We start from the raw sequence: 117705 nt of genomic DNA on the forward strand, positions 1-117705 counted from the left end.
TCAGAAAAGGGATACTGTTGACTCTTCTTTGGATGCTGCTTTTACGATACATTAAATGCATTCAGCTGTAATAGGCTGTGAATATACAGCCCCAGGTCATGATCAATTGTGCTATGGAATGTTTAATCATCGACCTGATGAGGTCATACATGCTCTGCTGGTATTATTTAATAAGATTTGGAGTGATGGGGTTATACCTTCTGGTAGAAAATGTGCAGTAATATTGCTGGTGACACTGTCTGTGATTTATTTAGAAGGCAAAGGGTGGCTACTTTGAAGAATATCAAATATAAAATACATTTTTGATTTGTTTAACACTTGTTTGGTTACTACATGATTCCATGTGTTATTTCATCGTTTTGATGTCTTCACTATTATTCTACAATGTAGAAATATTAAAAATAATTGAATGAGTAGGTGTGTCCAAAATTTTGACAGGTACTGTATATATATATACATATACTGTATACACTACCATTCAAAGTTTGGGGTCACATAGAAATATGTCCTTGTTTTCCATGAAAACATACATGAAATGAGTTGCAAAATGTATAGGAAACATAGTCAAGACATTGACAAGTTGGAAATAATAATTGTCCTTCAAACTTGGCTTTTGCCAAAGAATCCTCCATTTGCCACAATTACAGCCTTGCAGACCTTTGGCATTCTAGTTGTCAACTTGTTGAGGTAATCTGAAGAGATTTCAGCCAATGCTTCCTGAAGCACCTCCCTCCCATAAATTGGATTGACTTGATGGGCACTTCTTACAGTCAAGCTGCTCCCACAACAGCTCAATAGGGTTGAGATCCGGTGACTGTGCTGGCCACTCCATTATAGACAGAATACCAGCTGACTGCTTCTTCCCTAAATAGTTCTTGCATAGTTTGGAGCTGTGCTTTGGGTCATTGTCCTGATGTAAGAGGAAATTGGCTCCAATTAAGTGCTGTCCATAGGATATGGCATGGCGTTGCAAAATGGAGTGATAGCCTTCCTTCTTCAAAATCCCTTTTACCCTGTACAAATCTCCCACTTTACGACCACCAAAGCACCCCCAGACCATCACATTGCCTCCACCATGCTTGACAGATGGCGTCAAGCAATCCTTCTGCGTTTTTTCATTTTTTCTGCATCTCACAAATGTTCTTCTTTGTGATCCGAACATCTCAAACTTAGATTTGTCTGTCCATAACACATTTTTCCAATCTTACTCTGTCCAGTGTGGGTGTTCTTTTGTCAATCTTTCCTTTTATTGGACACTTTTTCACTTTTTCTTTGCAACTCTGCCTAGAAGGCCAGTATCCCGGAATCGCCTCTTCACTGTTGATGTTGAGACTGGTGTTTTGTGGGTACTATTTAATGAAGCTGCCAGTTGAGCACTTGTGAGGCGTCTTTTTCTCTAACTCTAATGTACTTGTCCTCTTGCTCAGTTGTGCACTGGGGCCTCCCACTCTTTCTATTCTGGTTAGAGACAGTCTTCGCTGTTCTGTGAAGGAAGTAGTACACAACGTTGTACGAGATCTTCAGTTTCTTGGCAATTTCTCGCATGGAATAGCCTTCATTTCTCAGAACCGGAATAGACTGACGAGTTTCAGAAAAAGGTTATTTGTTTCTGCCCATTTTGAGCCTGTAATCGAACCCACAAATGCTGATGCTCCAGATACTCAACTAGTCTAAAGAAGGCCAGTTTAATTGCTTCTTTATTCAAAATAATGATTTTCAGCTGTGCTAACATAATTGCAAAAAAGTTTTCTAATGATAAATTAGCCTTTTAAAATTATAAACTTGGATTAGCTAACACAACGTGCTATTGGAACACTGGAGTGATGGTTGCTGATAATGGGCCTCTGTACACCTATGTGATATTCCATTAAAAACCAGCCGTTTCCAGCAACAATAGTCATTTACAACATTAACATTGTATTTCTGATCAATTTGATGTTATTTTAATGGACAAACAATTTGCTTTTCTTTTAAACACAAGGACATTTTTAGGTGACCCCAAACTTTTGAACGATAGTGTATATATATGCAGAAGCATGTGGATTTGGCTGTTTCAGCCAGGTGTATAAAGGTGATAGGTGAATAAAATCGGGCACAGCCATGCAATCTCCATAGACAAACATTGGCAGTAGAATGGCCTTACTGAAGAGCTCAGCGACTTTCAACATGGCACCGTCATAGGATGCCACCTTTCCAACAAGTTAGTTTGTCAAATTTTGCCCTGCTAGAGCTGCCCCGGTCAACTGTAAGTGCTGTTATCGTGAAGTGGAAACGTCTAGGAACAACAATGGATCAGCCGCAAAAGTGGTAGGCCACACAAGCTCACAGAACTGGACCGCCGAGTGCTGAAGCATGTAAAAAATAGTCTGTCCTCGGTTGCAACACTCAATGCCAAGTTTCAAACTGCCTCTGGAAGCAACATCAGCACAATAACTGTTCATCAGGAGCTTCAAGAAATGGGTTTCCATGGCCGAGCAGACGCACACAAGCTTAAGATCCCCATACACAATGCCAAGCGTCGGCTGGAGTGGTGTAATGCTCGCCGCCATTGGAGCAGTGGAAAACACAGGAGGCCGCTGAGGGGATGACAGCTTGTATAATGACTGGAATGGAGTGAATGGAATGGTATCAAACACATGAAAACCATGCTTTTGATGAGTTGGATACCATTCCATTTTTCCATTGCAGCCATTACTAAGATCCCGTCCTCCCTAATTAAGGTGTCACCAACCTCCTGTGGTGGAAATGTGTCCTTTGGCAGTCCATCGGATGAATCTGGGTTTGGTAGATGCCAGGAGAATGCTACCTGCCCCAATGCATAGTGCCAACTGTAAAGTTTGGTGGAGAAATATTGGTCTGGGGCTGTTGTCATGAAACACAAGCATTTTGCTACATCTGCAAATCTGTGTAAGCAAACAATAAACTTTGATTTGATTTACAGTATACTACAGTCAAAAATGCAAAAAGACTACATTAAAGTCTGCAAAAGCAATAAATGAAATACCATAGAATACTACAGACGTACGCAAAAACATTACAGTGAATATATTATATACATGTATTAATACTGTAGTATTTAACCATAGTAGTATATTTTCATGTGGGAAGATCTGGGATTGGTTTTGGGAATGTCCCCAGAATAGAATCTTCTGGCTCTTGGATAGCAACACTATCCTGTGACTGTCCTGTTCCAGTCAGCCCAGCTAGACACACAGTAATCCAAGAGATTTTCACTGAGATCCGACGTTTGGCCAAACCGTCTTGCAGTTGAGATTGCTTAAGAATCAGAACTGTCTGTTGAAAAAAGTATTTTATTAATGTCCATCCGGTTTATTCTGATTTTTTGCAACTCAAAACAGTGTTTATCCAGATTTGGGGAGAATTAACATACAGTGCCTTGCAAAATTATTCAGCCCCCTTGGATTTCTTTCACGTTATTGTGTTAGAAAGTTGGATTAAACGGAATTTAATTGAAACATTTCTGTCAACAATCTACTCAAACTGCACTAATGTCAAAGTGGAAGACAATAAATGTTTATCCTGAAAATCTCCCCAGTATTTGTCAAGCCTACTCATACGATGATGCTGCCACCTCCATGTCTTGGATTTACCACAAACATAGAGCTTTTACATTTAGGTCAAAAAAATGTATTTCTTTGTTATGTTTTTTTGCAGTACTACTTTAGTGCCTTGTTGCATACAAGATGCATGTTTTGGAATATTTTGTATATTTGTGTTCTTCTTTTCACTGTCATTTAGGTCATTATAGTGGAGTCAATACATTGTTGCTGAGCTATCCACAGTTCTATCTCATCACAGCCAATAAACTTGGTAACATCACTGACCAGTTTCCTTCCTCTCCTGCAGCTCAGTTCAGAAGCATGACTGTATCTTTGAGGCTTCTGGGTGGTTTAATACATAACGCACGGCATAATTATTAACTAGACCACGTTTAAATAGATATTTAATGTCTGATTTGTTATTGTTACCCATCTACCAATTACTAACCTTTTTTTATGAGGCTGTTTGAATCTGTGCTTGAAATTCAATACTTGATGACTGAGGGATCTTACAGATGTAGTATACACGGGGGACAGAGGAAGGGTTATTAATTTAAAAATAATGTCAACCCCTATTGTTTCACACAGAGTGAGTCCATGTAACTTCTTATGTCATTTGTTAAGCCAAAATGTACTCCTGAACTAATGTACTATTTCCAAAACAAAGGGGCTGAATACTTATACATTTACTATGTTTTTTTCTCTCCAGCTTTTATTTTTCATGGAAAACATATTCCACTTTCACATTAGAGTACGTTGTGTCTATTGTTAAGAAACAAATGACAATTAAATCCATTTAATCCCACTTTGTAACACAATAAAATGTGAAGACATCCAGAGTCTGAATACTTTTGCAAGGCACTGTATTTACTGGCACAGCTCTCTGTATACTAAGTGTTTCATATTGCGATTGCTCCCATGGAGGAGAAAGAGCTAAGTGGTATCAACACATTTGTGGAGCACAAAGCATCTGTGGTGGTCTATGAAAATGAACAACAGATTCCTGTCAGAGCCGAGCATTCCACTTCTCCACACGATGATGGATCACATGCGAGAAACTACAGTAACTTGGGAAAATAAGGTTTGAGTGGATTGATGGAGGAATCAACACACACAACAAGTATCCATGTCATTAAAGGGTCTATCCGCAGTTGAAACCATAACAATGCGACAGCACACCACTTTGTTTGGTAAAAACTGAGGTATAGGGCTGGAGAAATGTAACCACAATCAAAGTCATAGTACATTAGATACAAGGACCAACCATCCATGATATAAAAATGATAGATTTAACTACGTGTTGAGGCTATACAGTGTTTGTTTGGTGTTCTTGTTAATGTTTTGTATACTGTGAATAACGACTACAGTATTTCAGTGCGCGTTTGGGATTATCAAGGCATTTTCAACCAAGACCACAAGGGGGTTTATTGATCCATTCGCTTCGTTCTGCTTTCCTTCACACCCTGAAAGCGGGTACCGTCTCTCTCCTCTCCTCTCCTCTGTCGCACTCGTGCAGACTGCTGAACAGAGGAGCGTTTCAGGGACTGGGAAGATTGCTTTGTTACAACCTCTATTGCCTACCCACCTGTGTCGCCGACTGACCGATGCCAGTAGTATAACATATAACATGTATAAGGTAGCTCGCACTGAATGGAATAATATCTCTTGGTGATCCGGTTATCACAAATGTGGGATTTGTAAAAGGCTACTGAGCTGTTGTGACATCGTTGGATTGAACAGTACTGCCTCTTGGAAGTGGACAAAACATGGACTAATTTTGATTCACAATGGGATTAAAACTATTTCTTGTCCTCGGTTTATTCTGCGTCACCTCAGGTAGGACACACATTTGCCATTGATCATAATGTCTCGTAGCTAATTAATGTCAACGACTTGAGACACCCACTTTACAACATACATGATTGTAGGCTATCATCTAACTGGGTTGTCATTGTCGTGTAATTTACTATTTCTCCTATCCACTTTCAGCTATTATTAAAAATTGCAGTTGTAAATGTCAGATATATTTCTGAACACTTAGATGCGCATCTACCCAGCATCAATAACCTTTCAGGACAGGTCACGGAATATGCCATGAATTTTGTCCTTCATGCGTAGCCTATTGTGTTTGTTTTTCTATCAATAAGTTTTAGGTTTCGGGGTTGATCCTGCTCTACGTATCAACGTGTTCGATGAATTGACGCTTGGAGAGGGTTTTGATGGAGTTACTCAAGTCCAGGGCTTTCACAGCGAGTCTCGGGCGTTCCACTTTCAAGGTAAGATGCTGCCATAAAGACATCCTATATGCTGCGTTGGGCTGAAGGAGACAGGGCAACAATGATTGTTTGCAGTTTTTTCTTCATAAGAATGAAGTCCAAACTCATCAAACATGGTAAGGGGAAACACTTGTTTTGTACTATATAATATTAGATTGACTAATGGTAAATGGGCGTTGATGCTCTTAGAAGCTCTCACAAAAAAATGAAACCATTCAATTTATGCATCTTCTGCACAATACAACCTGTTTGCACAACCATCTCTTTTGACATACAGTAGCATTGTGTTGTCATTTTCTCTTTGAGTCGGGCCCAGGATGCCACCTGCCCATAACAAAGGCAATGGTTCCCATAATAGAGAGGGGTGGGGGGTGACACAGATCCGGGCAGACACAGACATGCAAATAATGATGGAAAGACGGCATAATGAGATTAGTCAGCAACAACACCCCGGGCTTGTGGAGATGTATGGAGCGTGGACGACGACTCTATGGACCCTAGTCAGACTGGTCCTTCAATGATCCCCCGGTGTCTGAAGTATATTTGATTATATTTGATTTGATTATGGGTTGTCTAGTCTGAACCTGTATTAGTTTGTCAGAGATAGGAGCCATTAGTAAGAATATCACTAGAAGCAATCTCCACGTTTGTCCTGTCTTAACATGCTAGTCTTGATCATCTGACTGGCAAAGTGGTGGTGTATTGGACAGAGAAATGCCGTTTGTCACAGGAGTTCTGCTGGTGTCGCGCTCTAGTTGTAGGTTTTACTGCTCTGCCCTCGCACCTTTTAAAATAGCACTAAATAATACATCATTTTAAATGAGGGTAAATCCATTTGAATTCAATCACTTTTTGACAGCACCTATTTTGTTTCGAACAAAACCTTCCATACCCATTTGGCCATTGTAGAAGTGCTAAGAAAGTGACTTTTTGGACCTGAATGCCAAAGCAGTTAAGATGTAAAGGTACACAAATTTGACCCATTTTTTGACCCACCCGGGGTGTTGTTGCTAATGATCTAAAAACGCACAAACTCCCATTGTTGTCATATTCACATATGTTGTAGCTTAGCCCCTGTTTTACATCATCTAAGGTGTTTGTGTTGTGTCCACCCCCGTTTGAGACAAAACATGTTCTTCAGTACAGGGTGGGTGTCATGTTTTGGCTGATAAATGTACTAAAATGGGAATACATTTGAAATGTCAACTTCCAAGTGGTACCACAAAGATGATTGTAGATCCACACGTCAGAAAATGTTGACTTGAATGGGAATATCTGTTGTTTTAAATTATACTGTCAATCCCCCAATAGATCATTTGCTGTCATATTTGTGGTCGTAATTAGAAGTTACAGTACAATTTCAGTCAAATTTACATTTCAATGGTTTACCAGCTAAATTGCAGTAGTCTGAAGGGATAGGTGAAATATGTTTCTATGATTGAAATGACACCCAACCTGTGTTCAAGAGCATGTTGTGTCTCAGCTGATGGTGGGCACAACACAGAAACCTCTGATGATGTGAAATAGGGTCGAAGCTACAACAGCAAAAAATGTACGCGGTTACGCGTTTTTAGATAATTGACATTAAATGTTTACTTTTATAAAAAAACTATTTTTTTTTCAAGAAACAATCAAATCGTTTGGCAACACTTTTTTAAAAAATGACATCGAACTCAGCCGTTTATATTTTCCAGTGGCAAAAACATGGATGGTGGGGAATGCATAATGGGTCAACATTGAACACCTTTATCTTCTGAATGATTTGGCATTCGGCTCCAAAAGGTCCCTTTCTGACCACTTCTACCATGTGCAAACATACATGGAAAGAATTCCTTAAATCAAAAGGAATGCTGTCAAAAAAATGATTGAATTCAAATGGATTCACCCATAGGTGTTTCCATGGTAAAGTTCTCTGGAGAAGAATATCGTACACATGAACAGATAAACAGCTCTATGCATCTATGTCTACCAAATGTGGAGTTATGCCTTCAAAAGGAACATTTGGCATCTTATAGCATATCATCCAATATTAAAAGGATGAACATTGATGTTATAGGAATACCTCATTTCCAAATCCTTCTACTACACATACCTCATGTCTATCCTCTCATTTAAATCTACTGCTCTGTAGCCCTGCCCAGCAGGTCATGGCTAAAATAGATCCAGCTTTTGTCAAATTCACATCAGATTTGACTTTTCGTAGCAGGTTAGGATAACGTATTCATCATGTTAGGAGAATTAACATAGCAGGTTAGGAGAATTAGGTTAAGGTTAGGAAAAGGGTTAATTTGACAAAAGCTGTATCCCTTCTAACCATGACCCTGCCAGCACATTTATGCATAGTGCATCAATGTCTGCAGCTAGAGCCCCTTCTCTTTGTAACGTCCCATCCTCTACTATGCCACCCTCTCTCCTTCAGTTCGCCATTGGTGTCACAAAATGGAAACATGACTCAGACTCCCCCGTACATTCTTCAGTGTGCCTCTGTCAATACAGCCCTTATTTCTCTGGATTACCTTTGAGCAGAGTTTAAGCACATTCAATTACCCACCCAGCAGAAAGGAAAGCGCTGCGTTATTTATGGCTGCTTCTGCCTGCTGACATCATTCATTTAGGATGTCTCTGTTAAGTAAGTGATGCTGGGTGGAGGCGCGGTGCGGAGCAGCAGCCAAACCTTCTGGCCTCTGTAGTGTATTCACTGGATATAGAGCTGTCTGTCTGATTGGGGCTGATAGACTGTAATCCAGATGTGTGGCTTTGGCTCGGCTAACATGGCTGCATGGGGTCATTCCTACGCTCATTAGAAACCAATCTGAATGTATACAGGGCTGTGGCTGCCTGTTTCTCTGCTTGCCTGCCCATGGGGATGGCTGGTATCTCTAGGAGGTGGGCGAAGGCGAGGAGAAGAGAGGATTCTGGAGGTGGTAAAGGAGGGGAAGAAGATAGGGAATGTGTGTGTGCTAGCTTGCATGCACGTGTGTTTGTGAGAGAGAGAGAGGGGGGATGGGATTGCATTTTAGAACGACCCCCCCCTGCAGCGGATCGTCTTTGAAGGTATATGTCAGCAGTACAGCAAAGCGCAGTTCAGATAGAGAGGCATGCCTCAGGGACTGGTATGGTAAAGCTGGAGGAAGGAATGCCCCTGGCTATATCAGTCGCACCTAATTGGGGCAGGTGGCACCCTGCAGAAGGAACTTTGTTCATTCTATGTTTTGGTTGCAAACAAGACATCTTCATGATTAAAATAGGGTTCCGAGTAGATCCCTCTGTGGTACATACGAAGCACACCCACAAACAGCACTGAACTCCTATTGGACACAGTCTTACTACAGTAACTGATGCTGGAAAAGCAGCCTGCCATGGTCACGACAGTAAGCGGTCAGCGAGCGATGTCCTATCCACAATGCTGCATGCGCGTGAACCCAGAGCCCTGCGTGCCGTGTGATGCTCTTGTGTCACCAGCCAGCCAGAGCTGTGTCAGAGAGTCATTAGTTCTTGTGGGATGGAAGAGACTCATTTATTATAGAGCAGCACTCCCTGTGTGTGTCTTTGTCTCTCTGTGTGTGTGTGTGTGTCTACCAACCAAACAGGAGGCATCTAATAGGCTAACCTCTGGGGCTACAGACAGCTACTAAAGCTATTCCGGCAGAAACACAGCATTCGCATCTGACTGTTTCTATGTGGAAGGACTTGTGACAGTAACTTGGCCCACAAATCAAGGTGTTTTTAGCCCTGTCAAGCCAACCTGATCCTTTGTTCCAGAAGTGCTGATGGTGGTTGGGGGTTATTTCTGTCACCTCTGGGCCACCATACACCATACATTTACATAGATAAAGGACTGGTGGCTGGCTGACACCAGCTCAAAGACTCTGAATGTCAGACAGTCAGTGGCTGGCGGACTGACGGCAGTGCAGAGTCGATCAGAGAGTTTTGGAGACAGTGCTGCCCCAGCAGTCCTGGAGGTGCCCTTGGCTCAGTTTAGTGTTTGTTCCAGTAGAGCGGACACACAGTAGAGGGATAGACCATCTTCCGAATGCAGATTGTCTGAGCCGGCGCTGGTATTGGATTATTCAGTTAGAAGCTTGCTAGCCAAAGGGGGGTAATGGAGGGTTTGGAGTTGCTGTTGAGTTTATCATTACTGTTATGTCCCAAAAGAGACATTCTCGGATCCAACCCTCCCACGCAGATACCTCAGCCTCACCTCCAATGTTTAAAACAAAGGGTGTTTGGGGAAAATTCTATGTCATTTTCTAACTGGCGGTGTTACGCAATGTTGAGTGAGGCAGGAATGTATTTATCTGCTATATCTTTATCTGTGGTATATTTCCTTATTTGTTCTCTTTGTTTGGGGATTTTTAGATGTTTGGACTGACTGGTCCCACTTGGTCATTCTGTGCTAACCATATTTTATGCATGGTTAAATTTTGAGAGCTGAAGAGATTGTATATTTGTGAAATGTTAGAGAGGAGTTGTTTTAAATATGTGGCCAGTGCTATTTTGTTCCAGTAGTCCACTTGATAAAGTTAACACTATCCTCATTATTTAGATCAAAACGTCGCTGTGATTAGGGATGCACCGATTTGACATTTTTGGCCGATACCGATATCCAATATTACCGATATTTAACATTTAGCATCTTTTTAAGCATTCTAGTACAATTAAATAGTTAATACACACATGGACACAGTGGTCTACGGCACTGCATCTCAGTGCAAGAAGCATCACTACAATCTCTGGTTCGAATCCTCGTTGTATCACATCCGGCCGTGATTGGGAGTCCCATAGGGCGGCGCACAATTGGCCCAGCATCGTCCGTGTTTGGCCCGGGGGAGGCCGTCATTGTAAATAAGAATTTGTTCTTAACTGACTTGCCTAGTTAAAGGTTACACACACACCACTGACCAAAATGTTATTTTGTTGGCGTTCACGTATGTCCCCATTACCAGTAAAGCATAATCAAAACCTACTTCTTTCACTTACTTGCTGTGCTGTTTGGTTGTTCATTTGTTCAGTCATTTAATTCTTAACCAGGATTTCATCATACATGTCAAGCAGTGAAGTTTCAACCGTGGCCTCTCTTCCTCGGTGAGCACAGTCACTGTGTCCATTTTCATCTTTTCCAGCTGTGTATGTAACATTTCTCGTAAACCTGTTTCTTGTCTGCATCGAAGTAGTGGTCCTCGTACCTAGTATTAAGCATGGTGGCGACACAGTAAAGAGGCTCAGAGAGAATGTCACCAAATTGCTTGTTCACAACCTCGAGTACTTTTGTAAGTTTTAAACCCACGGTCTCTGTCAGCAGTTTTGTTGAGCAGGCGTTTCAATACCATGACAGAGGGTATCACATCTGCTACAGTTGCAGTTGATTAACTTATTTCTTGAGTCAGTTGTTCGAATGGCGCTAGGAGTGTGTTCATGTTTCCACGCCAAGTTTCTAACATGTTCTCAATGGCCATTGAAATGGTAGCAGCGGTATGAGAACCAGCACATTCCTGAGCATGCAATACGTCTTTCCTCAGTACGAAATCCTCGTCCACCCACTGTGCTGCCAGACTCAGCATGCTCATGGGGCGGACATCGCTGTTCAAAATGTCAGTCGTGAAGCTAATAGCACTAACACCCATAGCAAGTGCCTCATAGATGTACATTTCAACAATACTGTGTAACTCTGGTAGGGCAACATCTGAAAAATAGTGTGTACCGGGGCTCAACCAGTCGGTGAAAGCCAACATCATCCACGACAGAGGACAGTTGATTGTCAAGGGCAATGAATGCCATTATCTTGCCGTTAATGGATTTTACCTTTGAGTTGTCTCGCTGAAATGTTCTTACTCTTTCAAATGACTGCTGAACTTGAACTTGTTTAGTTGTTGGAAGTGTGCGCTTAGTATTTTTCTGCTTTTGTTCTGTGTAGCACTGTATTTTTAGTGGCATCATTACGTCATCTACCTACATTATATAGGTATGCACGTCATCTACCTACGTTATATAGGTATGCACGTCATCTACCTACGTTATATAGGTATGCACGTCATCTACCTACGTTATATAGGTATGCACGTCATCTACCTACGTTATTTTTTTCATTTTTTTTTATTTCACCTTTATTTAACCAGGTAAGCTAGTTGAGAACAAGTTCTCATTTGCAGCTGTGACCTGGCCAAGATAAAGCATAGCAGTGTGAACAGACAACACAGAGTTACACATGGAGTAAACAATTAACAAGTCAATAACACAGTAGAAAAAAGAAAAAAAAGAGTCTATATACATTGTGTGCAAAAGGCATGAGGAGGTAGGCGAATAATTACAATTTTGCAGATTAACACTGGAGTGATAAAAGATCAGATGGTCATGTACAGGCAGAGATATAGGTGTGCAAAAGAGCAGAAAAGTAAATAAATAAAAACAGTATGGGGATGAGGTAAAAATGGGTGGGCTATTTAGCGATAGACTATGTACAGCTGCAGCGATCGGTTAGCTGCTCAGGTAGTTGATGTTTGAAGTTGGTGAGGGAGATAAAAGTCTCCAACTTCAGCAATTTTTGCAATTCGTTCCAGTCACAGGCAGCAGAGAACTGGAACGAAAGGCGGCCAAATGAGGTGTTGGCTTTAGGGATGATCAGTGACATACACCTGCTGGAGCGCGTGCAGTGAACTGAGATAAGGCGGAGCTTTACCTAGCATGGACTTGTAGATGACCTGGAGCCAGTGGGTCTGGCGACGAATATGTAGCGAGGGCCAGCCGACTAGAGCATACAGGTCGCAGTGGTGGGTGGTGTAAGGTGCTTTAGTGACAAAACAGATGGCACTGTGATAAACTGCATCCAGTTTGCTGAGTAGAGTGTTGGAAACTATTTTGTAGATAACATCGCCGAAGTCGAGGATCGGTAGGATAGTCAGTTTTACTAGGGTAAGTTTGGCGGCGTGAGTGAAGGAGGCTTTGTTGCGGAATACAAAGCCGACTCTAGATTTGATTTTCGATTGGAGATGTTTGATATGAGTCTGGAAGGAGAGTTTACAGTCTAGCCAGACACCTAGGTAGTTATAGATGTCCACATATTCAAGGTCGGAACCATCCAGGGTGGTGATGCTAGTCGGGCATGCAGGTGTAGGCAGCGAACGGTTGAAAAGCATGCATTTGGTTTTACTAGCGTTTAAGAGCAGTTGGAGGCCACGGAAGGAGTGTTGTATGGCATTGAAGCTTGTTTGGAGGTTAGATAGCACAGTGTCAAAGGACGGGCCGGAAGTATACAGAATGGTGTCGTCTGCGTAGAGGTGGATCAGGGAATCGCCCGCAGCAAGAGCAACATCATTGATATATACAGCGAAAAGAGTCGGCCCGAGAATTGAACCATGTGGTACCCCCATAGAGACTGCCAGAGGACCGGACAGCATGCCCTCCGATTTGACACACTGAACTCTGTCTGCAAAGTAGTTGGTGAACCAGGCAAGGCAGTCATCAGAAAAACCGAGGCTACTGAGTCTGCCGATAAGAATGTGGTGATTGACAGAGTCGAAAGCCTTGGCAAGGTCGATGAAGACGGCTGCACAGTACTGTCTTTTATCGATGGCGGTTATGATATCGTTTAGTACCTTGAGCGTGGCTGAGGTGCACCCGTGCCTGGCTCGGAAACCAGATTGCACAGCGGAGAAGGTACGGTGGGATTCGAGATGGTCAGTGACCTGTTTGTTGACATGGCTGTTATATAGGTATGCACGTCATCTACCTACGTTGTATAGGTATGCACGTCATCTACCTACGTTATATAGGTATGCACGTCAGCTTTGACAGTTTTGCACATCAGTGTTAAATTAGACATCGGGCCGATGCCGGCATTTTTAGCTAATATCGTCCGATTCCGATATGCTGACCGATATATCGTCCATCCCTAGCTGTGATCTTTAACTTGCTATTATTGTTGGACTCTGTTCTGGGTCAAGTCAGGCATCTTCATCATTGTAAATTAGGGCCCGCGCAACTCTTACGGAATGATGAAAAAGTAAATATCTATATTATCTATGTAATCTATAGATGTTACCCAGTGAATGAATCTTGTCCTTGAGAGGCTGTTTACATCCCTGTACAGTGTACACTTAAGGAGTTAATTCTGAAAATACTGGAAGATATGGAAGTAGTGTGAAAGGATTGTGTGATAGCTAGGCCAGGTTTGGAGCTCTAAAGGCACCTGTTCCAAATGGTAAACCTATGAACCATTGATTAAATTGGCATTACCCCCATGCGTTTCTAAATAGTTAACCAAATAGCTACCCAGACTATCTGCATTGACCCTTTTTGCACTAACTCTTTTGACTCATCACATATGCTGCTGCTACTGTTTACTATCTGTCCTGTTGCCTAGTCACTTTACCCCTACCTATATGTACGTATCAACCTCACGCACCACTGTAGATCGGAGATCGACTCAGTACAGGTTCCCTGTGTATATAGCTAAATTATCATTAGTCATTGTGTATTTATTCCTTGTGTTATTATCTTTCTATTATATTTACATTTTTCTCTCTGCATTTTTGGGAAGGGCACGTAAAGTAAGTAGACACTTGTTGTTTACGAAGTATGTGACGAATAAAATGGGATTTGATTAGCCTCATAATAATAATATTTCTTATACAATTGGAGGGGAGCATTCACCGTTGTGCACACACTTGGAGTTCAGACTTAGAAAAAAGTAGCATTACTCAGTTACAAATTAGAGTCAATCACCTGGTGTGAAACCATTAAAGCTTTATACATTCTGCAGATGAGATTAGTGTGCTGGCTAGGCTACCACAAAGCTCTGCTTTCCAGGAACCCTCTCTGAGCCTGATGCTTTGTACTTCTCACTTTGTCAATGCATTTCTTGATGCCTGAAAATGAGTGTTTTTCCCCCTTAATTAATCTGTGTCCATTAGTTCAATGATAGCATTGAAAGCGATGCCGATGTGAGATAAGGTATGACATGGATGTTCCTTTCCAGGCTACTTAATGTCTGTTTTGCCCATGTTAGAGTGGTCATTAAAAGCAGGTGGTCGCCCCATGCAGGCGCCTGCCAATACCTAATCGACTGATGGCTTCTGATGGCTCCTGCCATGCAGTGCAGTGCATGGGGATGGGGCCTAGGGTATTGATTTGGCAGAGAGCGGGGGAATCTGGCCCTTTCATCCACTCCTCTTTCATGTGGAGGGGTTTTGGGAGGGTTACTGGTATGGTACTGTCTGGGGCTAATCTTATGCCCTGAGTGAGCAGTACCGACGCAGAGGTCCTATCTCTATGCTTTTGATGCGGGCGTCTCCAAACACAGCCGTGCTCATCAGTAAGTCTGAGAGAGGGGTCCATCTAGCTCCCTAAAGCCACACCCTACCCCATCCTCCCAACCAGTCCCTCCCCCCATTTGACACTCCCTACCCCCCATGGGGAAGCAGGATGTGTTCTGAAGAGGAGAGGTTACCACCAGATCATAGGCTGTTGGCTTGCTGTGGAACCCCGGGCTCAGTCCCTCGGCCCCTCGGCCCAAACTGTCCCCAACCTCACCTTCATTCTGCCCCTCCATTGTGCCTGGGATTGAGATATCAGTGTGGTACCCTTTTCTTGGTCTGTCACACCCGCCATGCTGATGTCTGGCACGTGACTGACAAGCACAGCACTGTACCATCTGCGGGCCAGAGCCTTTTGCTTGGGTTCAGTTTTGTTTTTCAAGTCTGACAAATGGCTCATTGTATTTCTGTTGTAGGGAAAAGTCACTAAACCATTATGCGTCACCCTATTTGATCTGTAATTACGATTCAATGAGGTAGTCCACTAAGACACCTCAAAGCATTAATAATTTCCCCCAATGTCCTACATTATTATGAAGAGTGGCCACTTAGATTTAATTATTCATTCAGAAGCTTTCTTTTGCTACCATCAGGTTACTGCTGGGCAGACTAATCTGGTACATGTCACCGTTGCATCTGTCCCACCTCAGCCAATGACACTTTAATGACACCAGCTGTGGTGAGAGGACGCAGTCTAGCGTTGCATCTGTCTAGTGGACCTAAAAACCAGACAACCTTTTTTGTTGTTGACAGAAACGACTCAAAACATGGCCTCCCCATGGAGTAGCCTCGCCAGCATCCGACAGATGCTAATGCTAGCAGCACACGTTACACTCGTTCCCTGAAGACTGTATAACGTGCTTGTCTCCTATCACACGCATCGTCGACTACTCTACATGCTCTCCCTGCACAGTGCCAGGCTTCATCGTGGCCTTGGTAGTGTTTGCAGATTGCATTGTGTTAATTGTCTACTCCCACCAGCTGGAAGTTAAATGTTTATGCGCTGAGGAGAGGCAGTGATGCTAGCTTAGCTTCCCGTAGTGCTAAAGAATGCCATCCTGCATGCGTCCCCTGGCAGGAGTGAACCCTTTGATGTGATCGCTTCTGAGAAATGTCATCATTTATTGATGCTTCCATTAAAGTAGCATAGACGTTTGGGGAGAGTCAGGGGAGAGGGTGGCACACTGGTGGGACTGGAGAACTGAAGACTAGCTACCGAAGACTAGCTAGGCTACACAGAGATCTGAAAATAATATGTAATATACTGTATATATACAGTACCAGTCAAAAGTTTGGACACACTTACTCATTCAAGGGTTTATTTTTACTCATTTCTACATTGTCAGAAAATAGTGCAGACATCAAAACTATGAAATAACACATGGAATCATGTAGTAACCAAAAAATTGTTAAACAAATCAAAATTGATTTTAGATTTAGATTCTTCAGCGTAGCTACCCTTGTCTTCATGACAGCTTTGCACACTCTTGGCATTCTCTCAACCAACTTCACCTGGAATGCTTTTCCAACAGTCTTGAAGGAGTTCCCACATATGCTAAGCACTTGAAGGCTGCTTTTTCTTCACTCTGTGGTCCAACTCATCCCAAATCAACTCAATTGGGTTGAGGTCGGGTGATTGTGGAGGCCAGGTCATCTGATGCAGCACTCCATCACTCTCCTTCTTGGTCAAATAGCCCTTACACAGCCTGGAGGTGTGTTGGGTCATTGTCCTGTTGAAAAACAACTGATAGTCCATGGCATTTTGCTGCAGAATACTGCGGTAGCCATGCAGATCACCATGCACAATGCCAAGCGTCTGCTGGAGTGGTGTAAAGCTTGCCGCCATTGGATTCTGTTGCAGTAGAAACACGTTCTCTGGAGTGATGAATCACACTCCACCATCTGGTGAAGGAGAACGCTACCCGCCCCAATTCTTAGTGCCGACTGTAAAGTTTGGTGGAGGAGGAATAATGGTCTGGGGCTGTTTTCATGGTTTGGGCTAGGCCCCTTAATTCCAGTGAAGGGAAATCTTAACGCTACAGCATACAATGACATTCTAGACGATACAGGTAAGGGAAGGCCCTTACCTGTTTCAGCATGACAATGCCCCTGTGCAAAAAGCGAGGTCCGTACAGAAATGGTTTGTTGAGATCGGTGTAGAAGAACTTGACTGGCCTGTGCAGAGCTCTGACCTCAACCCCATAAAAACACATTTGGGATGAATTGGAACGCCGACTGCAAGCCAGGCCTAATCACCCAACATCAGTGCCCGCAGCAATGTTCCAACATCTAGTGGAAAGCCTTCCCAGAAGAGTGGAGGCTGTTATAGCAGCAAAGGAGGACCAACTCCATATTAATGCCCAGGATTTTGGAATGAGATATTTGACAACCAGGTGTCCACATACTCTTGGTCATGCAGTGTATATATATATATATATATATATAATTTTGCATTTCACAGGAAATTTCCTTCAACAACAGGGTGACCAGATTAAGATCCTACATCTGAGCAAAGAATGTTCATGTTTGCTCAACCGTAATGCTATCTCAGACATATCCATTATTTCTGGCATAATGTGTATTAATGACAGGGAGACCGGTGTTACTCTGTCACTGAAACTTTACATAAAGACAGTAGGATGCAGGAAAATTAAACAAGCCACAAACAATTCACAATGCCTCAGTTGTTGGTACAGACAGGCAAAAGAAACAATCCACTCTTGAAATTACAGCAGAACACAGCTGGCTATTTCAGCTCCTCAAAACCTCTGATCAATCTCCGACAGGCAGCTTCAGAGCTCCACCTTCGGGTTTCAGCTTTATCTGCCAGCCGAGACAAATCGATAGAAAGACATGGAAGTGAAGAAGAAGAAGAACGCAGCGGCTCTGTGTTATATATGTATATACATATACATATATATACACAGATACATACATACACACATACATATATACAGTATGTATATGTGCCCACCACACAGAGCCCCTGCGTTCTTCTTCTTCACTTCCATGTCTTACAATATAAGTGAATAATAATAAGAAGAAGAACGCAGCGGTTCTGTGTTATATATATATACATATTTGTATTGGCTGGCAGATAAAGCTGCAATCCAAAGGTGCAGCTCCGAAGCTGTAAAGTTTCAGTGACAGAGTAACACTGGTCTCCCTGTCATTAATACACATTATGCCAGAAATAATAGACATATCTGAGATAGCATTACAGTTGAGCTATCATGAACATTCTTTGCTCAGATGTAGGATCTTAATCTGGTCACCCTGTTGTTGCAGGAAATGTCCTGCACAGCAGGAAATGCAAAGTTTGTAATTTCCACTTTCAGAATTGATTTGCCCTAACGAAACATGTATCAACCCCTTCAAAAATGTCCATTAATTTTAATCCACACAATAATTCACATTTCCGGTTGCTGCAGAATAATTTTCCTGCTGTGGGAGAAACTGGTCAAATTAAGTTCCTGCATCTGTATGTAACATGCAATGAGGTAATAATATCAAGGATAACCAATCTGCAACAATGATAGATAACCTCTAATGAATGGAAACACATGGAAATGAAATGCGTAAATTAATAATGCTAATGTATTTGAATTCTCAAGTGCTGCTACAATATTGTCTTTTTAATGATCAAACTGCCACTTGTTCTTTCCCAGGTTCGTCCAGGGAGGTGAAGGCCCCTGAGGATGTGTCTGCGCGGATTCTCCAGAAGTTGAGGGGCCGGACTGAGTTCACCGTGCTGGTCACCCTGAAACAGGAGCATCTCAACTCTGGGGTCATCCTCTCCATCCACCACTCTGAACAGAGGTACGGCCAGATTCCTTACAATACTTACTGAATACAATGCTGGAGTCCTCACAATACACACCGAACCCAACGTCAGAGATCTCACAAAGCACACTAATCAGAGTATGAATGGCTCACCTTTGCAGTGAAGTCTTCTTAGAATATGGGAGTGTCATTTGTGTGTAGAATGTGTTGAGGGTACATACAGTATGCTTGTGTTTTTGTGTAACTGATGCACACACACACACACACACACACACACACACACACACACACACACACACACACACACACACATATTCATTTGTTTAAGTGTATGTACATTTTAAAGTGTTTTGTCTTTAATGTATTTTCCGTTATGTGTCAGACCCCAGTAAGACTAGCTGTCGCTACTGGCGTCGGCTAATGGGGGTCCTAATAAATAAATTAAAAATGAAATAATACTGATTTGATACCTGCAGCACTAACAGACCTGTAATGGGTGTGTGTTGGTGGCAGTGAAGTCAGGCGTAGGAGAACGAACTTGGTAAAAACAGAGTTGTTTAATAAATACTGAAAACCAAAATGTACAAAATAACAAAAGTGGGTACAAAACCCGTCAAAAACACCAACATAATACATGCACATCACATACAAGCAAACAATCTCCGACAAGGACATGAGGGGAAACAGACGGTTAAATACACAACATGTAATTGATGGGATTGGAACCAGGTGTGATGGAAGACAAGACAAAACCAATGGGAAATGAAAAATGGATCAGTGATGGCTAGAAGGCTGGTGACTTCGACCACCGAACACCGCCCGAACAAGGAGAGGGACCGACTTCGGCGGAAATCGTGACAAGACCAGACTTAGCAAATGACCGTGTACGGCACGATCACATTTTATTCCTAGTGCAGCACTAAAGCAAACACGGGCCCATTGTGGTTGTGAACAGAAAGGTGATGAGCCTCCCTCCCCTTCCCAGTTAGTTAGCATGCTGGTCTGTTTTCCATTAGCTAGCTGTGCAGCCAGCAGATCAGACTGGTAATCAGAATGCCACATAATGTGTTGATTGAACTGTGTACATTAAAGTCAGCGCAAAGTAAAGACCTCACTGCAATGTTAATGACTTTCCCCAGCTCTGATAAGCCCAGCCAGGCTGTGTGTTCACTGCACGCTACAGGCTCGCTTCACTGTTTCACTTGGTTTAGAAATGGTTTGCTGAGTGATCCCGGCAGGCAGAGTTACTGGATTTGTGCAGCTGGTATATTGTGCATGGCTGGGGCAGAATAACTCATTATATCGGTTTGTAGATAAATCAACTCCAGTTCCTCTTCAGTACAGTTCCTCTTCTAACTGGTTGTTTTTCTTTTGAATAATACTTTGAAGCGTGTAGCTCCAAAGAAATCTCTGTCTTTAAAGCCAGAGCTGATGACTCTTTATTGGCAACTCGGGCAGCTCTTTCCATTAGTGTCACTTCATATAGGGAATCTCTATGGACTGGATAGATGGAAGGCAGGGGTTTCCTGAAATACCAATGTACCCCTGTCCCCATGAGTTTACTCCTCTCACTCACATCACATGGTTGTACTAGTGTTTGGTGTTGTGGCTCACTGAAGCTCTCATTAACAGCCATCGAGTAGCATTAAGCTTGCACATATTCCTGGGATTGAATCTTGAAAGGGTTATCAGACCTAGAGAGACCATGATTCTTTGAAACAGGGTGAGGCAGTTATATTTCACCATGGGGTGTGAGGTGAGAGATCTACTTTACTGAAAGGATTCTGGGAATGAAGAGGAACTGTTCAGCTGTCTGTAGAACTATGGGTGTGGTCAGTCCTCTATTGTACTGCCTTTTACCTCTGTTAGAGATGTTGAATTGGGTAGAAAGGGATGCGTGTGTGTGTGTGTGTGTGTGTGTGTGTGTGTGTGTGTGTGTGTGTGTGTGTGTGTGTGTGTGTGTGTGTGTGTGTGTGTGTGTGTGTGTGTGTGTGTGTGTGTGTGTGTGTGTGTGTGTGTGTGTGTGTGTGTGTGTGTGTGTGTGTGTATATGTGTGTGCGAATAGCAATTCCCCTCTCCATATTCCATCTGCTCATTATTCCTGGTTCCGCACGAGACAAACTCAAAGTTCCAGTCAAAAGTTTGGACACACATACTCATTCAAGGGTTTTTCTTTATTTTTGCTATATTCAACAATCACAAATATGGAATCATGTAATAACCAAAAAAGTGTTAAACAAATATGTTTTAGATCATTATCCCGTTGAGAAACAAATTATAGTCCCACTAAGCGCAAAAATAGTTTGGATGGCGTATTGCTGCAGAATGCTGTGGTAGCCATGCTGGTTAAGTGTGCCTTGAATTCTAAATAACACAGAAAATGTCACCAGCAAATCACCCCCACACCATCACACCTTCTCCTCCGGTGGGAACCACACATGTGGAGATAATCCGTTCACCTACTCTGCATCTCACAAAGACACAGCGGTTGGAACCAAAAATCTCAAATTTGGACTCATCAGACCAAAGGACAGATTTCCACCTCTCTAATGTCTATTGGTCGTGTTTCTTGGCACAAGTAAGTCTATTTTTCTTATTGGTGTCCTTTAGTAGTGGTTTCTTTGCAGCAATTCGACCATGAAGGCCTGATTCATACAGTTTCTTCTGAACAGTTAATTTTGAGATGTGTCTATTACTTGTACTCTGTGAACCATTTATTTGGGTTGCAATCTGGGGTGTAGTTAACTCTAATGAACTTATCCTCTAGAGCAGAGGTCATTCTGGGTCTTCCTGTGGCGGTCCTCATGAGAGCCAGTTTCATCATAGCACTTGTTGAGTTTTGCGACTTGCACTTTTTACGAAATTTTCCGGATTGACTGACCTTCATGTCTTAATTAAAGTAATGATGGACTGTCATTTCTCTTTGCTTATTTGAGTTGTTCTTGCCATAATATGGACTTGGTCTTTTACCAAATAGGGCTGTCTTCTGTATACCACCTCTACCTTGTCAACACAGCTGATTGGCTCAAACGCATTAAGGAGGAAAGAAAATTAACTTTTAACAAGGAACACCTTTTAATTGAAATGCATTCCAGGTGACTACCTCATGAAGCTGGTTGAGAGAATGCTAAGAGTGTGAAAAGCTGTCATCAAGGCAAAGGGTGGCTACTTTGAAGATTCTCAAATATTCGTTTAACACTTTTTAACACTTTTTTGGTTACTACATGATTCCATATGTGTTATTTCATAGTTTTGACGTCTTCACTGTTATTCTACAGTATAAAAAATAGTAAAAGTAAAGAAAGAGCCTTGAATGAATAGGTGTGTCCAAACCTTTTGACTGGTACTGTATGTCTAAATAAATTCCTTTCTCCATATTCTGTCCCCTTGTCCATTCAGGTTCCTGGAGTTGGAGAGCAGTGGGCAACGCAGTGAGGTGCGTCTCCACTACCGCACCAAGGGTCAGCAGGCCCACACTGAGGTGTTTCCCTACAGCCTGGCAGACGGACAGTGGCACAAGGTCTCTGTGGCAGTCAGCGCCTCCCACATCATATTGCACGTTGACTGCAACAGGTACGCTTCATAAACAGTGCCATAATAATGAAACTAAGGTTTAATTTATTCCAGTATCAGTATCAGTGTTCATTCATTGTCCATTTAGGATTTTTACTTTACCTTCTATAACAATATTTTAATGTTTGATTTGTTTGCAATAAATAATTCCTTAATGACTCAAAACAATTTTGGAAAACATCCGTTTTTATTGTTGTAAAACAACTGCTAAGTTGAGAACTGCTAGCTAACTTTCCAGCACAAGTCAACAACTTCGGGAGGGCAAGCTTGCAAAATAGATCCAGAGAAATCTGACTACCCCTAGTGGCGAAAGTAAAAAGTGCAACCCGAGTCAGTCAAAGAGGAGAAGCATTCTTCTCATGAAGGAAACGTTTGTTTGATGAAATAGAGCCACACTAAGACAAAAGAAATGTGACACAATGTGTAAATGATAACAAATTAGTGCACGATATTAAGACATTTATGAAAATTCTGGAATCGAATTCTGAAATTGAACGAGAGGCTACAAAATAGGATTTTGATTCCTATGCAACGTTCTACTAATAGGAATACTTCACTGTTAGTTTTGTCCTTTTATTATTTTTGTTTGAACAGTAATGTCAGCATGGAGAAAGGCCAATAAAACCACTTAGAATGTATTTGTTGCCATGCACTACCCATAAAGCATATTTAGAACTTGTATTATTCAGAAACATAAAATATGGTCAAAAATGAGAAAAAATCTGTGATATGATATTTTGGCCATATCGCCCAGCCCCGAGGCTAAGTAAGATGACAGAACAGGGTGTTTTTAGTGTTAGGGGCATTATTACTATTCCGTTTATTCAAATATTATTGTTTTAGTGGTAGGAGTAAGAGAAGGTGTGGTGTAGTTGGCAATTATGTTTAATGATTAGCGGTAATCATTTTTTTGCTGACCCTCTGTGTTGTTTTGACCTGTTTCTGTCTTTCTGTCTTTGTAGGATCTATGAGAGGGTGGTGGAGATCCCGTTCATGGACATACCTGATGACGCAACTTTCTGGCTGGGACAGAGGAACAGCGCCCATGGCTTCTTCAAGGTAAATATGACATGTTTTGTAAAGCTGAAAACTCTTCACGGTGGCCTGTGTTTGACGGTGCGTCATAAACGGTGATGATGCTGCTTGATAAATTATTCAAATCATTGAGGAGAAAATGAAACGCGTTGGCTCATGGACCTTGTTTTCCCACAATCCACGTACTCCACACCCACTTCCCATCCTTGGCTGTTTAACCATTGACTTTATTTATCTGGGAATCTGGGAATTGAATTGGTCACATTTCTCAAGTTTGCCAATGTAAATGTTACATTCTTTCTCTCCCCTCCCTCATATTAAGAATGAATTGACATGTTTGTCCCATATATTGTGTGTCCCCCTTGTTTACTGCTGCTGTGCATAGCCGGCGTAATTATCCCAGAAACACTGAAACACTGATTTGCTAGAAATCTGTAAAGGCCTTTGGAATGGACTGTGCTCACTAAACATGCCCCATTGTTATATCAGACTAGAAGATGTATCGCCCCTCACACAGGTTTAATCCCCCCAGGAACACCTTCCCACAGGGATAAGTTAGAGTATATTGTCCTCTCATCTGCTTTTAACGACACTGGTGGTGCTTTGTGTCTGCCGTCGGGACAAACTGATCACCAGAATGTGTGTCTGTGCGTGTGTGTGTGTGTCTGTGCGTGTGTGTGTGTGTCTGTGCGTGTGTGTGTGTCTGTGCGTGTGTGTGTGTGTCTGTGCGTGTGTGTGTGTGTCTGTGTCTGTGTCTGTGCACATATTGCATTCGTGTGTGTAGGTACGACTGCCTCTTTGTGTATCGGTCTGTATGTGTGTGTGTGTGTGTCGCTTCTGGCTGTTGCATTTCCCTCAGCGTTAATTGGCAGATGAAAGAAGACTTGGAGGTCACCCACTAGTCTTGTCGTGTGCCCACCACACCTTTCCCTCCCTGATTAGTCCTGGGAAAGGAAAGCCACATCCCTTCTAACGAACCCCCCTTAATACCTAGGATAGGGTAAGTAAGGGTAGGTAATCCTTCTCCCCCCAACAAGATTTAGATGCAAGTGGCTGTTCCACTGGTTGTCATAAGGTGTATGCACCAATTTGTAAGTCGCTCTGGATAAGAGCGTCTGCTAAATGACTTAAATGTAAATGTAATGTAAAATTAACATATCAGACACTCTCTCTTTGTCTCTGTTTGTATAGGGGTTTAGAGGAACCCCAAAAAAAGTTGCTTCCATAACAGTCTAGTGGCAGACACTTTTATCACAGAAATGGATGATGCCCATTCAGCAGTTCAATATTATACATCCTTCATACACTGAGTATACCAAACATCAGGAACACCTCCTTAAGATGACTCACAATTGACGACTAATTAAGTTGCACTTAGATCCTAATCTTTCATTACCAGACACTTTGAATGGTTTACCCCTGTAGGCTACGTCTGGGAAGCAGCTCGTTTTGACAGTAATCATCCGCTCAATAACATTTAACACGTCATGCATACATTCATCAGTGATACGTACATGCGTTATCTTCCCTCGTCTGGCGGTTTTTCAGCCTTCCACTGAGTCAGAGTCTAAATTACCGGGAGATGGAAACATGTTTAACGAAACATGACTCAGGCCTGCTTCCATCTGACCTGACGTTGCCATGAGGAATCAGCGAATTGGGTTCTTTCGATTTGAATGTATGGCCAGTAAATTGAAGTAGCAAGACAATTTAAAAAAACAATTTCTCATAAGTTGCGCGGCTCCAAAAAATCCACTCAAGGAATGGAAGGGGCCAGGTTTCCATGGTTACTGAGTGTCTGGATGTGCTGCTCGGCCACAGGACGAAAGGCTATCAAATTAAGAGACCTATGAATCAAATTGAAACTGTATCTCATAGTTATGCTTATCAAAGGGAATCAGGAGAAAACAGAAATCGCTATTACATTCATGACTCCCGTATCATTGGTTCACTTTGCATCCAATTTCAGTCCAATTATCTCACCACACAGACTGTACCAGTCCAGAGAACACATAACTCAGAATAAACTTGTCAGACTGCCTCCCCGATATTGAAACACACATTTCAAGTAACATTCACTAAATATTTCATACATTTGTTTTCTGATAACGGTATTTATTGAGGTTGTGCAAGATTTGAAGATGATAAATTGCGTGTGTGTGTGTGTGTGTGTGTGTGTGTGTGTGTGTGTGTGTGTGCGTGTGTGCCACAGTAAATGAACAATAAACTAGACCATGTTTCATCTCTGTTATCTCTCCTCAACCTATTGCGCATTAGTTTCCTTAGCTTCTCTTTATATAACACCATCCACTGCATTGATGATGGCTATCCTCTCATTTCAGGTGCTATCTGTGATCAAGTAGGACACATTTAGTCTGAAGAGACAGTATGCTCTGTGCTGGCTGTAACTAAGTCTGGGTTTTTTTCTGTGTGCGTGTGTGTCTGCAGGGTGTAATGCAGGATGTTCAGATACTAGTCCTGCCTCAGGGATTCATCTCTCAGTGCCCAGATCTCAACCGGAGTGAGTCCACACCTATTGTATTGTAATGTTATTCACCTGTAACATTAAGGCATGTCTACACATGTTGGATCTGTGGTCGGTTCTTTTCTAGCATGCCCAACCTGCAATGACTTCCACGGACTGGTGCAGAAGATCATGGAACTGCAAGATATCTTAGCCAAGACATCCAGCAAGGTACTGGGATGTATCCTGGTTATACACCTTTGTTGTCAAGGGTAATAGCTTGAGCTATTCGTTTCTGCTTCAACATTCCTTCACCATCAAAGATGCAACCATACTGGCTATGGTCTACCTTCTTATATGAATCTACTTTGATAATGTTATACTGTGAAGATCTCCTTTAGTGCATGGTCGACTGTAGCAGGGCTTGAAGTAGGACTTGTTTCATGTGTATAGAGATGGATGATATGCACCGATCTGAGGCTCACTCCCCCCTCTCCCTCCCCCTTCCTCCCTTTGTATCTGGGCTTGGCGTGGCCAGCTGTCCAGGGCAGAGGAGAAGATGAATGGTCTGGATGGATGCTATTGTGAGAGGACCTGCAGTGTCAAGGGGGTCGTCTACAGAGAGGACGAGTCCTGGACAGATGGCTGCAGGAACTGCACTTGCACGGTGGGCTATGTGTGTGTGTGTGTGTGTGTGTGTGTGTGTGTGTGTGTGTGTGTGTGTGTGTGTGTGTGTGTGTGTGTGTGTGTGTGTGTGTGTGTGTGTGTGTGTGTGTGTGTGTGTGTGTGTTTCAATGGCCCCATTGTAGACCCTGCCTTTGTTTTGGGCTTCAGTTCATCAAGTGTTGGTGGGGAGGCGGGGCCATACCCCATTGTTGATGGCTTATGTTCTCATTACTGCATTGGATTGAAAAGAGTGTTGCCCTAGATTCCTAAATAAAACAGGACAGAAAACAAGAAGGATAGAAAATGTACGCAGTAACTTGGATTATACAGATAGAGCTGCAGGACTGACATGCTGGACATACCCTCTCTAGGGTCTACTTTCCTTTTCACCAAGCAAGAATGATTATAAAATGAATTTATGAGCATTACTATATACCACATCAACAGACATATATCACCCCCTGTCATTCTACCAGCTATAAGACACCAATTCCTCTCTATGCCACTGAACTAGGGATGGGGGTTTGGAATCATTTCACCATTCGAGTAATATCACTTTTTGTCAGATATCCAGATATTTTAGAAAGTATATATTTTTTAAGTTTTTTAACTTGAGCACTGCTGCGCAAGGGAGAGAGGTTGGCAAGGGAGAGAGGTTGGCGCTCTATTCCTGCAGCTGTGGAGGGGCTGTGTGTGTGGGAGCGAGGAGAGGAAGGGAGAGAGAGAGAGAGAGAGACGCAGTAGCCGACTCGGCTACAGCCAAGACGAACTAACTTGTAGCAGCCACAATGTTATTTATCATCCCATATTACAGTGCCTGTTTTAGCTGGAGTAGACGAGAGAAGCCAGCCAGCTAGCTAAGTTAGCCAGCTATAGCTAGCTAGGCTAATTGAGGCCAAATGCTGCCCTTTCACCCCAACCCCATTCAGATAAAACAACAGCCTTGCTATTGCTTGCTCATTGGAGCCTACCCCTCATTTCACAAACCTCTAATTCCGAAATGTTATTCCATCTTGCATTGCATTAGTGAACTCTCTCTCCACTTGCTACACATGGAGCCACTTTGACTGACCAACATAAACAACAATCAACACACGTGAAGGCTACCTGTGGGCTACCAGTCTTTTTATGGGGGACACATCATAAAAACTACATTGAAAAGTTTTTTGTTTTATTAAATTAATAATTTGATATGTAATGTTATATCCTTGTATGTAACAATGTCACATGGATATTTTTTATTTACGTTAAAGATCCAATGCAGCTGTTTTTATCTCAATATAAAATAATTTCTGGGTAGCAATTAAGTACCTTAATGTGATTATTTATTTCTCACACAATTTTTCTAGGACTGTCTGGGAGTGGTCTGAGTTATGAGGGAAAACTGAAAACTAGCTGTTATTGGCAGAGATTGTTTAGAACTCTTTATTATTGTTCTATCAACTCATTTACCGCCTGGTGATGTCATTAGGCAGGCCAAAACTTCATCCCACCAACAGCTTGTTCACAATTTCACAGTATTATTCCCTCATCAGTGTGTAAATATATCTAAAACTCAGGGAAATCATGTTTTTTGACTGCACTGGGCCTTTAAAATAGGCATAAATTAATACAATATTCAGTTTTCGAATACTGACATCCGTTCGGATATTCGAAAAATAACTGTGAATATCCCTACAATGAACTCCTCAAATGAGTGGATCTGCGCCAGCTGATGAGATCCCGTATTGCTTAGTACATTATATTGGTATAATGTGAGTATCATTTTTTATTCAACTAGGCAAGTCCATTAAGAACAAATTCTTATTTACAATGATGGCCTATTGTGCACCACCCTATGGAACTCCCAATCCCAGCCAGATGTGATGTAGCTTGGATTCAAACCAGCTACTGTAGTGACACCTCTTGCACTGAGATGCAGTGTCTTAGACCGCTGTGCCACTCAGGAACACTGTGAATGTACATATCTTTCATCTAATTACTCTCCACAGATTATCATTATCAACAGCGATTTGTTTCACCCACTCGTTCAATGAATCGTCGGTGCTCATAGACTTGTCGCGTCCTCGATGAAGACTGCAATTACGCCATTAGATAGACATGTTCGTTACGTTACGTGTGGCAATTAGCCGCAACCTTTCAAATTAAAAGGTCACAGCATTAAGATGGTATCAAATATAGTTGATGAGTCAGTCCGTGTTTCTTTAACTAGAGTTCAGTTCTCAGGGAGGAATGTGGGTGAGTTACAGAGGTAGAAGCACCTCGTACTTATTCAATTCTTAAGACTGAATATCTTATAGAGACTCTAGGGGAAGAAGGCCGGGGCATCATTTCATCTTAACCTAGGTTATGGCAAACATTTTTTTAACGCTCATTTACTGCATTTCTACACAATTTAAAAGCTCTAAAATGCCATTTGGAGAGCCGCAAAAACAAGCAAAATGGACTCCATCCATTATCACCGTGTACAGTAGCTGTAGCTCTATTCACCTCAGTCAATAGGGGACTGAACATTCTACAAACAGCTGCCTGCTTATGCACTAGCTCAGCACCGGGATTACAACTTTAGTTTAGTTTCATGTCTAGTCAAACAGCAGTTCCCTTAGCCAAAGCCTTCTACTACAGCCATCTTTACCTCTGCAATGAGTTGAGAAAAAGTCCTGCTGGTCCCTGCAGCTGTGTCGATGTGCTTTCCCACAGAGAGGAAGATGTGAAGCGAAAGGTTTCATTCTCGCCCAAATCTGTCCAAAATAAGCCCAATGCATTTCTATGGGCTTATTTTGGTCCTAAGCTTGTCGCCTTGCCTTCCCGCCTTTGGGACAACGACTTCCATTGTTAGGGCGGAGACATGAGCATCTCGTCATTATATGCAGATCTCTGCTCTCCATAAAGCGAGCCGGACATTACAAACAGCTTCCCTTCCTCTCCCAGGCATCCGCAACTCCCAATTGAGGTCAGTGGAAGAAGGTTCTGTTTAATACTGTTGCCTGTCAGTTTCAGTGACTTCCTGTCATTTCTCTCTCCCACAGAATGGCACAGTGCAGTGTGAGACCATCTCCTGCCCATCCCCTCAGTGCCCAGCGGGCACCACGCCTGCCTACGTGAAGGGCGCCTGCTGCATGGAGTGCCAACGTGAGTGAAATGTCTTAACACACACACATACACATGCACAGATGGACGTACACACAGATGGACGTGCAAACACAGATGGACAAACACACACACTCATGGACACGGACACGGACACATGCGCATGCACACACAAACACACTCCATAAAGGCTGCCTGACAACTGACCACGGCTCTGCATTGCTAAACTGCTCCCTGAGATGCTCCGTCCTTTTGCATATACATGGACCAATTATTTAACAGCCAGCTTATCAACACAGGTGGCTACATTGACACAAACGGGAAACAGGTTCCGCAGGATGTGAGATGAACTAGTTCCTGTTTACACTAGACAGGATGATGTGACTGTATGAGGCGGGGGAGCTCATCATGGACTTTCAAATCGAATTTAAAATTAAAATAAAAACCTATTTGAAGTTGAGGAAAAACAACATGAAAAACATGTTTATCTGGAGAAAGAAAAGGGATGAGATGGATGCAGGATGCCGTTGGAGTAGCCTTGTGTCTGGCTGAACAGACCATGAAACATTAAGATAAATGTCTGTCTGTTTTATTTGATCAATAACCGCTTAGCCCGTGGATGTGTTCTTTTCAGATAAATAATTCTGTTTCATCACGTATCTACACACAAAGGTTTTTTCTAGCAGACCACTTATATTTCCTCAATTTCTGTTTTCAACATAGAGATGGATTTGAGAGAATATTAGCTCCATAGTGAGTAATGTGTTTACCTTTCAAAAGCAATAGAAGCAGTATAGTTCCTGAGATGACATTCCTCTTAAACATGCATGCTGTACGTCACAACATTCCAAGGTTCTCTCAACATTGTGTTTGGTCTCAATAAGCTTCTTGTTATTACTAAGAAGAGCTAGTTCCACTGTATAACGTGTGGCAGACTATATATTTGTAGAGGCCTGGGTTACACAGTACATCTTTTCAAGTGTAAATTGAATTCAATTAAAACTCACTGCCATACTCTCACACACACACACACGCGCACACGCACACGCACACGCACGCGCACACGCACACACACACACACACACACACACACACACACACACACACACACACACACACACACACACACACACACACACACACACACACACACACACACACACACACACACACACACACACACACACATAAACACGCGCAAGCTGATCCATGGGAATCAGACTCAGTCAAACTATTCATACCACATTCGGTTTGACTCTTTATCAAAGGGAATCCATTAGCTTAGCTCGCTAATCATGCTGTGTTGGCATAAACACTCCCTCTCCCTACCCAACTCTGCACTGCGTTGTGACAGGCGCAGGGGGTTGAAAGGCCTTTAAGCATCCTAATCTGACATCAACACACTGGTATAAATCCTCCTTAACTCTGCCACCTCTGTGTCTCTGTGTACAGCACTGAGGTAGACAAAGACAGGGCTCATTAAGCTTGCTTTGGTGTTAGAGACTCAAAGGAAGACTCCCTCTCCAAATGCAAACCTTATCTGTTCACCTACTGTACATTACCTCCTCACGGAGCGGGAGGCAGGGACCTAGGTTCTGGTTCGGATGACTTGTCAAGCACAATGTTTATTAATAGCTTTTTCAAAACTTCATCAATGCTTTTCCTGGTAATCAATTTAGTTCGTTTTACTGGTTCTTGTGCCGATATAATAATTCACAGTTTGATTGACTGGTGAAATGGCTTGGGGGTTAGGGTTTGGCCTATATACGTTTTCTCTAGCAATTCTGATAATCAGGTAGCCTATCCACTCAAACCTCCACATCAAACTGACATATTTAATAGGATTTTCTGCCCAAGTAAGATCATCGCCTTTCCCCCAGTCATACTGTGTCACGTTGAAGTCCAATGCTCCCACTCTGTTTTCAGATAGGGACAGACATGAAAATCTTTCTTATGTGGCTTCACCGCAGTAGGTTGCCACAGACTGCCACAGTATAGTGAATATCACCTTTTTTTGTGCGCTGCCGGTTGTGTGTGTGTGTGTGTGTGTGTGTGTGTGTGTGTGTGTGTGTGTGTGTGTGTGTGTGTGTGTGTGTGTGTGTGTGTGTGTGTGTATGTGTGTGCGTCTATTTCCAGTGGTATGCCTGTTCAAAAAAGAAGAGTTGGTGGAGGGAGATCAGAAAGCGGTACGCGACAACTCCGGCAGATGCCAGCTGTCCGAGTGCAGGGTGAGTACACAGCCCTTATGAAAGCTATTGGTGTTTTCCTACCTACATCACTACTTGGTTTAAACAAACTCCCACAACTGCCACGAAAAGACAATCATTCAAGCAACCAGGCACTTACAGTGTATTAATTTTCATCACAAGGTGTAGGACAGCCTCGTTAAATAGTGATTCCAGACTAGAGTTGCTCTCATCAGGCCAGAGGCTAAATCAAGCCTGAATGAGAGACTGCAGTCGGCCGTCAACATCAGCTAAATTTATTGATCTGTTTTTTCCTATGCGCTCTATGGGGAAAGTAAATGGGCAGAACTGAGTAATTGAGTTTCCAGGAGGGGCCCAAACCGTCACAGCATGACAATCACTGTTTCGATCAATCGTCATCAAATATAGCTCCTATATTCCTGTATGACCATATAGATTGTGCAGTGTGAGACTGATGGCTGTATGGTGAGATCAGACACCTGGCCCATTGGCAGCCCTTGCTTTCTGACTGCAACTGCTGGTCTTATATAGACACAGGCACTGACATAGCTACAGACACGTATAGACACATAGGCACAGACGGACACGGAAGCAGTCCCAGACATAGGCTGCAGATCAAAGGGCTGTGTAATGGGGACAGTGTGAGACATCCTGGTCCTACAGTCTCAAGCAGGATGGCCGTCTGGGTAAGCAAGCCTAAGTATGTTAAATTGAGTGATAATTGTTTTTCTTTCATTTTTCTTACCAAGCTAAATTATCATTGGCACATCATTTTGCTTTTATATTAACCTGACAATGACCTAATACAAGTAATATATCTTATTTCAACATATTCTTCTAGATATTTTACCTAATAAGATGTTTAAGGTTAAATAACATGATTGAGGTAAAATATCTTTAAAAATATCTGGGGAAAAAATGAATTACCTGTCTTCATTTGGCTTATGTTGATCTAAAAAAAGCCTTATCTGCCAATGACGTTAGATCATTTAGCTAAAAAAAATACTTTAAGTGAATTATCACTCAATTTAAGATATTTAGTCTAGTCTTGATTAGATGTAACATTTTGCAGTGTGCTGCTGGTTTTGGGAGTTTTTGTTGTTGTTTGGGGGGTGACAAACATAGGGACACAACTATTTGATTTATCTTTATAGTGGCTGACCTCGCCCTGTGTGCAACGTAGCTAATCATAGATGTGTTCTGAGTTGGTTCGTTTGATTGGTATTTCTCTGGCTGAGTGTTTCTCGGTTGTGTGTTAATGATGTTATTAAGGATCATGAATCAGCATCAGTCAGGTAGACAGGGTGGAGAGGAGTCAGGGCATTAAAGATGGCTGTTAAAGAGATGGTGGGAGAGGGAGCCCCCTAATTACATTTACTCCGTCTAATCACACAATCGGGGACAATTGCACTGGTTTCATATCCTTCTCTGTTCAATTTGTTATCATAAACCTCACTAGATAAGAGAATCAACATGCAGAGTCTTACTACAGCGCAGCAGCGCTTAACACTAACCTGAAATATGTATACATTACTGCTATTGACCATCATTATGTCATTTTAGTCGGGAAGTTGTGCACAGTAGAGAGGGAAGCACACCATGGATGCCTAATTGCCTGATTAAATTTGTGCCTTATCAAATCTGTGGGAAACCAGCAGCTGAGCTAATCTAACCCTAATGAGGTTGTGTCTCATATTGTTTCTCATTGTTTCCCTGTTACTAGGAGACGGCTATGCATCGGGTCGTCATGACTACCCCCTGTCCTGAGCTCAACTGTCCAGAGTCCGAGCAAGTCAACCTCACCGACAGGTGCTGCAAAGTCTGCAGAGGTATGGGAAAATACACACTCCTGCCTATAAAGGCATTTCACTGTACATTAAAACGTAAAACTCTATATCAGTGGTTTCCAACCAGAGGTACTAGGACCCCTGGGGGTACTTGGCTTATCAACAGGGGGTACTTAATAAAACTCATAAGACTATAGGCAATATTCAGTTGGTGGTACAGTAACCGAATAATGTTGGGAACCACTGCTCTACAAAACAGATTACAAACCTAAAAAGAATCAGCAAATCATTACAGGAATCATTGCAACAACAAAAAAACACCTGGACTCAGTCTGAGAGGAGGGACCTGTGTGTAACCTCTGACCTCTGTGCCCTAGGTCATGATTTCTGTGCGGAGGGCCACGGCTGTGTGGAGCACTCTGACTGTATTAACTTGGAGGCTGGGGCCCGCTGCAGCTGTAAGGATGGCTTCCGCCCGCTCCGAGATGACAACGCATACTGCGAAGGTACACAAAGGATTCTAGTAGAATAACACTAGAATTGATAAAACACCTTCGATTGAACTGTTTCTCTCCAAGAGTGGCAGAATCTCTTTTCATTTTGTGAACTTAGGTCGAACTGCAAGGGCTTTGTGACAGCATCATTTTGAGGTTGCAAAAATTGAAAGAAGAAAGTCTTCCAACACATTGAGAGATGACATACTGTTGGACAGACTGTCTGCTGTAATTTGTGTAGAGGTATTAGTCATAGGTACGGATTGTGCGTTCACGTGCTATTCGGAACTAGGACACTCTGAAATTTCAGACTTGCTAAGTGATTGTAGTTTATATACAGTATGTGCCCCGTTCAACCAGTTAGCAAGTCGGAAAGTGTCCGATCCAGGGACTTACTTTCACCGACAGTCAAATCACTGTATGCTTTTGTCTGCTTTCGGTCAGTCTCTACTGTGTATTGACATGAACATACAGAACGCTCCCTAGCTGTGTTTGTCTCACTGTCAAGAACGCATGATGAGCAGAGACCCTCATAAGTAGTGCTATTCATCATGAATGCGGGAATATTCATTGCTGATTGCATGTCACACTGATGTTTCAGGCCATGGTGTTAACTCTAGTAAAACAAACGGGGCCAATTGCAGCCATCGACGGCTACTATATTATTCCCAGCTGATCTCTCGTTAAACCATCAATACGCTCTAAATTCACCCGCACAGCTGATCTTATTTGCAACCATTATTGGTTGCCACATTATCGCTCCCTGAAAGATGATGTCGGCGTTAACTTAGTCTTGCGTGCTACCAGTCTTTCGAGATATTTTCACCCTCTTGTGGGTGTTATCATCAAAAACAACTTGATATTTTCACCCTCTTGTGGGTGTTATCATCAATAACAACTTGATATTTTCACCCTCTTGTGGGTGTTATCATCAAAAACAACTCGGGACCTACTTTTTGAGAAGACTAAGGGCGGTTGATCTATTTGACAATCATCCTGTACAAATGAAAGTATTTCCTCATTAGCTGTGGCAACGTTGTATGAATGGAAAACTAATGCTGGTGTAGCTCATGTTATTTTATTTGTTTTCAATTCATGTAATCCATTAAATGCAACTGTCTTATCGAGATAAAATATCCCGGGACTATTTGAAATGTGTAACTAAATCAAGTCGACTGAGTTTTATAATCTATATTTTTTTAATCAAATGAAAAATGCAGGCTAATAGTTATTTCAAATGAATATATATTATATTATTTAGCCATTTAAGGTGAAACGTTTGAATGAATAAGACCTATTACGTCTATATTCTTATACTCAAATGCGATTTTGTTTACATTCATCAGCCTTACGGTTTCCGGTGCTCCTGATAGGTCGATATTTCACTGGGGGCGGGAGTAGAGAGCAGACGCAGCTGTCTGGTATCATAATCACTTGACACGGAAACAACAAGAGATCAAATGATCTGCGGGGTTTTTTCTCGTGGGTTTTTGGTTGCAAGCAAGTCTGCTTTAACACACTAGTGCATGTAATCTCCCTGTTATTAGCGTTTGAAGAAATCCAGCTGTAATGCGTAGCACATCGCTACGTTTCGCCTGTTGGTTGCCATACACCCAATGCGTTTGATCTTTTCATGATTGTTTTCTTATTTAACAGATGCTGATATGTTTTATACTCTATGGCGATTTGGCCCTCCACTTTTGAAGATTGGAAAATGTGTCAATACTTCAAGGACATTTAATCACATGAACTGCCTACTAAAATACATGCAAAAAAACATTATATAAACAAACTGTGAATATAGATGTCTTCGCCGGTCCTTCCCTTCTTCAGTGGAAATTCCCACATACGTTTTGCTTCTTACTCTACGGCATCTTCCTGGGATGATCAGAGAAGTGACTTCTCCATCTGCGGTGCTGTAAAATCTACAATGTTCACCCAACTCATAGTAATACATGTGGGGTTCCGGGAGCTAAATCTATGGATGACGTTGATGACAAGCGCAAATAAGCCATCAAATCTCGACTCCATATCCCTTTCATCCTCGTTACTTCACTCCGTGCCTGTATGCATACATGCCCTACTTTTACCAAGCTGATGAATTCCCCCCAACTTCTCTCTTCTGTCACCTTCACCAGCATCAGTGCGATGTCTTTGGTTACATGTTCATTGGCCCTAATAACCAGGAGGGGAAATGCATGTGTTAAGAAGATAACAGCCATTCCTGACCTCCTCTCAGTCTGTTTTAACATGCTAAATATGATCAGTTGGTCAGGTAATTATAATGTCTCAGGGAATTTGCATAATTGAAGATGCTATCAGCCCCCTGTCTCCAATTAATGGAGTATAAAGGTCTCTGGGCTGCAGGTTAAGCTCCTGCCGCATGGCACCACCTCCACCTCAACTCACCACCTCCACCTAAACTCACCACCTCCACCTCAACTCACCACCTAAATTGACCACCTCCACCTCAACTCACCACGTCCACCTCAACTCTCAACTCACCACCTCCACCTCAACTCACCACCTAAACTCACCATCTCCACCTCAACTCACCACCTAAACTCACCACCTCCACCTCAACTCACCACCTCCACCTCAACTCACCACATCCACCTCAACTCACCACCTAAACTCACCACCTCCACCTCAACTCACCACCTAAACTCACCACCTCCACCTCAACTCACCACCTAAACTCACCACCTCCACCTCAACTCACCACCTAAACTCATCTTCTAAACTCACCACCTCCACCTCAACTCACCATCTAAACTCACCACCTCCACCTCAACTCACCACCTCCACCTCAACTCACCACCTCCACCTAAACTCACCACCTCCACCTCAACTCACCACCTCCACCTCAACTCACCACCTCCACCTCAATTCACCACCACCTCAACTCACCACCTCAACTCACCACCTAAACTCACCACCTCCACTCACCACCTAAACTCACCACCTCCACCTCAACTCACCACCTCCACCTCAACTCACCACCTAAACTCACCACCTCCACGTCAACTCACCACCTAAACTCACCACCTCCACCTAAACTCACCACCTCCACCTCCCTCCGCTGCGTACTGGCTGCACCACTTCTCAAGCCAGCAGAGACTGGTGCTTTTGCCCACTCTAAGTTGGAGGGAAGAAGTTTGGTAAATACTTGTAAATCTAGGAGGAAGACGTGTCCAAGTTCCTGTACACCCAGGGTAAACGCGAAGGTTGAAGTTGTGTGCCTATTTCAATATAGGTTTTGGCTCTATTTCACTTACATGTAGTTGCATCCAGTATCCCCTGAGAGAAGATGCTGAAACACCCAACAGCAGTATTGTGACATGTTTGGAAATGAATAAGATCTATAGTTGTTTCAATGCCAGCCATTCCATTCAACACAGTGGTGGTTAGAACCAGACTCATCTCGAGAGCGACCCAGGTCCCTGCATGAAATTGGATGGGGGTGTGAAGAGGGTTACTTCTGAAACTGCGGAGGGACAAAATTGACTCAATTTTCTGATGTTCTCACAAAAGCAATTGATTTTTTTTGAGGGGCTTCTGGAAATCATTTACACTATGAGTATTGTGCCCTGCAAAAAGAATCGGAACCGCCAACATAGTTGTTTTGCGGATCACACAAGTGTCTGACAGAATGTTGGTGTTCCTATAATAGTCGGGACAAAGGTAGCTACACCATTTTGCTGTTGAGGGTTGGTATGCATCAGTATACAGATGGAATAGCTGTTTGTCAGCCTCAGTATCAGACCACAGAACACATGAGATGGATTCCAATAGACAGGCTCATGTGCTACACACAATATACATAATGTAAATAAAGTACGCCGTGTACACGTACAATTCCCTTCAGCCATCTGGTTGGCATCAGATCGGTGTGGTATCTCAGGAAAATACATACACTGGCTCTTTAAAACAGTCCTAGGTCACTGATGTGCTGAACATAGCCTATGAGATCACTCCTGTGTAAATGTTTCATAGAAGCAGTGGTAGCAGAGCCTCAGGGGGAGACTCTCCTCTCCCAGCCTCTCTCTGCTCATAGAGTGCTGTTCTCTCAGACAGAAAAGCACAGCGCCCCATCCCCTCAGAAGGCAGTCATGTAGAAGGCGTATTTTCCAACACGGATCCATGTGATGGGTAGTGTATTAAACATCTCTATTAGAGTGAAAGCCAAGCTGCTGTGGCCAAGTGACAGACTGTGATTGTCTCTAGATTGAGTCATCTGTAAAGCGCCCAAGGTTGAAGCTAATATTAGTACTCTAGTACCACAGGAGAAAAGGGACGGAGCAGCTCGCATTGTTTTCTTATACTCAAATAATTGTTTTCATATTATTTTCTGGCGTATCTGAAAATGAGTATAGTGTCTATTTTCTTCAAAGACCTCCTTTATTCAGATGATTCACTCACACAGGCTTATTTACACCATTTTGTCCCGAGATCAAAAGGACATCGTTCTAAATGCTTCTCCGTTTTGACTATTGCTATCTGCACATTGGTGGCATTCAAATGCAAACCAAATCACATTGGTTCAACTGGTGTATGTTTTGCATGCATATCATTGCATTCGTGGAGCGGTATAGAGTAGTAGAGTCGGGCGCTTGCAGGGGTTGCACACATGGGCACATTTTTAGGCTGGGGTCTGGGGGAAAAAGTGGCCTGTTTATAAACAAATTCCATGCAATTCTAAGTCATTTTACTTGACTGGAGACTTCGGCAGAATCTTTTTTAATATCGCACAAATGATCGAAATGACAGGCTACTTTGACACCGACAAACTGAGAATCTGAGATCAATGAAAACGACCTTGTCTTGAATCCATCAATAGTGTAGGCCAGGTGTGTGGAGACACATATATCATACAATATGAGGAGGAAATTATAGTCCTAAAAAAGCTTTGCCGTTTCACTGACTCACCCAATGATGTGCAGCTCCCTCACCGTTGATGGCCGATGCGCTCATGCCAAAAGCCTATCTCTTGTTTTACTGTCTAAAACCATGCTGTTCACTGAATAGGCCTATTTGGAAGTTGAAACACTATTTTGATAGCCTACAGACAGATTAGAGTCTTCTCTTTTCAGCAGGAGCCATTTGCTTTCCAACTGGTGTTTTCCAACCGGTGTTTTATCTGAAAGAATTGTGAAAGGTTTGTTCACTGATAGATTTGCTGTGTGCTCTCGACTATACGCTATGCTTTGTGATTGGGCCACACACAATCCACAGGTAGGCAATTTTTTGTTAAGCTATTGATCCTCTGTGGTTAAATTATAGGCCTAGTACTATTGAATTATTATGAATTATTTCATTTATTTCTGAACAGACAATAGTACTGTAATTCTATAACTTCGGCAGCACCTCCAGCATCCTTCCAGCAGCTCTGATTCTATAAGGAAATAAATGATGAAGCGCAACACTGGAGAGATGAGAGTTGCAGGCTCATGTCTATCAGAGCAGAGAGAGATCATAGACAGTGAATCTCATTCTAGTTCTGTGAGATACAGGCGCGCTTCTCTCTCACCACAGCAACGGCCACATGTTCTCTAGGCTACAATGTTGCGGAAACCATAAACCTGGGCTGACCCAACCCGAATCAATACTTAGCTTTTCAGCCCACGCCTGATATTCTATGTTTTCACATTAGACAGGAGAATTACAGTGGAGGCAACTCGAATGAACTCTGATTGCTTTAGTTATAATGTTAACATTGCAAACAGGGACAATTCATTTTCATGCCATGAGAGCGACCGGAGACAAAACAGGCCAAAACTGAGAAGTGGCGGATTAAATGAAGCACTGGTTGTATCCCATCCAGTGATAACTAGGTAGCCTGTGGCATGTTGCTGTTTGTTGTAATGTCACAAGATGGAGGGGGGCTAATTGGCATTTACCAAAGAGCATCCTACTAGGCACAGGCGCCAATTAAACGTCTTTTCAAAGTTGATTCAACGTCATTTCATTGAAACGTGGAAACAACATTGATTCAACCAGTGTATACCCAGTGGGATGGCTCATCCCACATCACAATCACTGCTGGGATGAGCCTGAGGTCTGACACACACACACACACACACACACACACACACACACACACACACACACACACACACACACACACACACACACACACACACACACACACACACACACACACACAAACTCCACCATCCCGAACCCGCTGTGTGCCAGCAACACCAAACACTCTCTGTGTGTGAGCGTGCAAACACCACAAGAGCTGACAAAAACCCTGCCGTGTTGAAAACCAGGCCAGTGTGGAAATAGCAACAGTACACGACAACAACAGCGCTCCTATCCCTCAAAAATCACCAGGCAGAGACACTTCCCTCTGTTTGTCAGCATTACCTAGCGCTACTAGCACCTTATTCATTGGTTAGACCTCTGCCCCTTCTCTGGGACACAGAGAGAAGGATGACAGATGATGGTGGGGATTCATTGATTCATGCAAAGAGGCAAATCTCCTCAAGATTAATGCGTGTCAGGAAGGAGAGTAAGCCCACTCACTCCGTCAGCCAAATGTCACCATCATTTCCTAACATCCCACTGGTCACAGATAGTTTTGATTTACATTTGGTTGAGTTGTCAACGAATGTGAATCCAACAAAAACAATTACTATGTATTTAGGTTCAAATGTGGGGGACAAAAATACTAAATTCTCTTACGTTGATGACGTTTTGCAAGTCCAATGCATTTCCCACATTGATTCACCGTCATCACATAGGATTTTTGTTGTTGAAATGACGTGGAAACAATGTTCATTCAACCAGTTTTTGCCCAGGGGGATGTTTGATAGCCTAAGCAAGGAGTTTATTCCATAAAACACATTAGCATTAATCTAGCTTGTTGTGGCACACACACACACACACACACACACACACACACACACACACACACACACACACACACACACACACACACACACACTGCATTCCTCATTGTCTGGTGAGTTTGTTCATACCAGTCCATTATTCTAAACTCAGGTACTGTACTGGGCTAATTCCTCTCACTTCATTTGCCCTGTGATTTATCACTTGTGGTTATTGCCCTGCTAAAAAGACAATGCCTCTGCTTTTTAAGAGGAGACGGATCTGTTGTTGCATCCTAATGTGCTTCTTTTCAATCCATTGTGTTAATTGTCTCGCTTCCCAAAACAGTTTGAGGCTTTTCCATCTTTGTTTTGGTCTTTTTAAAAGATCACTCATTGAGGAAATAATTACCTGGTGTTTGGAAGAGATGAAGAGATGTTGAGCACCACATTTTCTTGTATCTTGCCCATTAAAACACAAGCAGCAAAGCATATCATCTCCTTACCAATGTTTAGGTAATTGTTCTGAAGAGATAGTAATGGCCTCCTAGTTGTTTTACTGAGAGGCCCGTTTGGGTAGAGTGAATAAAACATGTAGTTTGGAAATAATCGGAGGCTCTGGGGATTTTAACAATAAAGAAACAAGCGGATTAAAAAATGGTTCACTCCTTTATCAATTACAGCAGCAGACTTTGCTAAATAAAGAAAATGGAGTTACATTGACTCTCCCTCCTACTGTTGAGGCAATAGTATCACAATAAGTGGGGTACTGCCTAGACATATTGAGCACCTCTTTTGTTATCATAATACATAGAATCGTTAGGAACATAATACATACAGTAAGCACGTAGTGAATTGTCTGAAAGACAGAAATGTCTACTTAAAATCTCTCCAAACAGAGAAGCCTGTCTTTATACTCCGTTCACAGTCAAGGGCTAGCTAACTGCGCTGTGGTGAATTTCATTGAGTTGCTTTACTACTCAGTCTGTTGAGACACACAGCCGTTGTCTTTCCTCTGACTACTAGCCCTGCCGTGGTGGGGGACTCTGTGAACTGTGTGAGAATATCAGCAAACAATCTGGCAGCCCATTTCAGTAGCAGTAGCAGAGATTTTACATCAACTGTTTGGGTAAATGAGCCCAGGCAGCAGAGAGAGGCTGTTGGCAGCATGGGGTGGTCTGGGAGTCTTTGTCGGCCCTCCAACAGGGACGCCACTGTTATCTCCTGACTCCCAGACTTCCACACAGCAGTATGGTTCACAGATAGGAGGCCGCTCCACATTAGGAATCCACAGGGGCGTTTTATGGCTCTGAAATGACCAGGATGTGCAACAACTGGAATATGATTTCTATCTGAATTGATATGACTGAGTCTACATATTATGTCTGCCACTGTTATGTTTTAATGTAATGACAAATAAACTACTCCGGCTATTGAGTTGAAATGATACTGCTTACAATTATGTTTCGTATTCTTATCTTTGCTTATTTTTTTATTGTTGTTGCATTGTGGCGAAGGAACCTGCCAGTAAGCATTTGCTTGAACAGTGTATGCCATATGTATCCTGTACATACGAGTATATAAGACTGTCCTCTTAAACAAATGAACCTCTGACTCATCTACGTATGACTGTGATGGATTCAGCCTTTGTAGAAAGGGGGTGGGGGGTGAGATAAACGAAAGTCATTCTCTGCCCATCCATCCAGCGTGCCAATGACTTGATCCAGATCGTTCCATTGAGAGATAAAAGCCGCCGGTGACTCTGCTATTCTTTTAGGGTGGCACATCGCATGTCGCTGCAGTGACAGGCCAATCAAGGAAATGGACTGGACTAATGGAGATGGAGATTGTTCATGCTCCCTCGCTAGCCGCTTGGCCAGCGAGCCCCGTCGTCCACTACGCAGGCACGTTCCAACAAATTGTTTCATCGAGCGTTATGCGTGTCACGAGGGGGAAGATGGATGACGTCCTACAGTTAATAGGCTCTAAATCAAAGCCACCGCATAGACAGCCAATCACAAGCCCGAACAAGTGTCACCTAGGGCCCCCGCTCAAGGTTACTGCCCGCTATAGCTGCCCGCTGTGGAGAAACAGTCCGTACCTCTCTCTCCCCCCATCTCACTCTCCATCCCCCTCTCATAGCCAGTAACATGGTTCATTTAGTGAAGGCCAACTCATTTAGTGGGCGACGTGTTCAATAATTGGTGGGATTCATTGTGTTTTATCTGGTATTCAGTGGATGGTTGAATAGAAGGAATGATCAAGAGCTGGGGGCAAAGCAGAGTGTCAAGTAGAGTGGATTTGAATACAGCACAGCCAGAGATGGTGTATGCTGTGGTGGTTGGAAGAGGCAACCAAGGACATGTAAGCGGGTGAACGAGATGCATATACAATGCATTTTCATATCAAATGATGATGTTTTCCAATATGGTTGGCAAGGAAGCAGAGAGTGAGTAGCTTAAGGTGCACATGTGTTTAAATACAGAGTGAATACATTTCTTCAGGTCAAGGACCTCTATCTCAACTCCAGTTGGGTTTTCACAGTTGGTCTATTTACATTTGGCGTATTGCAATCTACAGCAGCACTGCCATATTAATACAGTTGAGCTCTGTTTGCATTGCACTACGTTGCATCACAATGCGAACGTCTGTTTAGCCCCGTCAGTTTCATGGAGATACAGCGTCTCGTGTAAGATGCTTTCAACTTGGCTGTTTCTTTGTGGACCACGAAGAGTTGCTGTTACTAAAGGTTAGCAGCTAATGGGATTATGAATAAATGAATAAAATATTGAATCTACTGCCTTGTGGAGTGTCATGATGCATAAGTAAAAGATATATAGAGTTTTGGGAGGTTGGACCAAATGGGAATTGACGACCTGACTACCCCATTAAACACAGTACGTAGACCACAGTAAGAGTAAAGGATGTTCTTCTTTGAGTACATGGAACATCTACAGTAGAACCACAGCTGCCTCCAGTGTTTCCCTCTCCTCCCCCTTATTTCCCCCAGGGTCTCCACTGTTAAAGATAAACTATCCATGGGCTCTCCCTGTCTCCCTCTATGAGGCGTTAAGGCTGAACTGGGGTCTGAACTAGGTCTTTAGTGGAGCCCCAGTTAGAGGAGCCTAGTGTTGACCATGCGTGACCTGCTCACCCCGTTCTCCCTCTCTCCTCACTGTAGATATCGATGAGTGTGCGGAGGGGAAGCACTACTGCAGGGAGAACACCGTGTGTGTCAACACCCCCGGATCCTTCATGTGCATCTGTCACAGGGGATACATCAGGATCGATGACTACTCCTGCACAGGTGAGTTCTTTCTTCTGGCAGACTGTCTTATAGCTGCTACCAGAAACCCATACTGTACTTGTTTCATGCTTATGGCTTCACACTAAACTGTTGAAAGCGGCATTGGGAGGGAGTGTGTGTGTATGTTTGTGTGTGTGTTTGCGTGTGTGTGTGTGCGCGGGTGTGTTTGCGTGTGACTCATGATTGTGAGGCTTTTTACATTTACATTTACATTTAAGTCATTTAGCAGACGCTCTTATCCAGAGCGACTTACAAATTGGTGCATTCACCTTATGACATCCAGTGGAACAGCCACTTTACAATAGTGCATCTAAATCTTTTAAGGGGGTGAGAAGGATTACTTTATCCTATCCTAGGTATTCCTTAAAGAGGTGGGGTTTCAGGTGTCTCCGGAAGGTGGTGATTGACTCCGCTGTCCTGGCGTCGTGAGGGGGTTTGTTCCACCATTGGGGGCCAGAGCAGCGAACAGTTTTGACTGGGCTGAGCGGGAACTGTACTTCCTCAGTGGTAGGGAGGCGAGCAGGCCAGAGGTGGATGAACGCAGTGCCCTTGTTTGGGTGTAGGGCCTGATCAGAGCCTGGAGGTACTGAGGTGCCGTTCCCCTCACAGCTCCGTAGGCAAGCACCATGGTCTTGTAGCGGATGCGAGCTTCAACTGGAAGCCAGTGGAGAGAGCGGAGGAGCGGGGTGACATGAGAGAACTTGGGAAGGTTGAACACCAGACGGGCTGCGGCGTTCTGGATGAGTTGTAGGGTTTAATGGCACAGGCAGGGAGCCCAGCCAACAGCGAGTTGCAGTAATCCAGACGGGAGATGACAAGTGCCTGGATTAGGACCTGCGCCGCTTCCTGAGGCAGGGTCGTACTCTGCGGATGTTGTAGAGCATGAACCTACAGGAACGGGCCACCGCCTTGATGTTAGTTGAGAACGACAGGGTGTTGTCCAGGATCACGCCAAGGTTCTTAGCGCTCTGGGAGGAGGACACAATGGAGTTGTCAACCGTGATGGCGAGATCATGGAACGGGCAGTCCTTCCCCGGGAGGAAGAGCAGCCCCGTCTTGCCGAGGTTCAGCTTGAGGTGGTGATCCGTCATCCACACTGATATGTCTGCCAGACATGCAGAGATGCGATTCGCCACTTTTTCAAAAGCCTGCTTTTTATAAAAAAAGCTTTTTATAACACCTGCAGAACATATCATGTGAGAAACACGTTAAACACTGCATAGCCACGGACGCTATGTTAACATAGACGTTGTATATATATAGAGAGAGATAGAGAGAGAGTTTAAAGCGTTCCTAACACACATACGACGGAATCTGTTGCCTCAGTAGGCTACAGTAATTATGCATAGCTTATTAATTTAATGCTCATGTATAGAAATTAATGTCAGGGTTTCAGTCGCTCCTATTGGATTTGGTCCGATTACCGCAGGCCACATGAGAGTCATATGCACACAAATCAAAAAGGAATGTTTGTAATTCTGTCCACTTTGCTGCTTTATAGTGTGGTAGAATTAGTTGGCATTAGCCCGGGCTGGTGCATCTTAGATGAATACTGGTATGAATTAGTATTGATTTTGGGAAGCTATTGGCTGCGTTTGCTCTGTGCTGATTACAAAGCAGATTGCTGAATACATTGCGTAATGTAATAACTGAATGGTTGAGAAACGCCACAATTACACCATTCAATTCCAATGGTAGATTGAGCGAGAACTCAGCATTAATGTGCATCTGACCATGATTATACTGACAAAATCTACAATTATCTTTGTGTTCATTCCGCCTATTTTTTCAGCTTTTCTCTTCTGTTATGTCGTATATAGAGTTGATAACAATGTCAGGATTCGCTGTTAAAAACGCTCCAAGTGTGGTTCATTTGTGCGGTTTACTTTTGTCCTCTGAAAGTTCTAGGAGTTAAAAGTGCATGGCCTTTTGCTGTGTTAGGCCAGATTTACTAAGTTTGCACACGGTGTTTTTCTATTGTTGTGACTTAGATGAAGATCAGATAAAAATGTTGACCAATTTATGCAGAAATTCAGGTAATTCCAAAGGGTTCACTTACTTTTTCTTGCCACTGTAGGTACAGTATGGGGTGTGGTCGTCATGATTTGTGGGAGTTGCTTACAGTGTGAGTTACTAGCCTAAGTAGATCCCTGTGTGTGTCATCTCTGAAGAGGAGGCTGTACAACACATTCCTTCTGCATCTGTCATTTTAAAAAGCCATTTGCACTAATGCACACTAACTCAGCAAGGAGGAGAGGAGGCAGAGAGGGAAGAGAAAGAACGAGGCAGAATGCGAGGAGCTGCCTGCCTGGGTTGAGACATGCCAGAGAGAAGGGCTGGTCCTAAATGGCACCGTATTCCCTTTATAATGTGCTACTTTTTACTAGAGTACCGTAGTACCAATGGTGCCATTTGGGATGCAGAGAGAGAGGATTCAGGCCCGCTGCAGTGCTGCTTCCCTCCCCCCAGCCACCCCTCCCCGCTGAGCTTCTGGCTTTGACTGAAGCAGTAAGAGTCTAAGTCCCACCAAGATAATGCAACAACACGGCAGAGTTGTTACATTTCCTGCCTGCCATCTATCCATACCTCTGGTGGAGTTTTTCCCTCGTCAATGGGAATGGGAATGAGAAGAAGATATGTTAATAGGAGGTTTGAGGCTGTCTGTGTATTTCAGAAATGTTTCAGAAGGAATAATCAGGAGAATTCTCACTCATCTTTTGTTCTCTGATTTATTCTGTGAAGAAGAGACACACCTTGCCTACTCAGTCTTTTTCCATGTGTTTTCCTTAGACACACCCGGAATTTATATTCCACTCACAGTTATATTTCTATGTATCTATGAGCCGGATGCAAATGTTATTGTCTAAGTAATATGTCTCCTCTTCTGCAACCCATTTGTTTCACCGATTTACAAGGATGATTAATACCATAGCCCAGTGGATATATTTTTGTAACTATGTATTACACATAGATTCTTATTAAAATGCCTTCAAGTCTAAATTCAGTCGTGCATTTCCCTATAAAAGCCAATTTCATGATTAAACTGAGGCGTATTCAGGGGGGCTGATGTAATGACTTTCTGCCTACTACAGTAAAGTTATTGTCGTAATCTCTCTGAGTTATTGGACTATCAGTGTACATTCACAATCATTGCCTCAGCGCATGCTATAGAATCGTTCATATAGAGCTACTCTCCACCTCTTATTCCAATATTAAAAATATTAATTATGGTTCAATTGGACTTAATTCAAAACGTGTCCGAGGACCCATATGTGTCGAAATCTAATCAAACCGACATTTGATAACGTTAGAGAACATACCCAAAAGGCACTCCGTCCTACAATAGATTCATGTTTAGATCCAGAGTAGGCTATCTCCCCCATTCCTGTTGTTCAGTGATATATTTGAGATAGGGTTGTGCTCTAAGCTAGCCAGAGGGTTTTGTTCGTTATTAATGGCAATCAAACATCTGTTTCTGTTTGAACAAGGTCCATAGGTAATGGGCTATTCCCCAAGTGGCTTAGAAAATAAATATTGCACCAGCTCAACAAAACACTAAACTAACCATATATCTCCCACGTCCATTATAATAACTCATTTGGATGAAATATGAGGATCTTTCTTATTCTCCATGGATTTTTAGCAATTAATAGATTGTACACTCAGCATAAATAATGTACAAGTTGCCTAACGACACCCTTATTTCTCCATAAGTGCATGTATCTATACTAGTGTAGCTATACTAGTCTGCACATTGAGAAAGAAAATATTACAGTTACACATACAGGTATAGCGAGTAAGAAAGACGACACTTGTTTAATTTAGTTACTCTACAATTTTAACAGTAATTCTGGAATAACATTTGACTACAGTGGGATGAATCAGGGTCACACAGAGTGTTTCTTGGTAGTCTTAAACAAATCTACTTTGAAACAAAAGTATACACCTCACACACATTGTTATGGGCTTCAAAAAAAAGAAGGCATCCGTACTGTCACATATAGAGTTGAAATGTATTCAGTTTTGAGCTTGAATCTGAATATTGCACTAACATAGAAACACCATATTTTCGGGGTACAAAATAAATACATGTTTATTAATTATGAAATTATGAAAAATATGAATAACATTCCACCCATGAGGCCACTCGAGGGCGATTTGATCATTTGACTGCAGGAAAGGCTAAACTGCCTACAAGGCTAAACCCAGGAGATGTTCTACAGTAACAGCATAAGGTTCTGCGTTCACATGTCTCTGGGTCTTTGGAGCCAGTGGGTTGAAGTGGACATTAAATTTACATAATACACCCTGCAGTGAAGGAGGTCACTATTTCAATTCCCAGCCGGCGACAGACTCACTCCGCAGCCACACTGACTTCATGTTCTTCTCCAAATGAAATATGTATTACCAAAGCCTCAACACAACCCCTTTCCTCCAAGTCCAATAGATCCATGAAAGAAAGGAGCATCCAACGTTCCCCTGCTCTTTGACTAGCATTTTACCCTTGATGTTGAAGGTCAAGATAGCCCTTCTCTCTTCCTCCCTCCCCAAAGTGCCTGGAGCGCGCCCCTCGCTCCTAGAGATTAGTGGCTTATCCATGAAAGGTGGCAGATTGGCTGTGTGCTGCGGCCTTTGAATGTTATTAGAGTGCTGCTGTCCTGAGTTGTGTGTGGAGGGGTGTGAGGGGTGTGTATGTGCCCCCACTCTAATCCTATGATAACCAGACCAGCTCTGGCCTCAAAGCTAGAAGAAAGGGAGGGAGGGAATGAGAAAAGGAGGGCGGAGGGGGGATGGAAGAAGGGCGGAGGTGGGGATCGGTGGGCAGCGAAGATTAGAGAGGATGACATCCACTGTGTGAAGTCAAAGGGCCTGGCAGAGGATTATGGGAAAATAGTGTGCCTTGGCCCCTGTCTCTCTTCCCTGTCCTTTCACGCTTTGTTCACAATCTATTCCATCTCAGATAGTGAATCTAATGATGAATTTGATACTCTCTCAAATATGGAAAACAAATGAACACTGTTTCAACACAGCCTTCACATTTAGACATGTTATTATGATGTGCCTGTCAAGGCCCCAGAATATTTACATTTTGCATAAAGATCAATGAGTCTCTCGCAGAGTTGTCCATAGGTTTGTAAGTATCTCGATTAACTGTTACAGTGACTGTTTTCCCACGGCCTGATGCAGTTTTAGAGACAGTGTGTCAGTCAGTTTGTTGGTCAAAGGCTGAGTAGGCTCCGGGCTGGGCTGGGCTGAGGCTCTAGTCAGCCAGTCAGCCAGCCAGTGTGCTGTAGCAGCGGGAGATGGAGAAGAGGACAGCAGCACGCTACCAAGGGATCCCTGGTGACAGCCTGTAAATAATTGATTGTTTATCTGTCTGCAGCATGAGCAGCACAAGTCAGGAAGAAAAACCTTACACAGAGACACACACACACACACACCTTGTCTGCCAATCCCTCTGTCCTGACGATTCAGAGTGATGGCACGCTGCTCTACTGGGCCCGGCAGGCATAGACAGATGTGACCTTGGGCAAATCTCCTCTCTCTTTTTACTCCCCTCTTATATTACAGTTTTATATGCTGCCTGTCTCGGTGGGGACTCAGACCAGGGATGCATCCCAAATGGCACCCTACTCCCTTTATAGTACACTCCTTTTGGACAGGGTAAATGTGCAAATAGTGTGCTATATGGGGAATAGGGTGTCATTTGGGAGCCACCACAGGCAGGTTTTAATTCAGGACATCAGCAGGTGTGATATAGTGCAACAGCAGGACCAGTCTTCCTCCACGTCCTTCACTCTGTCATATATACATCATATGCTCAAAGGAGGAGCTCATCACCATGTCACTTTCAATTTGTTTGAGCCCGATACTGTTCAGGAGATGTAATGGATGGGATGATGACAATGAAATGGATGGAGCTCAGGTCTCTCCCGTGGCACGCATTCTGACTCACATCCCATCCATCCTTCTCACATACAAGACGTTCAAGTTTGAGGGTCCTGCATTTGTTGGGTTAGCTGTATAGTACAATTGTAGAAGTCTGTCGATATGGAAACATTTAGATGAAAGGTGAGGACACAACAGTTCACCTGGCACAAGACTGAATTCAAACATTACACTTGATTTTATGTGCATTTTACATTTGCTGTATTTTTCACTGCGTTTGTTGAAAGCAAAATATGAAAATATTCTGGCTACATTCAGTAATACGATAAGACTGTTCCTGGAGAATGTGGGGTAGGTGCAACATAGGGACTGGACTGTACGTTATTTATAATGAGGGTTACCTGGAGAAAATCGGAACTTTGAAATGAAAATGGATGGCCATCCCTTCAGTAAAATGTATTTTTACCAGAACCTCCCTGAACGCTTGAAGGAAAACAAGTGACCCTCCCCTATACCTGAAATAATAATTAAAACATAGTGGATAGAAGAGAACGTGCCCACCGTTTACCCTCCTAGCACAGACCAGAGCCTTAGATATACCGTTTTAAAAACAGCTCTTCATTTTGTCAGCATTACATGGCAAAGTAAACAGAAGGTTGTGGATTCGCAGACCACCCTGTCCATGGTAAGGGTGAAAAGATCTCAATTATCTATCATCTTATTTGCAGCCTGAGAAAAAAATAGCCTTTTATGAACGCATTTCATCAAATTCTACGTAATTAAGTAGAATGTTTTTTAATACCACAAAAGCACGTTTTAACTTCTATACGGGCTATTGTAGTCTTAAACAAATCTACCTTGAAACAAAAGTATACACCTCACACACATGGTTATGGGCAGAAAAAGACACCTGTACCATGTCAGATATAGAGTTGAAATGTATAATATTTTGAGTTTGCATCCCAATATTGTACTTTATAGGCTACCTGGCTACTTTGTTTACTTAGCAGCCAGATATCGGGTAGGCCTACACTGAGTGTACAAAACATTAGGAACCCCTTTCTAATATTGAGTTGCACACCCTTTGGCCCTCATAACAGCCTCAATTGGTCAGGGCATGGACCCTACAAGGTGTCAAGTGTTCCACAGGGATGCTGGCCCATGTTGACTCCATCGCTTCCCACAGTTGTGTCAAGTTTGCTGGATGTCTGTTGGGTGGTGGACCATTCTCGACACACACGGAAAACTGTTGAGCGTGAAAAACCCAGCAGCGTTGCAGTTCTTGACACACATTCCTCCTTAGGCGACCTGACTTGCTCCTGACTGATTGAGAGTTAAGTATGTTGTTTAAAAGCCTTTGAAAGTATTGAACGTCAGTTGATAGTGACCCGAATCACACATTACTTCTCAAGCAAAGTACATTTTTTTGTCTCCTCAGCTATAGAAGGTTGTAGCGCAGGGTCTGAATGGCAAAGAGACAAACAAAAGAAATCGGACTCAATGTGCGTCGGACTCACGTCTTTCCTCTGCGTTATACGGGTTGTTTCTAGCGTTGCAGACTAAAGCGTTGTCATAGATCGCTTCATATAAACCAGGTCCATTACATTTTTTCAAACTTGTAAGCTAACAAGGGGTAGCCTACGCTTTTAGACATTTTCTTTCACAAAAGCCACAATACCCTTGCATACCCCTTTAATTTGAGCCCTGGTTTTAACTTAACACACCAAGCCCTTCACTGACACGGGAAGTATTTAAGGAGTGCATGGTGACTGAAATAATTGACTGATAAAATCTATGGATAGCAGACTGATTTTGTCTGTCAAACAGGTCGGCCCACCTCTTATTTCTTGAGTAGGAAGAAATAGACTCCAGTACAAAGTGCTCTTGTTGTTAGTAGCCTAAAGTCAAATTATGAATTTTTAAAGGCCTTATCAAATTAGCCTACTTTCAGCACCTATGTGCTGTCCATCTCCATGGCTGCGACTTCATAGCTATGTCAATTACTTGAATATAGCTTATTGTGAGGTCAATAACTCTGATAAAGAGCTTCATTGTGGGTACCGAAACATTGTTTTTATTCAACTCTATTATAGCTCTAGCAAGCTTACCGCAGGTCCTCATCTTCGGGCGCTCCCTCTCAAACTTAATATATTTATTTTTTGGGGTGGAAGCCTTTTGTGCTGCCTAAAGAAGCAAGCCAAAGGGTTTATTTACATCAGCAAGAGCAGGGCTTATGATTGGGATAGCCTATCCATTGCAGTGTAATGTAGTGTAGTCTAGTTTTATATACACCATCCCAACAGCGCAAAATCTCAAAGGAATGACATTTTTGTAAAAATATAACTTTGCCCTGTGCTTCTCCCCGAGCATGCTCTTCGTATAGCCCAGGTCTATAGTATAGGCTATGGATCATTTGATTGAGATCATACTAGACACACTTGATTGTTGCGCGCCCATTGGATCATCAGGGGTGAGGGGCAGCATCAGGCACACATGAAGATATAATGAGCAACTAATTCTCAAACACTGAGCAATATGACATTTAATCAATTACAAATTACATGACCCTCCCCTAGACAAAATAAAATAATACTCTCTCCATGACTGAAATTGAAAAAGCATGACCCTCTCCATTTTTCTCCGGATAACAATTATGTACATTTCAACCACTCCCTAAAATAAAAAAAAATGACAAGAGTTTGAGTGAGAGGACTAACTGGTGTCTCCAAGTGGCCACACACCTCTCCAAAGTGTGCACAGTTCCTAAGTAATTTCAATGCACTGTTATGACTTAAAGAAGAGTCTTCAACTAAGTTACGTTCCCCAGTAAGAAAACCAAAATTGTCACTCAAACAGAAGGGTGAACTAACAAAGAGTCACTGACAACAGGCTAAACGAAACAGGTGGGGTTTTAGGAGGGGCTCTGAAAGACAGTAATTGGGGTGTCCACTGAAAGTTGCATAGCAACAACAACTGGGACCTAAAAGACACCCACCATGGGCACCCATCAAATTTGCCCCTAAGAGCCAAACAAAAGAAAAACCCATACCAAACTTAGAGACAGGAAGCAAACTAAAAAAGTTCAGGAAAACAAAAACAGGGACCGTTAGACAAAGGAATGCTTTTCTAGCAATCAACTAGGGAGCTAAAAGACTCTCCACATCTTTCAAGACATCTGGAACACTGGGCCAGCCACTCTTAAATATCACCTGGGCCAGAACAGGTGATGTAAACTTCTGACCCACTGGAATTGTGATACGGTGAATTATAAGTGAAATATTCTGTCTGTAAACAATTGTTGGAAACATTACTTGTGTAATGCACAAAGTAGATGTCCTAACCAACTTGCCAAAATAATAGTTTGTCAGCAAGAAATTTGTGGAGTGGTTGAAAAACCTAAGTGCATGTAAACTTCCGACTTCAGCCGTATATAGAGGTACGAGTGTAAAGGGCTGCAAAATATATGCATACTGTTCTTTATTCTCATTGTTTAGTAAGATTCATGAGAGCTAGTCCGTGCGTGAGCACAGGAGAGAGAGCTGAATGTGATATTTTAGTCCCCTGCAAGGCTTAGGATGGCCCAGAAATCCACTAACACAAGTGGAAAGAGGACAAAGTGTTACCCAGAGATAAGCAATGCAATGTTATGTCCCATAGGTTTTCCTCTAGTATTACTGATAGATTTGATCAACTATTTCTGGTTCTGTCATTTCACACTGCAGAGCAGACTCAATCAGGATTAGAACATTCTCTCTGCCAAAAGGAGATGGATAATTGGATAACTAATGCCAGGTTTGCGTCCTTTGGGACCTAACTTTTTTGTGTCATTCTAGAGACGGAGTCATCTAAGTTTAGTTTTGTTCATGGAATAATGGTTCACATGAAGTTTCCAGTAGTTTTTGGAAAGTCACAATGCCAAAAAGTTTAGTAACCAACTGCCTTAAGTAGTATACAGTAAGCAAGTACTTATCACGAAGAAGCAATTATAAAACCTCTGCAAAGCTCCACACAGAATAGATGTATTCCTGTGCCCGTGGTATAAAAATCTCACTGTGTGTTCATGGTCAGTTCGAGGGCATGCAGCAGAAATTGCTCGTTCAACTTTGCAATGTGAGTGAGGGAGGATAGATAGATTCCCGAGATAGGTTTGCGTGGGTGGGAGTCAGATACAGGTTTGTCTGCCTCTGTCTCCTGCTGTTAACATGCGATTGGTCTCTGGATAGAGGGGAAGATATCATACACTGCAATTGAGGAACAATGGGAAAGTAATTATTCTTTGAAAGTTGATCAACTTGTAACCCCACTTTTGAGAAAATGGCCCTTGAATGTTTTGGTACACCTACTGGAAAGCTCTTCTTTGTCAACACCCATTCAGCATTATTCACACCCTCTTAACCTGTTGCGTCGAGCAATCCCGTATCCGGGAGCGTAATTATATCCTCAAGCTCATTACCATAACGCAACGTTAACTATTCATGAAAATCGCAAATTAAATTAAATAAATATATTGGCTCACAAGCTTAGCCTTTTGTTAACAACACTGTCACCTCAGATTTTCAAAATATGCTTTTCAACCATAGCTACACAAGCATTTGTGTAAGAGTATTGATAGCAGCTAGCATAGCATTAAGCCTAGCATTCAGCAGGCAGCATTTTCACAAAAACAAGAAAAGCATTCAAATAAAATAATTTACCTTTGAAGAACTTTGGATGTTTTCAATGAGGAGACTCAGTTAGATAGCAAATGTTCAGTTTTTCCAAAAATATTATTTGTGTAGGAGAAATCGCTCCGTTTTGTTCATCACATTTGGCTAAGAAAAAACCCAGAAAATTCAGTCATTACAACGCCAAACTTTTTTCCAAATTAACTCCATAATATCGACAGAAACATGGCAAACGTTGTTTAGAATCAATCCTCAAGGTGTTTTTCATATATCTATTGGATGATAAGTCATTCGTGGCAGTTTGGTTTCTCCTCTGAACCACATAAAAAATAAAATACACGCAGCTGGAGATAATAATAATTGCAATGGAGGACACCAAGCGGGGCACCTGGTAAATGTAGTCTCTTATGGTCAATCTTCCAATGATATGCCTACAAATATGTCACAATGCTGCAGACACCTTGGGGAAACGACAGAAAGTGTAGGCTCATTCACAGCCATATAAGGAGACATTGGAACAAAGAGCATTCAAAATCTGGGGCATTTCCTGTTTGAAATTTCATCTTGGTTTCGCCTGTAGCATCAGTTCTGTGGCACTCACAGATAATATCTTTGCAGATTTGGAAACGTCAGAGTGTTTTCTTTCCAAAGCTGTCAATTACATGCATAGTCGAGCATCGTTTCGTGGCAAAATATCTTGTTTAAAATGGGAACGATATAGCGCCCCCTATATCGAAGAAGTTAAGCCTTAGCCCCACCCATCTCTTTGGATTCACAGGTGAGGCTATGTGGTAAACACACGCTATATCAAATAAAATCTAAGTTTATTTGTCACATGAACAGGATACAGAAGTTGTAAGCAGTACATTGAAGTGGTTACTTATATATTAGCAATATCAAAAACAGAAAGTGTCCAGATAAAATATTTTATCATTATTAGATGACACTTACCCGACACACTTGTCTCTATTGATGGGTCATGTTAAGGAAATGCTATAACCACCCCCCAGCCACATCAACTAAGTGGATGGTTCACTAATGTCCAGACATGTACACATGTTCATGAAATATAATAGATGGCTGTAATCACCCCCAGACACACCTGGCTATAATTTGCTGGATAATGTAATAATTCGGCCGAAGTGGAGTCTTTTGTTTAGACATGTCGCTAGCTAGCTAAACAATGAACCGTTATAATCCCAACTCATACTACTACCAATACAAACATTTTCATAGCTGTAGTATGAATCTGCAGGTAGCTAAAGCTAACAAACTAGGGTCAATGTTAGCTAGCTAACATTAGGCTATAACTAGCAAGGCAAATAGGTTTCTCATTTGAATAATATTACTACACAGATCATACACGTAATTTTAGCTAGCGAGCCAGCAAGCTAATGTTTGCTAACGAACTAACAGTATGCTTTAACTTGCAATAAAAATAACTTTCTTACCCATATACATGGATGAATGCTTCATGGCAGACTGGCACCATTTAACTCTGTTTTGTTTCTAGATACATCTTGTTTGGCCAGCATTGTGTCAAGTCACTCCAGTTCACACTGACCGTGGCGTGTTCAGAAAGTAACTGATCTGTCGATAGAGCCTGATAAATTCAGGGCATCAATGTTGTTGGGAAAATTAGCTAAACTTTTGTAGTTCTCCATGTCTAACGTTATGTCTTTGAAAAACGTCACGGTAGAAAGGACTGTCAACACATACTGAACAGCTCACATTACAGACAGAAACATGGAACATGGAAGACCAATCCAAACTCATCTCCAGATGGGCATGTCCAGCCCATCCATTATCTCAGCCAGTCATTGCTAGCGGGAAGGTTCCTGTCTTTTCCTGTGGCTAAACCAACTAGCCTCGTAATTTAACAATTTGAATCGTTTTTATGGATGGAATACATGTTTGTTATTAAGGCACATGAAAGTTCACATGTTCCAGAAGGCATTTATGCCAAAACGCATTTTTATAAAAGAATACATGTTTATGTTCAAATGCCGCTTCTGTGAAGTAGTGACGTGCAACATACACCTAGTTTTCTGAAACGAGTCATATAAAGAAGGCCAGGTGAAGTTTAGTTTTGGTCTTAAAGGTTCTGCTAAGGTGTGATTCACCTTTCTAAGGGGGTTTTGTTTTGGTCTCAAATGTGCTGTTAAGGTGTGATTGGCCTCTGTAAAATAGAGGGCCAGGTAAGGTTTTGTTTTGGTCTTAAAGGTGCTGTTATGGTGTTATTGACTTGTCTAAGGTGACGTTTAGTTTGGCTCAGGTGCTGTTACGGTGTGATTGACCTGTGTAAGGTGAAGTTTTGTTTTGGTCTTAAAGGTGCTGTTCTGTCTGTTTGTTTTTCTGTTGCAGAGCATGATGAGTGTGTGAGTGGACTACACAGCTGCGACCAGAATGCTCTCTGTTTCAACAAGGTGGGAGGGCACAGTTGCTCCTGTAAGCCAGGATACACTGGTAACGGCACCGTCTGCAAAGGTAAGCTCCACTGACCAGAACCACACACAGACAGATAAAGTACAGATAGTCTCTTGTAGACCATTACTAACGTCCAAAAAGTACATCATTATTTTATCTCTGTCAATTACATTAATCATTACTAAGAACATTTTTTAAGAACTGTAATGATATATTAAATCACATTAGTAAATGAGCTCATCAACTGTATCCAAATACATACTACAGTCCTAATTAAAATTGTAATCTATCTAAGTTAATATTGAATAATGGCTGTGTGATACCTGTGGTCCTCTAGCGATGTGCGATGGCCTGTGCCAGAATGGAGGAACCTGTATCTCCCCAAACAACTGCATCTGCCAGCAAGGCTTCACAGGGAAGAGGTGTGAGACAGGTAAGACTTCCTCTCTGTCTAGTCTGCAGTCCTCTAATTAAAACACTGCATCAAGACTACACAGAATATAAAGTAGGAGGGAAGAGGTGAGCTGTGGAGTTCTTCAGATAGATATGATTTGTATTTGAAGAAGGAATGACTCAAGATGAGACGTTGTTTGCTAAAAAAAATCTTAAGATGATACTTTCAGTGTTATCATCACTTTGGTGTCAGAATTGATTTAGTTCTCTCAATAGAACAGCCTGAGCTCGGATCCTCAGAGCCCGTGATGTCATCTGCATGCTTGTTTAAAATACTTATTGTAGCAACTTGCAATTGTCTTGTGTTCTATTGGAAGGCATTTGACTGAGACATCAAATGAGACTGATTTCCATTGTAAGTGTTGGCCCTTACTGACCGTCTTTACACGCTCACTGTAAAAATGACATGTGATACACTTTAAAAAGCAAAGGTTGCTGGAGTATCCTTTAGAGGTTCTTCAAATTGAAATAAGTTATTTGAATAACCCTTTAATTTAGTTCATACAAGGGACAACCCTTACCTTAAATTGAGGAGATCTTTACATTTTTCGGTCCTTTCAAATTAAAATACAAATGTTTCACTTGTGCAGTTAGGTTCCTGCAAGAACCACCACCAACTTAGGAGGTTCCTCGATGAACCCCACCTCCTATTGGGTTCTTGGAAAAACCTTTTGGGGGCAATTTTCAGTGCCAAGTACCCTAAGGTTCTTTGAAGAACTTTGATGATTTTAGAAGGAATCTTGTTGAACCCCTAATTATTAGAGTGTATAACTAAAGTGTTACTGAGCTATTTCCACTATTCACCAGCTGTTGTTTTCACAAAATGCACCAGTCTTCAGTTTCCCCAGAACCATTATCCATAAATACATGGCTCTTACTTTCCCCATTTCGCCTGTTCATTCTCCTTTATCCCCTATGTGGCTGGGTTCTGTTCTGTGGTGACTAATGAGCTAGTTCCTGTTCTAATGGGCCATTTGAGGATTTGAACTGCAGTTGTAGCACTATGGGAATGACTCTGTCTGCATCACACCTGATATTAATTACAATAGCACACTGACACTGATGCACTGTTCGTTATAGTGCATAATTTTTATCTTTGTCTTGGCCAAGTATTATATTTGATTTATTAGGATCCCCAATAGCCGACGCCAGTAGCGACAGCTAGTCTTACTGGGGTCTGACTCGTAACGAAAAATACATTACAGACAAAATACTTTACAATTCACATACATGTGACATTTAAAATCATTACCATGTAGTGTGTGTATCTATCAGTTACACATACACGTCAGTACATGCACACAATAAGTAGGTCACATGGAGGAGAGGCGTTGTGCCGTGAGGTGTTGCTTTATTTGTTTTTTGAAACCAGGTTCTGTTCACTTGCACAATATTAGATGGGAGCTCTGAATAATACTGTACGTTTCCTTGAATTTGTTCTGGATCTGGGGACTGTGAAAAGACCTCTGGTGTGTGTGTCAGCGGTGTGTGTAAGTTGAGTATGCAAACAAGAATTTCCAAAACATACATTTTCTTATAAAAATAAGAAGTGACGCAACTAGTCTTTCCTCAACTATTAGCCAAGAGAGACTGGCATGCATAGTATTAATATTAGCCCTCTGATTACAATGAAGAGCAAGACGTGCAATTCTGTTCTGGGCCAGCTGCAACTTAATTAGGTCTTTCTTTGCAGCACTTGACTATATGACTGGACAATAATCAAGATAAGAGCCTGTAGGACTTGCTTTGTGGAGTGTAGTGTCAAAAAAGCAGAGCATCTTTATTACAGACAGACCTCTCCCCATCTTTACAACCATTGAACCTATATGATTGTTTACAATCTAAGTTAACACTAAGTAATTTAGTCTCCTCAACTTGTTCAACAGCCACACAAGTTATTACCAGATTCAGCTGAGGTCTAGATCTTAGGGAATGATTTGTACCACATACAATGCTCTTAGTTTTAGAGATGTTCAGAATAATTTTATTACTGGCCACCCATTACAAAACAGACAAACTCTTTGTTAAGGATTTCAGTGACTTCATTAGCTGTGGTTGCTGATGTGTATATGGTTGATTCATCAGCATACATGGACACCCGTGCATTTTTTTATGCCAGTGGCAGGTCATTGGTAAAAATAGAAAAGAGTAGAGGGCCTAGAGAGCTGCCCTGTGGTACACCACACTTTACATGTGTGACATTAGGGAAGCTTCCATTAAAGACAACCATCTGAATTATATTAGATAGACAGCTCTGAATCCATGATATGGCAGAGGTTGAAAAGCCATAACACATACATTTTCTCAAATGTACATTTTCTCATTTTCTCTTTGTCCTTCTGCCCATAATTGCATTTAAAGTACTCTAAAGTTGTTGTCCATCATTCTTTATGTCATTGACCTTGACTATATAATACAGTTTATTTTTCTGTTGGTTTAGTTCAGTCACAACATTTCTCAATTCGCAGTAAGTCGGCCAGTCAGATGTGCAGCCAGACTTATTAGCAACTTCTTTTGCCCCATCTCTTTCAAATATACAGTTTTTAAATTCCTCATCAATCTATGGGGCATTAAAACAGTTCGAACAGTCAGTTTCTTAAGATGTGCATGTTTATCAATAATTGGAAGAAGCAATTTCATAAATATTTTTAACATCTTCCACGTAAGAGTCACAGCTTTTGGAACTTTGGCTTTCCTGGGGGAAAAAAAACACGTTTTTAGAAATTAAAAACAGAAACAGCACACACCTGTCTATATAAGGTCCCACAGTTGAAAGTGCATGTCAGACCAAAACCAAGCCATGAGGTCGAAGGAATTGTCCGTAGAGCTCTGCGATAGGATTGTGTCGAGGCACAGATCTGGGTAAGGGTACCAAAAAATGCAGCATTGAAGTTCCCAAAGAACACAGTGGCCTCCATCATTCTTAAATGGAAGAAGTTTGGAACCAAGACTTCCTAGAGCTGGCCGTCCAGCCAAACTGAGCAATCGGGGGAAAATGGCCTTGTTCAGGGAGGTGATCAAGAACCCGATGGTCACTCTGACAGAGCTCCTCTATGGAGATGGGAGAACCTTCCAGAAGGACAACCATCTCTGCAGCACTCCACCAATCAGGCCTTTACGGTAGAGTGGCCAGACGGAAGCCACTCCTCAGTGAAAGGCATATGACAGCCCGCTTGGAGTTTGCCAAAAGGCACCTAATTTTTTATTTTACCTTTATTTAACTAGGCAAGTCAGTTAAGAACAAATTCTTATTTTCAATGTCGACCTAGGAACAGTGGGTTAACTGCCTTGTTCAGGCGCAGAAAGACAGATTTTGTACCTTGTCAGCTCGGGGATTCTATCTTGCAACCTTTCGGTTACTAGTCCAACGCTCTAACCACTAGGCGCTCCCCATCCAACCTGACAGAGCTTGAGAGGATCTGCAGAGAAGAATGGGAGAAACTCTCCAAATACATGTGTGCCAAGCTTGTAGCTTCATACCCAAGAAGACTCAAGGCTGTAATCGCTGCCAATGGTGCTTCAACAAAGTACTGAGTAAAGGGTCTGAATACTTAAATAAATGTGATTTTTCAGTTTTTATTTGTAATAAATTAGCAAAAAAAAATGTTTTAACTATTTTTGCTTTGGCATAGTGGGGCATTGTGTATATATTGATGAGTGAAAAAAAAGATTATCAGTTTATAATGAGGGGTCTGAATACTTTCCAAAGGCACTGTACACAGTTACACCTCCCCATAAGCATTTCTGTCACTTCTATAGATGTTATATCCTTGTATTGCTACTGCTGTATCATCAAATGATTATCTCAGTGAGTATCATAAATCGCTAATATATGAATGTTATCTGATCTTAGCAAGTTATTGATTTCATTAACCTTATTTCTAAAGGTACATACAATATGAGCTATTTTCAGCCCTTTCCTGGGTACCTTATGATAATATGCAAAATAGCAAACAAAGTAAGAGAAAATATATATACAGTGCCTTGCGAAAGTATTCGGCCACCTTGAACTTTGCGACCTTTTGCCACATTTCAGGCTTCAAACATAAAGATATAAAACTGTATTTTTTGTGAAGAATCAACAACAAGTGGGACACAATCATGAAGTGGAACGACATTTATTGGATATTTAAAACTTTGTTAACATATCAAAAACTGAAAAATTGGGCGTGCAAAATTATTCAGCCCCCTTAAGTTAATACTTTGTAGCGTCACCTTTTGCGGCGATTACAGCTGTAAGACGCTTGGGGTATGTCTCTATCAGTTTTGCACATCGAGAGACTGAAAATTTTCCGATTCCTCCTTGCAAAACAGCTCGAGCTCAGTGAGGTTGGATGGAGAGCATTTGTGAACAGCATTTTTCAGTTCTTTCCACGGATTCTCGATTGGATTCAGGTCTGGACTTTGACTTGGCCATTCTAACACCTGGATATGTTTATTTTTGAACCATTCCATTGTAGATTTTGCTTTATGTTTTGGATCATTGTCTTGTTGGAAGACAAATCTCCGTCCCAGTCTCAGGTCTTTTGCAGACTTCATCAGGTTCTTCCCATCAATTTGAACCATCTTCCCTGTCCATGCTGAAGAAAAGCAGGCCCAAACCATGATGCTGCCACCACCATGTTTGACAGTGGGGATGGTGTGTTCAGGGTGATGAGCTGTGTTGCTTTTACGCCAAACATAACATTTTGCATTGTTGCCAAAAAGTTCACTTTTGGTTTCATCTGACCAGAGCACCTTCTTCCACATGTTTGGTGTGTCTCCCAGGTGGCTTATGGTAAACTTTAAACAACACTTTTTATGGATATCTTTAAGAAATGGCTTTCTTCTTGCCACTCTTCCATAAAGGCCAGATTTGTGCAATATACGACTGATTGTTGTCCTATGGACAGAGTCTCCCACCTCAGCTGTAGATCTCTGCAGTTCATCCAGAGTGATCATGGGCCTCTTGGCTGCATCTCTGATCAGTCTTCTCCTTGTATGAGCTGAAAGTTTAGAGGGACGGCCAGGTCTTGGTAGATTTGCAGTGGTCTGATACTCCTTCCATTTCAATATTATCGCTTGCACAGTGCTCCTTGGGAAGTTTAAAGCTTGGGAAATCTTTTTGTATCCAAATCCGGCTTTAAACTTCTTCACAACAGTATCTCGGACCTGCCTGGTGTGTTCCTTGTTCTTCATGATGCCCTCTGCGCTTTTAACGGACCTCTGAGACTATCACAGTGCAGGTGCATTTATACGGAGACTTGATTACACACAGGTGGATTGTATTTATCATCATTGGTCATTTAGGTCAACATTGGATCATTCAGAGATCCTCACTGAACTTCTAGAGAGTTTGCTGCACTGAAAGTAAAGGGGCTGAATAATTTTGCACGCCTAATTTTTCAGTTTTTGATTTGTTAAAAACGTTTGAAATATCCAATAAATGTCGTTCCACTTCATGATTGTGTCCCACTTGTTGTTGATTCTTCACAAAAAAATACAGTTTTATATCTTTATGTTTGAAGCCTGAAATGTGGCAAAAGGTCGCAAAGTTCAAGGGGGCCGAATACTTTCGCAAGGCACTGTACATTCAGCAGTCCATTAATCAATTGGTGTGTGTAAGTATGTGTGTGTGCTGTGGGGTTGAAGCTACGAACCCATAGGCTTGGCTCGCTCATCTCTTCAAGGCTTTTGGGAGGGATGGTGGACAATGAGCCTGTCATTGAGGATGTAGGCATGTCCCCACATGCTCAAGCAGCTTTCATTGCTGGGATAAGTTGTTTCCTCTTCTGGCTCACAGCTTCAAGATAGTCCTCATTGAGGAAGATGTACATTCCTCTCAAGTTCTTGGCTCTTTCCAGAACATCTACATTGTCCTTGAACTTCAGGACCTTGACCACTATCGTCCTGGGCCTGTCTCCTGGGCCGGTGGTGGGTTTTCCAATCCTGTGTGCGCACTCCACCTCAATCTTCCTGTGGTCCATCTTCAGTTTCTCCGAGATTATTTCCCTTACTTTGTCCTCAGACTCCATCCAGGTCTCATGTTGAGATTTCTCCGTCATTGTTATCATGGATTCACCATACAGAACTGATGTCCTCTCTCACGGATGTACAGATGTACCGCTATGCAAACAACTCATCCTATATCCATTGATTGTATTCTGTTTTCGTAGATATTTCCATCTGTAGTGGCTTATGTGGGAGCATCATGGGAAAGGGGCTTATACCTGATCTATACAACAGATACTTTGCTTTCAGCATGTCGTACATAGGAGAATAGCTGTCAGGACAAGACAACAGTGAAAGCTAATAGAAATCAGAGGCATGACAGTTTGAGACTCTGTTTCTCAAGCTCCCAGACAGGGCAGAAACAGAGAGCTGCTGAGCTGCAGGTATTGATTGCACATAAAGGACCTTTATGAGGCGTACCATTTTACTGCCTGTCTTAAAGCAAATTACTTTTCTCAAGGTGCTGTTCTGTCCTGTTCTGTGATGCTGAGGACGGCTGAATGGAATGCTGGAAAGCTGGCTGGTGTTAGGAGCATAATAACCATGATCTCTTATCCACCTCTGCAGTGGACCAGCTCTGATGACCATGTATCCTAGTAATGATACGGTCAGAGCTCTCAACCATTTCATTACCTTCACTAGGCTGGGCTTCGCCTTCACAATTTTTTCTCTATAGAATCTGGAACATTCTGTACTGTGGACAAGGAACAGCTGCTAAAAGGGGAAATTGTGAGATGTTCTTTTTTTGCTTAATAGAACCATTTAGAATGGAATTCTCAGAGTGTAATTAGTGACAAACAAACGGTTGTGGAGCAGAATGACTGTCAGTCTAATCACAGAATGAGGGGAAACTGTGACGATGTTGTTGAGCTCAGGCCTGTTTATTTTGGGCTCCTATCTTCCCAACAGTTAATCATCAACGTTGATTATAATTCAAACAGTAAAGGTTTGAGAACACAAACACACTCAAAACGATTCCCAGAGAGGGTGCCTCAGTTGACAAGGCGTTTGTCACCACTTCTGCAGCTGTCTTTCTCTTCTATCTCCAGAGCTGTGCATTTCCCCTCCGATAGTCTTTCCCGCCTTTCCACTCTGTCTCCAGCCCCGTCAGGCTTGTGACAGCTCTTGCCCTGTGTGCCCTCAACACAGAGCTGGAGCCACCTCTGGAGGCCTCTAGCCACTGCTACTGTACTGCAGAGACCTCACCGGGCAGTCAGTCCGTGGATAGACTGGAGGAGTCAGTCCGAGTCGCCATGTGTCTCTTAACGCAGTGACGTGCTCCCAGAGAGAACTCACTCTGCTGGATAGGAGCAGTTCATACTGGAGTTCACACTGTTCCCACTCCTAATGTAAAACTCCCCAGTACTCACTCTGGGAGAGAAATAGAGGGATGGAGAGAGAGCAGAGAGAGCGAAAGAACAAAGAGGGGTAGAAACAGAGAAAGAGAGAGTGATGTAAAGAGAGAGCGTGAGGGAGAAAGGGGGAGAAACTGAGAAAGAGAGAGAGAAAGTGAGAGAGAGAGACTAGGGAGAGGTGGGCGCTAGGGTTAGCTCCCTTCATCCTGCCTGGAGGGCGAGGCGAGGTCGAGTAAGGCGGTGGCTGAACATGGAAAAGCTTTCACAGCGGCCCGCTCCCCCCCACCGACCCACTGTGCTGCTTTTAGTTCCCCCCTGGGACACACACTGACTCAAGACCAGTGGTAGGCTGCCTGCCTATGACAGCTGAGAGAGAGGTCCTAAAACACAGAGTGAGTATAGACACACACACACACACACACACACACACACACACACACGCACACGCACACGCACACGCACACACACACACACACACACACACACACACACACACACACACACACACACACACACACACACACACACATCTTACAGCCAAGAGCTGGAGTCCTCAGAGCCCATGATGTCATCTTTGTGTGTGTTAGTGGTGCATGGGTCAGCTGTTTGTTCACCTGCACCTTCCCATAATTTCTAATAATGTGAAAATCTGAGGCCCGCACCCGACTCTCACCTGCAAATATAGAACAAATGCGCTGAAACTACAGTAAAAAATGGCAGAACGATTATTTTACAGCGGGTGTAGGATTCTTTGCCAAATAAGATGTTTCTGACATTTTGGTAGGCTGTTTGTTAGTCAACTTGCCTATTATTAGATACATGCAGCTTCTCATGTATGTTGCCCTAGAAAACAAAATAAACCCTTGCTCACCAGAATAATGTAATAAATCACTAGAATGAAATCAATGCTTCAATTTAGTTGACATCGGTAAAGTTTTCTCTGTCACCTCTGCTTCTTTCGCAGAGCAAAGACATTTAGGGACCGGTGAGAAAATGCACAAAAAAAAATAACCCCAAAAATGATCGTACAAAATGTCCAAGTGACCGGTTGAATGGAAATTGAAAGCTGAGAAAATGACCCAACATGTCTCTGATAAGATTTAAATTCAGCTTGGTTTCATATTTGATGTGGTTGAAATACTATCACCGTTTATGATGCTGATAAAGAGAGCACCTCTGCATAACTGTGCCTTTGCATTCTCTGAAAGAAATAAGACATATTTCTCCATTCCTGTTCCCGAGGGAAAGTGTACATTTGGTTTATCATTTTATTGCAAGAAATGCTTCATTCTGCAGGAGTTAATATTAAGGCTATGTGAGAGGTTATAGATCTAGAGTCAGTGGCCAGATTTCAGTTTCCATTTAACCCATCTGAACAGTTCCCTTGACGTGCCATAGGCCTATTTGAAGTCCCGTCTTGTGACTGTGGGATTTATACAGCGCCTCACAATCATCACACATAACATCCTCTTTTACCACTTCACCAAATCTTTCCCAAATATGACTTTTCTGGCCCTCCCTTCTCTTTATTGTCAAATCTCCATTTCACAGCTTTTCTCTTATTGAATTCAGCTCTGACATTGTCCTTACTTTTTCAGCCCATTCCCAAAAGCATTGGCTATTCACATGTAGGTTATTTGACAGGCATACAGTGAGGCCCTAAAGCTTAGGCTTATGCACTCAGGCCAGATATCTTAAAAAGAATTAAAGAAAAACCTCAATGTAGCCAATAGATTTTGCACAAGATTGATACATTCATGTTTTTTTAATGTATTGTTTTCCCTTTATTCAACCCGCCCGCCACCCACACAATATTTCATAACACTAAACTCGACCGCCCTCGCGAATATAACCCATGCATCACTAGTGTGTGTGTGTGTGTGTCTCTGTGGCATATCATCCCTGTACAACAAAGTGATTGCCAGTGGCACATTGCACTGACAGACAGCAACAGACTGACAACTCTGACACATCATGCATTATTCAGCATATGGCTGCTATGGGGAGGCTACTTACAGCTAGGGATGTACAGGAGTGACCATGGCATACTGGCTGGCATATTGCATAGTTGGTTGATATGCACTGTAAAACTTTTCTGTAATTTAACAATAACACACGGTAGAAATCACTGTAAAATACCTTAAATGTGTTTTACAGAATTAATGCTATAGATCACATTGCATTATGGGTAAAATAAGCATTGTAAAAATTACTCTAACATACTTTATTTCTTTACAGTAATAGTTTATGCCTACAGTAGATTAACATTTTCAGTTTAAGGCGTCAATCTCATGCTGTCAGGTAAACTCAGTCCATTTTAGTAATAAATAAAAAATATCCTAGATAATAAATTGTTGTAATGATTAAGCTTTGCTGTACTGCAGCTTCTGGGTGCCATAGTGAGAAAAAAAAGATCAGATCAGTGACAGTTATGTTTGCACCATTGCTATAGAGAAAATGGCTTGTTTATAGCCCAAACAGTTCAAAAGATATGACCCATAATACAGGAGCAACATTTTTTCATTCTATGGCAACACTGTTAAAAAATCTTGTTGTTTTTACAGTGGACTATTATACAATAAAACTAACAGCAATGTACCGTATAATTCATTTCAGTAAATTGACCTAAATCGCAATGCACTCTGGGTGATTTTAGATGTAACTGGTAAATTATACAGTAAATTTCAATGAAATGTTGGTTTAACAGAACATTACTTTAAAGAAGTACTGGATTTGAAATAGTACTGTAATTCCAACCCACAGAATACAGTACCCTACCGTATTTTTGGAGCACCAAAAACCTTTTGACCACTAGTGTTTGCATGCTATTGTTGTTTCGGGCTCATTAACATATTTTGAGGAGTGCCTTGTAAGATGCTACATTTGTTTTACCAGTGAGTGAGAGTGCTGTACCAATTTAACTGGTATGTGGCGCCAACAGGAAATGTGTATAGGGGACAGATTGGAGTGGAAGTGAGTCGAAAACATTTAATAGTGGAGTATGTGCCATGTCCTTGGTCTGTTATGCCCAGTACATTTTATGTTACAGCCTTATTCTAAAATAGATGTTTTATTTATTCCCTCATCAATCTACACACAATACCCCATAATGACAAAAATTCAAGATAAAAAACAGATATTACATTTAAATAAGTATTCAGACCCTTTATGTACTTTGTTGAAGCACCTTTGGCAGCGATTACAGCATTGAGTCTTCTTGAGTATTACTCTACAAGCTTGGCACACCTGTATTTGGGGAGTTTCTCCCATTCTTCTCTACAGATCCTCTCAAGCTCTGTCAGGTTGGATGGGGAGCGTCGCTGCACAGCTCTCCAGAGATGTTCGATCAGGTTCATGTCCAGGCTCTGGCTGGGCCACTCAAAGACATTCAGAGACTTTCCCCGAAGCCACTCCTGCGTTGTCTTGGCTGTGTGCTTATGGTCGTTGTCCTGTGGAAGGTGAACCTTCACCCCCATCTGAGATCCTGAGTGCTCTGGAGCAGGTTTTCATCAAGGATCTCTCTGTATTTTTCTCTGTTCATCTTTCCCTCGGTCCTGACTAGTGTACCAGTCCCTGAAAAACGTCCCCACAGCATGATTCTGCCACCACCATGCTTCACCATAGGGATGGTGCCAGGTTTCCTCCGGACTTGGCACTTGGCATTCAGGCCAAAGAGTTCAATCTTGGTTTCATGAGATCGAAGAATCTTGTTTCTCATGGTCTGAGAGTCTTTACGTGCCAAGCGGGCCTTCATGTGCCTTTTACTGAGGAGTCTACCATAAAGGCTTGATTGGTGGAGTGCTGCAGAGATGGTTGTCCTTTTGGAAGGTTTTCACATTTCCACAGAGGAACTCTAAAGCTCTGTCAGAGTGACCATCGGGTTCTTGGTCACCTCCCTGACCAAGAACCTTCTCCCCCAATTGCTCAGTGTGGCCGGGCAGCCAGCTCTAGTCTTGTTTTTTTTCAAACTTCTTCAATTTAAGAATTATGGAGGCCACTGTGTTCTTAGGGACCTTCAATGCTGCAGACATTTTTGGCACCATTCACCAGATCTGTGCCTCAACACAATTCCTTCGACCTGGCTTGGTTTTTGCTCTGACATGCACTGTCAACTGTGTTACCTTACATAGACAGGTGTATGCCTTTCCAAATCATGTCCAATCAATTGAATTTACCACAGGTGGATTCCAATCAAGTTGTAGAAACATCAAGGATGATCAATGGAAACAGGATGCACCTGAGCTCAATTTCAAGTCTCATAGCAAAGGGTGCGGATACCTATTTAAATAAGGTATTTCTGTTTTTTATTTTTGCAAAAAATATATTTGTCATTATAGGGTATTGTGTGTAGATTGATGAGGAAAAAATGTATTTAATCCATTTTAGAATAAGGCTGTAACGTAACAAAATGTGAAAAAAGTCAAGGGGTCTGAATGCACTGTTTATATACAGTACCAGTCAAAAGTTTGGACACACATACTCATTCAAGGGATTTTCTTTATTTCTACATTGTAGAATAATTGTGAAGACATCAAACCTATGAAATAACACATATGGAATCATGTAGTAACCAAAAGTGTTAAACAAATCTAAATATATTTTATATATTTGAGATTCTTCAAAGTAGCCACACCGTGGTTGGATTCACAAGAAGTTCATATTTAAACCTATGTCAAATATTTTGTTTTTGTTTTCTGAATTTTTATAATGAGTATTTCTGTATTTGAATTTGACGCTAGCATCCCACATACCTGAGAGAGGTAAAGAAAAAATCTTCATCCAGTACGAAGGGAGTAATCGCTGTCCTGATATCCAGAAGCTCTTTTCGGTAAAAATAAGTTACAAATAAAGTGAGAAAAATAACACACACAAGATCACAATTGGTTAAGAGCCCAGCCATCTCCTCCGGCGCCATTACATTTTCAAGGCACGCTTAACCAACATGGCTACCACAGCATTCTGCATCTGGTTTGCACTTAGTGGGATTATTATTTGTTTTTCAACAAGCCAATGACCCAAAACACACCTCCAGGCTGTGTAAGGGCTATTTGACCAAGAAGGAGAGTGATGGAGTGCTGCATCAGAAGACCTGGCCTCCACAAATATCAAATACCCGACCTCAACCAAATTGAGATTGTTTGGGATGAGTCGGACCGCAGAGTGAAGGGAAAGCACCCAACAAGTGCTCAGCATATGTGGGAACTCCTTCAAGACTGTTGGAAAAGCATTCCATGTGAAGCTGGTTGAGAGAATGCCAAGAGTGTGCAAAGCTGTCATTAAGGCAAAGGGTGGCTACTTTGAAGAATCTCAAATATATTTTGATTTGTCGAACACTTTTTTACTTTGTTACTACATGATTCCATATGTGTTACTTCATAGTTTTGATGTCTTCGCTATTATTCTACAATGTAGAAAACAGTAAAAATAAAGAAAACCCCTTGAATGAGTAGGTGTGTCCAAACTTTTGACTGGTGCTGTATGTAACTGCCAAAATAATTTAAAGAATTGAGTAAATGAGGTATACTGAAAGCAGGTGCTTCCACAAAGTTGAGGTTCCTGAGTTAATTAAATATTTAACATCCCATCATGCTTAGGGTCATGAATAAAAATGCTTAGGCAGGCTATTATTTTGGCCACTTTGGCTATGCCCCCATAGAAGGACAATGCACCCATCCACAGAGCACGAGTGGTCAATAAATGGATTTGATGAGCATCAACCCAATTGAACACCACCATCAACAAAACACCAAATTATGGAATTTCTTGTGGAAGAATGGTGTCGCATCCCTCCAATAGAGTCCCAGACACTTGTAGAATCTATGCCACGATGCATTGAAGCTGTTCTGGCTTTTGGTGGCCCAACACACTATTAAGATACTTTATGTTGGTGCCAACCTGCTTGCACCAATCCCATGCAATTGTGGTAATACAAACCCAGTCTCTCCTCAGTAAATGTAATTTATTCATTACAATTACCGTATAAAGATTACATTATTGGTACAGCAAAACTGATTACAGTAACATGCTATACCAGTGGTCACCACTTTCGCAGTCAAAAAGCAAGCTAAAATCTACTGCTCATATATATATTTTTTTTACATTAACCTCACACAAACAGTTTTGTAGGAATGAGGTTTGGGCAGTAAGCCTAATACATTATCACAGCATATTGGCTATATGATTTGCCTGCCAATATTGTTAATCAGACCATATTATATTTCAAAACTCGAGCTTTGATAACAAAATAGATCAGTTGGTTTAGCACTTGTGAGGCACTGTGGAGCATGAATTGAAATAATTATTTTATTTTATTTTACTGGACTGATGGTACCTGCATCGGATGGTCAACGAGGTCAAATCACAATGTCAGTGATGTTCAGGTCGAAAAGTCAGAGCTCTAGAAAGATGCCTGAGTTTCCGACTTGGAATTCAGAGTTGGATGACCGTTCAAAACTATTTTTCCCAACCGCCTCTCATGGTCCCTGCTCTCTCCTTCCTTTCCTCCGGTGAGACTGACCAGAGAGGGGACACCGTCTCCACCTGATGGCGCAACTCGAGTCGCACCGCATCTGCCTCATGCACAAATTCATGTTGTTCCTATGACCAGAGAAAGTTAAATATTCCTAATATTAAAATCTACACGACGAGCTGCTAATAACAATAAAACGCAGGGCTATCGATAATTTGCTACTCACTCATTGCAGCTGCAGCCCGAGCGGAAGTACGGAGAAGCGCGTTTTGTAATAGTGTTGAATAAAAACAGTGACAGTGCTGCATATAAACTTAAACATGAACTCATTCATAAAAACAGCAGATCTTTGCTGTATTCGTTGACAGTCTATCTGTAGTCATGGTTTTAAAAGTTATTAAATCTTACGTAAGCTAGTAGCCTGTTGTTGCCAGGGTCATGGAAGCTCTGTAGCCACGGGGATTTGAGCTATCCGATTGGGCAGCGCAGTAGATGCACTCGATTTAGTCACAGATTTGCCGGTCCGCCAGGTAGGTGGAGTATGTCTCATGGGAACACTTTGATTGCTCGGCGCCCGGGACTTTTGAATCAAGTGCACCTACTGGCAACAGCTCAACGCGATTTTTTTTTAAAGTAGCGCAAACCTTTATTGTTTGTTGGCTTTTCTACAGAAATATTTGGTGATCGACTAGGAATGCCTTGAAGATCGACCAGCATTATACTGGCAGCAGAGTTGCCAGTATAACATTATATACATTATATAATACAGCTGTGTTGCTGTAATGATTACAGTAGCCTCATTTACAGTATAATGCAGTATTGTATAATACAGCACTATTTTTCTTACTGTAAAACATTTTACAGCATCCCTGCTGTAATGCAAAATTACAGTATTTAGCGTAGCTTCTTGTACAATGCTGTACATTTACAAGGTAAAGTTTTACAGTGTGGCCGTCAAGTCATGGCGCTTGTAACGCCAGGGTAGTGGGTTCGATTCCCGGGACCACCCATACGTAGAATGTATGCACACATGACTGTAAGTCGCTTTGGATAAAAGCGTCTGCTAAATGGCATACACATATATATATAAAAGTCAGTGGTCATGGTTGATGCATAAATTACTTAATAATAAGATTATACATCAGTGCATTATCACTTGTCTACCTACAACATATTTGTCTGGCTATTCAAAATAACTTTAAAGTCACGTTTCTCAGTTTCACTGTTGGCGTTGTTAGTGTAGGGTAGTATGATAAACCGAATCCAATGGCTTCAATACTGTGGCAGCTGCATTTATATAGACAATATCGCCATTGTCTGTAACCTGTATCACTGTCAACTGAATGATTTGTATTCTGCTATTTAATTAAAGGCATGACCTATTCCTATAAAATATGCCCATTTTAATTGATGTGCTAACTTGCTGAGGTGTTCCATTGTGATGAATCTTTATTTTGTTTTCAGCTCATTTTATTCTCCTTTCATTTCTGTTAAAAGTAATTCCAAGCTTGTTAGGCTTTATTGTTGTTTTGTTCTCTTCTCAGATTGCCAACTGTGCCTTCAGTCGCTAATGGCAACCCGTTGTTGCCCTTGTCTGCAGTTTTCTGTGGATACAATAAGACAATGAAAGCAGCCAGAAGACGAGTGGTCTTGGTACTTGTCTCATTCCTACTGTTTGTGACTCATCTTCACACAAAAAAAAGTAGTCGGGCTACTCTTAAGAATGTGCTTCAAGGATGCAGAAATAAGGACTTATTTTAGATGTTAATTATGTGGAGAACAACTTGGTAGGTAGCTTTGAAAAGCTTTTAACTATTCAAGGCTAGTTTTTCAGACTATTACAGTACTTTCATACTCAGGCTAAAATATAATGTCATACAGTGCCTTGCGAAAGTATTCGGCCCCCTTGAACTTTGCGACCTTTTGCCACATTTCAGGCTTCAAACATAAAGATATAAAACTGTATTTTTTGTGAAGAATCAACAACAAGTGGGACACAATCATGAAGTGGAACGACATTTATTGGATATTTCAAACATTTTTAACATATCAAAAACTGAAGAATTGGGCGTGCAAAATTATTCAGCCCCCTTTAAGTTAATACTTTGTAGCGCCACCTTTGGCTGTGATTACAGCTGTAAGTCGCTTGGGGTATGTCTCTATCAGTTTTGCACATCGAGAGACTGACATTTTTTCCCATTCCTCCTTGCAAAACAGCTCGAGCTCAGTGAGGTTGGATGGAGAGCATTTGTGAACAGCATTTTTCAGTTCTTTCCACAGATTCTCGATTGGATTCAGGTCTGGACTTTGACTTGGCCATTCTAACACCTGGATATGTTTATTTTTGAACCATTCCATTGTAGATTTTGCTTTATGTTTTGGATCATTGTCTTGTTGGAAGACAAATCTCCGTCCCAGTCTCAGGTCTTTTGCAGACTCTGTGTTTTCCACAGTGATCCACAGTATCTAGATGTACTATTGACCATAAGAGGATATAATGTACTGTATCTGGTTATAAGAGCTTGGCATTATCCTGTCTACATTTCAATTAAGAAAGGTTGCAAGTTATTTGTCTCAATGTCATTTCTCATATTAGGGCTGTGTAGCCTTGCTCTTGTCCGTGTCCTGCAACCAACCCCTTTTAATAAAGGAAATCCTTTATTGACAGACACAATTTGTTACATGGCTAAAGAAAGAGAAGAGAGGATAAAGTACAGCTCTGTACCAGACCAGAACCCTCTTTGAACACGGTGAGAAAATAGCCGGAGCCCAGGGCCCACATCGACCAGGAGGAAGAGGAGTGGGTGGGTGGATGTATGCAGACAATTCGACCAACAATGTGTTACTGCAGACCTCATTAGCATGGAGGACAGACAGACAGACACACAGACAGACAGACAGACAGACAGACAGACAGACAGACAGACAGACAGACAGACAGACAGACAGACAGACAGACAGACAGACAGACAGACATGAAGGGGTCTACCCATTTTAGATGAAATATCCTTGGAGTGTTCTAACATTCACTAAAATGTTGTGCACAACATCTGTAACAACCACCACAGAACATTCTCCATGTTTGTATAAAACATTTGCCTGATGTTGAAAGAACGTTTCTAGAACACATTTCCTCAGTTCTTTAAAGGTTCCCAGAATGTTTCATTAGGTTGGGGTAACAGTCTGGTGGGAACTTTGTTGGGGACATCCCAAAAGATATGTTCCCAAAACGCAAAAACTGTCCAGTTGTGCTGACATTCAGATAATGTTTGTATCAGGGTGCACAAAGTGCAGTGCTAGGTTCCCAAGCCAGGTCTTTTATCCTCTGGGCCACCATGGAACCCCTCTTTAATCCTTTTTCCTGTATATGGCCGTATGATCAGTCAGGAGTTCCATGCTTCCTTTTTAGCCTTCTTAGACATAACTAACCGAGGGAAATACTGATAACTGGGTTATTCACCATGACTTCGCCCATCCTCTTTATATGCTGTGTACTTTTGGGCCCATATTTACAGGGTAGTTTACAAGTTAATGAGTGCTGATCTAGGAACACTTATCATGATAAACAAAGGGGGCCATATCAAGTGTCTCAAAGTAGGAATTATATGTTTTTTTTACACTCCTTTCTTTTAGTAAAGTATGTCTGAGCCTCCATTTCACTTGTTTCTACAGAATATGTGGGTTTGAGACTGCAATCTTTAGCTTTGACTTAATATCATTCATTTTTGCACTAACTATTTTGACTCATCACATATGCTACTGTTACTGTTTATTATCTATCCTGTTATCTAGTCACTTTTTCCCTACCTATATGCAATCATCTACCTCAAATACCTCGTACCCTTGCACATGGACTCGGTACTGGTACGCCATGTATATAGCCAAGTTATTGTTACTCATTGTGAATTTTTTCCTAAGCTTATAATTTGTATATATATATTTTTTTTAATTATCTCTGCATTGTTGGGAAGGGACCGTAAGTAAGCATGTCACCTGTTGTTTACGAAGCATGTGACAAGTACATGTTTGATTTGATTTCTTTAATGGGCATCTCAACTGACTGGTAGAGCAAGAGTTCCTGAAATTGTAAAACAACAACATATTAGTCATTTAATCATTCTGAAAGGATGTTTGAAAGGTCAACAACATTTGTACATTGTTGTCATATCCCATTTTATACACAGTTAGTACAAAAGTGGTAGAGGTGTGGTTTTGCTCCTTGCTTCAACCATCTTTGAATGCGTGTTTAAAAAACATTGGAGTCTGATAATGGAAACCACATGATCATTTTACTAAATGGCATTGGTTGAGATGATAAAATATGCCAAACAAAATTAATGTTTAATTTCATTTAAAATTGGTTGTCAAATTTAGTTCAACCGTCAACATTCCATGAACCTCTACACAACACAACACATCTAGGGACGTTCTTCCAACATCAGGTGAATGGTTTTGTACAAACATTCTACCATCATCAATGGACAGTTTTTGTGTTATGAGAACATTTGCCGCGATGTTCTGGGAACCTTCACAGTACCAATTTTGGTTTGCTGGGTAGTCTCTTCTAGTCACGTCACTGTTTCCTGAAGAAGGGAGTGAGTGTTGGAACAATATGGCAGTGATTGCTTTTCCTCCCTTAAAGGCATAGTTCATCGAAATGACATATTGGTTTCCTTACCGTATAAGCAATTGTTTGCATGGGGAAACAGTGCTAAGGAAAATAAACCAAAGCATGGATTGCTTTCATACCTTGTCCATAGACTTCTTACAGGGTAAGGAAAGCAAAGTTTTATTTTGTAATTTGGGTGAACTATCCCTATAATAGCCCCCATGAAGCTCTCACTCCCCTCCCTCCCTCCCTCCCTCCCTCCCTCCCTCCCTCCCTCCCTCCCTCCCTCCCTCCCTCCCTCCCTCCCTCCCTCCCTCCCTCCCTCCCCATGAGTATCCATGTGACTCAGGGGTGCCACTCTAGTTGATCTCAAAAGGGTTGTTTGTATTCATTATTTATTTAGAGCCTTATGAAAGAGTACTCCATCACGGTTAATTAGCACGTCTTTAATTAGGCTGCCTACTAATGGCCTGATGAGTTGTCGTTTAGCTAAGCACAACCTGCTGCTGCTGCTGGCTAAATGACATATCTCACAGGGGGAGAGCTGGGGAGAACACAAATACTGTGAACACTGTACTGTGGAAAGCATCACTGTACTGTACGTTTTTGGCTTCGAGCTGATAGCTTTTACCAACTCGCACTGTGGAAAGCACAGCTGCACTTTACTGTACTGTCTTATACTGTACGCCTTTAGATATCAGGTTCTGTTCTGTTTCTGAGCTGACATTAGGATGTACTCACACTGTGAAACATCTGTACTGCATCTCTGTACTGTACTGAAAGACAAGGTCCCTGGTTCCATTCTCATTCTTTTACTCGGTCTTCTGTCTGTGCTTCCTATTGTTCTCCTCTCCTCTGTTGTCTGTCTGTCTGTCTGTCTGTCTGTCTGTCTGTCTGTCTGTCTGTCTGTCTGTCTGTCTGTCTGTCTGTCTGTCTGTCTGTCTGTCTGTCTGTCTGTCTGTCTGCCAACATATTAAGGAACTGGACGTACACATGTCTCTCTGTTTTCTTCCTACCTCTACCACACTCACCTCTGATCTGTCTCTGCTAAGACTAGCATCCTTTCCCACAGCACTGGTACCAGAAGACCAGGGGACCACACTGCTTGTGCTGGCCCCAGCAGCATCCTAGTTGTGAATGAATAAACACATTTATTAGATACAGAATAAATGCCTAATAGATTACCCTTGGCTCATAATACCTTATGAAAGCCTAACTACTTATATTGCAAATATATACTGAGTGTATAAAACATTAGGAACACATGTGTAATATTTAGTTGCACCCCCTATATTACATATAGACTGATGGATTGATTTCCAGCGTTGTGCTTCATTTGACAGTATGCAAGTCCTTCTGTCAAGAAGTGATGCCTTTCAAATTTCAAGCTTAAATATCACAAGTATAGTGAAATACCTTTCTAGCAAGCTCAAAACCCAACAATGCAATAATCAATAACAATATATTACTAGAAAAATAAGAAATATGAAATACGCAATAAAATAAATATGTAAGCATTATATATACAGGAAATATTTAAAAAGTCAGTTCCAATAGCGTACTTACATGTGCAGGGATACTGGAGTGAGGGAGGTAGATATGTACAGGTTTCAGAGGACTGGGCAACAGGATATAAGATATACAGAGTAGCAGCAGCTTGCATGTGAGTGGGTGTATAGAGTCAGTGTAAATGTATGTGCATATTATGTGTGAGTGAGCAAATGATAGAGTGTGTGTGTGTGTGTGTGTGTGTGTGTGTGTGTGTGTGTGTGTGTGTGTGTGTGTGTGTGTGTGTGTGTGTGTGTGTGTGTGTGTGTGTGTGTGTGTGTGTGTGTGTGTGTGTGTGTGTGTGTGTGTGTGTGTGTGTGTGTGTGTGTGTGTGTGTGTGTGTAGGGCCCTGTGAGTGGGCATAGAGACAGTGCAAATATTGGAATAAAAGGTCAGTAAAGATACAAGGTAAACTTGGTCTGTGTAGCTCTTTAATTAGCTATTTATCAGTCGTATTGCTTGGGGATAGAAGCTGTTCAAGAGCCTGTTGGTGTCAGACTTGATGCACCGGTACCTCTTAGTGTGAAGCAGCAGAGAAAATAGTCTATGGCTTGGGTGGTTGGGGTCTTTGACGATTTTCCAGGCCTTCTTTTCACACCGCCTGATATAGAGATCCTGGATGGCAGGGAGCTTGGCCCAAGTGATGTACTGGGCTGTCCACACAACCATCTGTAGTGCCATGCGATCGAGGGCATTGCTATTGCCCTACCAAGCAGTAATGTAGTCCACAATCAGCTCCTTGGTCTTACTGACGTTGAGAGGTTGTTGCTCCGGCACCACACTACCAGGTCACTGACCCCCTCCCTGTAGGCTGACTCATCGTCGCCAGTGATCAGGCCTACCACCATTGTGTCGTCAGCGAACTTGATAATGGTGTTGGAGTTGTGGTTGTCCACACAGTCGTGGGGTAGCAGGGAGTACAGGAGGGGACTAAGCACACACCTCTGTGGGGCCCCTGTGTTAAGGGTCAGAGTGGTGGAGGGGATGTTGCCTACCCTCACCACCTGGGGTCGGCCCATCAGGAAGTCCAGGACCCAGTTGCAGAGGGAGGTGTTCAGACCCATAGTCCTATGCTTGGTGACGAGCTTGGATGGGATAATGGTGATGAACACTGATCTCTAGTCAATGAACAGCATTCTCACATAGGTATTCCTCTTATCTAGGTGGGTAAGGGCAGTGTGGAGAGCAATTGAGATTGGGTCATCTCTGGATCTGTTGGGGCGGTATGCAAATTGGAGTGGGTCTAGGGTGGCTGGGAAGGTGACGTTAATGTGTGCCATAACCAGCCTCTTGAAGCATTTAATGATTACAGAAGTGAGTGGTACAGGGCGGTAATCATTGAGCATGAAGCCTTAAGAGTTCTTAGGATCAGGGATGATGGTGGTCATCTTAAAACATGTGGGGATTACAGACTGGGACAAGGTTTAAAATGACCGTAATTATGCCTGCCAACTGTTCTCTGCATGCTCTGAGAACGTGCCCTGGAATACCGTCGGGACCCGCGGCCTTGTGGGTGTTGACATGATTAAAGACCCACATCGGCTTCGGACATTCGAGGTCACCCAGTCCTCTGTGTCGGTGACGGCCCTCACCCAGCGCGATGCTGTTGTTGTCAAAGCAGAATAAAATGCATTGAGTTCATCTGGTAGAGGGGCATTGTTGGGCAGATCATGGTTGGGTCTTCCTTTGTAATCCGTAATGGACTGTAGCCCCTGTCACATACGGCGGGAGTCAGAGCCAGTGTAATATGATTCCACCTTATTCCTATATTGTCCTTCAGCTCGTTTGATGACTCTGCAGAGGTCATAGTGGGCCTTCTTGTACTTATTCCGGTCTTCGGCCATAGCATCAGGGTGGTCTGCGATAGCTTTGTGTGCAATAGCTCTGCTCTTTAGGTCAGTGCCAACCTCAGTGTTAATCAAGGGCTTTTGATTGGGGAAGCAGCCAACCCTCACCATGGGTACAACGTCGTCGATGCATTTTCTAATGAAGCCAGTCAAGAAGGTGGTTAGCTCGTCAATGTCATGGTTGGAGTCTCAAAAACATATTTCAATCAGCGCTAGCTAAGCATTCCTGTAGCATACCCTCTGATTCTGGTGACCATTTCTCAACGGAGTGAATCGCGGGTACTTCCTGTTTCAGCTTCTGCTTGTAAACAGGAACAAGTTTCTTGCTTGTTTATATCAATCAATCAATCAAATGTATTTATAAAGTCATTTTTACATCAGCCGATGTCACAAAGTGCTATACAGAAATCCATCCTAAAACCCCAAACAGCAAGCAATGCAGATGTAGAAGCAGGGTAGAGATTACAACAGAACATGGCCAATATGTTCAAATGTTCATAGATGACCAGCAGGGTCAAATAATAATAATAATCACAGTGGTTGTAGAGGGTGCATCAGGTCAGCACCTCAGGAGTAAATGTCAGTTGGCTTTTCATAGCCGATCATTCAGAGTTAGAGACAGCAGGCGCGGTAGACAGAGAGTCCAAAACAGCATTGTTCTTATTCTCCTCAATTAAATTGGAAAAATAGGATGATCGAACAGCAGTGAGGGCTCTTCGAAGCTGCATGGTACTGTCTTTCCAAGCTGGTCGGAAGACTTCCAGTTTGGTGTGGCGCCATTTCCATTCCAATTTTCTGGGAGCTTGCTTCAGGGCTCTGGTATTTTCTGTATACCAGGGAGCTAGTTTCTTATGACAAATGTTTTTTGTTTTTAGGGGTGCGACTGCATCTAGGGTATTACGCAAGGTTACAATTAGTTCCTCAGTTAGGTATTTAACCAATTTTTGTACTCTGACGTCCTTGGGTAGGCGGAGGGAGCCTGGAAGGGCATCTAGGAATCTTTGGGTTGTCCAAGAATTTATAGCACGGCTTTTGATGATCCTTGGTTGGGATCAGAGCAGATTATTTGTTGCGATTACAAATGTAATAAAATGGTGGTCCGATAGTCCAGGATTATGAGGAAAAACATTAAGATCCACAATATTTATTCCACAGGACAAAACTTGGTCCAGAGTATGACTGTGGCAGTGAGTAGTTCCTGAGACATGCTAGACAAAACCCACTCAGTCGATGATGGCTCCGAAAGCCTTTTGGAGTGGTTCTGTGGACTTTTCCATGTGAATATTAAAGTCACCAAAAATGTGAATATTATCTGCCATGACTACAAGGTCCGATAGTGTCGTGGAAATTTCCTCTATTTACCAAATCATGGGAGCAAACCACACACACACGTCAGAGTTAGTTATAAAAGTCCATCTTTAATTATATGAGCTCTATCAAAGTCCTGTGACTCTCAGATAAATTCAGTGTCTCCCAGTGAATTCTCTGAGAGCCCCCTTACAATGCAACTGAGTTCCTTTAATAGCAAAGACACACATAGTCAGACAGCATAGACATAATTCATCGTTCAGCTTTGTCTCCTTTCCCAAACCCCAGAACCATAAACCAAATCCTCCATATCAACAGGCATATATCAAATTGTCATTTAGATACAACCCACTCTAAATACAAACTCCTGGACAAACTCACGGAGAGGAGAATGAGGCTATAGGTTAAGATAGAAACAACATTAGAGGGAGCATAGAATGATTCCAGACACTGCAACCCTTCTTTCCCCACAAGAAAAAGGTAGGGAGTAAAAGATATGTTTACACATTATGACACTTTGACCTCTCCCCTCTCAGTGGCCCATGCAACTTAGTTTTGACATAGAACAGATAACTGCAACCTCATCACAGTATTATACAAATATACCATTCTGATGAGAAGTAACTTACACACATTTGATGAATATTAAACATCTTACAAATGTTACCAACAAATTCTGATCCTTCCACGACAATAGGAATTCAGGGAACTCAGTGAGGAACGCTGTATGCGGCCCAGAAGGCCTGTAAACAGTAGCTATAAAAAGTGATTGAGTAGGCTGCATAGATTTCATGACTAGAAGCTTAAAAGACGACAACACAGACATTTTTTTGTAAATTGAAATATGCTATCGTAAATGTTAGGAACACCTCCACCTTTGCGGGATGCACGGGGATATGGTCACTAGTGTAACCAGGAGGAGAGGGCTCATTTAACACAGTAAATTCATCAGGCTTAAGCCATGTTTCAGTCAAGTCAATCACATCATGATTATTATCAGTGATTAGTTCATTGACTATAACTGCCTTGGAAGTGAGGGATCTAACATTAAGTAGCCCTATTTTGAGATGTGAAATATCACAATCTCTGTCAATAATGACAGGAATGGTGGAGGTCTCTATTCCAGGGAGATTACTAATGCGAACACTGCCATATTTAGTTTTGCCCAACCTATATCGAGGCACAGACACGGTCTCAATGGGGATAGCTGAGCTGACTACACTGATTATGCTAGTGGCAGACTCCACTAAACTGGCAGGGTGGCTTACAGCCTGCTGGTTGGCCTGCACCCTATCTCATTGTAGATCTAGAGGAGTTAGAGCCATGTCTATGTTCATAGATAAGATTAGAGCACCCCTCCAGGTAGGATGGAGTCCGTCACTCCTCAGCAGGCCAGGCTTGGTCCTGTTTGTGGGTGAGTCCTAGAAAGAGGGCCAATTATCTACAAATTCTATCTTTTGGGAAGGGAAGAAAACAACAGTTTTCAACCAGCGATCAACCAGCGATTGAGTTGTGAGACTCAATCGCTGGTTGTAGAGCTCATCACTCACCCTAACTGTAAGGGGGCCAGAGACAATTACTTGATGCAGACACATCTTTCTAGCTGATTTACACGCTGAAGCTATGTTGCGCTTGGTGACCTCTGACTGTTTCATCCTAACATCGTTGGTGCCGACGTGGATAACAATATCCCCAATTTTAGCCTTAGCCAGCACCATCTTCAGATTAGCCTTCACGTCGGTAGCACTACCCCCTGGTAAACAGTGTATGATTGCTGAATGATTTTTAAAAAGTCTAATACTACGGGTAATGGAGTCGCCAATGACATGGGGTGTTCAATTTGTCAGAGCTAATGGTGGGAGGTATCGGCGTCTATGACCCTGTAACAGGTGGAGGAGAGACCAGAGAAGAGTCGGACTCTGACTCCGACTCGTTGTATAATGGGGAGAACCGGTTGAAAGTTTCTGTCGGCTGTATGAGCGACACCAGTTGAGCATTCCTACAGCATTTCCTTCCAGAAGCCATGAGAAAATTGTCCGGCAACAGGGACTGTGTGAGAGGATTTCTACCACTATCTGTACTTATTGGTGAGCATTTGGAGCATTTGCGCTTATAGCCTACTACCATGTGCGCATTGCTGCGCTTATAATGTGAATAAATAGTCTAATAGTCTTTTGGACTATCGGGGATAGTAGATTGACATAGGCTAGTGCTTTTTCTGTTCGTTAGGCCGACAAATCTTTTTGGCTGACGAAAAGTATATTTGGACAGTTCTTGGATTAGGATGCGTGCAGTTGCGTCCCCGACATGTCTGTCTTCACTTGTGGCCTGTGAGAAAGACTTGATCATGTGTATGAGAGCCATGTGAGTGGGTCGCACTTCGGATTGCGCAGCACACTCAGGAAGAAGGGCACAACGCAGCACTCCGGGCTGAAAAAGGCATGGATATTTTTAGGGTGCATTACGACCACAAAGGGGATGCTGCTGTAAAAGTCGAGGCAGTATCAAGTGCTTGTCAAATTGTGAATGAGAGACGATTGGAGTGTGTACAGCCTGTGCAAAAAAAACAAAGCAGAGCTCATGCCTTTCAAGCAACTTTTTTAAAATCATCATTGGAGTCTCATCATGCAGCCTTATAATGTATTAAACATCAAAACATATAGCCCACCATTTATGGAACAACTAAAGTTACATTAATAATTCTAAATTAATTATATGGGAGTACCTATTTCTTTAACCGCTCAACATAGAATAGCCACATGTGCGCACTCCCTCAAATCGTTTGGTGAAAATATTTATATTTTATTCAGCTTTGTTCAATTGTATTCTTCATACTATAAAATAATATAAAATAATGCCACGGAAAGGATAAGCAAATCTTGTCTGCAACTAGTGTAGCCCACAGCCATTTGGCATAACCACATTGGGACCTAACATAAGGACAACTCAGAGTATGCTATTCTTTTCTTCTGAAATATACTACATTTTCTTCATATCATGCTTCTTTAGAGCTGTCTAAACTAAATATGGATTTATTGTGAAGGTGTAGGCTATATTACATGGATTTTTTCGACATTTTAAAATGTGTGGAAGCCAGGAGATGCTAAATGTGTTCATGCTAATTAACGGTCAATTACCATGAGACCGACAGTTACTTGCTTGACGATCACCGGCTGACTAAATGTTGTGACCGCCACAGCCCTAGTCACGATAACAGCTGAAAACTCCTTTGGGAGGTAGAAGGGTCAGCTTTTGACCATAGATATTTCAGGATAGGTGAACAGTGGGTTGACACTCCCACCGCGCTGGAATTAGCACACCAGTTGGAGTTGATGAAGACGCAAACCCCTCCCCCCATCGATATCCCCGACTCCACTGTCCTGTCCGCCCGGTGAACGGAGAATCCATTGAGTTGGATAGCCGTGGGGGGTATCTTGTCTGAGAGCCATGTTTCAGAAAAGCAAAGAATATAGCAGTTCCGAGAGCTCCGTTGGTCGGAGATCATCCATTTTATTATCAAGTGATTGTACATCAGCCGGTAGAATGGAGGGAAGAGGTGGCCGGTTTTCACTTCGCCTTAATCTCACCAGGATGACGCCTCGCTTGCCTCTGTAACGCCGCCGTTTCCTCTTGGGTAGCCCGAAAATTGGGTTGGTATTACAGAGAGAGAGAGCAGAGCAGATGAGTCGAAGTAAAAGCCGTTATTGGGGTAAGTAACTGCTGATCGGATGTTCAAGAGCTGTTGTCGGTTGTAAGAAATAATAGCGGATACATTTTGTGAAAATAGAGTAAAAATAAACAACAACATAATCACAAAACAATATAGTTGTGCCGGAGCAAAACGGCGGCCATCCAGTGGCGTGCCAACTTGTTCCAGCGAATGAAATAGGCGGGACTTTCCAGCCTCCAGTGGCGGTGGCTATGCAATGTAATCCGACAACAGAGTCACTCGTTACTACAGCTCATAAACTAAGACTGGCTAAAGAGACTGAGATTTAGAAATTAGAAGTGAATAAACATTGATAAAAACTATTCAAATACACAGACAGTCCCCGAATTGACCTTTAACAGAGGATTACTTAGAAATTATTATGCATTAATTCAGTGTTTCATTGTAATACATGACTTGTAATTGAAAAAAAAGCAGTAACACTGTATTTAATGTCTAATAATAGATGGCTATTGGCTTATGTGTTATAAAAGCCGATCAAAATCATTTTTGGGCTATTGCAAGTTAGTTCCTGTCATATGAGTTCCCCCGAGTGTTAATTAGCCTACTATTTCATATGATATACAGCCAAAATATGAACTGGCAGCAGCAGACTAAATCTGTGTCAGAGTGTGTGACTTTTTATTTTTTCTCCTTACCGCGTCTTACCGTCTTCTGCAGCAGCAGCTGATCTGTCAGTGCTATAAGCCTAGCATCATTTCTCAGCACAGACACAGTCATAGCACTCAGACAAGCAGAACCAGAATTTTAAACAAGTTGATCAATTTCACCATTTAAAAAAAAAAGTCTAGTTAGTGTTCAGTCAGATAATGAACTGGAAATCTATCTATAGACGTCACTTCGCTATGCTTTTCCTGTTACCGAGTAATGAGCCCGTCCTCCTATAGCCCCTCCCACCAGCCTCCACTGGATGTTACTGTTGTTGCGATGTACGTACAGACTACTTTAACGCACCACTCTATTCTCCCGATACCTCGCCTGGATCAGTAATCTTTCAAGTCAACACCAAATTTTAATTCCACTTAACACCAAAACATGTATACAGGAGACGACAGCAGAATCATATTTGAAAAGGGATTAGGAAGTGACGTGTAACAAATAATATGTACTCCAAGTTCAGCAGATCAGGATTATCCTTCATTTCCCTGTGAAAAATAGAATATTGTAATTATATTGAACAGTATGTGAGATCTTCTGTCTGCAGCTGCTGCTCTGGGTGATAGAATCCTATAGAGGACTGTCCAGGCCCTGAGGTACTGCTGTCAGTCAAGACTAGAGGAGAGAGCCTCTACCTCTGTATCTGCCTCTGCACATATAGAGAGAGAGAGAGAGGGATGGTGAGAAAAGAGAGCAATAGAGAGAGAGGAGAGAGAGAGAGAGAGAGAGAGAGAGAGAAAGAAAGAAAGAAAGAAAGAAAGAAAGAAAGAAAGAAAGAAAGAAAGAAAGAAAGAAAGAAAGAAAGAAAGAATGAAAGAAAGAAAGAAAAAAAGAGAGGGAGAGAGAGATGGAGAGGGAGGGTGAGAAGGAGGACAAGCAGAAGGAGGGAAGGGAAGACGTCAACCCACTATTTGAGTGTCCTTGGAGAGCAGTTTTAATAGAGCCTTTATTTCCAGCCTGTCGCTCACCATAACGAGCGAAATAACCATGTCTGTCCAATCAGCCCTCTCCACCTCCCTTCCGCTCTCTTTCTTTATTCCCCCTCTCTCTCTCTCTCTCTCTCTCTCTCTCTCTCTCTCTCTCTCTCTCTCTCGCTTCTTCATCCCTCTCGCTCTTTCTCTCCCTGTCTCTCTCTCCTCTCTCTTTCTTTATCCCCATCTCTCCCCCTGTTTCTCTGTCTCCACCACTATCTCTCTCTCAGTAGCCAAAGGAGACCTGTGTTTGGCCTTGACCTGCTTGGAGAGAGAGATGGAACTCTCAGCTCTCTGTTATGTGTTGCTGTTTTTCACTGAAAATAACATATTATACAATTCACGGCCAAGCTGAAATAGAATATGATTTTTAGACTGGAATCAGGCTGCTTATTGGGATTCACAGTCATAATTCCTCACGCTTTCTTATACAGTGAGTATACAAAACATTAAGAAAACCTACTCTTTCCCTGACATACATGTATGTAGACTGACTAGGTTAATCCTGGTGAAAGCTATGATCCCTTATGTATGTCATTTGTTCAATCCACTTCAATCAGTGTAGATGAAGGGGAGGAGACAGTTTAAAGAAGGACTTTTAAGCCTCAAGACAAATGAGACATGGATTGTGTGTGTGCCATTCAGAGGGTGAATGGGCAAGACAAAATATTGAAGTGCCTTTGAACGTGGTATGGTATCGCAATGCTGCTGGGTTTTTCACGTTCAACAACTTCCTGTGTGTATCAAGAATGGTCCACCACCCAGAGGACATCCAGCCAACTTGACACAACTGCGGGAAGCATTGGAGTCAATATGGTCCCCTGTGGGACGCTTCGGTACCTTTTAGGAATTGAGGCTGTTCTGAGGGCAAAAGGGGGGGGGGTGCAACTCAATATTAGGAAGGTGTTCCTAATGTTTGGTATACTCAGTGTACATTCAATTTACACACACAGCCACCATGTTGTTTTTGCTCTTAATGGTAAATAGAAAATTGAAAGATGTAGCTGTGAATACGTGCCTTGCATTTGTGATGACATCTCAATTCAGATGTGACAGGAAGCAGTTAAAGAAGAAGCGTTTGCCGTTTTAGAAGGTATATTTAAAGCCACTGTCAATTTGACAAAGGCCTCAGAAGTACTTTGCTGTAATTGTGATCAACAGCTGTGTCACATAAAGGAAGTAGAGGGTGAAACGTTTCATTGGAAACGTAACCTCCTGGGCATGTAAGCTTAACAACAGAACAGTTTTAATGAATATACGCTGAAAATAGTTCCATTTGTGTATATATAGAACTGCATTGCCTCTAGTTTATAAGTAGTGACTAACCGCTCTGTCTTTCTGTGAACAATTCCATACAGTCAGATTGGATAAACTATGATTTAAAGGCCCAGTGCAGTAAACATTCAGTTTTTCCTGTATTTTGTATCATATTGGGCAACAGCTGCTTTTTAGCAGTGTTATTTCCTTTATAGTTGCTGGTTGAAAATACAATCTACATAGGACCTTCTAATGTGCAGGTTTGTATGGCGGGCGTTTCAGCGTTCTATGGTGACATCACCATGCAGTAAATTGGTTAATAGGCCAATAACAAAGAGAGTTCCAAACCTCTCTACCAATAACAGCTGGTTTTCAGTTTCCCCCTCTCCACTCAGACCACTCCCTGCCAGTCCTAGCAAAATTCTTGCTTGAGAAATAGTTTTTTGCTAAAAAGCTATTTTTGCCCATTTTAATGGAAATCTATTACAGTAAGGTACTTAATTGTTACAGAGAAATGATTTGATATTGATTTAAAACGGCTGCATTGGGCCTTTAAATAGATTCAGCTTTTTTCCCCTTCTTGGCTCGAGACCACATGCCGCTTCTCTATTTCAAAGCGTGTGAAGCTCTGTCAACTGACATTCACTGGCAACAAAGAGCATGAGAGATTTCACTATGACTGAGAGAATAGAGAATATGCTTAATTTCAAGCATAGTTATTCCTTTTGGTGTAACCAAATGATATGCTTTTATCCAGAAAACACAGTTGACCAAAATACGTATTTCCTGAAGGAAGAACATCACCATCCCCTAGACTTAAACATGATGTCTATATATCTCTACCTGCTGTAGGACTGTATACATGTAACGTTTCACCACCTTTTTGAGTCCCAGCATGAATGCATATAGTTCCCTTAAAGCCATGTTGAAATATGTCATGTATAGGAGCACAGAAAACCTGCTGTGTTTGACTTAGACAAACGTTCACATCTCTTAAATAGATAAGGGCCTAATCTCCACGACATTTGATCAATGGTTAATCTGCTGGAGAAATTCTATTAAAGGGTTGAAGGCTCATTAGCCGATAGATCTGAATCCTATTACTGCTGTGGCAGAGGGAGAAGACACGGGGAGAGATGAGAGGGGAGGAAAGGAAAGGAAAGATGAGAGGAGAGGAGAGATGATAGGGGAGGAAAGGAGAGAAGGAGAGAGGAGAGATGAGAGGGGAGGAAAGGAAAGGAGAGAGGAGAGATGCAAAATCTGGATCCCTACAAATCAGCTGGGCAAGACAATCTGGACCCTCTCTTTCTAAAATTATCCGCCGAAATTGTTGCAACCCCTTTTACTAGCCTATTCAACCTCTCTTTCATATCGTCTGAGATCCCAAAAGATTGGAAAGCTGCCGAGGTCATCCCCCTCTTCAAAGGGGGAGACACTCTAGACCCAAACTGTTATAGACCTATATCCATCCTGCCCTGCCTTTATAAAATCTTCGAAAGCCAAGTTAATAAACAGATCCCCGACCATTTCGAATCCCACCGTACCTTCTCCACTATGCAATCTGGTTTCCGAGCTGGTTATGGGTGCACCTCAGCCACGCTCAAGGTCCTAAACGATATCATAACTGCCATCGATAAAAGACAGTACTGTGCAGCCGTCTTCATCGACCTGGCCAAGGCTTTTGACTCTGTCAATCACCGCATTCTTATCGGCAGACTCAATAGCTTTTGCTTCTCAAGTGACTGCCTCGTCTGGTTCACCAACTACTTCTCAGATAGAGTTCTGTGTGTCAAATTGGAGGGCCTGTTGTCCGGATCTCTGGCAGTCTCAATGGGGGTGCCACAGGGTTCAATTCTCAGGCTGACTCTTTTCTCTGTATATATCAATGATGTCGCTCTTGCTGCTGGTGATTCTCTGATCCACCTCTACGCAGACGACACCATTCTGTATACATCTGGCCCTTCATTGGACACTGTGCTAACAAACCTCCAGACGAGCTTCATTACTCTGGACGGTTCTGACCTAGAATATGTGGACAACTACAAATACCTAGGTGTCTGGTTAAACTGTAAACTCTCCTTCCAGACTCACATTAAGCATCTCCAATCCAAAATTAAATCTAGAATCGCCTATTTCGCAACAAAGCCTCCTTCACTCATGCCGCCAAACATACCCTCGTAAAACTGACTATCCTACCGATGCTTGACTTCGGCGATGTCATTTACAAAATAGCCCCCAACACTCTACTCAGCAAATTGGATGTAGTCTATCACAGTGCCATCTGTTTTATCACCAAAGCCCCATATACTACCCACCACTGCGACTTGTATGCTCTCGTTGGCTGGCCTTCACTACATATCCGTCGCCAAACCCACTGGCTCCAGGTCATCTATAAGACTTTGCTAGGTAAAGCCCCACCTTATCTCAGCTCACTGGTCACCACAGCAACACCCACCAGTAGAATGCGCTCCAGCAGGTATATTGCACTGGTCATCCCTGAAGCCAACACTTCCTTTGGCCGCCTTTCCTTCCAGCTGAAGTCTTACATCTCCCTCTCTAACTTTAAGCATCAGCTGTCAGGGCAGCTTACCGATCACTGTACCTGTACACAGCCAATCAGTAAATGGCACACCGGACTATGTCATCCCCATATTATTACTTACCCTCTTGCACCCCAGCATCTCTACTTGCAAATCATCATCTGCACATCTATCACTCCAGTATGAATGCTAAATTGTAATTATTTTCACCTCTATGGCCAATTTATTGCCTACCTCCCTACTCTTCTACATTTGCACACACTATACATAGATTTTTCTATTTGTATTTTATTTTGTGTTATTGACTGTACGGTTGTTTATGTGTAACTCTGTTGTTGTTGTTTTTGTGGCACTGCTTTATGTTTATGTTGGCCAGGTCGCAGTTGTAAATGAGAACTTACTTATTTAACCTACCTGGTTAAATAAAGGTGAAATAAAGAAAACATTCAAATATGAGAAGGAGAGGGGAGGAAAGGAGAGAAGGAGAGATGAGAGGGGTGGAAAGGAGAGAAGGATTAGAGAGGAGAAGAGGACAAGAAGAAGGGAGAGGCCAGAGAGAGAAGAGAGGAAAGAATGCGGGGAAGATGAGGAGAGGAGGCCTGAGCTGTGCTCTCCAGGGGATCCTGCTGGGTTCTGTTTTGTCTGGGGGAATCGAATGGGAAGGTCACTGACAGTGCAGGGCCATTTTCATAATGAGGAACTCTGATAATGCATCACACATGCACACAATCATAAAGAAGCCATCAGTGCCTACACAGACACATTTAATCAATCTAAAAACCTGGGTCCTCATATTTAGCCCCCACCCCGTTTTCACTAGCATCTCTCATCTAATTAAATATGGGTTTAAATAGTAGGGCATTTTCTCATACGGTGCAGTTGATTCAGATGTTGAATGTATTTACACCTCGTTCCTTTGTAGGAAATTGGTGCTTCCTTCGTTGTTCGTTGAAATAAATTGGTTTACAATAGGCTAGTGATGAGAAAAGAGAAGAGTGGGAGAGATAGAGGGTGGGATACAAGACTTGTGAGCATGTGACGAATGCTGTATTGTGGAGAGCATAATTAGAGTCAAGGTTGAGGCCTGGCTCCTGTGCTCTTTACTGTCAATGAGACCTACAGCAAGAATGGATTCACAAGCTTCCAAGGTCGTCCAAGGGTTTTTAACACCCCTCTTCAGGGGACATATGTCTTGTGCTGTAATGAAACAAAATCAAGTAAATATGTAAGATTCATTACAATTGCCATGTTTAGAAACGGATTTCTTCTATTGATGAATGTACCCGTCTCTCGCTGTGTTTTCATGCCAGATCGATACAGCGTGCATATCCTATCAAATCCTGGACACGCTTTTGTATCAATTATGGATCAGTGAATGTTGAAAAGCCTATCAGGCAAGAATGAAGCTAAGTTATGTATGCGGTTCCTGCTGACATGATTCATAAAAAAAAAATATTGGAGATTGAGGTATGTTCATACATGTCGCTCTCTCTTCTGTCTCGCTCTCTCTTTCTGTCGCTCTCTCTCTCTCTCTCTCTCACTCTCTCTCTCCTGATAGACATTGATGAGTGTTCTGATGGGTTCGTGGAGTGTAATGACAAAGCCATCTGTGTCAACCTGCCCGGCTGGTACCACTGCGAGTGTCGTGATGGCTACCACGACAATGGATTGTTCTCGGCCAATGGGGAGTCGTGCATAGGTGAGTTGACCCGCCCCTTTTCTCTCAATACTAAAAGAAGCTCCGTGGTTGTAGGCAAACTTCATTCAGCTCGTCACATGATAATGCCTATTGAAATTCCATGCACAGAGTATATTAGCACACTAGTTTGTGTGTTTCCATTATTCTAGTGTATTCTAACATTGATCATAGCAGCATATCTAACCATTGAAGAGATTTCCTTGGCCTTCTTTTGGCCATTTTTTTGCTGCCTGGTGCAGGTAATAGTGTTATTGGACATACCATTACTGGTTCATTTTCCTCCAAATCCCTGTCTGCTTTTTACTGCTCATGGAATCTTTCTGAAACATTCTTTAGTCTAAAGCAACCTGTCAAGGGCTTGTCAAAATGGAAGAAAACCCTCAATCTAGCAGTGCACCTCAGCAGTAACAGTGCTGCAGCTCTGTCTGTCTGCCTGCTATATAGCCTAATTTTACCTGTCAAGTCTACCTGATCGACACAGCCCACTGGGCACAGATGTCAATTCAACGTCTATTCCACGTTGATTCAACATAATTTCATTGAAATGACATGGAAACAACGTTGATTCAACGTTGATTCAGTGTGTAGCCAATGGAAGAGCACATTAAAGGGGAAGTTTACCTAAAATCCAACATTTCGTAAATGAGCCCATATATTGAAACTAGTTTCCCCAATTCTATTTTTGGGGAGAGGCGAAGACAGTAGCCAAGCATTACAAATGAGTTATACGAAGTAAAACAGCAACCTACAAACATATGCTTATAATCTGTAATACATTTTTTATGGCTATGGGGCTAAAAGTAATTATATTGTTAGGATACTCATGGCCCCTATTCTGTCTATTCTTCAACGTATTTATTTTTGATTTAACCTTTATTTAACTAGGCAAGTCAGTTAAGAACACATTCTTATTTACAATGACTACCTACCCCGGCCAAACCCGGACGACGCTGGGCCAATTGTGCGTCGCCCTCAAGGCTGTATCAAGACCAGATGTGATACAGCCTGGAATCGAACCAGGGACTGTAGTGATGCCTCTGGCACTGAGATGCAGTGCCTTAGACCGCTGCGCCACTCGGGATAAATGGCACAATAAAATAAAATTGTATTTGTCACATGCGCCGAATACTTCAGGTATAGACTTTACCATGAAATGCTAACTTAGGAGCACTTTCCCAACAATGCTGAGTTAAAAAGTAAGAATTACTGTCCATAACATTGTAAGATGACACAATTACTGTCTAGCTCCTCAACATATGCTAACTGGTAGAACACCTAGACTACAACACAATAAGATCAACTCAAAATGCAATGATTAGACTATACATACGTCCACACGCTCGCTTTGATGCTTTCTCTTCTCAGAGGATGTGTGTGAAGCTAGCCACAATAAGGATTAGCCGCAAAAGGGAATTTGCGGTTCGCCTGCAAAATAAAAGTCCTCAATTGAAAATTATTTAAAACGGATACAAGTAGTGGAATCATGTCATATTTGGACTAGATAATGCTAAACAAGGTAGGAGGTAGGAATGTTGTTATTTAAATCCAACAAAATATAATTATTTATTTATTATTATGGTTAGCTTCACACAGGTGGCTGTAGGAGTGTTTACATCGTATTTCCTGTTTGTATCGCTAGTAGCCATCTTCTGCATGTGTCTGTATCATTCAATGGAAAGCAGTGAAATGTGCCTTCTTTCCTAGATTTATTACATAAGTACAGCCAGGGACCGATCTCTTTAGGCTACCTGTGATACATCTTTTAACTTTTGCGCCTGCTCTTTCTCCCTCCTATAAAACTCACATGTTACATCAAGCTCCAAATAACGGCATACACCTCACAGAGTTGCCCCACGAGAGCGCAGTTGTTACCCATGTCCGCTGTTGTTGCAGTCGGCCACATAATATAATGATATCAAATAATCGCAATAGTTTTAGGTGGAAAAGTACACATTTCCTGATTCAAAACCAAAAGTAAGTCATTTGGCCATACACTTTCAATAAAACAAAGAATTTATCCACAATTTGCGGATTTCTCAATCGCTCTTTGACAACGGAGCAGGTCAAAGGCACAAAGACACATCATGAGTCATGTGATCCGTTTTAACCGCTTTTCAATTCTAGTTTGGAATCATTTGTCTTTTTTTAAGCAGTAAGATGTGTGAATTTATGCATAAGCTACGGAATTTGAACTGCGTTGAGCATATGTGTGAAGTCATCTCTCTTGCTCCCTACAGATATCAACGAATGCAAGATGGGGAGGAACACCTGTGCCAATGACACAGTGTGCTTCAACTTGGAGGGGGGCTATGACTGCAGGTGCCCCCACGGGAGGAACTGCACTGGAGACTGTATCCTTGACAACAAAGTCAAACACAACAGGCAGATCTGGGTGCTGGACAACGATAGGTGCTCCGTCTGCTCCTGTCAGGTGAGACAGAGAGGTAGATGGGTATAACACAAACAATGGTCAGATCAGTGGTGTTCTATTAGTTGATGTTAAACAATATGATGATTGGTTATCAATTCAGTTTGATATATGTTTAACCCAGAGGTCTGAACATGTAAATGCATCAACCAGTTGTTTGGAAAACTTGGTTTTAAATTAACCAAAATAATATCTATATTTTCCCTCATGATTCTACAGCTACAGTCTTGAAACGTGTAGTCATTTAGTGTTTCATTTTTGATAATGTCTGGCAATGCTAGCAGGTGATTATAGAGGATTAGTATGGGTATTGAATGATCAAGCATCACATTATTAATTTGATTACAGAGGAGGAGGGCAGAAATTAAGCTTAAATGAAACGAGTCATTTTAATTGATTGGAAAAATTGACAACCTGCCTGTCAAAATTAGCAGTATTGAACGGCTGAGTGAACAGAGAGCATAAACATGTTGTTGTTCTGGAGCGGTCACGGTCAGCTAGTAGGCAGCAATGGTCATTTTGAGTGTGTGTAATTACCCAATAACCAAGGTCAACTAGCAAAGACTGTTTGTGGGTTATAGAGCTCAAGACAGTACTTTGAGACTGTACTCGAGTCGTGTGTCGATTGATAGACCATGCATCTGCCCACCCCTCTGTGCAGACTGGCCAGGTGATGTGCAGGAGGATGGTGTGTGACTGTGAGAACCCCACTGCTGACCTGTTCTGCTGTCCAGAGTGTGACCCTCGCCTCAGCAGCCAGTGTCTGCACCAGAACGGCCTGCTGACCTACGGCAGTGGAGAGTCCTGGGTGGAGAACTGCCAGCAGTGCCAGTGTCTGGTAAGTTCCAACAATACACAGCCTATAGAGAGATAGGACACACTGTACTCCGCTTTAGGAATTAATGTACGGGAGATACTGGACATCAGAGTGGTGGCCAGGGGAATAGTAAAGGTGTGTGTTTACGGGCATGTGCAGGTCTCTGTGTCCACACAGTGGGTGGCCTCGGAGAAGTGTTGTGGATAAGCTTGTTAGCTTGTCCTGGCAATATATAAAACAGAATTATGACGTGTCAAGAGCGTTCTTTATTGAATCTCCCATGAAGAAATGTGCACTGTTTGCATCGACTCTCTCTACTGTGCCGACCTTTTCTAAGGTTCCTGCATCCCTGCTGTTCAAACAACAGGAAGGCTTTTTTATGAGGATTTCACACTAAATCTGACAGAACATCACTACCTACCTCCTCCGATACGCCTTTCAGACGCACTTTACAACCAGATATATTTTTATTAAATGCAAATGTCACGGTTGGCATTCTCCCTGGCCATTCTGCTCTCAGAGAGAAGCAACACTTAGCTGCATTTGTGTCACTATGCCTTTGCGTCGACCCACAAATCATCGTTCTGTCAGCGCTCTCTCTCTGCCGCCCGCCAGTCCCCTCCGGAAGAGTGGTATTACTGTTGGTCATTTTCTCCCTCAGAGCAAACAGAGTGTTGTAGAACAGACACAGAGACAGCCATGCCACATCACTCTCCTTCTGTGATTAGCATATGAATACAGGGACATAAATGGTGCAGGTCCATACAGGATTTAACCCGGTGTTTTACCCAAAAGGCTCAGACTTTTCTATTTCCATCTACGCGGGCTGTCACCCGTCTCTCACTGGGCCATAGCTGCTATGGACCTGCTCTCACTTGGGGTCAAAACCACGCCACTGGTACTTTTCAACTGTCATTTATGTAGCAATGTCTAACTGTGAACTTTAATACCTGCCCGCAAAACAACTGTTTTTTATTATGCAGAGGTTGATGATTCTGTTCATTACAAATCCTCACTGTCAGCCCTAGCTATGGAAACACAATTTCCCTAATATAACACAAGGGTGTATACACTGGTGTTACAGTCGAAAAACAGCATAAATCAGATCCATAGCTAGAGTAGCAGGCAGCATAATGTTGTTCCCTTCTCCCATTGTGATGCTGTCCTTAAGGGCCTTGGGTGGATTACTTACAGCAGGCCATTATAGGGCTGGAAAAGTGTTGGAGAGGCAGGTAGATGTAGGCTGCTCCCTCTCTCCCTCCCCGAGGCAGGCACTCATATCCACGCACTCACACACACGCACACGTGCGCACGCACACATACGCACACACACACACACACACACACACACACACACACACACACACACACACACACACACACACACACACACACACACACACACACACACACACACACACACACACACACACACACAGCCACCAGTCAAAATGGTATAAACAGCAGCGCTTGAAAGAGAGGAGCGGAGGAGAATGGTGCGTAGAGATAAGCGTGGGATCCAGTAGCATGACAGGGACGTGAAATGGACCCTGAATGCCTCCATAGTTATCAGAGCCAGAACCATACGGGCTCTGCTCACCAGGGAAACGGACAAGCTTAGAATCTTAGACAAAGATACAAGCCACCTTTTACTTTACATTTACTTGTGCACTCAAGTGAATGAGAGAATATGTCCTTTGACGTATGTACACTATATATACAAAAGTATGTGGACACCCCTTCAAATTAGTGGATCCGGCTATTTCAGCCATACCTACTGCTGACAGGTGTATACAATCGAGCACACAGCCATGCAATCTCCATAGACAAACATTGGCAGTAGAATGGTCTTACTGAAGAGCTCATTGACTTTTAACCTGACACCATCATAGGATGCCACCATTCCAACAAGTCAGCATGTCAAATATTTGCCCTGCTAGAGCTGCCCCCGTCAACTGTAAGTGCTGTTATTGTGAAGTGGAAATGTCTAGGAGCAACAACGGCTCAGCCACGAAGTGGTAGGCCACACAAGCTCACTGAACGGGACCGCCGAGTGCTGAAGTGCATAGCGCCTTAAAATCGTCTGACCTTGGTTGCAAGATCACAATGCACAATGCCAAGCGTCGGCTGGAGTGGTGTAAAGCTCGCCGCCATTGGACTGGAGCAGTGGAAATGCGTTCTCTGGTAAGATGAATCAAGCTTTCTTCATCTGGCAGCCCAATCAGACTAATCTGGGTTTGGCGGATGCCAGGAGAATGCTATCTGCCCCAATACATAGTGTCAACTGTAAAGTTTGGTGCGGAGGAATAATGGTGTGGGGCTGTTTTTCATGATTCTGGTTACGCCTCTTAGTTCCAGTGATGGGAAATCTTAACACTACAGCATACAATGACATTCTAGACGATTCTGTGCTTCCAACTTTGTGGCAACAGTTTGGGGAAGGCCCTTTCCTGTTTCAGCATGACAATGCCCTCGTTCACAAAGCGACGTTCCAATTCACCTTTGGGATGAATTGGAACGCTGACTGCGGCCAGGCCTAATCGCCCAACATCAGTGCCCGACCTCACTCATGCTGTTGTGGCTGAATCTAAGCAAATCCCTGCAGCAATGTTCCAACATCTAGTGGAAAGCCTTCCCAGAAGAGTGCAGGCTGTTATAGCAGCAAAGGGGTGACCAACTCCATATTAATGCCCATGATTTGGGCATTAATATGGAGTTGGTGATATGTATATCGAATTATATGTTCAATGAGCAGGTGTCCACATACTTTTGGTCATATAGCGTATCTCTGACTCGCTACAATAGGTGTAGAATGTTATGGGTATATGATACTCTTTTAGCCATAGATCTGGAGACATGAAACATGGTTGCAGTAGGACACAAGGTTGTCTAGCCAAGGCAAATCTCTGGCAAGGCTCACTAAACCAAATGTCACCAGTAAATGTCATTCTTCGCAGACGTTTTTTTGACGGACTCAGACGTGTACTGAGATTCATAATACTGTTTCTGAACTAGAAAAGGAAAGATTGAAGAAATAAGTTTCTGATCTAGAAAAAAAGTTTTTTGTGACTGACCCACCTTCCAGGGCCCATGTGAAGGTGATTAAATGACAACCCATACTGTGTCATGAATACCTATAGTCTAAAGCTATACCCACTGCCTCTGGCAATGGGGAAAGAGTTCTGCTTCAGGGGAATCACACTTAAAATGTTTACTCACTAAATGAAGGCAGGGAGCACACATTAGCACAGCATGTGCCTGTATTTTATAGCCCACTAATTTACTACAATATCACTAAAATGCAGAGCTAGCTGATTTTCAGCGATATTAAATAACCGATGGGAGACTTACAGCAAACTAAACTCATAAGCAGTTTTGAGTTTCTGTGTGTGTGTGTGTGTGTGTGTGTGTGTGTGTGTGTGTGTGTGTGTGTGTGTGTGTGTGTGTGTGTGTGTGTGTGTGTGTGTGTGTGTGTGTGTGTGTGTGTGTGTGTGTGTGTGTGTGTGTTTTTTTATTGTGCATGCTGATTTTTACATTTTCCAAAGAGGTGTAAACCACTCACTTCAGGGATGAAAATGTTATCAGAACTGGGTGATGCGGAGTCGTATCTCAAAAGGTGGCCAACATTATGACCTGTATTCACTGGCTTATTGAAACGGCTGCTGGAGAAATCCAATAAGGGTTCCCCAACTGGTGGGTGATTTCATTTGACCCCCACCAAGTTTTCTGAGCAAAAAATTAATTATATTTTTTATTATTACTGTTATTACTATTATTACGATTTTAATTTTGGAAATCTGTTCCAAATTGGTCTCACGCCCAATATAGAGATGCGCTACATGACCAAAAGTATGTGGACCTGCTTGTCAAACATCTCATTCCAAAATCATGGGCATTAATATGTAGATGGTCCCTTCTTTGCCGCTATAACAGCCCCCACTCCCCTGGGAAGGCTTTCCTGTCACGGTCGTTTAGAGTGGGATTGGACCAAGGTGCAGCGTGGTAGGCGTACATTTGTACTTTTATTAGAATGACACCGAAAAACAACAAAATACAAACATGAACGTAACTCTACGTACAGAAAGCAACTACAAACAAACAAGATCCCACAACTAAAGGTGGGAAAAAAGGCTGCCTAAGTATGATCCCCAATCAGAGACAACGATAGACAGCTGCCTCTGGTTGGGAACCATACCCGGCCAATGAAGAAATAGAAAAACTAGAATGCCCACCCAAATCACACCCTGTCCTAACCAAATAGAGAAATAAAAAGGCTCTCCAAGGTCAGGGCGTGACATTTCCACTAGATGTTGGAACATTGCTGCGGGCTCTTGCTTCCATTCAGCCACAAGAGCATTAGTGAGGTCGGGCACTGAGGTCGGGCGATTTGGCCTGGATCGCAGTCGGCATTCCAATTCATCCCAAACGTGTTCGATGGGGTTGAGGTCAGGGCTCTGTTCAGGCTAGTCAAGTTCTTCCTCACTGATCTTGACAAACCATTTCTGTAAGGACCTTGCTTTGGGCATTGTCATGCCGAAACAGAAAAAAGCCTTCCCCAAAATGTTGCCACAAAGTCGGAAGCACAGAATCGTTGAGAATGTCATCGTATGCTGTAGTGTTAAGATTTCCCTTCACTGGATCTAAGGGGCCGAGGACGAACCATGAAAAACCACCCCAGACCATTATTCCTCCTCCACTAAACACTACAGTTGGTATTATTCATTGGGGCAAGTAGCGTACTCCTGGCATCCGCCAGGATTTGTCCGTCAGACTGCCAGATGGTGAATCGTGATTCATCACTCAAGAGAACTCGTTTCCACTGCTCCAGAGTTCAATGGCAGGAAGCTTTACATCACTCCAGGTGACGCTTGGCAATGCGTCACCATGGAAACCCATTTTATGAAGCTCCCGACGAACGGTTCTTTTGCTGATGTTGATTCCAGAGGCAGTTTGGAACTCGGGAGTGAGTGTTGCAACGGAGGTCAAATTATTTTTGCGTGCCATGGGCTTCAGCAATCGGTGCTCTCTTTCTCTGAGCTTGTGTGGCCTACCAATTATTGGCTGAGCCGTTGTTGCTCCTAGACCTTTCCACTTCACAATAACAGCACTTACATTTGACCGGGGAAGCTCTAGCATGGCAGAAATTTGACTAACTGACTTGCTGGAAAAGTGGCATCCTGTGACTGTGACATGTTGAAAGTCACTGAGCTCTTCAGTAAGGCAATTCTACTGCCAATGTTTGTCTATGGAGATTGTATGCCTGTGTGCTCGATTTCATACACGAGTCAGCAATGGGTGTGGCTAAAATAGCAGAATCCACCAATTTGAAGGGGTATCCACATACTTTTGTATATATAGTGTATTTGGTCATAGTTATGGCGCCGGAGGGGATGGCTGACATTTTACAGGCTTCTATTTTAATTTGTTTTTTCACATTGTTTGTAACTCATTTTGTATTTATTATTCGTAGCTGTCTATTTACCACCACAAACCAATGATGGCACTAAGACCGCACTCAACAAGCTGTATAAGGCCATAAACAAACAAGAAAAGGCTCATCCAGAAGCGGCGCTCCTAGAGGCCGGAGTCTTAAATCTGTTTCACCTCATTTCTACCAGCATGTCACATGTGCAACCAGAAGAAAATAAACTCTAGACCACCTTTACTCCACACACATAGATGCATACAAAGCTCTCCCTCACCATCCATTTGGCAAATCTCACCATAATTCTATCTGCCTGATTCCTGCTTACAAGTATTAATTAATTTATTTTATTTCACCTTTTATTTAACTAGGTAAGTCAGTTAAGAACAAATTCTTATTTACAATAGCGGCCTATCCCAGCCAAACCCAGCCAAACCTGGACGACACTGAGCCAATTGTGAGCCGCCCTATAGGACTCCCAATCATGGCCGGTTGTGATACAGCCTGGAATCGAATCAGGGTCTGTAGTGATGCCTCTAGCACTGAGATGCAGTGCCTTAGACCGCTGCGCCACCCGGGAGTCAAAAATCTCTATCTTTACATGATCATTTCTTGTCGCCTCAAGGTAGTATATAAGTATACTGAAATATTTGACAAGGGACAGGAACTATAAAATTGTAGGGATAATTGACTGTATATATTACTGTCCCAGTGATATGACTCTAGTATATGTGTCTGTCTCTCCCTCCCACAGCAGGGTCAGGTGGACTGCTGGCCCTTGTCGTGCCCGCCAGTGGACTGTGAGTTCACGGTGGTGCCCGAAGGCGAGTGCTGTGCCCGCTGCATCATCGACCCCTGCCAGGCCGACACCATCCGCAACGACATCACCAAGACGTGCACGGACGAGCATGGCATTCAGCGCTTCAGCGGCTCCTCCTGGGTCAAACATGGCACTGAATGCACCCTCTGCCAGTGCAAGGTAACAGCCATGGGTATTTATTATATCTATGCAGACTTCGGCCAACTATCCTCCATGTTGGTACCAAACTCTCCATGACTCTATCAAAGTTCTAAATGTCAGACCAAATTTGCCTTTCAGTGAGAAAAGTAGAAATAGCTCATTCTGAAGTAGAGAAAATTCAAAGAGAAGAACTGTATTGTGGTTGAATTCTGACAGTGACTCACTCTCTCTCCTCCGCCTCTTTCAGAATGGACATATCTGTTGCTCAGTGGACCCCATGTGCCTTTAGTTCCTGAAGCTCTGAAGGCAACTCCCTGTACATTGTTATCCATGTAAAAACAACCTGCATTGTCCACCCTCCTGTCCAACTTCTTTATACCAAATACAAACATGTATCATAGAACACAGATGATGAACTACAGTAGGCCTTCCCACATGCCCCCTCTCTGTGTTCAGCCTCACCAATCAGGGTGACCCATGTGCATTGAGGAACACCCCCGAATCATCTGCAACATGACACTGTAAAATACTATTATGCTGGCATGACTGTGCTCATCGTAGAAACATTTAGCTGATTTCTAAACTTTTAATCTCTAAATGATATCCTAGGTAGTGATCGTTTTAGTCTTCATTTTAATTTGCCACATTATGAAAGTTGTCTATATTTTGTGGTCCTCTGTAGGATTACTTTCCATTTTGTATTTATTTCAAGGCTTGTTATTGTGTAATAGTGAAATAAAGTATTTCCATTTACATTAATTGAGTTTGTTTGAGCTTGTCCTTTTTCATGACATTCTTGTATTGCTCATCTAGAACTTTGATATCCATTTGATTCCAAGCATTACTCTTACTACACATTCTGTGGTCACAATAATGTCAAAAACTCCTCCTCTCAGGTCTCCTTGACCTGAATCTTCAATCAAAACAGATGATGATAAACCGCTTGAGCTTTGCCTTCTCAGACATCCCCACTTCCTGTGATGAGGACAGCGAGGTGAGAGTGAGGTCCGGTCAAAACATATGTAAGCTTGAAAGCGTGTTAAAGGAGAGGAGAGCTCATCTTGGATGTGACACCAGCAGTCACAGCATGTAGGAGGTACACATCCTAACCTTTCACATCTATTATTCATTCATTGCGCTGGTGGGATTCCTCTGTCTGCCCTGCTGCCTGGGTACATCGTGGTGGTGATTACATCGTTTATTTAAAAAAGCACGATTATTTCACCTTTATTTAACCAGGTAGGCTAGTTGAGAACAAGTTCTCATTTACAACTGCGACCTGGCCAAGATAAAGCAAAGCAGTGCGACACAAACAACAACACAGAGTTACACATGGAACAAACAAACATACAGTCAATAATAAAATAGAAAAAATCTATATACAGCATGTGCAAATGAGGTAGGATGGAAGTAGGATGGAGAATGGAGGTAAGGCTGTAAATATGCCATAGTGGTGAAAAAATGACAATATAGCAATTAAACACAGGAGTGATAGATGTGCAGTAGTAAATGAGTGTGCAAGTAGAGATACTGGGGTGAAATGGAGCAAAATAAATCAAATAAATAACAGTATGGGGATGAGGTAGTTGGATGGGCTATTTACAGATGGTCTATGTACAGGTGCAGTGATCTGTGAGCTGCTCTGACAGCTGGTGCTTAAAGCTAGGGAGGGAGATATGAGTCTCCAGCCTCAGTGATTTTTGCAGTTCGTTCCAGTCATTGGAAGCAGAGAACTGGAAGGAAAGGCAACCAAAGGAGAAAATTGCATTGGGGGTGACCAGTGAAATATACCTGCTGGAGTGGGTGCTACGGGTGGGTGCTGCTATGGTGACCAGTGAGCTGAGATTAGGCAGGGCTTTACCTAACAAAGACTTATACATGACCTGGAGCCAGTGGGTTTGGCGAGGAATATGAAGCGAGGGCCAGCCAAGGAGAGCATACAGGTCGCAGTGGTGGGTAGTATATGGGGCTTTGGTGACAAAACGGATGGCACTGTGATAGACTGCATCCAATTTGCTGAGTAGAGTGTTGGAGGCTATTTTGTAAATGACATCGTCGAAGTCAAGCATCGGTAGGATGGTCAGTTTTACGAAGGTATATTTGGCAGCATGACTGAAGGAGGCTTTGTTGCGAAATAGGAAGCCGATTCTAGATTTCATTTTGAATTGGAGATGCTTAATGTGAGTCTGGAAGGAGAGAATGCAGTCTAACCAGACACCTAGGTATTTGTAGTTGTCCACATATTCTAGGTCAGAACCATCCAGAGTAGTGATGCTGGACGGGCGGGCAGGTGCGGGCAGCGATCGGTTGAAGAGCATGCATTTAGTTTGAGAGTTGTATGGCATTGAAGCTCGTCTGGAGGTTGGTTAACACAGTGTCCAAAAAAGGGCCAGAAGCATACGGAATGGTGTCGTCTGCGTAGAGGGGGATCAGAGAATTACCAGCAGCAAGAGCGAAATCATTGATGTATACAGAGAAAAGAGTCGGCCGAGGATTGAACCCTTTGGCACCCCCATAGAGGCTGCCAGAGGTCTGGACAACAGGCCCTCCGATTTGACACACTGAACTCTGTCTGAGAAGTAGTTGGTGAACCAGGCGAGGCAGTCATTTGAGAAACCAAGGCTGTTGAGTCTGCCAATAAGAATGTGGTGATTGACAGAGTCGAAAGCCTTGGCCAAGTCGATGAATACAGCTGCACAGTACTGTCTCTTATCGATGGCGGTTATGATATTGTTTAGGACCTTGAGCGTGGCTGAGGTGCACCCATGGCCAGCTCGGAAACCAGATTGCATAGCGGAGAAGGTACGATGGGATTTGAAATGGTCAGTGATCTGTTTGTTAACTTGGCTTTCGAAGACCTTAGAAAGGCAGGGTAGTCTGTAGCAGTTTGTGTCTAGAGTGTCTCCCGCTTTGAAGAGGGGAATGACCGCGGCAGCTTTCCAATCATTGGGGATCGAAGACAATACGAAAGAGAGGTTGAACAGGCTAGTAATAGGGTTTGCAACAATTTTGGCAGATCATTTTAGAAGGAGAGGGTCCAGATTGTCTAGTCTGGCTGATTTGTAGGGGTCCAGATTTTGCAGCTCTTTCAGAACATCAGCTATCTGGATTTGGGTGAATGAGAAATGGGGTAGGTTTGGGCAAGTTGCTGTGGGGGTGCAGGACTGTTGACCGGGGTAGGGGTATCCAGGTGGAAAGCATGTCCAGCCGTAGAAAAATACTTATTGAAATTCTCAATTATTGTGGATTTATCAGTGTTGACAGTGTTTCCTAGCCTCAGTGCAGTGGGCAGCTGGGGTGAGGTGCTCTTATTCTCCATGGACTTTACAGCGTCCCAGAACTTTTTGGAGTTTGTGCTACAGGATGCATATCTGATTGAAAAAGCTAGCCTTTGCTTTCCTAACTGCCTGTGTATATTGGTTCCTAACTTCCCTGAAAGTTGCATATCGCGGGGGATATTCGATGGTTATGCAGTATGCCACAGGATGTTTTTGTGCTGGTCAAGGGAAGTCAGGTCTGGAGTGAACCACGGGCTACATCTGTTCCTTGTTCTACATTTTTTGAAAGGGGCATTCTTATTTAAGTTGGTGAGGAAAGCCATTTTAAAGAATAAACAGGCATCCTCTACTGATGGAATGAGGTCAATATCCTTCCAGGATACCCGGGCCAGGTCGATTAGAAAGGCCTGCTCGCTGAAGTGTTTTAGGGAGCGTTTGACAGAGATGAGGGGTGGTCGTTTGACCGCAGACCCATTACGATTGCTGACATCCTGGTTGAAGACAGCAGAGGTGTATTTGGAGGGCAGGTTGGTTAGGATGATATCTATGAGGGTGCCCGTGTTTACGGATTTGGGGTTGTATCTGGTAGGTTCATTGATAATTTGTATGAGATTGAGGGCATCAAGCTTAGATTGTAGGATGGCCGGGGTGCTAATCATGTCCCAGTTTAGGTCACCTAACAGCACGAGCTCTGAAGATAGATCAAATCAAATCAAATCAAATTTATTTATATAGCCCTTCGTACATCAGCTGATATCTCAAAGTGCTGTACAGAAACCCAGCCTAAAACCCCAAACAGCAAACAATGCAGGTGTAAAAGCACGGTGGCTAGGAAAAACTCCCTAGAAAGGCCAAAACCTAGGAAGAAACCTAGAGAGGAACCGGGCTATGTGGGGTGGCCAGTCCTCTTCTGGCTGTGCCGGGTAAAGATTATAACAGAACATGACCAAGATGTTCAAATGTTCATAAATGACCAGCATGGTCGAATAATAATAAGGCAGAACAGTTGAAACTGGAGCAGCAGCACAGTCAGGTGGACTGGGGACAGCAAGGAGCCTTCATGTCAGGTAGTCCTGGGGCACGGTCCTAGGGCTCAGGTCAGTTGAAACTGGAGCAGGAGCATGGCCAGGTGGACTGGGGACAGCAAGGAGTCCTCATGTCAGGTAGTCCTGGGACATGGTCCTAGGGCTCAGGTCCTCCGAGAGAGAGAAAGAAAGAGAGAAGGAGAGAATTAGAGAACGCACACTTAGATTCACATAGGACACCGAATAGGACAGGAGAAGTACTCCAGATATAACAAACTGACCCTAGCCCCCCGACACATAAACTACTGCAGCATAAATACTGGAGGCTGAGACAGGAGGGGTCAGGAGACACTGTGGCCCCATCCGAGGACACCCCGGACAGGGCCAAACAGGAAGGATATAACCCCACCCACTTTGCCAAAGCACATCCCCCACACCACTAGAGGGATATCTTCAACCACCAACTTACCATCCTGAGACAAGGCCGAGTATAGCCCACAAAGATCTCCGCCACGGTACAACCCAAGGGGGGCAACCCAGACAGGCCGACCACAACAGTGAATCAACCAACCCAGGTGACGCACCCCCAGGGACGGCACGAGAGAGCCCCACAAGCCAGTGACTCAGCCCCCGTAACAGGGTTAGAGGCAGAGAATCCCAGTGGAAAGAGGGGAACCGGCCAGGCAGAGACAGCAAGGGCGGTTCGTTGCTCCAGAGCCTTTCCGTTCACCTTCCCACTCCTGGGCCAGACTACACTCAATCATATGACCCACTGAAGAGATGAGTCTTCAGTAAAGACTTAAAGGTTGAGACCGAGTTTGCGTCTCTGACATGGGTAGGCAGACCGTTCCATAAAAATGGAGCTCTATAGGAGAAAGCCCTGCCTCCAGCTGTTTGCTTAGAAATTCTAGGGACAATTAGGAGGCCTGCGTCTTGTGACCGTAGCGTACGTGTAGGTATGTACGGCAGGACCAAATCAGAGAGGTAGGTAGGAGCAAGCCCATGTAATGCTTTGTAGGTTAGCAGTAAAACCTTGAAATCAGCCCTTGCTTTGACAGGAAGCCAGTGTAGAGAGGCTAGCACTGGAGTAATATGATCAAATTTTTTGGTTCTAGTCAGGATTCTAGCAGCCGTATTTAGCACTAACTGAAGTTTATTTAGTGCTTTATCGGGGTAGCCGGAAAATAGAGCATTGCAGTAGTCTAACCTAGAAGTGACAAAAGCATGGATTAATTTTTCTGCATCATTTTTGGACAGAAAGTTTCTGATTTTTGCAATGTTACGTAGATGGAAAAAGCTGTCCTCGAAATGGTCTTGATATGTTCTTCAAAAGAGAGATCAGGGTCCAGAGTAACGCCGAGGTCCTTCACAGTTTTATTTGAGACGACTGTACAACCATTAAGATTAATTGTCAGATTCAACAGAAGATCTCTTTGTTTCTTGGGACCTAGAACAAGCATCTCTGTTTTGTCCGAGTTTAATAGTAGAAAGTTTGCAGCCATCCACTTCCTTATGTCTGAAACACATGCTTCTAGCGAGGGCAATTTTGGGGCTTCACCATGTTTCATTGAAATGTACAGCTGTGTGTCATCCGCATAGCAGTGAAAGTTTACATTATGTTTTCGAATAACATCCCCAAGAGGTAAAATATAAAGTGAAAACAATAGTGGTCCTAAAACAGAACCTTGAGGAACACCGAAATGTACAGTTGATTTGTCAGAGGACAAACCATTCACAGAGACAAACTGATATCTTTCCGACAGATAAGATCTAAACCAGGCCAGAACTTGTCCGTGTAGACCAATTTGGGTTTCCAATCTCTCCAAAAGAATGTGGTGATCGATGGTATCAAAAGCAGCACTAAGGTCTAGGAGCACGAGGACAGATGCAGAGCCTCGGTCCGATGCCATTAAAATGTCATTTACCACCTTCACAAGTGCCGTCTCAGTGCTATGATGGGGTCTAAAACCAGACTGAAGCATTTCGTATACATTGTTTGTCTTCAGGAAGGCAGTGAGTTGCTGCGCAACAGCCTTCTCTAGAATCTTTGAGAGGAATGGAAGATTCGATATAGGCCGATAGTTTTTTATATTTTCTGGGTCAAGGTTTGGCTTTTTCAAGAGAGGCTTTATTACTGCCACTTTTAGTGAGTTTGGTACACATCCAGTGGATAGAGAGCCGTTTATTATGTTCAACATAGGAGGGCCAAGCACAGGAAGCAGCTCTTTCAGTAGTTTAGTTGGAATAGGGTCCAGTATACAGCTTGAAGGTTTAGAGGCCATGATTATTTTCATCATTGTGTCAAGAGATATAGTACTAAAACACTTGAGCGTCTCTCTTGATCCTAGGTCCTGGCAGAGTTGTGCAGACTCAGGACAACTGAGGTTTGGAGGAATACGCAGGTTTAAAGAGGAGTCCGTAATTTGCTTTCTAATAATCATAATCTTTTCCTCAAAGAAGTTCATGAATTTATCACTGCTAAAGTGAAAGTCATCCTCTCTTGGGGAATGCTGCTTTTTAGTTAGCTTTGCCACAGTATCAAAAAGGAATTTCGGATTGTTCTTATTTTCCTCAATTAAGTTAGAAAAATAGGACGATCGAGCAGCAGTAAGTGGGCTCTTCGGTACTGCACGGTACCGTCCTTCCAAGCTAGTCGGAAGACTTCCAGTTTGGTGTGGCGCCATTTCCGTTCCAATTTTCTGGAAGCTTGCTTCAGAGCTCGGGTATTTTCTGTGTACCAGGGAGCTAGTTTCTTATGAGACATTTTTTAGTTTTTAGGGGTGCAACTGCATCTAGGGTATTGCGCAAGGTTAAATTGAGATCCTCAGTTAGGTGGTTAACGGATTTTTGTCCTCTGGCGTCCTTGGGTAGGCAGAGGGAGTCTGGAAGGGCATCAAGGAATCTTTGTGTTGTCTGTGAATTTATAGCACGACTTTTGATGTTCCTTGGTTGGGGTCTGAGCAGATTATTTGTTGCAATTGCAAACGTAATAAAATGGTGGTCCGATAGTCCAGGATTATGAGGAAAAACATTAAGATCCACAACATTTATTCCATGGGACAAAACTAGGTCCAGCGTATGACTGTGACAGTGAGTGGGTCCAGAGACATGTTGGACAAAACCCACTGAGTCGATGATGGCTCCAAAAGCCTTTTGGAGTGGGTCTGTGGACTTTTCCATGTGAATATTAAAGTCACCAAAGATTAGAATATTATCTGCAATGACTACAAGGTCTGATAGGAATTCAGGGAACTCAGTGAGAAACGCTGTATATGGCCCAGGAGGCCTGTAAACAGTAGCTATAAAAAGTGATTGAGTAGGCTGCATAGATTTCATGACTAGAAGCTCAAAAGACAAAAACGTCATTTTTTTTTTTTGTAAATTGAAATTTGCTATCGTAAATGTTAGCAACACCTCCGCCTTTGCGGGATGCACGGGGATATGGTCACTAGTGTAGCCAGGAGGTGAGGCCTCATTTAACACAGTAAATTCATCAGACTTAAGCCATGTTTCAGTCAGGCCAATCACATCAAGATTATGATCAGTGATTAGTTCATTGACTATAATTGCCTTTGAAGTAAGGGATCTAACATTAAGTAGCCCTATTTTGAGATGTGAGGTATCATGATCTCTTTCAGTAATGACAGGAATGGAGGTGGTCTTTATCCTAGTGAGATTGCTAAGGCGAACACCGCCATGTTTAGTTTTGCCCAACCTAGGTCGAGGCACAGACACGGTCTCAATGGTGATAGCTGAGCTGACTACACTGACTATGCTAGTGGCAGACTCCACTATGCTGGCAGGCTGGCTAATAGCCTGCTGCCTGGCCTGCACCCTATTTCATTGTGGAGTTAGAGCCCTGTCTATGTTGGCAGATAAGATGAGAGCACCCCTCCAGCTAGGATGGAGTCCGTCACTCCTCAGCAGGTCAGGCTTGGTCCTGTTTGTGGGTGAGTCCCAGAAAGAGGGCCAATTATCTACAAATTCTATCTTTTGGGAGGGGCAGAAAACAGTTTTCAACCAGCGATTGAGTTGTGAGACTCTGCTGTAGAGCTCATCACTCCCCTAACTGGGAGGGGGCCAGAGACAATTACTCGATGCCGACACATCTTTCTAGCTGATATGCACGCAGAAGCTATGTTGCGCTTGGTGATCTCTGACTGTTTCATCCTAACATCGTTGGTGCCGACGTGGATAACAATATCTCTATACTCTCTACACTCGCCAGTTTTAGCTTTAGCCAGCACCATCTTCAGATTAGCCTTAACGTCGGTAGCCCTGCCCCGGGTAAACAGTGTATGATCGCTGGATGATTCGCTTTAAGTCTAATACTGCGGGTAATGGAGTCGCCAATGACTAGAGTTTTCAATTTGTCAGAGCTAATGGTGGGAAGCTTCGGCGTCTCAGACCCCGTAACGGGAGGAGTAGAGACCAGAGAAGACTCGGTCTCTGACTCCGACCCGCTGCTTAATGGGGAAAACCGGTTGAAAGTTTCTGTCTGCTGAATGAGCGACACCGGTTGAGCGTTCCTACAGCATTTCCTTCCAGAAACCGTGAGAAAGTTGTCCGGCTGCGGGGACTGTGCCAGGGGATTTATACTACTATCTGTACTTACTGGTGGCACAGACGCTGTTTCATCCTTTCCTACACTGAAATTACCCTTGCCTAACGATTGCGTCTGAAGCTGGGCTTGCAGTACAGCTATCCTCGCCGTAAGGCGAGCACAGCGGCTGCAATTAGAAGGCATCATGTTAATGTTACTACTTAGCTTCGGCTGTTGGAGGTCCTGACGAATCGTGTCCAGATAAAGCGTCCGGAGTGAAAAAGTTGAGGAAAAAATAAATAAATATATGAACGGTAATTAAAAAGTGAAACCCGTAAAGTTGTCAGGTAGCAAAATAGGTTGGCAACAAAACGCACAGCAATTCGAAAACAAGCCTGCAAGTTGTGACCGGAAATATACATGGGGGCAATCAATTCACATATGGTGTCCAGGGCATAGCTGGGGGCAGAAGGTAGTCTATAGCAAGCAGCAACAGTGAGATACTTGTTTCTGCAAAGGTGGATTTTTAAAAGTAGAAGCTCAAATTGTTTGGGCACAGACCTGGATAGTAAGACAGAACTCTGCATGCTATCTTTGCAGTAGATTGCAACTCCGCCCCCTTTGGCAGTTCTATCATGTCAGAAATTGTTATAATTAGCCTAGCAGTTAGTGTTGGGCCAGTAACCGACAAAGCGCTAGTTTGAATCTCCGAGACGACAAGGTGAATAAATCTGTCAATGTGCCCTTGAGCAAGGCACTTAACCCTAATTGCTCCAAGTTCTCTCACGTCACCCCGCTCCTCCGCTCTCTCCACTGGCTTCCAGTTGAAGCTCGCATCCGCTACAAGACCATGGTGCTTGCCTACGGAGCTGTGAGGGGAACGGCACCTCAGTACCTCCAGGCTCTGATCAGGCCCTACACCCAAACAAGGGCACTGCGTTCATCCACCTCTGGCCTGCTCGCCTCCCTACCACTGAGGAAGTACAGTTCCCGCTCAGCCCAGTCAAAACTGTTCGCTGCTCTGGCCCCCAATGGTGGAACAAACTCCCTCACGACGCCAGGACAGCGGAGTCAATCACCACCTTCCGGAGACACCTGAAACCCCACCTCTTTAAGGAATACCTAGGATAGGATAAGTAATCCTTCTCACCCCCCTTTTAAGATTTAGATGCACTATTGTAAAGTGGCTGTTCCATTGGATGTCATAAGGTGAATGCACCAATTTGTAAGTCGCTCTGGATAAGAGCGTCTGCTAAATGACTTAAATGTAATGTAAATGTTATAGTTAGGGATGGAAATTTCATTTTTTGGTGGTCTTCCTAAACCAGGATTCAGACTCTGCTAGGACATCCGGGTTGGCAGAGTATGCTAAAGCAGTGAATAAAACGTAATGTTAACATGCATGAAACCAAGGCTTTTACGGTTACAGAAGTCAACAAATGAGAGCGCCTGTGGAATGGTAGTGGAGCTAGGCACTGTAGGGCCTGGATTAACCTCTACATCACCAGAGGAACAGAGGAGTAGGATAAGGGTACGGCTATAGGAACTGTTTGTTTAGTATGTTTGGAACAGAGAGTAAAAGCAGCAGGTTTTTGGGCACGGTAGAATATATTCAAGGCATAATGTACAGATGATAGGATGTGAATACAGTGGGGGTAAACCTATGCATTGAGTGACGATGAGAGAGATATTGTCTCTATAAACATTGTTTAAACCAGGTGAGGTCACTGCATGTGTGGGAGGTGGAACTAAAAGGTTAACTAAGGCATATTGAGCAGAGTTAGAGGCTCTACAGTGAAATAAGACAATAATTACTAACCAAAACAGCAATGGACAAGGTATATTAACATTAGGGCTGAGGCATGCATAGCTGAGTGATCATAGCGGTCCAGTGAGTAGCTCGGCGGGCCGGAGACAGCTAACGGGCCGGGGCTAGCAAGCTAGCAGAAGGGCCTTAGAGGGACGTCGCGATGGAAGAAGTCTGTTGTAGCCCGCTCGTGCTGTTACGTCAGCAGACCAGTCGTCATGGATCAGCATGGCTCCGTGTAGTAAAACGCTCCAGGCCAATTGGCAAAATAGGTATAGTGGCCAAAGAATTTGGCTGATGGGCCTCTTCAGCTAACAGGCTGCGGCTAGCAGGCTAGCAGATGGGCATTCAGGGGACGTCGCGATGGAGGAGCCAGTTGAAAAACCCTTTCGAGCAAATTAAATCGGTAGTCCAGTCGTGATGGGTCGGCGGGGCTCCGTGTCGGCAGTAAAAGGGGTCCAGGCCAATTGGCAAAATAGGTCCGTCAGCCCAAGGAGTGGCTGACAGACCTCTTCGGCTAGCCGGGAGATGGGCCTAGAAAGGGTAGCTACAGGCTAATTGGTTCTTTCTTCGGGACAGAGACGTTAGCCAGGAGTGGCTACTCGGAGAGCAACTAGCTGCGATGATCCAGGTGAAAAGGTTCAGAGCTTGCGGTAGGAATCCAGAGATGTGGAGAAAAATAAGTCCGATTTGTTCTGGTTTGAGTCGTGCTGTGCAGACCGGCGAGAGTTGTCCGGGCTAAAGGTACCTGATGACCGCTAGCAGTGGCTAGCTGACTACTAGCTAGTAGCTAGTTAGCTGGCTAGCTGCTGTTGGGGTTCCCGGTTCAAAAGTTTAGAAAAATAGCAGATCTATACCACATTGGGTGAGGCGGATTATAGGAGAGTATGTTGAAGAGGTTAAGAAAAAAAAAAAAAATATATATATATATATATACATAGAAAAAAAGATATATACACGGGACGCAACAAGACGAGGACAAAAGACGTCTGACTGCTACGCCATCTTGGATTCAAGATTAGTAATAATAAGAATAATGTATTACATTTATATTGCGCTTTTCATAAGAATTTCAAAGCATCAAACTAATACGCAATACACCATCATGCGTAGCCTAGCTATAGTTAGATCAACCAATAGAGGCCGTCTTTGAGTTTATCCTCCAAAGATGGAGAGGTGCAGTTCAAGGCTTGATCAGAAGGTGGTCAGGGAGATGGTGGAGGAAGATTCTATTGACGATCGTGTAGAGGGCTACTCTGGGAACCAGCCTGAGTCGTGTAGCTACTGGACTTGGGTGATGGGTGATGCCTCAGCAACTCTGGGCCAGAAAGCTCACCCCACATAGCTCAGTGTAATAGCCAGTCATCCTCCCTATGAGCCCTCTGCCTCAGCACTGCATTCCTTTGCTGCATCTCACATTCCTCTCAAACTTCAGGTGACTCCCGAGTGGCACAGCGGTCTAAGGCCGTGATTGGAAGTTGTATAGGGCGGTGCACAATTGGCCCAGCGTTGTCTGGGTTTGGCTGGGGTAGGCCGTCATTGTAAATAAGAATTTGTTCTTAACTGACTCGCTTAGTTAAATAAAGGTTAAATGTTCAAAAATAATTACTGTTTTCAAAAGATCAGGAACTAGCAGCCAGAAACAAAAAAGCTCAGATGCAGCTTTCAAACAAAAACTATTAGACAGCTAGCTAGCCAAGCCTAAAAGAGTCCATCTGCAAATCTGTGGGTCAAAACAACCAGAACTATGCAATAAAACTCAATAAAAACACTTACAAATAATATATAGTGCAGTTCAGTAGTCAAACCCGGGAACAAGGACCATCAACATTGGTCTTATTTTGAGTGGTGTTTGAAGTTTAGGACTTTCTTAACTCTGCTAATACACACGCAGTACTGGATTTGATGGAGAACTCTCATTTGTTCAATTCACATCTCATTTGTTCAATACACATCTCATTTGTATTGTTCCGGGTGTTTCCTGTATCTCCGGAGGTAATGGTAACACTTGTATGATTCAGAGTACGCCACTTAAAACCCCTTATATAATTAGCATATCAATTTACGGGCTTGCTGGGAGGAATGAGTTGTGCCTAAAAGAGACTATATATTCCTCCAGTGGGAGCAGCCTCTGTCTAACCAGCTAATTCCCTGAGTTTCTCAAGCCGCAGCTACTTACATTAACACCTCTCTCTCTCTCCCCTTTTGACATGTCAAAAGATTAATACAGCCTTCTGTATACTTGTGTGTGTAGCACCCATATACAGTGGAAAGAAAACATATGTGAACTTATCAAGTTTCAGGTAAAACCAACATTTTATTTTTATTTAACTAGGCAAGTAAGTTAAGAACACATTCTTATTTTCAATGATGGCCTAGGAACAGTGGGTTAACTGCCTGTTCAGGGGCAGTACGACAGATTTGTACCTTGTCAGCTCAGGGGTTTGAACTTGCCAACTTCCAGTTACTAGTCCAACGCTCTAACCACTAGGCTACCTTGCCACCCCGTGCAGACTTTGTTGAAGTAACAATGTTTATTGCAGCAACAGGGGCAGGCAAACGACAGGTCAAAGCCAGCAGCGGTCGATAATCCAGAGTGGCGGCAAAGGTACAGGATGTCAGGCAGGCTCAGGCAGAGTGGTCAGGCAGGCTCAGGCAGAGTGATCAGGCAGGCTCAGGCAGAGTGGTCAGGCAGGCTCAGGCAGAGTGGTCAGGCAGGCTCAGGCAGAGTGGTCAGGCAGGCTCAGGCAGAGTGGTCAGGCAGGCTCAGGCAGAGTGATCAGGCAGGCTCAGGCAGAGTGGTCAGGCAGGCTCAGGCAGAGTGGTCAGGCAGGCTCAGGCAGAGTGGTCAGGCAGGCTCAGGCAGAGTGATCAGGCAGGCTCAGGCAGAGTGGTCAGGCAGGCTCAGGCAGAGTGGTCAGGCAGGCTCAGGCAGAGTGGTCAGGCAGGCTCAGGCAGAGTGGTCAGGCAGGCTCAGGCAGAGTGGTCAGGCAGGCTCAGGCAGAGTGGTCAGGCAGGCTCAGGCAGAGTGGTCAGGCAGGCTCAGGCAGAGTGGTCAGGCAGGCTCAGGTAGAGTGGTCAGGCAGGCTCAGGCAGAGTGGTCAGGCAGGCTCAGGCAGAGTGGTCAGGCAGGCTCAGGCAGAGTGATCAGGCAGGCTCAGGCAGAGTGGTCAGGCAGGCTCAGGCAGAGTGGTCAGGCAGGCTCAGGCAGAGTGGTCAGGCAGGTGGGATCAGAGTCAGGACAGGCAAGGGTCAAAACCAGGAGGACGAGGGGAAAAATAGCGACTGGGGAAAACCAGGAGCTGAGAAACCGCTGGTTGACTTGAACAAACAAGACAAACTGGTCCCAGACATACAAAAAACACAGGTATAAATAAATACGCAGGGGATTATGGGGAAGATGGGTGACACCTGGAGGGTTGTGGGGACAATCACAAAGACATGTGAAGCAGATCAGGGCGTGACAGAATGTGAGTGTTTTTTATAAGGCAAGGCCGCTCTAACCAATCTCTCCAATCTCATCTCATTGATTGAACTCCAGGTTAGCTGACTCCTGACTCCAATTAGCTTAGTCAGTAGCCTAGGGGTTCACATACTTTTTACAACCTACACTGTGAATGTTTAAATGATATATTCAATATAGAAAAGACAAATACAATAATCTGTGTGTTATTAGTTTAACCACACTATGTTTGTCTATTGTTGTGACCTAGATGAAGATCAGATCAAATTTGATGACCAAATTATTTAGAAATCCAGGTATTTCCAAAGGGTTCATATACATTTTCTTGCCACTATATGTGCGTGTACGTGTGTGTGCATGGGTTGTCTGGAGGGGCTGGTAGCACATTGGCAAGGGCACCATCTGGCAGGCTTTGGCCCAGTGACTCCTAGCCGGTGGTGGCTCCTTGCCAGGGGCACAGGGGTAGTGGCACAGCGGGGCAGAGTGGTTGTCCAGCTGGTTCCTAAATGTCCCATTTTCCATGGCGGGGTTAAACCCACCGCAACAGATGTCTCCACCCACAGGGTGGCCACATTACTGCCTGTCCTGTGTTCATTATTAATGGACACTCATGTCATTGGGTTTGGTAAAGGCAGGAGGACTAAGGCAGTGGAGAGGCGCAATAGTTGTACACGGAGATCTGTAAAAACTGTAGCCTTTGTAAAAACCATTCGTTTACGACACGCGTGTTAGTTGACATTGACAACTCTCAGTGCATCCGAAGGGTAATGTATTGCAGGTCAGTCATCCGACATTATTGAACCATTTCATAGGTCTAGGACGTACAGTGTAGAATGCTACAGTAGCTTGACTCCTCTCTGTAGGGGACCTGGTTAATATTCTCTGTGTGTCAGAAGGAGCGGCAGAGGCTCAACCTCAACTCTTTAATTATTCATTGGCAAATTTGTTCTTATGTAAATCCAACACAGTGCTGACTCTGCTATGTGTAGCAAATCCACCAATTAGCACTAACATGTCCGGCTCCAGCCTCCATTAACTAGATATGATATACAGTATGTACTGTAAGGATGTGACTATTTGGCAGATGGTTGAGTACACTAAAGCTGAAATCACTCATTTTGGATTTTCCCAGCAGGTGTTGTCACTAAGTAGTTACAGTAGTGCCAATATTGCTCAAAGCTATACTAGCTGGGAAACTACCTCTGCTACATAAGTAGAAGGTATTCGTTCCACGGTATGCCACCACCATTGCTTAACACAAATCCCTCAGGCCTAGCTGATAAAAATGAACTCTTGCCGCCTCTCCGTTTCAAAGAAAAGGAAGCAAGAAGAAATAAATCGGTGTAATACTTTTTTTGTCTGTAAATCTCTTTTCAGAACAAGTGACTGGATGTTGGCTACTCTGGGACTAGTCTGAGCCTCCCGTCCCACTGTTAAGCATCTGAGGCACAGTAGGAATCAGGCAGGGATAACATCACCCACAGCGGCAGACATAGCTGACAGACTGAAACTGTCTTTAGGCCAGTCAATCTCAGGAGAAACTGTCCCTGGTTCCCACTGATAGATTCACAGGAGACTCACTGTTAACACACCTAAAGTTGAACACAAATGTGTTAGCAGCAATTCCGTGCAAAGTTGGTGACTATTCATCCTTTACAGAAGGGCCTACTTTACCCATTGCAGTAACGATCTCATTTTGGGAGTACACAACTTGGGCACAGACGTCCCACTTTTCTTACCCCAAACATTACTGTGTTCCTTCACTTACTGCATATTCTGAAAAATCAATGTCTCATTTCTCACCGCAGTGGCAGACTGGGAAAGGCTTCAGCGTAAGACCTAGCCCTCTAGCAGTTTCCCTTATCCAACGACCTACACTGTAGAGTGCCTCGTTGATGGTTTGACTGCCCAGTTTGCCTTTTAGATGCATTATCATACACCTCAGTCACCCCCAAGGTTTGATATTGTCTGTATCTTTGGAAACTATACAAGAAAACATGTACTCATGTAGAATTAAACCGGTCCTTAGCGAGAAAAAGGCACATCTAGACCTAATGTCATGCACAGGGCTGTGTTAAATGTATGTCTGTGTAGACACTACCATTACAGTATCTCTCATCATACCTTGTGTAGATGCAGTACTAATACTAATATATTA

The 117705-nt window shown here is 42.9% G+C and overlaps 1 protein-coding gene across 1 annotated transcript; it reads left to right on the top strand.

Moving 5' to 3' along the window:
- The first annotated feature begins 5030 nt into the window (after nucleotides 1–5030).
- LOC118396540 (protein kinase C-binding protein NELL2-like) lies at nucleotides 5031–102190 on the top strand. The gene is made up of 20 exons (XM_052465635.1): nucleotides 5031–5396; nucleotides 5708–5836; nucleotides 18816–18966; nucleotides 22330–22503; nucleotides 23466–23562; nucleotides 25987–26059; nucleotides 26151–26233; nucleotides 26541–26669; nucleotides 29698–29800; nucleotides 31895–31986; nucleotides 33689–33794; nucleotides 34130–34258; nucleotides 44261–44386; nucleotides 57304–57426; nucleotides 57704–57799; nucleotides 91660–91800; nucleotides 94038–94231; nucleotides 94890–95066; nucleotides 101225–101449; nucleotides 101679–102190. Exons 1-20 carry the CDS (start codon nucleotides 5348–5350, stop codon nucleotides 101718–101720), a joined length of 2439 nt encoding a protein of 812 aa, XP_052321595.1. The 5' UTR covers nucleotides 5031–5347; the 3' UTR covers nucleotides 101721–102190.
- The last annotated feature ends 15515 nt before the right edge of the window (nucleotides 102191–117705 follow it).

This window comes from Oncorhynchus keta, chromosome 17 (assembly GCF_023373465.1).
Source record: "Oncorhynchus keta strain PuntledgeMale-10-30-2019 chromosome 17, Oket_V2, whole genome shotgun sequence".
Lineage (NCBI taxonomy): Eukaryota > Metazoa > Chordata > Actinopteri > Salmoniformes > Salmonidae > Oncorhynchus > Oncorhynchus keta.

What these genes read in the sequence shown, in the direction of transcription:
- LOC118396540 (XM_052465635.1), top strand. Translation starts at nt 5,348, where the DNA reads ATGGGATTAAAACTATTTCTTGTCCTCGGTTTATTCTGCGTCACCTCA. An exon ending in GTGCTGCAAAGTCTGCAGAG is followed by an intron (nt 33,795 to 34,129) that starts GTATGGGAAAAT and finishes TCTGTGCCCTAG; the next exon opens with GTCATGATTTCTGTGCGGAG. An exon ending in CGATGACTACTCCTGCACAG is followed by an intron (nt 44,387 to 57,303) that starts GTGAGTTCTTTC and finishes TTTCTGTTGCAG; the next exon opens with AGCATGATGAGTGTGTGAGT.